Raw genomic sequence first — 144,179 nt, 5'->3', positions numbered from 1 at the left:
TTTAGATTCCTTATATAACTGGAGTCACGTAGTCTTTGTCCTTCTGCAACTGGCTTATTTCACTTAGCATCATGCGCTCTGGGCTCATACATGTTGCACGTGGCAGGCTTTCCTTCTTTTTGAAGACTAAATAATATTCCATTCTATGTATATACATATTTTCTTCATCCATTCATCTGTTGATGGATATTTAGGTTGTTTCCATATCTTGGCTATCGTGAATAATGCTGCAGTAAACACGGAGATGCAGATATCGCGTTGAGATCCCGATTTCAATTTGAGGATGTGGAGAGATTGGAACCCTTGCACACTTTTAGTGGGAATGTTAAGTAGTGCAGCTGCTATGGAAAACAGTATTGCGGTTCCTCAAAAAATTAAAAATAGGAGTACCATATGCTCCAGCAATCGCACTTCTGGGTATATATGCAAGGGAATTATTTTTGTATGGCACTTGCTAAGACCATATCAAAATATCATATAATTACTATTATAGAATAAGATTTCAGTTTTCTCTAACACTTTATCTGGTCAAAATATTCATATAACTTGGCCAACAATAGGCATGGACGAGAATGAAGGTACTATTTCCGTTGTGTGCAATATCAACCCGCAGTTGCTGATGCTATTATTAAGTTTCAGTAATCGTTTAGGTCATCAATCTCTCCAAGCACCTTTCAGAGTGCTTGATGACGTGCAAACACCAAGCTGTGCTACATTAAAAAATGATGAATCTCTGTCCAGGTAAAGCTCTGCCCTTTGGCTATCATAATGTATCACCATTTTGTTTACAAATGGGTATTCACTGTGCTAAATGGCAACAGGGTACAGGGAATTTTTATAAATAGGTGGAATGTTGGTGCTAGCTTATGTCAGAACTTACGTGGTTGAAAGTGCAATTGGAAATCTAGGGAAAATAATCAGTTCCCTGTGAAATAAATGACTTTGTTAAATTAAAATCATGGTGCTCAGTTATTTAAGTGTCTAAAGATGATTTATTTAAAGTATCATGCTCTTCATAGGGTAACTCAATTTTGACTTTAAATTTTCAGTCTTAAAAAATAAAGTCTATGTTTCCTACCTAAACATAACTTTACATCATCAGACATAATTCTGGTAATTCATAAATTTCAGAGGAATCTCTAATCTTTGCTGTTAGATTCATTCAGCCATTAGTCACATTACGGCCATGTTATTTAGTTTTGGACAAGAAGCTTTTATTTTTGACAGGAAATTTATTTCCTGAGCACACAATGGAAATGATTGTCTTTAACTCCTCTTTGGCTGATTGATTTGTAAGGCAGCTGCGTTCACTCCCATGCAAACTTCCTTATTAATCAAAGGTGGCATTTTACAGACACACAGGAGGAAAGTTGTGCAGTGCTTGCTGTAACTTTTTATTTTATTTTACTATATTTTATTTTATTTTTTTGACCTATGTGTTTTGTCCTGTATCTGTGTTTACTATGATAATTATGTTACTTTTGGCTCTATTATCATTCTTTATTCAATGTACATGGTAAAACCTCCATTTTCAACAGCAAATTTTTTTAAGCATACAGAAAAGTATGGAAACACTACAATCATCACACCAAGAGAACAACACGAAGCTTTATCAAATCTTTAACAATTTGATACATTCAGATTTTTTAAAGAAATGAAAGATCACAGAAAGAATTGCAGTACTTGGCTACCTTTCCCAGACTGTCTCTCTGCCTTCCATTCATATCTTGTTCACTAGAATGTTTGTCAGTTTCGTGTATGCATTTATACTGTTACTGCACAAGGATCTATCCATCCACGCTATGTCATGTTTTGTATATTTTCAGTCTTTATACAAATAGCCTGAGACTGTGAATATCATCATTTTAACTTGCCATTAGTTTTCAGTATTCTGAGTTTTCACCGTGTTAATACATATACATCCCTGAATGATTCATTTTTAGGTACTGTACATTCTGCTCTTGATGGAGTGCATCACAATTTATTCAATGAGCAGTTAGGCCTGTGCCCTATCTTTCACTGTTATAAACATGCGTGTCACACCATATGTCTGCTTGCCACACATGCTAGGATTTCTCTAGAAGAGTACCTACTTAAATGACCCAATGTGTGTATCTACAACTTTACCAGGATGGTGCCGTATTGCCCTCCAGGGAATGTGTATACACTTTACACTTTTGGCAGTGTATAAAAGTTCCCTATTTTTTCACAACCTTACCAATGGTTAATATCATCAAGCACTTTCAATGTTGTCAATCTGATGGATATGAAATAATATTTTGCTGTTTTTTTTTATTTCCCTACTTAGAAATGAGCTTGAGTATATTTCCATACATTTATTGGACATTGGCTTGTCATTGGATTAACTATTCATATTTTTTCTCACTTTTTTGGTTGTTGGCCTATTTTCTTATTAACTAGTAAGAGCTCTTTGTATGTTTTTATACCTAATTCTTAGTCAATTACATGAATTGCAAATAGCCTCTCCCAGTTGGCATCTGATCTTTTCACTTGTTTATGGTTTCTAGTTGAAGAGTTAAAAATTTAATGTATTCAAATTGATGAACTTTCTCTTTTATGTTTTGAGCTTTTGAATTATGTTTAAGAAGCCTTTCTCTACCTTGTAGATATAAAGATATCTACTATGTTTTCTTTCAAAAATTTTACAGAGGAGTAGATCTTTCATTCACTTAGAATGGATTGTAAAGTATATCTCTTATTTTATTTTTATTATGTATAATAAAATCTGTTCTCACTGTAACATTTATTGAAAAACAAACTTTTCATTTATTTCTAATGCCCTTTCTGTCATGTATCAATTTTCTAAATATTCACGGGTCTGTTTTTGTCCTCTGAATTCTATTGCATATGTCTAATTTATACCTTTATACCAAGGCTTGTCATTTGTTAGGACAAGACCCACTGAGCCATGCAAACTCATGTGGCACCGTTGTTCAAATTAGAAAATCACTCCTCTTCCTCAAGATGTCCTTGGAGACCCCTTGGAGAACCCGTATTTTTTTTTAACTTATTTTTCTCTCATTGTTCTCCTATGTGAATTTGGGATAAGATTGTCAAGTTCTATAAAAAACCCCACTGGAATTTTGCTTGGAATTGAGTTGAAATTAATAATTCATTTGGAGAGAATTATATTTTTATAATATCATGGCTTTTCAACCATGAGCATGATTTATTTCCATTTATGCAAGTCCTTATTAATATTATTCAACATGTTATCATAATTTATGTTAGATTTATTCCTAGTTATTAGAGTTGCATGGAGATTTTGTTTGGCTTTGATACTTGGCCAAAACCAGCTATTTAGTGGAACTTCAACCTTGGTTCTTAATAGACTAAACAGCTGCAAGCCAACTTCAATATAATTTCTGGCATCCCTGAACTTGAGTATGATCAATAATTCTGTGATCTCAAAGGTTTCTTTCATATTTAAATATGGTTACAACATCAGTAATACAAATAAAACATGTTATTTGGATTTTCTGTGAGTATCTGAATATTCATTTACAAATATATATAAATAATCTAGACGGTACTCAGAAAGAAAATTCTCCTTATGTTGTTTTCGTGACGAAAATCTATTTTGAAACAAAAGTGTCTATTTATTATTGCAAAAGCACAATGCTGTAGTAACTAATAATGACTATAAATATTAATACCATGAAGAAAACTACTATAAACTATAAACTTTCAAATGGTTAAATATGTAGGACAATAAATTTGAGGATTAAGTTAGACTTTGAGAATGAAATTAGCATATTAACAAAGAGTATGTCAGCTACTTAAGATGGAATATTCAATACTTTTTGAACCAACAAATGTTTACACAATTTAAGCAATACAAGGCAGAATGTTGGAGATTACATAATAAATCTAATCTTTGTGCAATTGTTCAGTGTACAGTACTCAAAAATTTAAATGAAGGAAACTAAGAACTCTAATTTTTAGCTATTTAACTAACTTTAAGGCATTTTTCTCCTTAAGAAACTATAATTGAAAACGAATGCCCATTTAATGGTGCAGCTGTTCTGTGTAGTGGCTGCACAACAACTCAACAGCTGAAATTATGGAGAAATAATATTTCCTGCATTATGAAATTTTAAAAATGATTTTGAGAACAAGCCTTTAACCATTTTCAAGGTTCCTTGGAGAAGTGGTATATTCCAGGGCTGAAGTAGGGAAAATAAGAGATGAGCCTGGAGCATTGATGTCAAAAAGTAAGGAAGTTCTCAAAAAGCAATGGGGCAGATTGCAAGGGCAAAGGAGCCAACTTGAGGAGGTCCTGATGCCCAAAGGTGCAGCGACTGCAGGAACAAAATAAATAATGAACCTATAGAATTTTTAACCTATAGAATTAAAAAATCTATGAGTCCATACTAATATGAACAAATAAGTAAATAGGTGGGAAGAAAGAATGGCCCTCTTACAGAAAAATTCCAATGAATAAATATATGAGAGAGGGAAACAGTGGATTGCCGTTAAAACACCATGGGAATCATTATTTCACGCAAGAGTTGCCAGTGCATGCTCAAATTCCTAGGCAAAAATTAGAAGAGAAACAGGATATTTGCCTGGTCTCAAGAAGTCTCCCTTAAGATATTTGATTAAAAGGGGGAAAATTATAACTTGAGAGTAAAAAATTATGGCAGACACCAGCTTAAGCAAGTGACATGTCCAATAATAAGACATATGGGCATTATGTGCTCCCTGACAAGATGTACTGAAAAGCACACAGCATAATTGTGGTATTCTTGCCCCAAATGCATAAGCTCTATCTGATCATGAGAAAACATCAGACAAATCCAAATTGAGAGACACAGAATAACTGACCCGTAGTCTCCAAAAGTGTGATGCTGGTGAAAGACAAGGAAAGACTGAGAAACTGTCACAGATTGGAGAGGACCAAATAAAGTCTTTAATTGTGTTGTACTAATGCTAATTTCTTAGTTTAATAATTACATTTATGTAAGATGTTAACATAAAAGCAAGTCAGAGGGGGGTGCATGAAACTGTGTTATTTGTGCTATTTCTGCAATATTTCTGAAAGTTTAAAATTATTTGAAGATAAAAATTTAACCGAAATGTACATATTTTACATTGTTTGTATGCAGGATTTCTATATACGTACTAGAACAAACATGTACTTTTGAACATTAAATCTTTGATTATTTGGTTTAATCGGTTTCTGTTATAGTTGTATTAAAATTCCCCACTATGACTGTGGAATTATTAGTTTCTGCTAATAATTCTTTCTGGTTTTGCTTTATGTATTTTGAAGCTGTGTGGTTAGGTGCATACAAGCTCATAGTTTTTCTATTTCATGGAGATTCTGTGTTCCTTTTATCCCTATTAATGCCTTTTGCCTTTAATATTATTTCATCTAATTTAAATATTACTAGAAATATCTTTAATTATTATTAGCACAGTATACTTTTCCAATTCTTTTAATTTCTTCCTTTCTGTATGTTTTTTGTTTTATATATATTTCTAGCAAGAAGTTTATAGATGGATTAGATAGTAGTCACAATTTTTATCTTTTCATATAAAAGTTTAATCTGTTAATATTTATTATAATTACTGATATATCATAGCTATAAAAATATTTTATTTTGTGCTTTTGTCTTGGGCAGTGTTCCAAAATATACATTCTCCCTTTCTTCTGAATGAACAGACCTCTTAGCTGGGCACATGGCTGACGGCAATAAATATTACATGTTCCAGCCACCCTGGAGTTAAGTGTGAGTATGTAACTACATTTTGGCCAATGGGATATAAAGCATACAGCCTTCCAGAGTCTTTTTTAGGAGACAATGGAAGATGTTCTTGCTTTCTTCTTCTTCTTCTTCTTCTTCTTCTTCTTTTTTTTGGTTCTTTCCAGCATTATTGTGCCTGGTATATGGATGCTTCCTTAGACCATGTGGACCAAGACCACATCCCAGGGATGGCTGAATGGTGACTTGAATAGTCTTTCAGGACAGCATTGAACTGTGTGACCATAGCAGCTCTGGACTTCTTATCTCTGGACATTTATGTGATTAATGAGAGCAAAAATAAACATCTTCCATATTTAAATCTATATCTGTGTGTGTGTGTCTGTGTGTGTGTGTGTTTCTCATAGCTGAATCCAATCTTAAGAAATCTATCCTTTCCGCCGTAATTTTTCTCCTTCTGTGACTTCTTTGGGGTTGATAATTTTCTACACTCCCTTCTTTTTCTCTGCATGCATGGAGAAGAATATAGATCTTATTTTTGTCAGCAAACATACCTAATTATATAGTTTAAAATAAAGTCTAAAGTTATTTCTACCTTCTCTTAAGCAAGACACAGACCATATTATAGTCAAATAGACATTGGATTTCCCTGTTTCCATTTGGTTATTATTATCTAGATGCATTGCTGACCAGTAGAAATTTCTGTTATGATAGAAATGTCTGAACTGTCCAGTGGGGTAGTCACATATGGCTGCTGAGCACCTGAAATGTGTTTAGTGTGACTGAGGAAATGAATTTTTAATTTAAATTAATTTAAAATTATGTTTTAAGAGCTACATTTGACTAGTAGCTAAAATATCAGACTATGCAGGTAGTGTTTTAGTTATCGTTTTATCTCCATCATTTAAACAAAAGATGAGTCAGGACATACCTAAGCTGTACTCTCTGCCTGGGAGTCCTGTCTCTCTTCTGCTATGACAATCCTATACATTTCCAGGTCTACCTTAAATCCCATTATCATTCAGTACTTACCCTCCTTTCCTCGCAGAGTCACAAAATATTCTATCTCAAATCATCTAATCTAAGCCCTTTATTTGACAGAAGGGGAAAAATAGACTAAGTGAGTTAAATCAGGATTATTAAATTTAATTAGTTTTATGTGACATTTCATACTCTGTCCTGGCTTTTGAAAAGTTAATTTCAACATTCTTGTATACTATGACTACACTAAATATTGCCCATAATAACTATATATTGATTTAGGATTAGAAATATTCTTTTTTGTATTGAGAAATTTTTATGGTATGTTATTCTATAAATCTGATAAGAAGTGCTTAATGGTACCATATATTAATGGTGGTAGTATTTTAATCCTCATTTGAAAATATCCAAATAGTAAAGTAAATAGACATCATTCTCAACATAAGTTTAAAGTGATCATATAAATACAAGGTGCTAGTAGCTATTACATACCTGCATTCCTATTTTCATTTGATATGATAATCTGTCATAAAATATTGTAATGTCCAATTTAAGTGAAAAAACAGGCAAAATAATACCAACTTTAAAGACTTAGTTTATATTATTTATTACTAGTCCCACTAAAAAAATTAATAATATGACAGACTCTATGGAGTCTAAAAACATTAAGATGACTGAAAAATTAGCATTTTTTGGTGTTAGAGTGTATAAAGGTTTATGTCTAAGCATCCTGATATGCTGACAAAGAAACATTTTTTAGGCAAGGAAAAGTGCTGCATGGTGATTTTTACATTTAAAAATAAAGGGAGTAAGAAGTAAAACCTTAAAAAATTTAAATCTCATTAGACTAGAATAGAAATTTAGACCTCAAAGAGACCTTAGAAATAATCAACTCCAATCCCTTCACTTGTAATGACATGGAATGTTAAGGAAGTTAACTAACTTCTCTTAGAAAACACAGCACATTAATCAGAACCAGAGCTACAAGTGAGGTCTGCAGTTCCCTGTCAGGTATGCTTTCCACTAAACCAGGCTGTGTCTTTAGACATCATGTTTGTTGAGAATGTATTTTAAAGACTATGAGTTGATACTTTTACTACAAGATTCATTCTACAGGAAAGTTCATGTATCTTTGGCTTAACTTGTAGGATAGAATGGAGTGTATGGCATTTCTACATCATTATTCCTATGGGCTAAATGAACTCTTTGCTGTCACTTATCAAACATGAAAGGAAGAAGTATCATCATGAACTAAATACCTTGTCCTCAACATTTCCCCACTTTCTACTTTAACGATAATAATCATTATTATGACCGATTATGACTGTCGTCATCAAGTGATGTAGAATTTTTCTTCGTGAGAGGGCTTATTCACTTAATGAGATTTTATTAAGCATCTATTTACTATTAAACAGAAACTGTGCTAGGCACTGGAGTGTCCAGTGAAATAAAATGAAGACCTATGACCTTCATGCAGGATACATCCTGTAGTAAAAGCGATCCTTACATATTCTTTATGTTTGCAGCAAATATAATGTCTAGAAACACAGAGTAATCAAGAGAATCGATAGAGTTAAAAGACATAAAGATCTTAAGTAAAGTAGAACAGGAAAGTTCCACTTTTCTGGTTGGGCAAATTGATTGGTTGGGCAAATAAAATTTATTGATAACCTTCGTGATTTGAAGGATGAGGTGAAACGATGGAATAACTTCTGAGGAAATTACAGTGCCAGCTGAGAATTGAGTGCTCAGCTGAGAATCAGCTGAGAATCGAAACTGAAGCTAGAAGGCAGTTGATGGTTTGCAAGAATAAAGTGGCCCAGGGACTGAAAGTCTCACTGTAGGTGAATAACAGCCGAAGCAACAGTTAGAAAGTGAGTGCTCTGGAAATATGACTGGGTCAGAGGGAAGGAGCCATTTTGTAGTTTAGATTGTCCAGGGATGATAAGATGTATTAGTGAGTGTTCTCCAGAGAATAATAGGATATAGATCTGTATGTACCTGATTGATAGATAGATAAGAAGAGAGCAGACACTATGGACTGAATTGTGTCCCTTCCCCAAATTTATATGTTGAAGCCCTAACCTCCAATGTTATGATATTTAGAGATGGGGCTTTTGGGAGGTGATTAAATTTAAATGAGGTCATGAGGGTAGGGCCCTCATGATGGGATTAGTGCCCTTATTAGAAGCAACTCCAGAGAGCTTGCTCTCTTCCTCTCCATTATGGGAGGACACAGCAAGCAGGCACCATCTGCAAGCCAGGAAGAGAGTCTTCACCAGGAACCAAACCCTGCTAGGACCTGGATCTTGGACTTCCAGCCTCCAGAACTGTGAGAAATAAATTTCTGTTGTTTAAGCCACAGCCTCTGGTGTTGTGTTATGGTTGCCTGAGTAGACAGAGAGAGGGAGTTGAGAGCGTGTGTGTGTGTGTGTGTGTGTGTGTGTGTGTGTGCGTGTGTGTGTGTGTGTGTGTGTATGTGTGTATGGGTGTGGGGGTGTGTGGAAGGAATTGGCTCATGCAACTGTAAGTCTTGCAAGTGTGAACTATGTAGTTCAGGACAGTGGGCTGGACACTAGGGTGAAAGTTGGTGTCGTAGTGTTGAGTTTGAATTTCACAGGGCAGGAAGGCAGGCCAGAAGCACAAGCAGGATTGGATGCTGTGGTCTTGAAGTGGGACTGGGGTGGGTTGTAGAAGTGGAAACAAAACATCTGCCTTTGCAGTTGACAGCGAGCACATGGAGAGCTACCTATTGGGTAATTCACCCACAGAAGTCACCCACTTGGTGGTGACATTAGGCACATGATGTAACTAATGTACCTTTCTTATTCTTAGAACACATTCAGAATCTTTTTGCATTCTATCTCTTCAATGGTCCAAAATGCAACATGAAGACTGCACAGCTGGTGATACTTCCAATGTGTCTTCAGCTTAGTAACTTGGCTATATTTTTTTCATTTGCAATTATGATTTTAATATTTTCATACATCTTTTCCACTGTGGCCTAACAGTAGATTATTTTCTACAAAATACATGTACTATTGCGACTACTGTCATTTCAAATTTACTGAGTGGTTAGGAAATATCATGTTATTACATGTAATCAGCCTCATGTTCCAATGATCAACTTCTGATTTTAAAGAGAATTTGGCTTTAGTATCTGTGCTATAAAAACTAAAAGGCAAAAGCAATGCACAGACGGCTATGTAGACGGAGCCCCTGCTTCGTATTTGCAAATCCATGGATACAACATGTGCATTTTTTTGCAGCTTGAACATAATTAAGCTGGGTGGAAGCCATTCATTTGTACTATAGTAATACTGTTCTACATTTAAATACAGAAAGACTCTTGGCTCTGATTCCAGGTTGACAATAGCTTTACTTGTGAAAAATATAATAGTTAATCCAAGAGAATTAAGTGTGTGAATCTTATCGATAATAAAAATATAAAGTTAAATTCTTTTCAGAGCAATTGAAGGAATGCAGTATTACTATTAAGATGCTGACTCTTTTCTATTGTATATAAGTTTTAATAAAAATATAGTGATCCAAGCATACCTTCTCATCAGCTCTATACTTGAAACAATCCAGTTAACCTTCATGCAGCAGGGACATTTTTACTTTACATATTATCTTATAAATACTGGTTTAAAGTTCATGAAACCAGAGGATTTTCTAAAACATGCCTACTGGATATTACACCATAGATTCACATTTCAGCTCAAAGAAAAAAGATAAAAACGTCTCATATGTTTTGTGAAAATCCCATTCTGGAAAGAAAAAAAAAAAATTCAAAGATTGGTTGATTGTAAATCGATTTTATGGGGTATAAGGAATTCCTTACCATCACAACTCTTCACCCTCAGCCTATTTAACCTCCACCTTCTGGGGCTCAAATGACTGAAGTGAAAGAAATGAAGATACAGGTCCAACAACAGAAGCTCATTTTGAATATTTCAAAGTTATCTCCTTATTACCGTAGCTCTGTGGATGACCTTAGGTATGTTGCTTGCACCTATACAGGGCATGTTAAAGAAATTACATTCCTCTCCTCCTTGATACACTTTTATAGTGCTATTAATGAATTAGCCTTCTGGTACTTTAAATGTATTTTAAAAGTTTTACGTGCTGTGTTTATTGCAAATCTTCTGGTATACTGGAAAAGTGTATGCCAGTATCGTTATAATCTTCCTTTGAAATTCTCTCATATCCATCAAGTAAATGACTAAATTAGCAGATAAATACATTACATACGTTGTTACTGCCTCTGTGCTCAAGTCACCAGAGGCAAATGGTCATGAATGACTAATTCGTGCCCTGGGGCTTCTTATCACCCCATGACGGATAATGTGAGTCTCTAAATTCAAATTAATCTCAACTGCTTTCTGATAGCATATTTTCCTTTTATATTTATGAAATATATTTGTGATAGATAAACAAATGTAGATTAGGAGGATGTATGACAAGATACCAGAAACCTGGCTTCATTTTTTTTTTTTTCACGTACGACTTAGCATTTTGGAAGTGTTTGCCTCCTTTACCTCTGTGTCCCTTGTCAACATTTGGAGACAGCCAGTGTGCACTGTCATTTCTTTTACTTAATAAGTGTACTTGTGAGTATTTCAACATTTTCTCATCAAGCAAGTGTAAATGTTAAGAGCAACCCTGCCGCTTCAAACCACAGCTGAGTGGCTATGAGCTGCAGGATTTATCTGGATGAAAATATGAAAGAGTGTGTAAATGTTGTTGATATTTCCTTGAATGTTTTCCTTGAGAAAACACTGGAAGTTACAAGTTCTAATGTTTGATTTGCTTATGTTTCCAAGTTTTTCGTCCAGCAATAGTTATCACATTTATTTGCTCTTCACTTTTACATGTCCTTCTTTATTAACAGAAAGTGCCAACATAAATTAATTTCTAATTTCATACTATTAAGATGAGAGTTCTTTAAAATGTTTTGTAATATTTGCTCAAATTATAAATATATTGAGATCTACTAATTGACTCTGAATTGATCAAATCAATTCCTGTCTTCTACTATAGATCATGACATGATAGTGATTATCCTTCATTTCTTTTTCATTGTGTTCTTGTTTTTGTGCATACGGTCATCAAAGATCGTTTATTGCACGGGAGTGGAAATGCTGATCAATCTCATTTAACGGTAACATTGCAAGAAGAGCTATCCAATGAGGTCACTTTGAAAGGGAGCCGTGGTTGAGTCTGGGTCATGAGTGAGGACATTGCAGAGTTCTAAAATATTGCCAGGGGTAACACTGTAAAGTGGTTCTTAACAAAACCATTCAGTACAGCTGGACAGGCATTCATTCAAATTAGTTCATATATCAATCAGAACTATTAAAATTATAAGTGACAAAATTGAACTCAAACCTGCTTAATCAAAAATGGAAAAGGAATGTTTCACGTGCCTAGAAAGGCCAGCAGTAGAGAGGCGTCCAGCGTGACTGGATGCAGATCAGGTGAGGTCAGCAAACTATTCCATTCCCATTTCTAGGCCCTGCTTTGTCTGTGCTGGCTTCCTTCTCAGGCTCTGCATCAGGGTCTCTGGGAGCACCCAGCTCCCATCACTCTTACTGGTAGCAATTGCTTTCAAAAATAGCACATTTCTCTCTCCAAAGTCCCATTAAAAAATCCTTAGCTTGACTGTCATTGGCCTGAGTTGGGTAATAAACTCATTCCTGAATTAATCTCTGGGGATGGGGGCTGTGATAAATTTAAACTTGGTCACATGCTCTTGTCTGGTTCCAGGGGCTGGATAAGCCTTACCTAAACCATGTGCACTGAGTATGGATGGAAGGGGGTGAGGTGCAAGGTCTAAATTATACCCAATATAATGTGCTGCCTTGACGTCTGAAGCCAGGTGGGCCTTGAATAGCTGGACCACAAGGTCCCGTCCACATTCTGCTCTGCAGAGAAGGTCACCTAGCCAAACAACCCTCCTCTCAAGAGGACCAGGTACAGTTCCTGCTTAGCCCTGAGTCATGGATTTCAGTTCCCTACCAGCCTGTGGAATTATTCAAACAAGCTAATCACATCCTTCTGTGGGAGTGAGGGGCACTCCGCTCTCCTGACACTACAACGCCCGCCTTGCATAGTCCCTGGTTGTTCACTCTGTTCCCAGGTGCAGCCTCCACGTGGTCCTGTGTGGCCTGCAGTGTCCTCCTCACGCTGGCTGTGTGTATACGTGACTAAGAAACTGTTGTCGACCTCCTCTGACCAGTGTCCGGTGTCCTGTGTTTGGCCATCCCCATAAGGGAATCCTCCCTCACCAATGTGAATAAGAGGCGATTAAAACATGAAGATTCCTCTAAAAATCAGGGGTTACTCGCACATAAGGATGAATGAATGCTGAGGGTAGGTTCACAAGTCACTAAAGTTAATTTTAGTTTTGATCCACAAGTCAACGCATGTTCCCTGCACCTAGAACTCCTGGTAGGAAGAGAGAATAAAACTAACAGATCTTCCCAGAGAACTTGAGAATGACACCATTTGAATTTAGAACCCCTTACCTGAAGCAGGTCAGGATTATAGAGTGAAGAGAACCGGGACTGATTTTCTTAGCTGATGAAGCACTGCATGTTATTATCTCTTCTAGTTTTTGGAAATTCACTGCACAAATTAACACTTTAAGGCTCCAATAAGTCCTGTAGTAAAAACATCTAATCAATATTTTATATCAAGAATTTCTCAGACATATTTGACACGATATATTTTCATATCATCTATTAATACTTAATGAAAATATTTAATAAGATATAACACTGTTAGGGAATGCTGATATATTCTTCATCTCTGGAATGTTATATTTTTAAATAATTTGTTTAGAATACCATGGGAATATCTTAAATCTTACTAACCCTACTGAATATAGTCATTACAAATGAATATTGTGAGAATTATTTATGTGGTCCTATCCTTAAGAGATCCATGTTAGAAGGACGATTAGACTTAGATACTCAACTATTAGACTTAGATATTCAACTATTTAAGTTGAATTTCAGTTCTTTCATTCATTTCTCTAGATTAAATCCTTTACAGGCTGTTTCTCCCTTAATTTAATTTCGGAATATAAATCCAATTGTTATAAAACCAAAAAAACTATCAAGATAGTTATCTCTCTTTTTATCATAAACCCATGGGGGGAAAATAAGATTAACCTTAGACTTTCTGACCTAAAATACCAACATATTTTAAAAGACTAATATTTCAAATACTAATTTCTTTTTTGAGAAAACTATGAAAAAACCCACTTCCAATATTTGTCTTCTGTGGCCTTCACCACACTCATGAAAGAGCATATTAAAAATAACATGTGATGCAAGTTATGATAAATGGTTCAAACAAATTTTCTGCACACTTCTTGTTGCACAACAAGGAATCAATTATGCCAATAAAAACAACAGTAACCCACAACCCATGATCAAGTGGTTGTGATTTTAAGTATATTTCATTTTTATTTGCACATCCAACTAACAACTATGTAAACAGTCTGAGTTTTATCTTTGTTATCTTTAATCTATACCATATAATTATGCAGAATTTGGGGTAATCTTTCTCTGGAAAAATGCGACTGGCTGTCAGGGAGGAAGACGGTTTTATTTCTTACAATAAAAGCAATCATGATAGTTTAGATATAACAGGGAAATACCTGTTAATAAGGTAATTATTGCTGTTTTTGAAACAGTGTTACCTTAAAATGAGTAAAGAAGGTAAAGAAATGTATTTTTAAGTCTTATAAAAGACATAATCAGAAAAATTTTGATGATTTAAAAATAAAATATCTTAGATGGAAAGGAGATTGACCATATTCATTAGCAAAGTATTCTGACATTGGGGGCAATATATGAGGATTTGGGGGATGTTTAATATAAAATATGAAAATATTCCAACTTGCTAAAATCTCACATGATTCTCCTAGGTCCAGAAAATTTAGTTTTGAAATTTCTATTACTAATTTTTTTGGGGGAAAACATGTTTAAATCCTCTCCAGTTCTACATTGACAATATAGACATGAGCAAGGTACAGTGACAAATAAAGTGGCATATGCAAAAATTCCCATGCTCTTCCCCCTGTTCTAGACAATGATTCTTTGGATTTATATACATGACACAAATCCTCTTGAAATATAAACAGATGACCAACTCTGTATCTATAACTTTGGACCATTGGGAAAAGTGTGTGTGTGTGTGTGTGTGTGTGCGTGTGTAAATTTAGTCCCCAGTCCTCTTGACAAGGGAAGCCTGAGAGTTAACGTACAGGTGGCTGTATTTCTCCTCGGCACCTGACACAGTTGTAAATGTGTGATGATTTGTGTATGTTCGTTATTGTCTGTCTCTCCCTCTAGACTCTTACTCAAAGGACAGGCAACAGTACTGCAGCACTGGCAAACACATTAGAGATACAAATCCATATCATAAACATGTAAAATACATATACCTTTTTATTGCTGCAGTAGCAAATTATCTAAAATTTACCTGTTAAAACAACACAGATTTATAGCTCTATAGGTCAGAAGTCTCACTGGGCTAGAATCGATGTGTTAGCCAGGCTGTGTTCTCTCTGGAGGCTCTCAGGGAGGACTTATTTCCTTGTCTTTTCAAGCTTATAGAGGCTCTTGCCTTCATTGGCTCCTGGCCCTTCCTCCATCTTCAAAGCCAGCTGTGTAGCATCTGCCCATCTCCCTCTGACTGACACTCTCGACTCCCTTACATAAGGATCCTTGTGATTCCACTGGGTCCACCCACGTAATCCAGGATAATCTCCTATCTCAAGATCCTTACCTTAACCACATCTGCAAAATCCCTTTTGCTATATAAAGTACCATATTCACTGGGGATTAGTATGTCAGCATCTTTGGAGGACCATTATTCTACCTGCCACAGGTAGAATATACACCTATACACCTACGTATATATCTAATGGATATAATTCTCAGCCTACAAATTTAGGATTAGAATAATTTTATGTATTCTTTACAATTCAGTTTAAATTATCTTTTGATCACTGATTTTATTAAGGTCTTAAACACAATTTCAGCTGGGACTGTGTCCATAAAATGTCAAGGTCTAGGGTGTAGGTATGTGAGGAGTGCCCAAGAGGGCCCTAGTTCTTCAGTCCATACAGGTTTGCCACTGAGATATCCTGCATTCCCATTAGAGACGATATATTACTTAGAAGCAAGAGTTTATATAGTTCCTATTTTCCATTTATTCATCCATCCATCCATTCAATAGTCATTGACTGCATATGTGTGTTGGTCCCTGTACCCTTGGAATATAAAACATGAATAAGGCATCTAACCCAATCTCAAAGAAACTATTGTCTAATAAGACGAAACCATAAATAAATCACTGTAATACATTCTAATAAGTGCAATGACGGAAATGTGCATGATGCTTTACGTGAGTACTGAGAACAAGAGATCTAATCTAGCTGGGAGTGGTGTAAACTTTGATTAGCAAAGACTCCTTGAGTTGCTGACAGTTGACACTTTACAATGAGAAAGAGTTAGCTAGGAATATACAGGAACTGCTAGAGCCAAACCTCAACATTCCTTGAGGACTAGAGATATATTTTCAATTCAACTCAACAAATACTTATCGAACTGTGATGCATGTTAAGGAGAAGTACGATGACCTAGGAGAACGTTTAGCACCGATACTTCCCCTTGTCGAGGGGATTAGGGAGATCCTCGCTGAGGAAGTTACAGACACTAAACACGTAATTACAAGTGTGATGAGTGCTATAGAGCAATGCTATGGTGATGCAGGGAAAAATAATTTAACCCAGTCAAGAGGGTCAGGGACTGCCGCACTAAGAAATCAATGTTTAAACTGAGACCTGAGCGATCAGTAGCATTTAACAAGGCAAGGAAGAAGAGCTGGGTGCTGGAAGAAGAGTTAGGAAGCTGTTACAGCATCCAGACAAGATCCTGACTTGGGCTGAATGGTGTCAGTGGTCAATTTATTCAAGAAATATTTAGGACACACAATATTTATTAAATTCCTCTTATGCTGAAGGCACTATGTTAAATGCTGGAGATAGTATAATGAATGGCACAATGCTAAATACTTTCAAACTGATTCACGTTTGAGACCTAGAGTAAGCAAGACACAAAGACATGGGCTAGATCACCAAAGTTTTAGTTTTCTACACCATGTGCCATTCTGGTGTCTCAAACAAGGGTACTTGGACACCGTGGCATTTGCATTTTGTTTGTCATCTAGTGCCTGTTTGGAAGATGAATTAGAGGGCGATAAGATTCTAGATGGGAATAGATGTAAAAGAGGCCACTGAAGTAGATCAGGTAAATGCTGGTGGGACCTGAACTAGTACTAGGAGATACAGAAAAGAAGAAACACACGTGAGAAACAGTTGAGAGGTGAAATTAGAATTGATGGTTGAATGAGGTAGAGAGAAAAAAAAGCAAGAGTCAAATATGAAACCCCAGTTTCTAATATCAAGGGCTGAGAATGATAAAGGTGAGTCTAGGGGCAAACAGAGTAAGCACCCCAGGACTACTCGTCAATGACCGACACATAATTACAGCCTGGATTATCCTGCCAACCTAAAGCCAAATACAATCCTGCTTTAATCTTCACCTGTTTTCCCACATGATGAACACAAGTTTTTTTATTTTTATTCAAACCACTGGTGATAATTGTTTCACTGTCAGTTTTTTTCTGATGCTTCAAATGATGGGGGCGGAGGGAATCCCGGAAAGACAATGTTTGGGGAGAAAATTTGTTATTAGTCGATGCATTTTTTTGTAGTCAATACACTTTCTCCCCTGAGTATAAAGTGTTCACTTCTCTGAGCATTGGAAGAACAGCTACTGAAGAGTTGTTTATTTTTATATGAATAGCTCTCAAACTGTTTACTGATATTGATCAAATTACAGTGAAAACCACACAAGCACTCTTCCCACAGTGCCATTATTCTCTCATGGTCACCACCCAAGCAAAACTATATTCTGGGTAAAAAGGAAGAAATACATGAAACATACCCTCTGGAGACCAACAACAAATAATCACAAAATAACTTCCAAATCCCAGACTCAGTGCCATATAATACAACTCACATCCTTTGGATTTCCAGCACTTTACTGGTTATTGTTGAATGTGTTTTGTCACACATCTTGTGACATATCAAACTCTGAGGTTGCAATTTTTGGCTTTATTTTATAAAAGAAGTGACTTTAATTTTGCAATAATATAATAAGTATTATTGGTATTGACATTGAGAAAGAACTGCAAATAGGAGTCTCAATAATGAAAAAGAAATACCCTTCATAGATGTGTGTTATGTTCTTGTTTCTCATGCCATTTCTTCTAAAAATCGTATTTTTGTTTGGCTATAGTTCACTCCTGTCACAACTTTTATAAAACTTGACTTTCTGTTCCTCCTACATACTGTGTTGGCTTCAATTTCATATTTGATTAACTTATAGATTAGTTATAATTTTTTAAAAAGAGAATTTAAGGCATATAAATGTGCATCATAAATGGCTAGGAGAGAATGATGAGCAAAACATTTTTTACACAGACTTTTTTTTTTAAATTTATTTTTTATACAGCAGGTTCTTATTAGTTACCTATTTTATACATATTAGTGTATATATGTCAATCCCAATCTCCCAGTTCATCCCACCCACCCCTCTGCTGCTTTCCCCCCTTGGTGTCCATACGTTTGTTCTCTACATCTGTGTCTCAACTTCTACCCTGCAAACCGGTTCATCTGTACCATTTTTCTAGGTTGCATGTATATGCGTTAATATACGATATTTGTTTTTCTCTTTCTGACTTACTTCACTCTGTATGACAGTCTCTAGATCCATCCACGTCTCTACAAATGACCCAATTTCATTCCTTTTTATGGCTGAGTAATATTCCATTGTATATATGTACCACATCTTCTTTATCCATTCGTCTGTCGATGGGCAATACAGACTTTTTTAAAGCGCAAAAAGAAGACAGTTTCAGCCTGCCAGCTTTGCCAGCCAAGTTAATCTCTCTTCCTGCCCTGTGGTCCCCACAGATTCATCACACTGGCCTCTGACTTTCGTTAAGCAGTAGCAGCTGAGCCCTATACAGCTCGGGCAAGTCTGAATGCAGCTGACTTGCTCTCTTTGACAAGGATTTAAAGGTGATATTTAAGAGATTATTATGCTCAACCGAAGCCATTTGTTCAAGTAAACTGCTGGGAATATCTTGTTTCTTTGGAGGTTTTCCAAAAATATCTAATTCTTCTTGACCAGGGGGATGTAAAGAAAAGAGAAAGTCTGGTTTATTATCTGGTAATGACTTAACAAAATCAGAGTCACGGCTTAGAGTCCCTCCCTTGCAGACACAGACTTTCAGGCCACCCCTCGTTGGAGTTTTAATAGGTAAGAAGAGACTCAGGTCCTCCCACTTGAACATTTTTGACAGCTTTAAAAAGTTAGGGGATTTGCAAAGTGCCCATTGTTTCAGGAGACAGTTTCCCTGCTGGGTTTTAGCATTTTCTTTGTAAGTAAAATGGTCCATTTTAACAGCTTGGATGTGAAAACTGGCACAGGTAGGTCCTGAAATACACAGCCGAGGTTCTTTAAGATCTACTGTGAGCAGGCAGTCTGTGAACTTCCTAACCTAAAGCTTCCTCTGATTCCTAGGTAATCAGTCCTGATTACTACTGTCTTACACAGTTAGGAAGGAGGGAGGGAGGGAAGGAAGGAAGGGAGGAAGGAAGGAAGGAAGGAAGGAAGGAAGGAAGGAAGGAGGCAAGGAAAGAAAAAAAGAAAGAAAGAAAGAAAGAAAGAAAGGAAAAGAAAGAAAGAAAGAAAGAAAGAAAGAAAGAAAGAAAGAAAGAGGGAGGGAGGGAGGGAAGGAAGGAAGGAAGGAAAGAAAGAAAAAGAAAGAAAGAAGGAAGGAAGGAAAGAAAGAAAGAGGGAGGGAGGGAAGGAAGGAAGGAAGGAAAGAAAGAAAGAAGGAAAGAAAGAAGGAAGGAAAGAAAGAAAGAAAGAAAGAAAGAAAGAAAGAAAGAAAGAAAGAAAGAGGGAGGGAGGGAAGGAAGGAAGGAAGGAAAGAAAGAAAGAAAGAAGGAAGGAAGGAAGGAAAGAAAGAAAGAGGGAGGGAAGGAAGGAAGGAAGGAAAGAAAGAAGGAAAGAAAGAAAGAAAGAAAGGGAGGGAGGGAAGGAAGGAAGGAAGGAAAGAAAGAAAGAAAGAAAGGGAGGGAGGGAAGGAAGGAAGGAAAGACAGAAAAAGAAAGAAAGAAGGAAGGAAGGAAAGAAAAGAAAGAAAGAAAGAAAGAAAGAAAAGAAAGAAAGAAAAAAGAAAGAAAGAAAGAAAGAAAAGAGAGAAAGAAAGAAAGAAAGAAAGAAAGAAAGGAAAGAAAGAAAGAAAGGAAAGAAAGAAAGAAAGGAAGGAAGGAAGGAAGAAAGAAAGAAAGAAGGAAGGAAGGAAGGAAGGAAGGAAAGAAAGAAAGAAAGAAAGAAAGAAAGAAAGAAAGAAAGAAAGGAAGGAAGAAAGATCTATCCACCGAATGGGCTACTCCCAGTGCAATGGCTGCTGACCCTGGCGCCGGGACTTACAGGTCTGACGTGGACCCCGTGGCAGGTGAGGCTGTGTGGCCCTGGAATGAATGTTCCTGCAGACAGGTGAGGAGCTGCCTTCTACTGAAGGCCTGGCTACGGGTTCTCAGCAGGGGAAGAAGAATGCCTCTTTCCTGGTGTTAATTTGCCTGTATTGTCTCTCCTTGCCAAAGAGACTGGGGTTCCCAGGATTCATTCTTATGTGATCTGAGTTTGCTCACGAGCACAACCACTTTCTGTGGTTCAAAACCGGCAGCTCAGAGGTCTGAGTGTGGGCCAGAGTCCATTGTGCCACTAACCCAGAGACAGCGTCTGTCACCACCTCATTCTAGGCTCAGGGCCATCACTCTCGCCCTGACTCTGATGTTCACAGGGCTTTTATCTTAGGAATCTGTTGCCCTTCACTGTCCTTCTTGCTTCTTTACCTCTAGGTGTTGGAGAGGGCCCTCTCCATCCATCCCAACTTACATGAAAACTGCCTTTGAGAAGACAGTTTCGATCTCTTCCAGAAGGTTTTGGGGTCCTATTCAAACCTATTCCTTCCTCAGTCACCTTCAAGCTTTCATTATCAATGCTCTCTTTGAAAGAATAAAGTTCTCTCTTATCAGCTATACTGCTACAACTTTGTAGGTACCAAGCTGTTGAAAAACCCTCTACCCAATCTGTATCTGTACCATACCTGTGTCCCTAATCTACCCCATCTCTATTTTTATTTCTCTTTCCATCTTTTGCTATCTCCATCCTTACCCCTTTCTCTTTATATCTCTCAAACTAACATATTCTTTACCTTTTCCCCTGCTTAGCTCTGCTAAATTTTACTAGCAATATTTCATCAATAGATGAATAAACTGGTGTGCTGGGACCTCAGTGGTGATTCTAGGGTTTGAACTCACATGGTAGCCAGAAAAGAAATCTGGAGAAGACATGAAGGCATCCTGAGGAAAGGTGTCAGGGCTTGATGAGCAGTGGTACGAACCACTGAGGAAAGACAGACATTCAACCTGACTCCATGCTGACCACCCGACTGATTTAAAGAGTGCCGCTGGGATCAATGCCACTAAGAGAGTTAAAAGACATGAGTTATTTTGCAGGGGAGGCACAGATTAAATCTGAGAGTACATTTAGGTATCTAAGTGGGAAAGGCCATCGCACTGATAGAATTTCCAGGACCAAAGATGACTACGGTGAACTTTGGCTGCCATCCTGGTACTACGTATATATGTCACTGTTCACAGATGGTAAAATCAGTCCTTCATTCTCACTCAAAAATGAAAGATTCACCATCGGTAAAAGTAAAGTTTTGCTCTCTTGCGAAATAGAAAATGCTAAAGGATATCAAGGAGGTTCTCGTATATTTACATGAAGAAACGCAGAGAGTGTTTACTGAGCCGTAGCGGGCTTCTGCTATTCTACCGTTCAGGAGACTGACTGTGAAAATTTTTCGGGGCCAAGGAAACCTCAGACACATGAATCAGGACTTGGACGCACCTCATCAGATTTGAAAATCTAAGCCTGTTGTAAAACATACTGGAAACGACATTTACCGAATAACTTCACAGCCCTGGCCCGAAGCCCTAACCCTGAAAAAAGAGGAAAAGCACAGCCTTTTGCAAAACAGGAGCCCAACACTCTCTGTGACAGCCTTCATCCTCCTTTCAATGCCTTTGCCTTTTATTCTGAGATCTATGTCCAGTCATACGATTGTGTTTTCATAGCCAGTTAGGATAAAGGATTGTAGAAAAATGGAAAGGGGTAGGGAGGAAGGACAAAGAGTCTTGTATGCGGCCTAGTTTGATGAAATGTCATGAGCCATTAAAAGGCGTAGCTAATAAATTACGCTTTGTGATTCAATTATAAATAAAATACTTCCTCCGCTTCTTTTTTCTTGTCTTATGACAAAGCTTAATCAATTATGTGTTTAACGCCCACAAAAGGGCCTTAGGAAAAGGTCTTTCTAAACATACAGAATGGTATAAAACTGGGCAGCTAGACACACACAAAGTGATCAATATCGCCTAGCACTTCCAATTTTCGGCTTAATATTCACACTTCTTTTTCTGTCAGCAATTCTTGATGTGGGTAAACTGATTAACACCACTCTCACGTTATCTGTAGAATTCTTTTTGAACCATTTCAGATAACAAAAAATGAAGCTGAGGTTCAAAACTTATAAAACATTGTAAGGGAATACAGTCCCATAAACCCTAAAATGTCCATGCCTGTTGTCTGTAAACATGAAATTTAAATTCACAATCATTTTTTTCAAAACTGAACTGTGCATTAGAGTCTATCTACTCACAAACGCTCATTTTACAGATAACACATCAGAGGCCAAAGGTGTTTAGTGATTCACCCACAGGCACTGATCTAATTGGTGTTGAATCAGAGATTCTGGAGTCACTGGGGTGGAGGTGGGCTTGGGGGTGTGATGGGAGTGGGGAGAGGGGATGGTCATCTTCACAAATGATCTAACAAAAGCTGAAGAAAGTAGACTGCAGTCAAAGTAACTCAGATTCTCAGTTCTTCAAATATCCTACTTTTTACAAAAGAAAATGAAACGATGATGTGTATAGTGTATTTCCATAGGCTCTAAAGTACTTTCTTATTTAAAAATCACTTTCAGTAAAATCACAAACTGAAGTAAACTTGCAACGTTTTTTTGAGGTTCACACAAGTTCATTATGTTGACCAGAAATCATGTGACGGTTATTTGAAGTTTTGGCAGAAACTGCTAGGAAAAAAGTCCCTCCACAGTCAGAAATGACCCTTTCACTCCCTCAATCAGAGATTTAAACAGTGGGAATATTGGGGAATTAACATTTGGCTTAGTACTCTTATGACTTCTCCAGGCTGGCTGTCACCACTGGGTACCATTTATCCTAGCCCTTTTAAGATTTTCTAGTTCCATGGGTCAGGAATGTTCAGATCACTTTTGGCTAAGTACCCATGTTAACGTCTTCCTTCCCCCTCATTTTATGGACTGGAAACCCCCTCTCACTTTTCATTTTATGAATATGAAACAAATGCCAAAAGTTTAGATTTAAAAAGTTATTATTCAACACTGTTATGGCACATTCAGCAAATCTTACCTATAAGAAAGCTAAAGTTGCTAAAGTAGTAGAACAAGATATAGTTATTTCACATTCAGCTTTGTTCTGTTTTTCTTCTATTTTTATACGTTGTGTTTCTGTAGTGATGAGAGCCAGGTATTTCTTTCCCCCAAATTCCTCATTAATGAATAATGAATAAGTGCATTGAAGCACAACCTAAGATGATAATTATAGGTCACATTTATAGAAACCTTCACATGCTAGTTCAGAAATTGCAGGGACTGGAAATTAGGGCTAACTGAGGTTTTTATACACATGAAACAAAGCTCCAAATAACACAGTTATGAAACACAAAACATGGTCTGCTGAACGACTGCTACCCTGCTTGTACTAATGTGGTTCAGTATGGCGCCCTCTAATACTGGATGGAGTTTATGCCTTCTTGAGAGGGCCCCATTGCTCAGACAGGTTGAGTTGCTGTCACTGCACACCTGTGACATCAGAGTCCTCTGACCAATTTAGCTGAGTGGGTTAACGTATGGTGACCATGAACTCAAGGTTGCAATCACTCCTGGCTTCTCAGAGAGAAAAACTACTCTGCAACCATTAACTGGAGGCCTTTCTCCACTCACAGATGCCTGCTGCCCTTCATTCCTAGCCGTAGAAAGTGATAAAAGGCAAACCTACCAATTCCGCTACAGAATAAACTTAAAGCTCAGAGATGAAAGGTATATCCCACAGCCTTGTGGTCAAGTGCACGGCTTGGAGCTTCATCACCCTGTTTTGAAATCACAGTTCAGGATTTAAAAAAAAAAAAAATCACAGCTCAGCCTCTTAGCTGTGTAACCTTGTGGAAGCGATTTGACTGTAGAGGTCAAATCGGATATTTAACTCACGAGGTTTCTGGGAGATTTAATGTGCCTGGCAAATAAGAGTCAATAAACATTAGTTATCTTTATTAATTATTTCATTTTTAGGTACACACGGCTGGTGTCATGTCTACTCTTCCAATAAAATGGTCAACATTTATTCTTCTGTTGAGATCATTCTAGAAGTACTTCAGCTGTTGACTCCCATGTACAGTCTGCATTATTCAGTGCATTGCTAAGTCACTTTTTGAAATGTTCTTCATTTATCTGTTCTTTGCACAGTATTTAGTAAAACTGATTTTCATCATGATAAATTTTCTTCATATAGATCGGCTGTAAGTGGTAAACAACCGATGCGCACCCTTAAACAAACTTTTAAACTTACAGAGAAATCGCATATTGTGCAGAGTTCTCACATCTTCCTCACCCACCTTCCCCTGATGCTTACAAATTAAATCAAGGGACATAAGTGGTGACATACTGTTTTCAACAAAAAGGAATACTTAATGATACAACCTTTTTAAAAAAAAAAATTATTCTAAAAATAATCAGTTACATTCTTATTGTGAAGTGTCATTTTTTTCTTTGAAAAGTTTAATTAAATGTGATTTTTTTTTTCAAAAGGCACTGCTTAGTATCTTACTACTGATAGTTACTATTACTGAAATTGTTTCAGGTTTGGAACATTACCTTTCTGTAAATATATGCTGGAAGAATGAATAATCCATTCATTAACTGGACCATTCATTCTTCTAGCATATAGTTATTGAATTCGTGACATCTGAAGAGCTTAAAGTAAGTTGCATGTTTTGCATTTACAGAAAGGTAATGTTCCAGTCTGTGTCGTGCAAAATAGTTTCGTGGTTCCTCTCCATATTATTACAAAGTTTTGTGATTAATTTATAGATTACAAAAAAAAACCCCACCTAACCACATGAATGACATCCTGAAAATTTCAGCTTTTAATTAGTTGATTGGAATTGCTTTTTTAAAAAATTGGGCCATGAATGCATTTTCCCTGTGGTACTTTTTCTGTATACTTACCCTGGAATCCTGTTAAAATTCCAGGTAAGGAAATCGACTCATTTGTGGTCACACTGATGTTTCTTCCCACTAAAATATTAGTCTACTAAATAGTCATTACCACTGAGATATATTTTTTCTGGTGTATTCTTTTTATAATCCCTCCCAAAATATTTCTTCATGCATTTCAAGATTAATATACATTACATGTTAGCCTGGACATTTTATAAACATTAACATTTTGATCCAATTTCCACCTTATAAAAAATGTTCTAAAATTTGCTTCTGTCACATTCCTGACACACTTTCTATATGCTTTCCACTGGTATTTGAAATGGATTTTAGTTTACTGCTGTACTGTATCTGTGAATCATTCCAGCTATTTTACTGTAGTGGAAAGAACACATTTCCCCAACTCTAACAATAAAATTATAAGATGGAGAGTGACCAATACAAAGATGAAAAATAGATTTCAACTCCGGTGCTGACTCTGATCAGATAGTGCCAGCCGGGATTTCTTTGCTAAAGACGGTTTGGAAGCCACATCCAGGGCTAGTGCAAGTCTGCTCCCCAGACATGGTGTCGTGTCATGGAGTTTAACTGGAAACGACTAGTCAATAATTAGTGTTTTATTAAATAACAGCAGTTAAATTCTACTAATTCCGAGGGAGGAGATTCGAAAGCTAAACAATTCATTTTCTTAGCGTATTGATGCAATTTGATCATAAAGCAAACCATGTGGCCACGGTCTGGTTGTAGTCTAGTTATTCTCATTTTACCGCTTGTATCAACAACGGAGTGACTCGCGCAGCATCTCCAGCTCCACTTATTTCTCGGGTACGTGTGAAAACAGTAGAGATAGTAACCATTGCTTGGGAGGAAGTTTGGGAACAGGGTAGTGAAATTACCATACAGCTGTGCAGCAACACAAAAGAACAAACCCTAATCCTTTGTTTTCTCATACGTTTTCTTTCTTGGTATATCTCAGAGGTGTTGTTCTAATGGGCTGGCTTCACAACTGACTTATGAGAAACGTGTCTGACAAACCTCTGATCCTTTTTATTATGCATTCAAAAGGTATTAATGGAACCCAGTCTATGTCAGCTACCATGTAACCCTAGGAGCCATAATGGGGAACAAAATCATTGTGACCTCATGGAGCTAACAGTCCAATGAAAGGAAAGACAAACAACCACTACAAAAACAGAAACAAAATAAACGTAAATTGTGATACATGTTATAAATATGACAGAGAAAGGCATAAAATCTCATATCTGTAATCAACATTTTAACACATATACTTGGGCCTTATATTTCATACACTCCATGAGTATATTACATGAGCTTCATCACACAGGTGACAGACATTTCTCAAAGATAAAGTTCTTAATGCTGTTCAATGCATTGAACCATTAGAGATTCTAGAACAGTGTTCTAGTGAATCTCTAACAAATATAGCCCGGATAAAGAAAAATAATTAATTTTGAAGTCATATTTATTATTGTATTGCAAGGTCTGTGTTATCACTGATTTTTATCTTTATCTAATTTACATGGATGGGACAGTTAATTCCAGAGGTATTACCTATTGTCAAGTTATGTTTTGTTTAATGACATAAGAGTGTGTAAATAATTTCAAATGCATATATAATGCATATAAAGTAACTGAAACATTGAGAAATAAAACCATAACAGCTAACATTACTCTTGGGGTAGAATCCATTGACACTAAGTTGTATCTTGATGATAGTTCTTTACCTCCTAGGAGAAATGGGGTATAATTAGTTTTCATTTGTTGATTTTCTTGAAATAAAGTAACTTATTCAAACTCAGTTCAGTTCTTTATCTGAAGCCAACCTCAGTGTCAATTAGCTATTGAGATTTTAGAAAAACTTGATTAGTTGTAGTCAATGAAGTTTCTCATTGATTCCATGTTTGATAGAAAGTTTATACCATATACCTTAGTTAAAATCAAGAATAAAAGAAATACTTATACTTTTGTATACAACGTGTCTCTCTTCCCCTTTTATTTATTTATCTTTTTGGTTTTTAGCTTTGATAGAATATGTCTGAAATGATGGAATAAACGAAGGTACTAAGTATGGTGGAAAATAAAGTTGTCTAACTTCAGAAGAATAGAGATTACTACAGACAATGCACTCATAACTGGGAAACATAAATTATACCTTCCCAACAGGCGCTTTAGATCAACAAACCATTTTAAAAGCTTTCAAAGCTTAAACTCTTTGGAAGTTTTTAAGATTCTGTGAATCTGAAAATGCATGTTTTACAATGACCTGAGAGCATTGGTGCAGATTTAGGAGAATGATTCTTAAAGATGGATGATGTCTTAAAATTTGTGACAATACTATACGAGCACATTCTCATACATTTTAAAAAGCACTGGTATAAAATATTGGGCTGTCTTGGTGAGCTGTTTTAAATAACAAAACACAACAGACAAGATAAGTCTTGGGCTGAATCTACGAGTTTTCTTGATTCTGAGATGGATACGAAACCACTAATTTCTCAGTAGCAATTTAGTCAAAAAATGAAGGGCTTGATATCTTTAACACAGACAAAAGAGAACCTATAAAAAATGTTTTTATATTATATTAGTATTCATCGTTGGACAGCTGAATGCATGAAATCTTATTTGGGGACCTGAGAATTCAGACTACCAGTTTGATTATTTTCACTCAGAGGTTGAATAAACTGAGATTTTTTTAATGTACCTCAAATTTCAAGACTCTTTAAACAGACACAGTCCAAGTACCATGTATTTTCGGTAAATCTGAACAAAAATCTTAGGGGGTCTTATTTCTTTATTTTGTTGCTGTTGATGCAATTCATTTTCCCCCAGCTTCATTGAGGAATTATTGACGTACAGCATTGTGTAAGTTTAAGGTGTAAAACAATGATCTGATATATGTATATGCTGCTAAATGATTATCACAATAAGGTTCATTAACATCCAACACCTAATATATTTACTTTTTTTTTGGTGCTGTGGTGAGAACTCTTAAGGTCTACTATCTTAGCAAATTTCAAATATACAATACTGCATTGGTAATTATAGTTGCCATGCTGTACATTACATCCCCAGAACTTATTCATCTTATAATGGAAAGTTTGTACCCTTTGATGACCTTCGACCTATTTCCTTCCACCCTATCTCCCACCCTTGGCAACCACCAACCTGTTCTCTGCTTCTATGAGTGCATTTTTCAAGATTCCACATATAAATGAGATCGCACGGTATTTATCTTTCTCTGTCTAACTTATTTCACTTAGCATAATACCCTCAAGGTCCATTCATGGCAATATTTCCTTCTTTTTTACATCTAAATAATATCTCATTGTACATATGACACATTTTCTTTATCTATTCATCTTCAATGATGACGGATCACTTAGGTTATTTCCCTGTCTTGGCTATTGTATATATTGCTATGAACATGAGGGTGGAGATATATCTTTGAGATAATGATATCATTTCCTTCAGATATATACCCAGAAGGGGGATTGTTGGATCCTACGGTAGTTCTATTTTTAACTTTTTGAGGAAACTCCATACCATTTTCCATAGTGCTTCTACTAGTTTACATTCCCACCAACAATGTACAAGAGTTCACTTTTCTCTACATCCTCATCAGTACTTATCCTTTGTCTTTTTGATCACAGCCATTCTGATGGGTGTGAGATGATATCTATTGTGATTTTGGTTTGCATTTCCCTGATGATTAGTGATGTTGAACACTTTTCATGTACCTGTTGGCCATTTGAATATCTTCTTTGGAAAAAAATGTCTATTCAGGTCCTTTGCCCATTTTTAAACTGGAGTATTTGCTTTTTTTGTTATTGAGTTGTGAGAGTTCCTTACATTTTTTTGAAGATTAACCCCTTACCAGATGTGTGGTTTACAAATATTTTCTCCCATTCTGTAGGTTGCCTTTTCATTTTGTTGATCTTTTGTCCTGCACTGCAGAAGCTTTTTAATTTGATGTAGTCTCATTTTTTTGTTTTTGCTTTTGTTGCTTGTACTTTTGGTGTCATATTCATGAAATCATGCCATGACCCATGTCAAAGGACGTTTTTTCCTGATTGAGGGATTTTAAAACATATTTCTAAGAGTGATTTGAGGCATTGGTACTATACATGGTATGAAACAGTCTCAAATTTTACAAACACTGTGATTGAGATTGATGGAAGCTACAAAACTCACTTTCCCTTTTGCTTAAAACCCATTGCCTAATAGTTTTTTTTGTTGTTGCTGTTGTTTTTTGTTTTTTTTGTTTTGTTTTTTTTGGCTGCATTGGGTCTTCGTTGCTGCACGCGGGCTTTCTCTAGTTGCAGCGAGCGGGGGCTGCTCTTCGTTGCGGTGCGTGGGCTTCTCATTGGGGTGACTTCTCTCATTGCAGAGCACGGGGTCTAGCCACGTGGGCTTCAGTAGTTGCAGCATGTGGGCTCAGTAGTTGTGGCTTGTGGGCTCTAGAGCGCAGGCTCAGTTGTTGTGGTGCACAGGCTTAGTTGCTCGGTGGCATGTGGGATCTTCCCGGACCAGGGATCGAAGCCGTGTCGCCTGCATTGGCAGGTGGATTCTTAACCACGGCGCCACCAGGGAAGTTCTGCCTAATAGTTTTGGTCCACAGCCCCAAGCTTGGCCCCTCATCTCCAGAGCTTCCTGATGCACAATTTCCATCGTAGTTGTCCACTCACTCTCAGGTGCGTTAGTTAGATTCTGTGCCCATACATTACATGTTTCCAGAACTGATAAAAGTTTAGCTAGGATATTTGCCTCAGATTATCTCCTTTATCCACTCATGTGAGTTGAAGTTCCTTTCTCTATTTGTGGCTCTTTGAAAACCTTCAGCTGAACTCTTTCTCCCCAAATTTCCCCTCAGATCATTCTTGCATTATAATCTCCTAAAGGAGTCCTCTCTAGTTCTAACCATGGACATTGAGACATGATTCTATAGTTTATCTCTGGCTCCCTACACCTTCAGATGGAATTCAAAGATTATCTCTCCAACCGATCTTCCCCCAATTTTAAAAAATTAACTTTTGATCTTGGAATATTCTGATACTTTTAACAATTTGGTAAATTTCCAACCCTTGGGTGATATGCAAATTATGAATTCTGAAACTTTTGATTGTCATTTTTTTTGACAGTTATATTGCCAGATATTTTTCTACACTAATTTGTATTCATCCCCATAGCAGAAAAGTTTAGAGAAAGACAAGGCTGAGCTAATAGCAATGTTGGGAAATGGGCAGTCTTTCCTCAAAGAGTCTTTCCCCAAAGTCTTTCCATTGGTGGGTTTCCCTTGTGGCACAGTGGTTAAGAATCCACCTGCCAATGCAGGGGACATGGGTTTGAGCCCTGGTCCGGGAAGATACCACACGCCGCGGAGCAACTAAGCCCGTGTGCAACAACTACTGAGCCTGTGCTCTCGAGCCCACGAGCCACAGCTACTGAGCCCACGTGCCACACTACTGGAGCCCGCGCACCTAGAGCCCGTGCTCTGCAACAGGAGAAGCCACTGCAGTGAGAAGTCCGCACACTGCAACGAAGAGTAGCCCCCGCTTGCCACAACTAGAGAAAGCCCACGCGCAGCAACGAAGACCCAAGGCAGCCAAAAATAAAATAAATAAAATAAAATAAAATAAATAAATTTATTTAAAAAAAAACCCCCAAAACCAAAGTCTTTCCATGGGTGGACATTTGGTGAATTCACCAAAATCCTTTCGTTGCGGCCCTTGGCCTATGAGTTGTTAGCACATTAGAATGAATCTAGCTTTCAAAAGCAGGTTCACATTAACCAAACTCCCGACACTGTCAGAAAACCAGGAGATCAACGTGTCAACGTGAGAAGCAGCACCGCGCTGGTGAATGGGAATCCTCGTGTCAGCACAGCTAGCTCAGTGTTTTTCAATTGACTGAAGCCAAATCATGATCAGAAGTTTGCTGGGCGAGAAGAGCAAGGAGAGGGAATCATACAGCCAAGTTTTTAATGGATGCAGCAGAGACTGCTCGACGATCCGCACGGAGATTCCTGCGTCCCATTGACTGTGATGCTTGTACCCGTCAGTGCTATGACAGAAGGATGAGAACTTATGGAAAGGCTGCTGGTTAGCTTACAGGGTCGTGGAAAGGATGGGGAGCCAGGATCCGAAGATGAGCAGGAATGAATAAGTCTGTGTCAAAGCCACGCTAGGGGACTCGGGGTGCAGCTCTATCCTGCCCGTGGCTGCAGCTGGCACCGGGCACTGGGGCCAGCCGTGTGCCTCCGACACTGAGGCCCCTGAAAACTCGACGAGCTCTCGCTGCTCTGTGCCCAGGACAGTGCCCCCACTGCTTCGGCTTCTCTGCTTCTTTACCTGTGCATTCCAGGCCTGGTGGGTGCCTCGGCTTAGCTGGGCCTCGCACCAAGACACATACTGTATGAACGCCCCAAGCACAGAAACAGAGTGGGGTATCGGGCAGCCAAAAAAAAGGAGTGGGGGGGTAAATATTCATCAGAACTCCTTACGGCCACAGTAGGTATCCTCTCCCCGCAGACAGCGGTGGGACAGGAACTGGTGTCCCAGTGGTACAGATGCAGGCTGGTGTCATGCAGGCCTGATACAGCGGTATCACTGTCATGCAGTGTCATGCAGGCCTGATACAGTGGTATCACTGTCACGCAGTGTCATGCAGGCCTGATACAGCGGTATCACTGTCACGCAGTGTCATGCAGGCCTGATACAGCGGTATCACTGTCACGCAGTGTCATGCAGGCCTGATACAGCGGTATCACTGTCACGCAGTGTCATGCAGGCCTGATACAGCGGTATCACTGTCACGCAGTGTCATGCAGGCCTGATACAGCGGTATCACTGTCACGCAGTGTCATGCAGGCCTGATACAGCGGTATCACTGTCACGCAGTGTCATGCAGGCCTGATACAGCGGTATCACTGTCACGCAGTGTCATGCAGGCCTGATACAGCGGTATCACTGTCACGCAGTGTCATGCAGGCCTGATACAGCGGTATCACTGTCACGCAGTGTCATGCAGGCCTGATACAGCGGTATCACTGTCACGCAGTGTCATGCAGGCCTGATACAGCGGTATCACTGTCACGCAGTGTCATGCAGGCCTGATACAGCGGTATCACTGTCACGCAGTGTCATGCAGGCCTGATACAGCGGTATCACTGTCACGCAGTGTCATGCAGGCCTGATACAGTGGTATCACTGTCACGCAGGCCTGGTATCAAGTAAGTTCCGAGTCTGCCCCTTTCTTACACTGTTGCAAAAAGAATGAAAAGTGCTTAGTACACTGCTTGGCGCACAGGAGGTGCTCATTAAGTAGAAGTCACTACTGTCATCTCCACTTCTGCCCAACCCTCACGCTAATTCACGTGTCCTCTCTGCATTGGGTTAGTCCTGGGGCCTGGCTGGTGACGGTGAGCAGTTCTACTGTCATCCTTTATGTGCTGGTTTCATAGTTTATTTGTCAAGGGCAGTGCAGTTTTCCTTATTTCCAAGTCCTAGAAAAAGCTTGACTTAGTGTCCACTGACAACATTTATAAGGGCTGTTATAGAAAGAATAAATAACATTACACATGAGAAAATGCCTCGCTTATTACACAGCACATATTAGGAGTTCAAAGGTATAAACTTTTACACCTTTTACTGGAATGTTCTTTTCAACTTTTGCATCCCCAAACAAAATTACAAATAAAATCAGTTAATAAAAATATTGACTGAGTTCTAATTTTGTTCAGTACCACAACTGCATTTCTTACCCTTTTATACGCAGTCGTGTATAATGATCTAGGCACTGCATTCTGCCTGGGGGCTGAGCAGTAACCCAGAGACACACCTTATTATCTTAGTGCAGGGTAAGTTTCAGTTTTAATGAGATTTAGCACACCATTTCCAATTTAGAACAAGAAGTCTATTTTCTCCCTCATTCTTGGAAGATACAAACATCTCTTTCCTAGCAGGAAAGGTGAAAAATGTCTCTGCAGTTTTCTTTTTGTAAAGCATATAATAGTTACTAAGCATCTATTCTGTGCTAAAGCCATTGTGGGGTTAGATTATCTAATTTGATTCTCAAAACAGCTCTGTGAGATCAGAGTTATTTATTGTTACCACTGTAAATTTTTTTAAAAAGTAGGTAAATTTATTTCACTTTAAACCTGGTTGAAGAGAAAGACGACTTTCCCAGGTCCTTGTGTTTTCTTTGACTAAATAAGACGGTTCACCTGTTTTCTTAAGAGTGGCACCAAAAACTCCAAGACTCACTAACAGAGTAACAAGAGAGCTGGTACCCCATCTGCATCAGAACTGAAGGAAGCCAGAGCCGCCCCTCCTCCCAGCGTAGTGCGTATGGGTGTTCACGCGGGCAGCACAGCACAGTGGTTGCGAACCCACAGCGAAGCCGAGCTGCCTGGGTTCAAATCTCAGTTCCACCACTGATTAGCTGTATGACCTTGGGAAAGCCACTTAACTTCTCCGTGCCTTAGTTTTCTCATCAGTAAAATTGGGGATAATAGTAATAACTACCTGAGAAAAAGTAAATGAGGTATTTCAATTTTGCTCATTTAACACAGGAGGAAACAGACTCTTAATTGGGGGGAAGTGGCAAAGGAAAACAATGTTTTCAAGTCAGAGCCCATATTTCATCTTTATGTTTCCTCAGCATCTTCCATGGTGTCATTAGCAGGTAGATGTCCAATAAATGCTTCTCAGATTAACAAATAAGTAAATCGCTATCTATAAATTTATTATGTTGGCCTTTTTTGCGGGGGGGGGGAGGAAGTCAGAAAACAGTGAAAGAGATAATATGAACAATATTCATTTAGAAGTCCCCAAGCTTTATAATAAAGAAGGCATTTAGACCTTTCTCTTAAATGGTTATAAGAGGGTTGAGGCAATACCTTTCTCTTTAAGGAGACAGAGACATATTAGCAACAATGTGGTATTTTAAAGGCAGACCTATGAGGGCTTAAATCATGGATCCACTACTTACTATACTTATGACGTTGGGAAAATAACTACTCAGCTTCGACATTATTACCTGTAAAATGGGGAAAGTAATATGGAAATATAAAATTAGACTATGTATGAAATCACCTGATATATGTACAGGCACACAGATGTGCATTCTCTTCCTGTTTTGGTAGAGGAGCTCTTCTAAAAGAAGAAGGTAGAAGTGGAATGAAATTTGTTGCATGACTTGCTGGGTCCACTCTTTTGAACAATCAGTAGAAGGATTGAAAGAATAGAAGAATAGAAAAAATAGAAGTTTAATCTTCCACTCCACTGTGGAGTCATATAATTTTTTTAAATTGAAGTATAGTTGCTCTATAATATTGTGTTAAGTTTCGGGTGTACAGCATAATGATTCAGTATTTTTGCACCTGAAATACGTGAGAGCATTGCCATTTATTGCTACCTTGAGTGTCTAGATATAAGTTGTTCTATTGCGACAAAGACAAGTGTGAGGCAACCCAAATTTGAAACAGACAGGGCAATCAAATACCAACCAGTCAGTAAGAAGTACTTTTTAGTAGAAGACAGAGAAAATGCTAATCTCAGAAACCTAGTAATGAGCTTTCACAGACTGGAGAAATAAGAAGTGTTGAATTAGCTAAACCTAAACAGGAAGAAGAAATATTAGGATCATTAACAAAAAAGATAATAAAGCAAACAGAAAAGTCAAAAGATTGGAGGCCAATAAATTTCTCTAGTAGCTGTATTGGTTTTTGTTTACTTTCTGTTTCTAATCAATATTGCAGAGAGCAACAGAGGTGCAAAATGTAACAAAAGGAAAAATAAAAATTAGGAACTTGAAAGTAACAGGAAGAGAGATGATTTATCATAAAATTTAGGGCTTTGGGGAAAGATCCCAGAGAAATTACAGTTTAAATTCTTGAAGGGAGAAAAGGAAAAAATGTTAGTGGAAAGTACTGAGCAGATTTGTGAGATCTGGAAAAATAATATTGAGTATAAAATTTCTGCAGACCCAGGGTATTTTTTCTCATCCAAGACACTTTACATAAGACATTATTTAAACTGCTACTACAAAAAACTATATACAAGAAAAAGAAGATTTAAGGTTTAAGCTTTCCTTGGCAGTAACCAGAGCTGAGTTTCAATTAGCATTCAAAACATTTATCTCAGGTTAAAGCATGAAATAAAAATAATTAATTGACATTATAAAAGTGCTATATAAAAAAGACATCAACTCCTAACCCCAGGAAATGAATCTCGGATTTTTCATGGACCAGAGTGTTAAATCTGTGAAATCCCCTGAAAACCGAAATAATCTAATTTATGTTATTAATCTTTACTCTCAGAAGAATGCAGTGTTTCTTAAGGACAGAAAAATTAAACTTGTACACACAATGGAGAGATGTGCGACTAAACTACCTTATTAAAACTAAGGCACAGAAACAGAATAAATAACTCCTTGGATTGATGGTACAGGCTCTAGTGCAGGTACAGTGACATCTGGCAAGATTTTTAATGCTGTGCATTTAAAATATTGTTTCCATTTATCCTCCATCCTTTACCCAAGGAAAATATTTCAAACAGAGAGAAGTTACCCGAATGATTATCTTCTCCTCTAAGCTGCTGAAAGTCTCCTTACCACTTTTAAAGGCCTAAGCAATAGAACAAATCCCTTAACTACTAATACATCTGGCTGTAAAATTTGCAGTGACCACCCATTTGTGCTTTTTTTTAATTATGAATTTTGATGAGTTAAATTGACAGCCATGTCTTGCCGTAAAGGTCTATTCTGACATACTTTCATGAAGCAAAGAATAAAGGAAATTTGGATGCAATCTTAACAAATTAAATCATTAAATTCTTGGAATCTGTAGCTCTGACATATCTAACAAGTATTTTTAAGTAAAAATGTATTCTTCTGGCAGTTTTTCCCAACTCTACACTTGTATAGTGAAAATAAGGAATTTAGATGGTAGATATTGTCAGACCTCAATATTAGGAGAAAAATAGACTATTAATGTTGTTATGCCTTAGTTTTAGGGCAAAATATTAAAAAGAATGTTAGGTAAAATTGAATGAGAAGATTAAAAACAACTTTGATCACCAAAAACCAGGCCAGCAATCTATGGGCCAATTCTCACCCACTGCGTGTTTTTGTAAATAGAGTTTTACTGGAACATAGCCATGTTCACTTGTTTACATATTGAAAATGACTGCTTTCATGCTACAGTGGCAGAGCTGAGTAACTTCAGCAAAGATTATATGGCTGGAAAACCTAAAATATTTACAATCTATAGCAAAAGTTCACCGACTCCTGATCTAAAAGATCATTGGAAACAAATTTTACAATAATTCTTAAGCCATGGAAATCTTACAACTCAAGATTAGGGCTGATCATATCCTTTTATTCAATGATTTATTATTCAATTTCTACGTTATATGGAAAACTATTTTTTTTCCTCCAAGAAAACTCTCTGATTGATTCAAAAGTTATAAATTTTGTGAAGAATTGGAGATGAGAAAAACCAAGCAGATTGTCTAAAGGCTCTTAATCTGATCAGCTTCAGAGAGTCCATAACCTATTCAAACATCATACAATGTTTTTCAGTTTGTACGTCTGAGCAAAATTCTTGTGTGAAGGTCCACAGTTTTCCAAGAATGTAGTGATAAAGGCTCAAATGATTTTCATTGCAGTTCATGACTCAAAATATTTAAGAATAACTGATTTAGACAAATCTGAATCTTTGAAGATATGGATTATGAGGCCAAGAAGCTTAAAGTACTTTTTTCCCCCAAAACTGTATAACTAGAATTAAAAGCTAGAATTTTTTGCTCCCAGTTAAGAGGTTTTTATTCATGCTGCTGCCAATTTTCCAAAACTAATATTATTGTGACAGAAAAATCAGAAAAGTTAAATTTTTCTGGAATTAAATATAGGAAGCAATTATACTTTGTATCCTCTTTTAAGATGGATGACTTTTACTTTCATGATTTTAAAGACGAAGATGGGGAGGTGAGATTGAGGTACTGGGCCTGGGTCTCTTCAGGTCCTGGTGGTTTATGTGGCATCAGTGCAACTGATGCAGTTTGCTGTGAAGGCAGTTGAGTTTACTGGTCTAAAGCCATTGCCAAATATAAAATTCAGAGATAGGAGAATCATTTGACCCCAATACTACAGCCTTCCTAATATTCCAAAGCTGGAGACATTATGGTTTGAACTTTGCTCGGTTTTCCCACTTTTACCGTATGCTAGCTCCTCTTGTGTTTTTGAGTGGGGAGAAGAAAAAGGGAAACAAGCAAACATCTCTTTACTTAACTCTCTGAAGTTGCGATTCTCTTATTGGTGGGCTGCACTGCTTTATAATCTTTGTATACGGACCTCCTGCTGGTGTTGTGTTCTTGAGAGGTCTGTGTGGCTCCTCTAGGTATTGGTGTTTGTTTGCATGTGAGATTTGCTCACCACTTCCACCTGTCCTGCTGGTGGCATTCACAAGCATCCTTCTACTGGGACTGCCTCTTTCCCTCCCACGCTGTGCCAGTCCTGGCAAAGCTGTCACTCCCAATGCGTCATCACGGCCAGCTCAGGTACTGCGCCGGTGCATTCATCTTCTGTATCCCTCAGCAACTGGGAACTCAAGGGGACTGTCTGGGCTTCCTCTGTCCTTGCTGGTCTTCTACCGAGCCACTTCTCTCCAGTTCTCCTTTCCTTTCTTCAAAGTTTATGGGTAGTTTAACATATTTTCTGACTAAGGAAATTCCAGCTAGGGAACAAAATTCCAGTTCTCTCTCCTTACAAGCAGGTTCTGTCTTTAAATATGCTTCTTCTGGAATCCCTATCTTTTCACCACCTTGGTGAGCAAAAGCTGATGACTGAAACACTGTACTCCTGGTAAAGGAACTACGTGCATTTGCTTAGGCATCACTTATATCTACTAGGGATATTCCTAGAATAGTATGGAGAGAGAGGTTTGGCCCCGGTAGAAGAGGCATTAGGGCAGTTTCTGACCCTTCTCCAGAAGTCCTGAAGAGAGATGGTTGGCTTCACCTGCTTAGACTTTCTTTAAAATGTGGAGTATTTAGTATATTTTGTCATCAGCTCTCAGTCTTTACTACAATAATGGAACATGCTTGTACACATAAATTCACAGTACGTGTGCTGCTATTTTGCCACGTCATTGTTGATGCACATAATAGTAGTTCCAATTTTCCTCTCTTGCAAACAATACTGCCATGAGCAACCAGATTCATACCTCTGTATGGACATTAATTAATTTTTTTCCTTGGGAAATACTGAGAGGGGAAATTGCTCAGCCATAGGATATGAAAATTTGAAATTTTCATATATAATTGACAAATTGTCCTCAAAAGTGACTGACTATTCTAATTTATTTCTCCAAGAAACATAAACATACGCTCAAATGCATTGTGAGTAGGAATGTGCAATCACAGCCACAATGAGACATTTCTCAATACTCATTATATTTACAAATGTGAACTTTCATACACTGCTGGTGGGAAAGAAAGGGAATAGGATTCAGGTGGTGTTCACATCTGTCATTTTTTCTCCAAATCTTCATAATGAAGAATTTCAAACTACTGATACTATTATAACAAACACTTGTATCCTCACAATTAATCCACACACATAAACACACACACATATACACACACGCATGTGCAAACAAACACAAATCTGAACCATTTGCAGACATCATGACTGTATTTCTAAACACATACCTCTTAGCATGCATTATTTTTCTGTCTATTAAGTGAGGATAACTATTTATTATATACTTTACTTGTGAAGAAAAAGCAAAATAATATATGTAAAACACCCAGCACAGTACCCAGATCATGATGAGTACCTGAGTATGCAAAAATGATATTCCCTAAACAGAAGTATGGAATGAGTATCGTGTGTGTGTGTATTCTTAAATGAGTATTTATATTTGTTTATACATTGTATAAATAAGCTTCCCTGACTACTGCTCTCTCCTTGAAGAAATAAAGTGAAGACTACAACATGCTAGATATCTCAGTGCAGATATCTAGATTAATGAATGATATTAACCTAATAGTGAGAACCTACCCTATCAGTGGAAGAGTGACTTTAGCTTACTTGGTCTTTACCCATATTTAATTTTTTAAAATTAAAACCCACATATGGGGTGCCGATTCATAAAAGAGAGACTAGAGAATTTTCAAATGTAAAAAGTTAAATCAATATCTTTTTACAAAAATTCAAAAAACTGCTAGTCCTCATTTTATTATTATTTTTTTACATTTAAATATTTTATTTCTTTGTTTCATCTGCTCATAGCATTACTATTTAAAGGTAAGAATGCTGTCCTGACTATTTTCAAACACTCTTCTTAATGAACACATTTTAGGAATTCTGAAGACAGAAAAAAAAAAAACCTTATATAGAGTAGGTGCTTGGTAAATATTAGTTAATTTCAGTTGACTGCAGGTATGAATTTTTAAAATGAATTAATGTTCTTTGTCAGGAAGATAAAGTCTGCATCCAACTCTTTCACAAGAAATGAACCTTTTATTGGCAATTATTATAATTTATAAATTTGAGTCTGTCAAAAACCTTCAAACAGGCTAACCTTCTGTTTCCACTACAAAAAATCTTTATTTTTTATGAAGTAGTGTACTTCTCATACATATAAAACACAAGGTGAACCCAGGTACCTTGTTTGAAACAGTCTGCAGGAACCATCTTTTCACATATGCATTGCTGCTAGAGATTGGAATATGCACAGTGTTGGTTACCTACAATAAAGTCTGATTAATTAACCTTTATTTTTTAAGTTCATATGTCATAGAATGCAAGTCAATCAGAAAATTACTTTCAGTAAAATTTCGCTACCAGATAACAAAATGAAGTCATTATGAATCTATATGATAGATACCAAATAACAGTTAAGAACCCAATTTTCTTTGCTGAGTTGGACTTAAATAAAATCTTCACTTAATCTTTGGAAGAATAGCTCTTTGTTATTAATTAAATCTAGGATTTTTGCTGTTGAAATCACCACAGTAGTTTAGTTTTGTTTTTGCAAGGCTATGAGAAATGTAATTGCTGCTTCAACACATATAGTACACTGCACATAAAAATGTATCTCATGCTTTGTGAACAGAAACAAAAATTCTCAAGCACTAACAATTATATCAGTGGGAGTTCTGCATTAAATTAAGCTTGGGGGAAGGAAGAAATGTGGGCTGTAAACAAGAAAAATATTTCTCTTAAGACACTTAAATGTTAACTAGGTGTATTAATCAAATTGTGATGTAATGCTCTACAGAGTCAGCTATAAAAAGTGTTTTCCATTACTTTTCTACCTTCATGTTAATTTTTTTGCTGTAAAAACTAACTGCCATATATAGCAAAAGAAAAGCACCTAACTTGATGTGTAATTTCCTTTTGAACCAAAGAACCTATAAAATTTCTGTGTAAGAGAAAATTAATTGCAACTTTACCTTTTATGGCAGAAAACCTTAGCACTTTGGATATCTGCCTGATTTTTTGAGGGCAAAAATTATTTCTCATTCTTTTTTTTTCCTTGGCAAATTTCTAGTGACAAATGCAGTTCCTGGAACATTCTTACAGCTCATCGTTTGTGGAAGGAAGGAAGGAAGGAAGGAAGGAAGGAAGGAAGGAAGGAAGGAAGGGAGGGAGGGAGGGAGGAAGGAAGGAACAAATTTATGTCAGACAATCTGACTCAATTAGGAAATTCTGGAAAGTTCTACATATATATGAGCAAGTGTCAAGGAAATGTACTTCGAAGTTCACTATATTTAAATATTAGGAAAAACTGGTTAATGTACCAGTCTGTACATTAATGTACAGACTGGTACATTAACCAGTTGTAAAAACTGGTTAATGCCCTTCTAAAAATTAATTTAACAAATGCATTTTAATCCATAGAAGTCATTTCTAGTTTTAATCTTGCACACGTTACAACATTTGTTAGGTTAAATTTCCTTATGTGAGTGACAATGGAATAAATAATCTCTAGATTTTAGCCTTGCTCAAATGTTTATTATTCTGTAGGAAAGGAGGCAGATAAGGGAATGCAGATTGCCTTCTCCATGTTTGATGGTTGCACAGAAAGGAGCCTCTGGGAACGTTTAGTAACAGATAACGTAACACCATGTGTCCTCCTGACTCCTGCCCAGCCTGTGACCATGGTAGCGACAGCAGGAATGATGGCAGTTGGGCCAGGGACAAACCTTTTAATTTACCACATACACAGAGGACCCTGCAGGGAAGCTCCTACCTATATAGCATTTAGAAACTTACACTGTTCCTTGGAATATTATTCAGCAATAAAAAAGAATGAAATAATGCCATTTGCAGCACCAGGGATGGACCTAGAGATTATCATACTAAGCGAAGTCAGAAAGAGAAAGACAAACACCATATGTTATCACTTACATGTGGAATCTACAATACAACACAAACGAACATATCTATGAAACAGAAACAGACTCCAGACATAGAGAGCAGACTTGTGGTTGCCAAGGGAGAGGGGGTTTGGAGGGATGGAGTGGGAACTTGGGATTAGCAGATGCAAACTAGTATCTATAGAATGGATAAACAACAAAGTCCTACTGTATAGCACAGGGAACTATATTCAATATCCTGTGATAAATAAGAATGGAAAAGAATATGAGAAAGAATATATATATATGTGTAAAAAAAAATGGAAACAGACAATAAAAAAATCACCAATGAGAAGCTTAAAAAAAAAAAAAAAGAAACTTGCATTGTTCTTTTTAAGAAGCCCTGTGTGAACAATAGTTGATTAGTCCAGTTTCTTTCCTTCAATGCAAGATAACGAGAGCTTTGGGGAATGGATTTCATTGCTGTGGCTCATGAAAATTAAAAACAAAAAACAAGTAATTCTGTATTTAATGGATCTAGTAGTTGGAGAAATTTAAAATACGTATATACATACTGGTCAATACTTTTTGGTCAGGAGGCATTTTGAGGTAGGAGAAAGTAAGGTTCAATTTTATAGCAGTGCAGGTTTAGTTTGCAATGTATATGAACTTAAATGATGACAAGAAAGCCAAAACAGTTCTGGATTTCATACAGACTTGGAGAATTAAAACTCACCTGAAGAAAAGATCATATAATTATCATAACTGATTTCAGAATGTAATGAAGAAGCAGAGTTTGAGTTTACAATTAAATTAGGCAGGAATTCAACAATATTCTTAAATAATTCTAAGGGGTATCTTGGTTATTTTGAAACATCTGATTAGTTAGTTTGCTGAAAGAGTTTGCCTTTTTTAAAAAACAATATGGTCTACAATCAAAGTAAATCCTCTTTTGGAAGAGGCAGATTTTCTAGTCAAATGGTTGCAGGGGGAAGAGTTCCGAGTTAAGTTCCTTGAAGGCGGGCAGATACGGCTGAACTTCCCATGTGCTCACTAATCAGCCCTGAGCTCAGAAATGCTCTTTACATTATTTTTGTATTGATTTGCTTAGGAATTTAGATATATAATCTGCAATAATTGTTGTTGATACAGAATAAAATGTCCTAAAACTTTTCAAGATGAAATTAATTCTTCTTTATATGAATCAGAATTCTGGGGTCTCAACTGGAATTTATCAGTGTTCAAGTATCTTTAAAAGATCCTTTTTGAAAAAATATTTTAAATTATTTTCAGATAGGCTGTGGCCATCCTCAGGTGGAAGTGAGATACCTCCCGGGACCAGTAATTTGTCAAGTGCCAAAACCTGTACAAAGGAATGGAATTCTCCTTTCCGACAGCCTGATATTTAAAGCATATGGGTCTCATGTCAGAACATTCAAATATACATTGAATATGATCCAGGACTTCCTGAAAGCCTATTTGAGATACATGATATTGGAAGGAAATTATCTAGGATCTCTCGACTGTCTGTTTCCCTAGATTTTCTAATCTTCATCATCAGAAAGCAATACACCTGAACATATTTTTCATGATCTCACAGATATGTATAAACTATCTTAAGTCAGCCACGTGCAAGAATTAGCTAAGGGTATTATAAAAATTTTGTTTTAGGGAAACTATTTACCTTCACAGAATTTCCCAAGTTCTCTATTTTACTTTTTACAGAACCAAGCAAAAGAGATAAAAGAGCTGTCCTTTTAAAATCATTCATACTATAATGAGTCAAGTCCAAGAAAAAGATCGGGTTGGGCAAGTGGGGATAAACTGTCAATCAAGGTCCTTTTTTTTTTCACTGTTGTGTTAGTTTCAGGTGTACAGCAAAGTGATTCAGTTATACCTATACATATATTCATTCTTTTTCAGATTCTTTTCCCATGTAGGTTATTACAGAATATTGAGTAGAGCTCCCTGAGCTATACAGTAGGTCCTTGTTGGTTATCTATTTTACATATAGTAGTGTGTGTATGTTAATCCCAAGCTCCTAATTTATCCCTCCTCCTCACATTTCCACTTTGGTAACCATAAGTTTGTTCTAGAAATCTGTGATATACCCTTCACTGACTGAATAAATAAATCCTTCTGCTGTGTCTGCTGGTGTCAGACTTGGTGCTAGGCTCTGGCGACACACTGGTGAACAAGACAGACGGCAGAGGCAAATGGCACAGGACTGCTGCCTGAGCCGAGGGTGGCCATTGATCAGACAAGGCCTGGGTCCCACAGGCTGGCCAGCGATACAGGACGTAGCCTAGAGTGAAATGCTCTGCTCATTGAAAGCAAAGGTAATTACCTTGTTAAACTGGGATTCCTAATCTGAAGTACATAAAACCTCAAAAGCTTTTCAGGTCACTGTTTTCTCAGTTCTTCCAAGGAAGGTATCAGTACATAGCTAGTACCATTTTAGACGCACAGGAGAGATGTTCAGCCATTGCAGACAGTGTAGGTCGTCGGGTATTTGGGCTTAATTTTCTCACGAAATCCCCATTGAGTAATTTGAATGAGAAAATCTGAAATTGTCCAAAAGGTAACTGGAATGTGAAAGTCAAAACACAAACTAAGACAGAAATAGCACTTACTATGTGTCAGGGACTGTTCTAAATGCAATGTGTGTATTAACTCATTTAATCCTATGAAGTGGCTTTATTATTGTCCCAGTTATTGATGGGGAAACTGAGGCGCAAGTGGTTAAGTTACTTGGTGGAAGTTAAGAAGCGGTGAAGCTGGGATTCACACCCAGGCAGTGTGGATTTGGAGCCTGAGGTGGGATCTGAGGAGCAGCTGAGACCTGTGAGAGCTGGCCTGGGTCTCCCTCACAGAGCTGGGAGAGGCAGTCTGCCATTGGCTTGAGTGGCCCTGAATGTGCTCCTTGGATGTGTAAGGAATGCAGGGTCCAGACTACCCCCTACCTGGGCCATCCCTAGGGCTGTCTTTGTAGTGAGCAACTGTGAGAGATGAGAGGCTGTCTCCCCCCAGACACAGAGTAGGCCTGTTGCTCTTACCCTAAGAGCAGTGAATTCCCCAGGCTCAGCGCTCCTGTCCTGCGTCACAGCTCACTGGGCGCGCAGGCTCTGTGATGAGGCCTTGCATCGTCCTTGTGGAATCACGAGAACCAACACACAGCAACATGAAGCTCTGGCTGACGCTTTTGCTGTGCGTAACAAAGGCTTTTGTCACTGACGCTGGCGTCTTGTACCTTCTGCTAGTGTCTGTGAAATAGTAATAGCCTAGCCTGCAAGTAGGGAAAGATCCCAGTTTCTGACCCACAGATAACAAGGGCTGCATCTCTGGGCTCTCCGTCCCCATTCAGCATCCATTAGCCCCAGGGGACATGGTCCTAGTTCTCAGGAATACTGACCAGAGACAGGCTGCAAAAGTACAGAGAGTAAGCAAGAAGGGAACAAAGACAAGTAAATAGTTTCTTAAAGTGGCTCTGTTGTTTGTAAACAAAAGGACAAAAAGAACACTGAAAGTGCGTGTTTCCTATTTTAGTTTTGGTGAAAGTCAGATTCATCTTGATAGTTTCCCTACTGCCTTCTAGTTTCTTCTTTTAAATATTTGTATTCCTTCTCTACACTTCACTTTTCACCAGAAAGGTTAAGATAATGTAAAATAAGCTTTCCTCTTGTTTTACAGGCTCATGCAGAAGCCTTGATAACCCAGAACAAAGCTACAGTTTCTAGATACATTTCTCCCTCTAATGTAGTTGATGTAGTACTGCCTCAGTAAGCCATCTAGGACGGGGCACGTATTAACATTTCACTAACCCCATCAGGCTTCAACTGCTAAGACATCTTCAACTTCTCTACAATATCACATGCACAAAGAGCACAAACGAGTTCAACTAAATTCAGAATTCTTTCACCAAATCCCTACTGTGTACAATGCATGAAGTACCTTCTTCTTCTTTTTGAGCCTTCCCTTGACTTTTTAAGTTAACTGGAAATGGTTTCAGCTGTTTTTGGACATTTCTCAAGCCACCAAGACTGGCAAATGTTACCAATGTCAACATTTTTTTCTTGTAATAATAATTCATAAACAGTTGAGAAAAGTTGATAAGCTTTCCAGGAAAAGGCACTTTGAGGCTGAAACCAAAAATGAAACTATACATTTTTTTGGTAAATTTTCGGTCAGTGAAATACTATTCAAGTTAAATTTGCCCACAGGCCACTATAATAGATACTTCTGTTAACACAAGTTGAGATTATACACGGGATAAAATCCTACTTTTAAAGGTCATTGTACCAATGTAGTGAAAGTGGACTTCTGTCATTCATATAATTGTTACTCATTACTGCCCTTTACATGGTGTCCTCTAAAATTACAAGTCCCACTCTGGAGACATAATCTCATAGAATCCTTTCCAGGTAAGCTTGGTCCCCCCTCCACTCCCCCCCAGTAATGCAGATGGGATATTTAAATCAAAGTGGCTTCACATAGAGTTGTTTCTCAATGAGTAATAGGTAATCACCAAGGTCAGGTGATTGATAGAACCTAAAATTTGATATTTAATACATGGTAAAACATTGTAATGTTTTTATGTTCATACATTTAAAACATGTTTGAAATTATATTCTAAATTCACAGATGTTCAATACTTGTTAAAACTTTGGTGAGATCAAAATAGTTTCAGAAGATTGCCTTTCCTTTCCTGTCAGTATTCAAATCTATCCTTAAGTTACAACATCACTGAAGGACAAAACACTCACTCTTTGTTTGCTAATTCATTCATTTATCTGTCCATCTATCCACTGAAATTCAAATTTTCATTGAGACAGAAATATGATTGGCACAGGGAAAATAGCCAAACAAGGAGCCCAGTCTTCTGAAGCTTACAGTGTAGAGACAGACAATAATCAAGCCATTACATGAATAATGTAGAGTTAAGAACAGAGATGACTGTCCTGGAGCAAACATGCCTGGTTCTCTGAAGACTCATCCAAGAAAAGGAGCATGACTTTAACGCAGGACTCAATTGAGATACAGGTTAGAGAGGCAGACAGGGCCAGAACACCTAGGACCTTCAATGTGACCATAAGGATTTTGATTTTTCTTTTCTAAAAGCAATGGAAAACCTTTTAAGGAATTTAAGCAACAAGACGACATCATTAGATTTTAGTTTTGAAAGATGGTTTTTTGCCTGAGGAATGGAGAAGAGATTGGAATGGGCCGAGGTGGGGAGAGACTAGTTCTTAGGCTTGTGAATGTGGTCCTCGTGGGGATAGTGTTAAGAAGCTCGTTTGCTACATTACACAGCACCTTGTCAATGAGGATGGAAAGAAAAACTGTCCCTCCTGACTCACTCAGTACTGGAAATAGCTGGGCCTAACCTGAGTTACTATTTGTTTTTATCTTATAAACACGTAATAGATATTTATCTTGTGAGTATTTACCTTATAAACTCTAAGGAGATATTTAGAAATAATGCAACTGATTACACTCTCATCTTCTCCTTGGCTTCCAGAAAAGCCAATGCCAAGTTTGTGGCTTTTAGAGCATTGGGCTCTAGGGTATTGCATTTTGTGCTTCCCTCAATCCTAGTTTTATCTTAATCCTTTAATTTATATTCCTTTGCTTTTTTTTTTTTTTGCTTAATTTTAATATTATTTTGTACCCTTGGAACAAAAAATCTTATAAATAATTAAGCAAAACCATGGATACTATTATATTAAAAGATATGTGTTGCTACCTTAGAAGAAATGTCTGAAAAACAGGAAAATGTATTGACAATATTTCTAGCATATATAAGGACAAGACCCCAAGGATGGAATGGAGTATGTGTGTGAAAACAACATTCCTGCGTGTACTGAATTGCCACTAGAAGAGAGCTAATCTCTCTCTACGTTGCTATGAACTGTATTTCTTCAAGATGTGTAAAACTGGCAGGACCCTAAATTCCAGATATCATTTGCTCTTGGCTTCAGTGCATACCCATGGTATCTGTTATTGTGCAATGTTCTTTGGAATTTATAGAAGAATTTGACTGCTTCTAGCTTGAGATACGAAAAAAAAAATCTTATCTAATTTAGCACAGTGATAATGCAGTGTTTTAATACATCCCAGCTTATGTGAGACATGATAATTTCTTAAATGGTACTGTCATGCCTTAGACATGGTGATTTCATAGCATGCAAAGTCAATAAGAAATAGATATTTAGAATCTGAAATGGAAACCTACAGTTTTGCTATTCTTTCTCAATAGGAAGATTTTTTATATTTATATCAATTTCTCACTAATGACTCTTTTAAGGCTTGAATATAGTAGTCATTCTTTTAGGTGACTCTTAGGATTAAAAGTAAGAAAGAAGCAAGGAGGACATTACCTATTCCTTTGGTGAGTCTTAAAACTCTAAAAGATAGTGATAAGACGACCAGTCTATGGGTTGTCAAGTTTAGGCAACAAAAAGCTACTCAACCCAGGAATGGATACAAGTGAAGGCTCATCAAAGGAACCATTTTCTGCTATAATCAGCAGTCTGTATCTTCCACTGCCTCTGGTTTAGATTGGCTTCATCTGGTCCACACCTCTCAATTCTCCCACAATAGTCCAGGAAGGATACTGAAAACTAGGGCAGATGGATTTGCTCTGCAATGATACTCTGATGGTTTCATTGTACAGACCTCTTCACAATACCGGTTTCCCAAACTGCATGTTCTTCTCAATCCATTTTTCCAAAATTGGCTTAAAGGTCACAACTTTTATCTGAACATTTCAGCATCACTTCTGCCTGTGGCTTTTCTGTTGTACGTGTACGTTTCATAGCTGTATACCTCCGCTGTGTTTCTGACGGGGTCACCTGCCAGGTTTGGATCTCTAGAATGCTTACTCCTGTCATATACCCAGGCTTGTCATATTGATAATTCATGTACATTGACATTTTGCTCTTGGTTTTGTTCTCTTAGGACTCAAGTCAGCTGCATTTCTTCCCAGGTTTTGCTGTAGGCCAAATTCTTGTTCCTCACCTGATCTCACCTGCTCTATCCAGGCCCAAGGAAGATCACAACTAACTGCCAAAATAAAGGAAAGAGAAGCAGATTGAGATTTTTCCCAAATGGGATCCTGGATATGAGAATTGAGGAAGAAGACTGACTCGACACATGCATTGGTCTAAAGACCAAAAGAGTTGATATTCAGCATTATGCACATTACATGTCATCTGACAGTTTTTTTGTGCACAAAATATCCATCCCGTTGTTCATTCTGTGCAAAATTGTGGGACTCAGGCATTCTTCCAGAGCCTTCTGGGACAATTTGAGACAAAATATAGGGTGATCATAAATTGAACCTAAATAAATTTGAACAACGGTCCTAATATTTTTCTATCACCTGATTCCTAAACGCAATGTCCCTGCAAAGGCACTTAGTGATTCACTGTATTATTATCTGTTTCTTATCCTAACATTTGCATCTACCTGTATCCATTCATTTGCTTATGATAGTAACCAGGAAGTCATATCTGTTTCTATATCTAATCCTTGACATTCTAATAAAAATATACTTTATATCCATCTCATTATTTCCTTTTCAACAGTCACCACCCAGGTCACATTTGTATATCACACTGTCATCTCTCACTGGTACTAATATCACTACATTCTGGCTGGCCTTCCTGATTCCACTTCTATTCTTTTCTAAGTCATTCTGGAACACACAACAGGCAGAATGATAGTGCAAATCACAAAGTCTCATTACATTGTTACCCTGTTTAATTCTCTTCAAAGTCTTCTCTTCCCATCTAGGATAAAATCAAAATTCTTTCACAGCCAACAAAGCTTGGCATGTCTGGTCCATAGTGACTTCATTAGCTACATCTATGCTGTTCTCCTTCTATAAATTATGTTCTAACAGCCCTGACCATCTTTCCATCTTTCTCAACTTTTGACCTTTGCACATATATTTCTTTCACATGTATTCTTTAACATCTCAATTGCTATTTAGCCTTTCATTTTCATCTGATACGTTACTTTTTTAATGAGGTTTCCTCTGAATCTCGGATTTAAGGTAGTTCTATTATCCTATTTTACGGTATATTGTAATTTTCCCTCACAGCGCTTTCCTCAGTTTCTATTTAGGCACTTGGTGTTTGTGCGGATATTTCTATAGTGACGGTTTTCTTCATAGGCTGTGAGCCCCACGAGAGTAGGGACCATGAATCTTTTGCTTCATATTGTATCCTAATGGCTAGTACAGACACTGGCAGATAGTAGGCATTTAATATACTTGTTGAATGAATGAATGGAAATTCCATATCTCACAGTTTATTAGTTCAGTTATTCAATAAGATATGTATCTTGTGTAAAGCACTGTCTTCAGCTCATTGGATACAAAAGAGACAAAGAGACAAAAAGAAACAAAAAACCCTGCTCTTGTGGAGCTTTCCTCCTAGTATAGGAAAACCAATAATAAACAACAAATATTATAAATTACATAGTGTTTTAGAGGGAGAAGTGTGGTAAAGAACAAAACTGGAGCAGGAAAACAAAATGAGGTGTGCCAGAGGAATGTGACTTGCCATTTTAATAAATGATCAGTTTAGGCCTTATTGAATAGGTTACATTTGGGGAGAGAATTGAAGCAAGTGAAGCAAGTGGTGTTAGCTATTTGGATATCTAGAGAAAGAATTTTCCTGCCAAAAGAAACAGCTAGAACAAGTCAGATAATGTAGGCTTTTTATGACCACTGTCATTACTTTGGTGTTTATAATGACTGAGCTGGGTGATCCATCAAATGGTTTCAGCACAAGAGTGACACACCTTACTTATGCCTTCCGTGGATCAAGGTGACTGCTCTGTGTAGAATGGATTGTAGCGAGCCATGGGTGGGAGCAGGGAGACCAGACAGAAGGCTTCTGAAGAATTCAGGCAAGAGAAGATGGTCACTTGAATCAGAATACAGCAGTGGAGGTGGGAAAAAACTGTTGGATTCTGGATGCATTTTGAAGTTAGAGCCAACAGGTTCTGCTGTTGCACTGGATGGGAGTCTGAAAGGAAGTAAGGAGTTAAAGATAACTCCAAGGATTTCGCCCTGCTTAACTGGAAGGATGGAGTTGCAATCAAGGCAGAGAGTGAAGAGGGCAGATGAATGTGCTTGGGTGGAGCTGGTGAGATCATGTTTATTTGGAGATGCCAGCAGAGAGGTTAAACGAGGGGCAGGACATACGATTGAGCAACGCTACATGAGAGAATGACGCATGTGGGAGGGGCCGACTTACAGATGATACTTAAAGGCAGGAGAACAGGTGATATCACCATGCAGTGGGTATAGACAGAGAAAAGGACCAAGGTCTGAGCCACTGGGCGCTTCAGTGTTAGGAGATCTGAAGGAAGAATTTTCTGCATAGCTACTGCTGGATCCAATATAGTAAATCTGTTTTAAAATTGGTGTTTTTTCACTTAAATATCAGCCAGAATTTTTCTGAAGGGGCAATGATTTTTCCGTGTAGAAATAATTTAAAAATCCTTAAAATCCTCCATACTATTTTTATAAACAAGTATTGTCTGGTAACAGAGGCCTGAAGTCTTTTGTTGAAACTCACTTAATGATACTTAAATTTATGGCATACAATATATGTTCTTCATGGAATATGATTTTATCCTTAAAAAGATTCTAGCATCATTTCCTCAGGGAGATAATTCATCAGATTAACTATGAATTATGAAGCCTTTTATTTAGAATACAGCAATGAAATTGGGAGAAGAAAAGTTTATATATATATATACATTTGTCTTCTGAATAGTAACAAGATATTAGACGTCAGATAAAAAACAGCAAAAAGATAAGGTTAAAATTAAACAAACATTAATTTTAGATTCAGGTTTGTTCCAAACAACTTTGAAGGTCAAACTTTGTTCTAGATCATTCACTGATCTGAAGGAATTTGAGGAAGTTGGGGTAGTTTCAGGGTTAACAAAGGAATTCAGGCCTTTGGGTTTAGTTCAGTTCATGACCCCATAAAGCCCCCAAAGAATACCTCTGACTCAATTGAGGCTGCCGTCCAAGTTCACTGTGGTTCAGATTGATGCCCCAAAACCAAGGGAGCATCTGTGGCATGGAAACCATTCAACAACATGCTTTCTCTTCTACTGTGGGCAACGTTCTGGGCTATTTGGTAAATCACTCCCTTTGAAACTCAACTCTGAGGGCTGTAATTTGTACAACACTTCTTTGTATTGTGTATGTCTCATCTGTTTGTGTCAGCTGAGACAGAGCGCAAATGTTTAACAAAGGATTCCAAACTCTTAGCAATACTTAAGCAATGCTAAAAGTATGTGGAATGTAATCTTAGTTACTCAACTGCACACTGTTATTTCTAAATATAAAATCCTTCTAAGATTTTTTTCTCGATGGTTCTATCCCTGTAATGAAGATCGTAGAGTCGTTTAGAGTCACACACGGCTGCAGTCAGGGTCTAGCACTGCAGCTTTGCTGGGTGTAATAACAGGCATGTTGTCTAGCAGTGTAAACTGTCCAGGTATTAGTTTCCTCACCTGCAAAGTGGGATTAATGGTAATACCCTCTGGGTTCATTTAAAAACATAAAATAAAACAATGCATTCAAGGGCTTAGCAGAATGCACCTAGGAAGTACTCAATAAATTGTAGGAGTTTTTCTTTGTTACTGCCAATCATTCTTTGTCCCCAGACCTTGTCTCCATTTAAAGCAATTTAATACTTTATCAGTCGTAAATTCAGAAATTTTTGTGCCTTCTATTTAACCTAAATCAACTTTATTGGAATATAATTTACATACAATAAAATGCATCTATTTTAAGTGTAAATTTTGACAGATTTATACACACCTTGGTAACCACTACAACAATTAAGACACAGGACATTTCCATGACTCCAATCACATTCCCTGAGGCTTTTCCAAATAATTTTCCCATTTCAGTACCACACAAAGGCAACCATTGCTGTTTTCTGTCACCATAGATAATATGTCTTTCTAGAGATTCACATAAATGGAATTCTACGGTATATACTCTCATGGAACTGGCTTTTTTTTCACTCAGCATATTTTTTATATTCATTTGTGTTTCTCTGGAGACCTCTGTCTAATAACGTTTTATTATTTTTAACCATTCTCATGTTTTTATTTTGTTATCACATTATGGTTTACTTTGCATTTCCCTAACAACTAAAGATGTTACACATCTTTGCATGTAACCGGTTACTGACCATTATATACCTATTTTTGGTATATGCATCTATAAAACTATTCATGAGATTTTTTTCCCCTATTGTTTATGTGTAAAACTTCTTTATTTGGTTTCATTCCTTTGTGAGATATATGTTTAGTAAACATTTTCTTCCTACATGTGGCAGGGACTTTCTTCATTTTGTCAATACCTTATTTGAGGAATAGAAAATTTTAATTTACCAAGTCCAATTTATCAATTTTTTCCTTTTATTTTGGACTTTTGGTGTCTCATCTAAGAAATAATAGATTGTGAAAATGTTCTCTATGTTTCGTTATACAAATTTTAGATTTTATGTTAATGTCTACGGTTAATTTCAAGGTAATTTTGTATAAAGTATGAGACAATAGTAGTTCATTTTATTTTCCCAAATGGTGACCTAGTTGTTCTAGCTCCATTTGTTGAAAAGTACTTCCTCTTGAAGTACCTTAGCATTTTTGCCAAAAATCAGTTTGCCATTTATGAGTGTCTCATCTGTTCCATTAATTTGTATTTCTATCCACACAAAAATATCATGTTGTCTATACTATGATAGCTTTACAATAAGTGCTAGTGTATCAGAATGCAATCGATTTTTGTACTAACCTTATATTCTACAAACTTGCTAAATTCAATTTTTCACGTCCTCGTAGCTTTTGGTAGACTTGCTGGGCTTTCTACATACAGGATTAATTTTAGTCTTGTCATTTTGTGCTTCCTGTATTTTGAAGCTCTGATATTGGAAGTATACGCATTTAGAACTGGGCCCTTTATCATTATAAAATGTCCTGACTTTTACTTTGTCTGATTTTAGTATAGCCATTCTTTCTTATGCTTAGATTTGTGTGGTATAGCTCTTTCACTGATTTTATTTTATTGTATCTGTATCTTATGAATGTGGATTCCCTGTAGACAGCATATAGCTGCATTTTGCTTCTTTAATATCTTTTTAAATTGGTGTATTTAGACACCAATAATTCCATTTAGGCAATAGAATTATATATATGATTGGACTTAGGCCTACCATGTTAAATGTTGTTTTATATTTAGTCCATTTTTTCTTTGTTCCTTTTTCTTCCTTCTAAACCTTCTTTTAGAATGATTGATTATTTTGTTTAGGATTCCATTTTATTTGTATTATTGGCTTAAGTATCTCTGTATTCTTTTAATGTGATGTCTCTAACAGCTCTGGTTCCAAGTTACCTTTGCAGTGGTATTTGTAGAGCCAACAGCCTTAGAGGACAGACAGTGTCTTCCTCTGAAGCCGGGAGCTGGTTTGCTTGCAAATTAGTAAGAGTAACGTCTCCCTCCAGTGCAAATATTGGGCTGGTTTGCTTGCATTCCATGAAAAAGGACTGTGGTTGCCTAATGTCACCTGTGATGGAAACCTACTGTATGCACAGCTTCCACCGAGATTTGCCTCCGTTTTGTCCCCATGGGATCTGGGGGGAAAGAGCAACTGATGCACATGTGAAACCCATGCTGCCTGCTGGGCCATTACTAAGAAAGTTCTTAGTCTTTTGAAAGTCCTTGTTAGTCCTGTAAGTGACAGCTAACAAGAGAAAAATCAGAAGACCTTATGAAAGTACTGGGACCCTACTTGAAGCTGGGACACCAAACTGATTTTCTAGCTTTGTCTGCCAACTCTCAGCCTACAGAATGCAGACAGTTGGTTGGCTTCAACAATAGGAATTTTTTAGGTGAAGAGGAAGGAGACCTATTGTTATCTAAATATCATGGTGCGATCTCCATAGGATGTAAGACAAGAAGAGGTGAGCAGGGGGTAAGGAAGTCATATGGCAAGTGTTGGATGAAGAGAGTCTGGTTATCAGAAACATGGATGGGGGCTTCCCTGGTGGCGCAGTGGTTGAGAGTCTGCCTGCCAGTGCAGGGGACACGGGTTCGAGCCCTGGTCTGGGAGGATCCCACATGCCGCGGAGCAACTAGTCCCGTGAGCCACAACTACTGAGCCTGCGCGTCTGGAGCCTGTGCTCCGCAACAAGAGAGACCGCGACAGTGAGAGGCCCGCGCACCGCGATGAAGAGTGGCCCCCGCTTGCCGCAACTAGAGAAAGCCCTCGCACAGAAACGAAGACCCAACACAGCCATAAAGAAATAAATTAATTAATTTGAAAAACAAACAAACAAACAAACAAAACCTGGATGGCCAGCAGCAGACTGGCTGGAGAGGAAACCCGGTAGTAAGACTGGATGCACGCATTCACAGTAAGTACAGTCACGTGCCAGGGGAAATGGCTGCTATTATTGATGTTTCAGGAGAAAAAAGGAGGGAGAGCTTGACTGGAAGGGGAGGGACGGTCCTTCACTGTGGTTCTGGACTAGAGTAGGCCCAAAGCGGGGTTTGTGTGAGACGGAGGGGGCTCAAGTGAAGAGGGGATAGTTAATCTCCAGTAAATTCGTCGTGGCTGGGTGTGGTGACAGACGCAGAGGTTCCAGCTTGTTCCTGCTTTCTCCAGCCCACGTGCAGCTCTTCTTCCTGACTGCTGGCCACACTGAACACCACCAGCCCCAGGCCCACCTCCAGAAGCTCCGCAGCTGCCCCCGCAGGAGTAGTAGCAATGCAGAAGCACGGTCTCCACAGGCCCCCCTCCCAGCTGGCTGGTTGCCTCACTCCCGGTTTGGTGAGCGTGTGTTCTGACTTTTCAGAGTTCTGGCTGGTGACCATATACTTGATCTTACCACTCCCCTGCTGGTGCCTGCTTCCCCAGATTCTCCTGCAGTTGTGTGAGGTCTAATTTTTATACTTGATCCCTCCCCCGTATCTCCCAGAGGTTCTGCTTCAGCAACTGAACCCTGACTGATAGTTGCTTTTTAAAAGCCAACGTTTTATTTTTAAAAAGCTACATATTTAAACCAAAGTTATTTGTTTACTTCTTGGGGGAAATAACAGTTCTGTAAAAAAAGAGTAAACAGAGTTTGATATATTTGTCACGTGTAAGACATGTAGTTTACTTACTGTATTTTTGAACCAAAGTTTGGGTTTAATTGTTGAGAAAAGAGTCATTATCACGAGCATTCGTTTAAAAAAAGCGATGCTTACAAACCAACAAAATGCATTCTTTAAAATATATTTGTCATACGTGTGCATAAATGCGCTATGGAATGAAATGATACTATGTTTAAAATGAACACTTTTTTAAAGCAATGCAAACATTGTAGTTTATTGGATATGTGAAATTTGAGTACCTCAAGCAATATTCACTTAATATTGACCTTATCAAAATGGGGTACTACATAGATTTTTTTAAAAATCCCTTTTTCAGGGATTTTTCTGCGTCAAGTTGATGCTGTTTTGTTGATGTTGTTGTTAAACTTGGAAAATGGAGCATTTTATTCAAGCTTTCCTTTAAAATGTTTATTTTAAATCCTTGGAATCTAGACCAAGCATGCCACTTAGGATGAAAGTTAACAAAGGGCCTTCTAGACATGCTCAAAAACATGCATCCCATCATGTGTTTCTTGGCTTCATGACAGATTTCACTCAGTGTAGATCTGCTGGTTTATGAAAACTCTACCGCGTTAATGAAATGCAAGCATATCACAGAATGACAACCAGAGAAGGAACACAATCTATCATGAAAAACGTTTCGTTAAAATAATTAGTTTGCCTTTCACGCATATTAACCAACTCACCAACATCGTTTGAGGACCGTTGTCTCAAAGCAGCTTTTCTTATTTGCTTACTTACAGGCATTTCCTAAAACCTGGGACATCCTCAATGTACTGGGAATTTTTAAAACATCGTCCATGGATGGCACTTCTCACAGCCCAAAGGTGTGTGATTGTCACAGAAACCGTAAGCGGCTGGTTCTATGTACTGACAATGGAAGACGGAAGCTGCCCCCAGATATGGACCCAGAGAAACAGTCAGCTGAAGGCTGTGCTCCAGCGGGGTCATAATTTCAGGACACTGGTCCTTGATGTGCTGAGTATGCCTTCCAGAAAGCTAGGCTCCTATTTAAGAGGCTGACAGGGCAGTACTGGCAGAATACCAAGTTATAAACTGACTCTGAATGTGACTCTTATTTTTCTTCTCTCTCCCAGCGCTTTGTTAATTCCTAATTCAATGAACATTTAAGAAATATCTATACTGTTTCAGGTCTGGCCATTCAAAGATGCATAAGACATGGACTCTGCCCTCTAGGAACTCATGGTCTGAGGATACATGTTTAAATAGAAATATCCTACAGACAGGCATTTAAATAGAACACAAAAATAAAATACATTAAAAGCACTATTAAAATATGTACAGCTTAAAGGGTTACTAGAGAAGAAACAGCAATTTCCTCTTTCTGGAAGCCTGAAAAGCCTCAAATAAAAGGTAATACCTGATCTGTGTCTGCACGGTTTTATGTGTGTGGTGTGTTTGTGGGTGTGCATAGTGGTGAGGAGTTTGAGTGGGTGAAGGCGTTCTAGGCAGAGAAGTGGGCAGCCCACGAGATCTGGGGTGTTTTCATGACACAGAATTTTCACTCTTCATTCACAAAAAGGATACTTGAGGTGACTTTCACAGTACTTGTATAGGCAATATTTAATAAACAGCTATTGGGCTCCTAATATATGCTGGGCATTATTATGGACACTTGTGCATCTGTTCACATTAGTCAACAAAACAAAAATCCTTTTCCTCATGGAACTTAATTTCTAGCTGGAGAGATGCACAACAGCAATAAGCCCAACAAATAAGTCAACTGTATAGTATGTTGAAAGTGATAGGGGCTCTGGAGAACAGTGTAGTGGGTAGTTGGACAGTCAAGATAGGAGAGGATGGGAATATGGCAATTTTAAATTGGACAGTCAAGGTATGCTTCACGGATAAGATACAATTTGATCAAAGACCTGAAGGAAGTGAAGGCAGAGAAGGGACACAGTGAAGGCTGTAAGGAGGTGCAGAGGGCTAGAATCTTCCAGGCTGAGGGGGGAGAGAGCAGGTGTTGGGTGCAGAACAAGCCCTGGAGAGAACAGTATGACAGGGCAGAGGTAAGGAGAGAGGCTAGCCAGGAGGAAGATCACATAGAGTCCTGTCCAGCCCGACAGGCCAGTAGGAGGACTTCAGATTCTCATCTAAGTAAAGTTATCAGTGGCTGCTGGGTTTTTGAGCAAATAGTGACATTACAGACAGATTTGGAAAGGATAATTCCACTGCTGTGTTGTAAATAAACTGCAGAGAGGCAAAGTCAGAAGCAGGGAACTAAGGTCCTAGCAGTGAAGATGTTGAGAAGTGGTCAAATTCTGGATTTAATTTGAAGATAGACCTGGCATGAATTCCTGTTGGGTTGGATGGGGGTGTGAGAGAGAGAGGAATCCAGTATGACTCTAGGATTTCCAGCTTGAACAAATGAGACGGTGCAGTTGCTACCAACTGAGATGGGCAAGGCTGTGTTGGAGAATAGTTTGGAGGCTTATCAGGAGATTGGTTATGCACAGATTAGGCATAACACATCTATTGGTCATGCAAGTGAAAATGTCAACTAGATGGTAGATACATCACTGATGTTCAGGGGAGAAATCTGGGTTGGGGGCACACATTTGGAAGTCATCAGCATAGAGATGGCATTTAAAGCCATGGGACAGGTTGAGATTTCCAGGAGAGTGAGTGTAAATGAAGAAGAGCTCTGAGGCGTCCCAGCATCACACACACACACACACACACACACACACACACACACACACGTGCATATGTATATATGTTTACATCCTAAACACATATATCATGTATATATCATAAAATATATAGAGTCATACACAACAGAAATATGTGTACATATTTTATGATGACTATTTATGACTAAGGACAAATGGAGAGAAGTAGCATAATAAGATATTATGAAGAAGAAAACCTGTGCTTTGAAATGCACGCTCTGATACGCCATGTAGTTACCAAAGTTGGGCCATAAGGTGAGTTATGAAGGTCTGAACTTCCCAGGAACAAAACCAGGCTCGACTCCACATGGTTGGAGCACAAAGTGCGTCCGCGGGAGCGGCCACGCACCGGCCGAGGGCACGGCAGGCGAAAGATCATGAAGGACCGTGCATGCAGGGCTCGCGTAAAGCTGGCTCATGTCCTTTCTCCACGCTGGCTGTTTAGAGGCATCCTGTCTTCTGAATCGACTTGCAGTCTGCAGATGGCGCTGTGTCCATCTTTTACTAGTTACGTTTTCTATCGCCCTCTTGTGTGATAGATTTTTGCCCTTTAGATTCCAGAGACTTGAAGGACTTGAACGATGACATGAGCGAACTGGCTACCTCAAACTTTTGTTTATTTACTTATTTACTAGATTGTTTACTTATTTTTTATTTTCAAAATTATGGGGTGGCAGGGTGTAGCATTTTTAAAAATGGAAAGTATTGGAAGAAGAAACGTCAGCTAGAGGTCAGTTGTAAGGATGTAGCCTTGACCTAAGGCAGTGCGGTGGAAACGGGGGCCATAGCAGCCAGGCTTGAGAAGGATTTATCAATAAAAGGCAGCAAAGCCAAATTGGACATTCATTAGATGTGGGATGAGGCATCTAGATTTATGGCAATGTGGATGGTAGTGTTAGTATGAAGAATAGAAAATACGGTCAGAAGACGAGTTTGAGTGTAAAATTTGAGTTTTGCATATGTGAATTTGAGAGTCCTATCAGATAACCGTTCACTTGTACTTTCATTTTTGCACATTTAGTGAGAATTAAAGGGTTAGCAATAAATATTTGGGAATGATCAGAGTATGCACAGTGGTAATTAAAACTGGGGAATTCAGAAAATCCTTCTATGGCTACATTTTAAATATTCTACCAGATTAAATTTTCCTAAAGTACCATTTCGATCTGTCACTCCTCTCCTGATCCTGGGTGATACCCATGGCTAGGAAGGTAAACTTGCCTGCATGTACCATAAAAGTCTCTTATGATGTCATCAAACTCTGTCATTTCAGCTTTATCTCCCATTATATACCTCTCTTGGTCTGTTTTAGTGAAATTTGACTTTTGCAGAGTACCTGTGATTTTGTGCATATTGTTTGATTTGCTTAGAATTCTTTTGTCCCCTTCTCTATAAAATTACGTATTCCCTTCGCTTAAATTCATGCTGCCTTTGATAGTAACATGTTTTGTTGATTTATGTCAAACTGTAATCTGAGAATAATTCTAAAAGAGATCTGAAAAATATAATGAAAATCATTTAAATATAAAACAGATTATTTGCCTTTTCAAAGGAAGATTTTAAAACTTTCCTTAATAAAATATGGTCAAAGCACAAGTCCTGCTAGACTGTAGTATTGAGTCCACATTTTCATATAAATCTAACAAGTGGATTTTAGGCTTAATTAACTCTTCTATTTACAGCTGTCTTTTTTTTTTTTTTTTAACATCTTTATTGGAGTATAATTGCTTTACAATGGTGTGTTAGTTTCTGCTTTATAACAAAGTAAATCAGTTATACATATACATATGTTCCCATATCTCTTCCCTCTTGCATCTCCCTCCCTCCCACCCTCCCTATCCCACCCCTCTAGGTGGTCACAAAGCACTGAGCTGATCTCCCTGTGCTATGCGGTTGCTTCCCACTAGCTATCTATTTTACGTTTGGTAGTGTATATATGTCCATGCCACTCTCTCACTTCGTCCCAGCTTACCATTCCCCATCCCCGTATCCTCAAGTCCATTCTCTAGTAGGTCTGTGTCTTTATTCCTGTCTTGCCACTAGGTTCTTCAGGACCTTTTTTTTTTTTTTTTCCTTAGATTCCATATATATGTGTTAGCATACTGTATTTGCTTTTCTCTTTCTGACTTACTTCACTCTGTATGACAGTCTTCTAGGTCCACCCACCTCACTACAAATAACTCAATTTAGTTTCTTTTTATGGCTGAGTAATATTCCATTGTATATATGTGCCAGATCTTCTTTATCCATTCATCCGATGATGGACACTTAGGTTGCTTCCATGTCCTGGCTATTGTAAATAGAGCTGCAATGAACATTTTGGTACATGACTCTTTTTGAATGATGGTTTTTTCAGGGTATATGCCCAGTAGTGGGATTGCTGGGTTGTATGGTAGTTCTATTTTTAGTTTTTTAAGGAACGTCCATACTGTTCTCCATAGTGGCTGTATCAATTTACATTCCCACCAACAGTGCAAGAGGGTTCCCTTTTCTCCACACCCTCTCCAGCATATATTGTTTCTAGATTTTTTGATGATGGCCATTCTGACCAGTGTGAGATGATATCTCATTGTAGTTTTGATTTGCATTTCTCTAATGATTAATGATGTTGAGCATTCTTTCATGTGTTTGTTGGCAATCTGTATATCTTCTTTGGAGAAATGTCTATTTAGGTCTTCTGCCCTTTTTTGGATTGGGTTGTTTGTTTTTTTGTTATTGAGCTGCATGAGCTGCTTGTAAATATTGGAGATTAATCCTTTGACAGTTGCTTCATTTGCAAATGTTTTCTCCCATTCTAAGGGTTGTCTTTTGGTCTTGTTTATGGTTTCCTTTGCTGTGCAAAAGCTTTTAAGTTTCATTAGGTCCCATTTGTTTATTTTTGTTTTTATTTCCATTTCTCTAGGAGGTGGGTCAAAAAGGATCTTGCTGTGATTTATGTCATAGAGTGTTCTGCCTATGTTTTCCTCTAAGAGTTTGATAGTGTCTGGCCTTACATTTAGGTCCTTAATCCATTTACAGCTGTCCTTTATAAGACAGTGTCCCTTTATGCAGCAAACATCTGTCATGTGATTAGTAGGTCTGGGAAAATTTAAGTCATGCTTTATTAATTATGGCTTAGCGAGTACTAAGTAAAACTTAACCAAACAAAGGAAAGTCAATACATTTGATTCTGGGCAAGCTAGAAATAGTCATCTGTTTTCAATTAATTCATAATTTGATCATTCAAGCAAATTATGGAGGAAATGAGGCATTCCCTATATCAGACAGTAATAAAAAGACTGGTTGAGATACTTTCTTTCAGGAAATCCTATTAAATTGGAATCACAGTGTGTTAGATATAGAATCAACCTCAGTGACCATCTAAGGTAGCCTGTTGATTACTGATGGCTCAGCTACACCGCAGAGAGACTGACCGGCCTGAGCACAAGCCACTGTTGTATCTGCCGCCTAGGAAGAAGAAAGATTTCCAGTTCAACAGGTGGATAGTGATGAAAATGGAAGTTTTCTCTAATTTATTCTCGCTAATTCTAATTTTTTAAAATATCAAACTCCTCTGGATTCTATTAGGTGTTAATGGCATATAGATATTTATGAATGTAATGTGTACATATGAATATGTTCACAGTACGGACGTGAGAGGCTTAATAAAAGTTAATAAAATAATAAAAATTAACTGAAAATTAATAAAAGTAACCATGAAAATGCTGTATTTTTCATGTTAGTGAGATACAACACAGAATGATGAAACTGATTTTCAAACATATTCATTGGAATTTATATACTTTACTAACTGGCTTATAAACTATTTTTAAAATTAAATCTCTTTTATGTGCAGCTACATAGGGCCTGAAGTTCAGAACTGGGTGGGATTCTAAATTAAATATTGTTAAGTTAAAATACAATTCTTTAAGGATAGTTGTTAAGTTGTGTCATCTTTTTAAGCAAACTTTTATTACTGAAGTATAACTGCATAACATGCATGGATCTAAAATGAATTAAGTAAATGCCCTTGCATAACCATCACTCAGCACAACATACAGAAAGTTACCAGCACCACAGAAACTCTCCTCATGCCCCTTCTTATCATTTCCAACTCCCTCCCCAAAGTAATCACTATTCTGATGTCCATCAACCAAGAGTATTTTTCTAGGCTTGACACTTCAGTGGCTATCATAAATAAAGCTGCCATGAGTATATACACACGTCTTTTGGGTAGAGATAGTACTAAGAGCAAAATTGCTGCATCATAGTTTGGAGCTAGTAGAGAACCAAAATCACTTCCCAAGACATTTTATCAACTCAGACTCCCAGTAGCAATACACATGATTTTTAGTTGCTCCAAATCCTCACTCACACTTGTTATCACATGTATGTGTTTCACATTAGTGTTCCCAGGAGCACAGAGTGGTATTTTATGGTGGTTTTAATTTGCATTTCCTTGGTGATTAATGATCTAGAGCACATTGAGCCACTCGAGTATATTCCTTTGTGGAGAGCCGTTCATCATATCTTTTGTCCTTGTGTCTATTAGACAGTCTTTGGTAGATTTTCGTTGTATGTTCTGGATATGCATATGTATAAGTGTGTATATGCATACTATATATGTATAAAATATGTGTATCCCTTTATACCTTTCCACTCTCTTAATGGTGTCTTTTGGTGAGCCTAGAGGGTCATAATTTTAATAAAATCCAATAGGTCCCCTATATGGGAAAAGAATCTAAAAAAGAGTGGATATATGTATATGTATAACTGATTCACTTTGCTGTACAGCAGAAAATAGCACAACATTGTAAATCAACTATACTCCAATAAAAATTAATTTAAGGGACTTCCCTGGTGGTCCAGTGGTTAAGACTCTGCACTGCCAATGAGGGGGGCGCAGGTTTGATCCCTGGTCAGGGAACTGAGATCCCACATGCCATGCAGTGTGGCCAAAAAAACCAAGCCAAACCAAAACAGAACAAAAAATACAGCATCTCCCTTATTATTTTTTTAATTAATTTTTAAAAAGCCATTTTTAAATTTTATGGTTAGTAGTTTTTGTGTCCTATTTAAAAATCTTTCCAAGCCCCCTAAGTCATGAAGATGTTGTATATTTTCCTCTAAAACTTTGATGTTTTACCTCGCACATTTAAACTTAGAAATCACCTGGAGCTGGTTTTTTGGAGTATGATGCAAAATAGGGGTCAAGGTTACATTTTTTTTTCCTCCCATATGAATATCCAACTTATCTAGCACCATTTATTGAAAAAAAGTCTTCCCTGCAATTCCACCTGGATCATAAGTCAGGTGACCATATACGTGTGGAGGTGTTTCTGAACTTCCTCTTCTGTTCTGGGTGTGTATTTCACTTAAACCTTGTCCTAATCCCACATTGTATTCTTACTGTAGTTTTCTAAGTCTTGATATCAGGTAGGGAAATCTAACTTTGTTCATCTTCAAGAGTGACAGTCATTCTTGGCTCTTTGACTCCCCATATAAATTTTAAAATCAGTTTATCATAGAATACACATCAGGATTTTGATTGTAAATACATAAGCTCTAAGGAATATTAGAAGAGAACTGACATTTGAAATACTGAATCTTCTTAATCATCAAATTGATCTAGTCCTCCATTTATTTAGGTCTTTAAAATTTTCCCTCCGTAAGTTTTCTGTTAGAGGTCTTCCATATATTTTGTTAGATTGATTTTTATGTATTTGACTTTACTGATGTTACTGTTAATGGCATTATTTTATATATTTCACTTTTTATTATATGTTGTTAATAAACAGAAAGAATTGATTTTTATATGTACCTTGTAATAAGCAAACTTGCTAAACTTATTAATTCTGAAAGTTGATTTACAGATAAAGTCAATGATGGATTGAGAATAAATGTATGGAAGAAACAGCAGGAAAAATAAGCTAGAATGGCAATTTTAATATAAGATAAAATAGACCTCAAGATAAGATTAAAACCAGAGATGAAAAGAAACATTTCATAATCATAGATACACCTAATAACAGAATTTATTCTTGGTGCCAGAGAAATGGGAGCAAAGTTGAGAGAGAGGGAAAATGGAAAATCTACTCCACGTGTTTGCTTCTCCAAGCTTTGATTACTCTCCACAATCCACTCGTCTAATTTTCAGAGTGCTTAGGTGGTTGTTCTTTGAATTTTGTCTGCAGTTTTGCTTGTGTGTCACAGAAGGAATGGGCTATAGTGACCTGACACTTCAAGCCATAACCTGAAATTCCATATACAGAGTATTTTGAAATGGCCAATTGGATGTCATGGCTATTTTGGTGGTCACACCTATTTCATGGTCTTAAAAAAACATTAAATACTTGGCTTTATTACCAAGTCAATTAAAAATACCCCACCATCCTATTAATTAATTCCGCACTGTTTTTGAAACTAAACTCATCTTTCCCTTGATCTGAAATATCTTTGCATGGTGCCCTTTAAATAATTTTATTGTTATTCATTAATTTCTGATCTAAGAGTCATTCAGTTAGGTGAGGTATTTAGAGGAGACAGGTAGTATAGATTGTTCTTTAAATTGTTCACTGGCTATGTAAGTCTTGCTGAAATTCCTCTCTTAGATATAAAGAGAAAGAATGGTTCCTATGGACAGATTTAAGGACATTTCTCCTAGACATCCATTCAGTGATTCTGGGTATAAGGAATACGCGGTAAGCTAAGTGTCCAGAGTTTTCCTCCTGTATTAAACTCTGCCCTCGTGACTTGCATGGCTGGGGAGGGTTATGTTCTCAATCTGCACTTTGTGATCAGCATTTTCCTTTGCTCTTCCCCTCACTCTCACTCTCAGTTCTTTTGCTTCCTGGGATTAAGCAAGTACTCTGGCTGCCTCAAAAACAAGTGTGGACGTGATAAAAAATGTCTTTCTAGATTTCTGGAGGATATGGAAGGCAGAGAGTAGGTTGATGCTGCATAACAAGCTTTTAGTCAGACTTTTCAAATGAAAAGTAGGGTTTGTTTTTCTTTTCATGAGGAGTATGCATTTCAAGGAAAGAATACTAGATTTGTGGGAGGAGAAAATCTAGAGACGTTAATAATTGACAACTCAAAACCCAGAGGGAGATCTGTTTTCCTATTTGGCATAGAAATTGAAAAGCATAATAAAGAAGGGAATCACTGAAACCATATTTAACATGTCATATACTTTTAAAAAGTAGGGTTTTTTTTTCATATATTGTTGGTATTTTCTATAAACTTAATGATTAGTGGCAAACTAACCAGAATAATAAGATAGGTTTAAGAAATATTCTACAGCTCAAGCCAGTAATTTCTGCTGAAGATGAACTTTTTTTGGCTAAGATGTAACTTTACTTTTGCCATATTTTGAAAGAAAAGGAAAATCAACCTAGTGCAAAAAAAAAAATAAGGCAATTAACATTAGGACCTTCTTCTAAGGAAGATTAAGAAGCAAAGCTCCTGGGCTTCCCTGGTGGTGCAGTGGTTGAGAATCCGCCTGCCAATGCAGGGGACACGGGTTCGAGCCCTGGTCTGGGAGGATACCACATGCCGCGGAGCAACTAGGCCCATGAGCCACAACTACTGAGCCTGCGCGTCTGGAGCCTGTGCTCCGCAACAAGAGAGGCCGCGATAGTGAGAGGCCCGCGCACCGCGATGAAGAGTGGCCCCCGCTCGCCGCAACTAGAGAAAGCCCTCGGACAGAAACGAAGACCCAACACAGCCATAAATAAATAAATAAATAAATTAATTAATTAAAAAAAAAAAAAAAAAAAGAAGCAAAGCTCCAATCTTTTAAATTAATGGCAGTTACTTGAGATCAATGACCTAGGGTCTGTGGACAAGAGGTCATAGAAGCCACCTGGCGAGCAATAGGGCAAGAAAGCAGAGGCGATGCTAATGTGACTGCTGACGCCACTATAACTGGATATTAGCCAACCAGCTCGTCTTCCATTAAGCTCATTTATAACAGTGCAAGTCCAGAGTGGGCTGTTTATATTCACCAAAAAATTATTATGGAAATGATTAGGAAGTGTTTTCTCTATCTCCCATTATATGGAGGTACACATTTAGGGATTAGAATGACATTTACATTGGAAATTCAGAGAAGAAGGCTGTATAGATGTTAAGACAATAAAACAGTTTATCAGTAAACATGTTTCAGTTAGTAGTTTTTAACTCAGAAAAAAAAAAAAAAAGAATAGAAGCATAGCAGAAGAGCACGCAGAAGAGGAAATATATAATTCACTTCTTCACCTTTAACACAGGATCAAGTGATCCTGTAACCACAGCAGTGACACTTCCCAATCTCTATTCTTGCTAGAGCTAAGAAATTTAATTCCCTCCCTTCTAATCAAGGCCTGTTTCCTTCCTTGGCCTCTGGAAATGCTCCTGCTTTCACCATAGATCTTTTGAGGTCAATCAGCAGATTCACTACAAAATATTCACCATTAAATAATATTCTTTTGTTACATTTGCCCTTGCAAACAATGCTGTCAAGAGATACCAGCGATCATTTTTCCAAATTTTATCCAAATAAATTAGATTTTAGTAGTGATTTTTAAAAAATGAGTAGTGATTTTAAAAAGATTTATAAAAATCATCATCTAAGATTATTTTTAAAAAGCATTTACTAAGCATTCACTATTGGAGAGGCATGATGCTAAGTATTTTATATATATTTAGCGGCTCATGACTCTATTTCTACTAATTGTATGACTTTGGATAAGACTTTTCAAGCTCCATTTTCTCATAGATAAAATGAATATAACAAAAATATTGTCTACTTTATATATTTGTTGAAATGATTCATGAAGACAATGAATTTCATTTATTTGCCAAAGTGCCTAGGATAGATTATGTGCTCAATATTAGTTAATAATTGTTAAAATTATGTTCTAAAGTAAAAGTGATTCTTTAATTTTAGAATTAGTTTAAATATTAAAGATTTCCTTCTGGAATTTTTTATACACTCCATCCAGAAGTATATAAGAGTGTTTTTTTCTGCATAATATACTAGTACAGGGTATTAAAACTGAAAAAATAATTATTTGCTAACATCTAAACTAAGTTAGACTTTGAGAAAGAATTCTTCATAACAAAAAAGTTCTGTGTATCCAAATAGCAGAAATATTTGGAAATTATTAGAGTTCTCCAACTTCAGATTTCATAGACTCTGTGTTATATTAAGTATAGTTTTTGAGTCAATAGCATAGAGAAAAATGCAACTTTGACTTTATTTGCTACTCGATTTGGAGGTGGTAATGATATATTAGCAACAAACATATATAAAAATAGGAGAAATCACAAAATATAATATTCCACATACTTTCACTTTAAAACTTTGTACTATAAGGTATTCCTATTATTTCTATCTTTTTACAACATAAACTGAAAGGAAAGTAGTATATATTTTATTGTAAGACATTAAGCTTCTGGTATTTTGCTATTTTGTTATTCTAGTATTTAAACAGTTTAGCCAACTGAATATTATTTCATTTTTGAGACCTATTACAACGCTTATTACAGTTAATCATTGTGACAGATGATGTTGAGCATCTTTCCATGTACTTATTTGATATTCAAATGTTATTTGTGAAGTATCTGTCAACCCATTTGACCATTTTTAAAAATTGGGTTGTTTTCTTACTACCGACTTTTGAAAGTTTTATTTGTATATTCTGGATGCAAATCTTCTGTTAGGTACATGATTTGCAATTATTTTCTCTCAGACTATAGCTTGTCTTTTCATTCTCTTAACAGTGTTTTTGATTTTGATGAAGCCCAGTTTAAAAATATTTTCTATATTCCTCCTGATTATCTATATTTCGTATCTATTACTGACTTCTATATGTCTATTTTTTATCCTACAACTTCACTGAATTTGTTGATTAGATTTAACAGGTTTTTTGGTAAAATCTTTAGGATTTTCTATATACAAGATCATATCATCTGCAAACAGAGACAGTTTAAATTCTTCCTTTCTGATTCAGATGCCTTTTATTTCTTTTTCTTGCCTGACTGCTCTGGCTAGAACCTCCAGGACTATGGAGTGGTAAGAGTGGGCACCCTTGTCTTATTCATGATCTTAGAGGAAAAGCTTTCAGCCTTTCACCATTGAGTATAATGTTAGCTGTGGGCTTATCATATATGGCCTTCATTACGTTGAAGTATATTCCTTCTATAACCATTTTGTTGAGGGTTTTTTAATCTTAAAAGGATGTTGTATTTTGTCAAAGCCTTTTATGCTTCTGTTGTGATGTTCATAACTATCTTTCATTTATTAATGGTGGTGTATTATATTTATTACTTGGAGTATATTGAACCATCCTTGCTTCCCAGGGATAAATCCTGCTTGACCATAGTGTATGTGCTGTTGAATTCTGTTTGCTAGTATTTTGCTGAGAATTTTTACATCTATATTCTTCAGGGATATTGGTCTGTAGTTTTCTTTTCTTGTGGTGTCCACATCTGGCTTTGGTATCAGGGTAATGTTGGCCTCATAATACGAGTTTGGGTGTGTATGCTACTTTTCAATTTTTTGGGAAGAGTTTGAGAAGGATTGGCATTCATTCTTCTTTAAATGTTTGGGTGAATGTACCAGTGAAACCATCTGGTCCTGGGTTCTCTTCTGTTGGAAGGTTTTGGATTAATGATGCAAACTCCTTACTCATTATTGGTCTATTCAGATTATTTATTTCTTAATGATTCAGTCTTGGCCACTTCTAGGTTATCCAAATGTTGGCATATAATTGTTTATATTAATCTGTTATGATTCTTTGTATATCTGTGGTAGCAACTGTAATGTCTCCTCTTTCATTTCTTATTTTATTTAAGAATCTTCTCTATTTTTTCTCAGTTGAGCTAAAGGTTTCTCTATCTTTTCACAAAAATAGCTCTTAGTTTTCTTAATCTTTTCTATTGTCTTTCTAGTCTATATTTTATTTATTTTTGCTCTGGTCTTTATTTCCTTCCTTCTGCCAATTTTCAGCTTAGTTTGTTCTTCTTTTTCTAGTTTCTTGAAGTGTAAAGTTGGGTTGTTTATTTGATATCTTTCTATTTCTTAATATATGCACTTAACTCTATGAACTTTCCTTTCAGAACTACTTTTGTAGCATCCCATCAGTTTTGATGTTCATTTTCATTTGTTTTGAAATATTCTTTTATTTCCTTTCTGATTTCTTCTTTGACTCATTGGTTATTCAGGAGTGTTGTTTAATTTCTACATATTTGTAGAATTTATAGCTTTCTTCTTTTTGTTGATTTCTAGCTTCATACCATTGTGATTTGAAAAGATAATTGGTATGATTTCAGTCTTCTTAAATTTTCTAAGACTTGTTTTGTGTCCTATCATATAGTCTATCCTGGAAAATGTTCCATGCTCATTTGAGAAAAATATATACTCTTCTGCTGTTGGATGAACGTTTTATAAATGTCTGTTAGGTCAATTTGGTTTAATGTATGGTCTGAGTTTAATGTTTCCTTGTTGATTTTCTATCTGGATGTTCTATCCATGGAGGTCCTCTATTACCTTTGCATTGTCATTAATCCCTTCAGATTTGTTAGTATTTGCTTAATATACTTAAGTGCTACAATATTGGGTGAATATGTATTTATGAACATTGTATATTCTTGATTAATTGACCCTTTATTGTTATATATAGAGCATTTTGTCTCATTACAATTTTCAACTCAAAGATTTTTTGTTTGATATAGGTATAGCTAACTCTGATTTCCTTTGGTTTTCATTTGCATGAAATACCTTTTGCCACACCTTTACTTTGAGCCTATGTGTATCCTTAAAGCTGAAGTGAGCCTCTTATAGGCAGCATATAGTTGGGTCTTGGCTTTTTGGGTTTTTCTTTTTTTTGGTTTTGTTTTGTTGTTTTTTGTTTTTACATCCATCCAGCTACTCTGTCTTTTGATTGGAGAATTCAATTTATTTCCATTTAGAGTAATTATTGAGATGTAAGACTTACTAATGCCATATTATTGTTTCCTGGACGTTTTGGGGTTCTCTTGTTCTTTTCCTACTCTCTTGCTGCCTTCCTTTTTGAATTGATGGGTTTTTTTAATAGTGGTATGCTTTGACTCCCTTTTCTATTTTATGTTGTGTTTTCCTGTGGCTCATTAAGTTTCCTTAAAACAGATCTTTTGAATTCTTATCTGGTAAATCACAGATCATCATATGTTTGGGTTTGGTTACTGGAAGATTATTGTGATCCTTTGTGGTGTCATGTTATCTTGATTATTCACGTTCTTTAAACTTTTGTGTTGCTGTCTTTGTATTTGAAGTAGCAAACAACCCTTCCAGTTTTTACTAACAACTTCAATGCATCTAAACGCACAATTTTTGCTCCAGTCTGGAACTCGTTCTTTGGAAACCTGGACTCCCACAAAGGCTCTCTCCTCTGTGGGTAATTGTCTGATTCAGTGTTCTCCATGGGACACTGCAGAGTCCAAAGCCAGGGAAGAGTGTAGACTTGCCACATAAGCAACCAGCCTCTCATTTTTTTCAAAATCATGTCTACACTCTTCTGTTTAGTGCCATTCCACTGTTGTTCCACTTTTGTGATGACTCCATTTTTCTCTCCCTATGTTTTCAGTGACCTTGCCTCTAGTGAGTACCTTGCTCCTCTCATTGTTTCTGCTTAATTTCATGATACATGGATATGCATAGTGTTTGCTATGGATTCTACAATCTCAAGGCACCTTCTTATGGCCTCCACTGTCTGGGTCCTTTGACTTGGCTCTGGTCACAACTACAGACTCATTCTTTGATACATTCAGTACAATTCTCTAGCCTGCTCTTATTCTGCAGCTATTAAACCCCAGTCATCTGCTTTGAAATGTTATACACACAGTTTTTCATGAAGAAATATTTGTTTTTCAGGAATACCTTTAGTTACATGGGAGAATACAATTTTGAAGTCTCTAATTTCATACCTGAATTTGTCCAGTGGCATAAAATGGTTTTACTGAGGAAACAAAAATCCCTGCTTTAACATATATCCACTGAGAAACTACTATATGCCAGTATGTAAAATACCAAGACACAAGGAAGAAGAAAATGTGAATTTACAGTTGGTGAGACAAGTCAGAAATGTAAGTAATTATAAAACAGTAACCTAAATGCTAAAATCAATGTACAAACTAACTTCTCAGGGAGTACAAAAGAAGGAGTGATTATGTGTAAAGAGGGAGAAAGAATAATTACAAGTGGCAGTATTTGAGTTTCTGACAGTGAATAGAAGGGAAGAGGTACACTAGAGGCAGCGGTAGCGTCTGTTCCTGTAGATTTAGAGATATTCACTCTTGTTATTGCTTTTGCTGGTATAAATCATTGCTTCTTTAGGGAACCAATTATCCTTTCACATGATATAAAAATTGTCATGAGGACATATAATATAGGAAAACAACAGAGAAATTTCATAACCTTGTATGCCACTATTTAAAATATTCATCCTTATTTTTCTGAAGAGGCTATAATTATTTTAGGTGACAAAAATATACAGTGTCTCCAGATGGAGGTGTCAGTTAAGAATATCATTTTAACGTCCTCATAAGCAGCTGGTAATTTAAGCTGCTTGACCATTTTCTAGTTTTACACTAGCAAATATGAAGGAAATAATTTTATTTCACAGATGGTTTTATTCGAGGATATGTGAATTTATGACTTTTTAGAGGAAGATTCATATGTTTAAAACTCTTCTGAAGTTCCCAATGAGCCAGATTTATTAATGTATTATTTTTGGAGTCTACTATTTTCAAAATTTCCCTTTATCGAATTGAAGACTTATTAGTCATTTGTCTTGCTAAAACTTACTGTAAATGAAAAAATAATTATCGAGGGCTTCTTTATGTAGTGGATTTATATAATGACTAGAATCTTAAATTCTAGAGGTTGAGCTTAGGCAAGCAATTCATAAAAATCAAATCTGATTCAAGAGGAAATTTTCCAAAAAACATAGAGCCTTTTAAAAGCAGTCCCATGATGGTACAATGAACATGTTTGCAATTGCCCTACTAGCTTCCTGTCTCATCCCTTTCAGAGGTAAGTTTTTCAAACAATCCAGCTGTTCTCTGTACTATCACAAAAATGTTGGCTGAGTTCTAAAGATGAGAGGAGGCCTATTAGAAACATTTATTGAAGCCTTCACCAGATGTGATCTTGCATTGCAAGAAAAAGCATTTTTTATGTCTTCTGGGTTCTCAGACCTACATCTGGATTCTGCATGTTTAACTATGCTAGAATGTTAGTCTCTGAAAGAAAAAAATTTCCTATTTAACACGGTGCGAATATTCCTGTATCACTGAAAGTAACATTAACTACTATACTACTTGAACTGCAAATTCTCAGTAATTTGAAATAAGAGATGTATGTATACTTCATGTTGATGTAACATCCAAATGGGTATTCACAGTGGCAGGTGCCTCTCTCCAAGCAGTGATTCTATGGCCCAGGCTTCCTTCAGCTTGTAGCACCACACTGTTGAGCAGGTGGCTTCCTGGTTTACCATGCTTATCTGCGTCAAGCCCCTGAAGAAGAAAGGGCATAGAAATCACAAGGGTGGAGCTTTTAAAGAGCTAGTTCTGGAAGCAGTGCACATCGGTTTCTCCCACATTCTACCGGCTGGGGCTCAGTAACACGGTCACCGTAACAAGCTAGTTCTTAGAAAAAAAGAGCAAATGGATTTCATAAGCAGTTTGCGAGTATCCTCCACAGTTTCCTTCTACGATCTTTCCTGTGCCAGGGGTCTTTTTAATCTAAAATGATTTGGAAAACCTCTATGTTCCCATGTACTTATTTAGGTGGTCCTCTAAAGTGTTTTTTTTTTCTAATGTTCTTTAGGACTTCTCTGGTGGTGCAGTGGTTAAGAATCTGCCTGCCAATGCAGGGGACACAGGTTCGAGCCCCCTGGTCCAGAAAGATCCCAAATGCCGTGAAGCAACTAAGCCTGTGCGCCACAACTACTGAGCCTGCGCTCTAGAGCCCGTGAGCCACAACTACTGAGTCCACGTGCCACAACTACTGAAGCCCGCGTGCCTAGAACCCATGCTCCGCAACAACAGAAGCCACCACAATAAGAAGCCCGTGCACCGTAAGGAAGAGTAACCCCTGCTCACTGCAACTAGAGAAAGCCTGCGCAGCAACGAAGACCCAACGCAGCCAAAATAAATAAATAAATAAATTTATAAAAATAAATAAATTAAATATTCTTTAGTTTTATTCAAAATAATGAATTGTAACAACTTGAATTTCAGAGGATTTGTTTCCTATTGAGAGTGATTCCCCTTGGTAAACCCTACCAATATATTGAGTAAGATTCAGGATGAGCGAGACATTCACGCATCCATTCACTCATTCATTGATTCAGCAAACCTTTACGGTGCTTATTCTGCACCAAGAATTTCTGGAAAATTGAGATATATTAGTGCATAAAAGAGATAAAGACACCTTTCACATGGAGTTTACACTCGGAGGAGATGAAAAACAGGTGAAAAAGATGAAAAACAGCTCTAACGAATGAGATGATTATAAGGAATATAAGTAAATGACGAGTGAAATGGAAAAAGGAAAAAAAGAAAGGTCAGAGAGAATGAAGAATGTGGTGTTGTGAGAAGGATGGCTGCACTGTTAAATAGGGCGACAGACACATTTTATTGAGTCTGTGACATTTTAACAGGTACTTAAAAGAGATGCTTCCTGGGGAAGAGAGTTCCAAGCAGAGAGAGGAGGCTATGCAAAGACCCTAAGGTGTGATCTTGTCTGGCATGTTGGAGGAACATCCAGAGGGGCAGTGTGGCTGGAGTGAGGAAAACGGAGATGGTAAGAGAAGAGGTCAGAGGGTCAACAGGGCAGAGCCCAAAACACACACATTTTGAAAGAGGCTGAGAAATGCAAAAGCAAATTGATTTTAAAACTGTGTCTTTCATACTAGTTGAAAAAAACCTTATGTACTACAGGGATAATTTGAATGAAATGAGTAATATTTTGTAACTATATCATCTACGTGTTCAGGATGTGCTGCAAGTAACCAACATTTTAGTGCATATTTCAAAGAGAAGTGAACTTGAGATTTGGTCACATAACAATATATAGAGAAAAACTATTCATTTGGTGGGTATGAGTGGTGTAAAGGTCAGGGAAATTATATTGGCTCTTCAATTATCTGTGTTTCTTTTCTTCGTTAATCAGGTAACTGGGTACTTGGCAATTTGTATGTAGAAACAAGATTCCTACTCATCTTCGTAACTTTGCACATAGCAAACTATTTATGTGAATTTAAACTTCTAGTTAATATCGTGCTGTTTAGATTCCAATCTTTTATTTTCTTTTGATTGGGGAGTTTGTAATAGGAAGAATTGATGTGTTTTTATGCCCTAAAACACCATTTTAAAAAACATATTTTGTAGATAATTTTTCTGTGTTGAATTCACCCCTCTTTTTTTGACAGAGGTATATCCATTTTCATAGTGATGATTAACCAAATAAATTTCCATGAGGTATTGTGCCCCAATCTGTCTTCATTTGTTTTTATTAAGATGGTGTTTGGTTTCCCATTCCTCTGCATTTTTCCTTCATGACTGTATTTATTTTCATAATTCAGTTACTCTATTCTCATTGTTGAAAGATTTGTACTATTCAGGTGAGATATATTTTCAAGGTTTGGTTTTTTTTTTCTTGAATGTAATAATATTTTAGATTAGTCAAGTTACCTCCAATTACCTCCAAATCATCTTTAATATTTAGGGGCAAAGAGACTTCCAAAGCAATCCTAGAGACAATATATCATTCCAAAACTGTAAAATTAATCCCATTTATCTTTACTGATAAAACAGTTGTGGAAAAAACTGAAAAGGAGAGAAGAGTGTTTTGGCATGACTGCATTAGAACTTCCCTATTGTTACTAAAGTTGTAGACAATGAAGAGTGATGTATGGATTCCCGTTCAGTGCACCTGGGATCATCCCCCCAAAAGTAACATTTTCAGTGGACTTCTGACAATTAAAAAATGATGCCATATGAGAAAGGATAGGGGCTTTAGAGCTTTAATTTTTAAAGAAGTTGATCTTTTCTTTAGTAAGGAGTTAAATGTGAACTAATTGTGGAGTTGGTTTTCTTGAAGTAAGATTTTGACATGTTAGAATGATAACTAATAATTTATCTTATTTTCTTCCCTTGACCATTAGCTTGACTCTGTCTTAGATGCTGGCATGCATCTCAGTGTACCTCTCAAATAAAGTAAATTTTTGATTAACATAATTATTCTGATAACACTTGTGCTTTGTATTTCCTCAGTGTTAATGAACTTATTTTCTCTATAGGCCACACTTGCATTAATTTGTCTATATGTGTAGGTATACATATATATGTGTGTGTGCATACACTATTGATTAATTTATGGGTATATAGAGTATATATATATATATATATATATAAAATTTAATGTTAAAAATTTTTTATGCTCTTCGAATTTATTTAAATATACAGTTCTTTTTAAATAATTTTATTAAGGCAATACTGAAAAGGAGCTAGTGGCTTAGTAATGTTATAAAAATTCGTCCCAGAAGCTGTTCTATAGTAACTGAAACTCTGGAAAAATACATGTTCTATGCTGGAAGATAGAAATAAGCAGAATGTTCATCTCCTAAAAACAAAAGTTAGAAAAAAATCCCACCTTATTGCAGACATGAGTGAAGCAGCAAAAAGAAAGATAAATTGTATTGAGAAGCAGTTTGGGGAGAAATAGGATCACTGTGAAAGATACCAAAGCGTGTAGAAGAAATCAATAACGGACAAAAAGTGGGCACTTATGAGTTCTTACTCTGAGATAAAGCTTAACAAGAAGTTGCCCTAGTGAGCCCTCTTTTTGAATTCTTTTAACAATATTAGATTTTTATTTTGAAATAATTATGAATTCATAGAAAGCTGCAAGGATAGTGCAGAGAGGGCATGTTTTCTCCTGATGGGTACATTTTGTGTACCTACAGTGCAATATGACAGCCAGGAGATTGATATCGGTCCAATGTGTGCATACAGTTCTATGCCATATGTAGATTTGTGTGACCACCACCTCAATAAAGACACACAAATGTTGCAAGGCCAAGGTCTCCCTGGTGCAACCTCTTCATAGGAACACAACACTTAGCCCCTTCCCTCCTCCCACCACCGCTCCTGACCTCTGGCAACTACTAACTTATTTCTCCGTATCTATTATTTTTTCATTCTGAGAATGTTATGTAAGTAGAATAACACAGTATATGATCTTCTGAGATTGGCTTTCTTTCCCCACTCAGCATAATGCCTTTGAGATCTACATAAGTTGTTGCAGATACCAATATCTCATTCTTTTTTCCTGCTAAGAGGCATTCCATGCTATGGATGTGCCTCAGTGTGTGTAATATTCATCTATCGTATGCTATTTTTGTTGATTCTGGTTTGGGCTATTACAGATAAAGCTGTTTTTATGTGGACATAATTTTCATTTCTCTAGAATACATGCCCAGGAGTGTGACTGCTGCATAATTTGCTCTGCATGTTTAGTGTTTTAAGAAACTACCAATTTATTTCCCAGAGTGGCTGTACCAGTTTGAGTGAAGTATGGAAATCTTACCTCCCTTTACGTCCTTTGTCTTTTCCCCATTTATCATATAAACATCTTATATATTTCCTACATGTTATTGAGAACCACATCAGACATTGTTATAGTTTTTGTTTCAACCATCAAACGTTAAAAACTCAAGAGGAAAAGGAAAGTCTATTGTGTTTACTCATGTTTTTACTCTTTCTATTGTCCTTTTAAAATTCCAGATGTCCCAAGATTTCTTCCCTTATCATTTACTTTCTGTTTTTAAGAAATTCTTTAGCCATTCTTTTAGGGTTGGTCCTGCTGGTAACAAATTCTGTTAGTTTTCCTCCCTGTGCGAATGTCTCGGGTTCCCCTTCACTCTTGAAGGATATTTTTGCTGCATACAGAATTCTGGGTTGACGGTTCTTTTCTTTTAGCACTTAAAAAATGGTGTGCCACTTCCTTCTTGCCTCCGTGGTTAGATGGAGGAAATCTATCTGATGACAAATTGCTATCATTCTAACTGCTTTTATCCTTTGCATAAGGTTTTCTTTTGGGGAGAGGCAGGAACAAGAAGTTATTCCAGAAGAAAAGTAAGGGCAAGTGAATTGGAAGAAGAGTGAAGAAGAGTGGGGAAGAGTGAAGTGGCGAAGGAGGGAAAGCCAATTCCAGGATTCATTTTGAGTGGGTAAATGGAATTCAGTCTTGTGTTTCTGAGGAGCTTTGTAGAATGCACTTTAGAATTATCAACTTGAAATATGAAAGGTGGATTATTTATCCACTGACTTCTGTCTCCCATTGGTCAAGGTTGCTTCCTCAGTTCCTAACTTGCTCGTACTTCCATAACTGTACATGCATGAGTGCCAACATGGTCCATGTCCCAGAGCAAAGAGCAGCAGGTCCCAATGGGACCAAAGTAAAGTGATAGACTCTATTTCTGCAGTAATGATTGGAGTGAAGTATAGACTTAGAAGTGTGTGGTTGGACACAAGATATCTCAGCCTAGACCGTCTGTTCTCATAAGGAAAGCTATGGCTACCAATTCCTCTATGAGAACTTGGCCCCTGGGAAGTTTTCCAAGGATTGTAATCCCATGGTAATTATTCCTTAGACATCAGACATTATTGCTTCCCTGTCCTTTCAAGGAGGTTATTCCTTCTGATCATGACCTTCAAGAGGGCAACTGAGGTCAAGCACCCTTGGATCCTGTCACCCCTCCTCTTTCTCTCTCTGAAGATGCATTCTCTTTCTGGGTCAGCCCTCTTCCACATTCTTCACAAAGCAAAGAGCTCATCTCACTCATTTCTTGGACCGTTTCAGCTTCCTTCTTGCATGGATTCTTTTTGGTGGAAGACTGGAAAATCACTTTTTTATTCCTCCAAGTTTTGTATAGCAGTGAGACCAAATTCCAAATCAATAACAATACTTTTGAAAGATTTCTTAGCATTAATTTGTTCCAATGGGATATTGAGTTTTAATAAATTTTCAACTGTGTGGAGATAATACCTCCCTTTCAAAAATTGGCATTCATGCTGTAGCAGTTACCGTTGTGACTGATTACTCATTTAGCAAGGATTTGGTCCTACCACATCAAGCAGGGTCCAGATAAATCTACTGGCAAGTGACTATTCTCTTGAGGCCATTTTCAGGTTTGGAAAATTGGTCAAAATTTATAATAGATGAAATTATGAGACCATAGCTAGGGTGAACATGGAATGTGTTACTTTTAAGGTAACATAAAAATGTCACTATGACTGAATTCATTTGTCAGCCAGAAATACTTTTTATCTTTTCATGGATTTGTTTAGCAAAGAGAACATCACCCAATTCTCCTTTCATTATCTTTAGGGTCAGGGATTTTCCCGGTTTACGGTGCTCTCAGTGTAATAATTAATAGTACTTCCTTTCACACTTAAAAAAAATGTCCTGATTAAAACAATAAATTATATGGTCACCCAAATCATCATCCTTAATTGTCGAGTCCAAAGCCTCCTACTGGAATTTTAAGGTGTGTGTATGTGTGTGTTTGTTGTGAAAAGTCCGTGTTTTTCATAAAACAATGTTTGAATATAATGTCTTTGAGAATTTTTCTGAGTTCCACTGGAGCTATGTTCCTTTACTTGCCAGGATTTTTCTGGCTTCCTAAAAGTTTTTTTATCAAACCAGGAGTCCAGATGGTCAGTTCTTTGTTTGCTCAGTGACAGGGGAGTCAAAACTTGTTTCTGTTATGACCACAGTCTGTTGAAACTTAACTAGGATAGGAAGCTTACCCAAAAGATTGCATGAACAAAATGCTACAGGTTCTTAAACTCTCCAAAGATTACAGATGAACTAGGCGAGAATGCTGTTCCATTTAAATTTAATTTCTATGATATCACTGTTCTACTCATGTGTAGGTCAGACTTGGTAATATGGTGAGAAAACTTAAAAAGAAATGATCACTCTCAGCCTACTCCAAAATATTTATCTCAAAGATAAAAATATGATGATTTGTATCTAAATAAGAAAGTGGGCTCCTTGTTTAGAGGTATAATTAGAATTTTCTTTAGATATTAATCAAAGTTTACTACCTAAGTATTTTTTCATAACATAAAGTTTATCTATATCATCTAGAAATTGGTAAACAGGAAATTGGTAGATGCGATCAGATGGGGTTTGGAGTAGAAAGAAATGGAGTAAAGTAATTAGCACTGAAATTTCTTAAACACATTATTTCCTTTTAATTTTGAAGGTAATCAATAAAAATTCCCAACGGCTTTATGAATCCAAGAAATATTTACACTGAAATTCTGAAGGAAGGTAAGACGAAGACATTTTTTGTTCCTATGCTTAAAAGCTTTGTCTTTTAGGCAGGATTTAACTGTAAAGGGAAATTCGGGATTTTATTTGAAATGTGTGCATTTTTCACAAATACAAAACTATCTCAGAGAGTGACCCAAGTCCAAGCTAGTTTAACCTTAGTTTTCTTGATGTGGAAAATACATTTGAGTTGATCACTATACTTTAGTTGAAGCTCTGTATTGAAAGAAAGTGTATTATTTTAATTAATTGTGACACAGCAGCAAGCTGGGGTTTCTAATAGTTATAAAATGTTTAGAAGTACCTATTCATCTTCCAGGATTAAATCTACGGAACTGTCATACAGGGGAATCTTCTAACAAATTCTTTCTCCCTGAAGTACAGATTTCTTTTTTGGACTTGTCTGATTTGAGAACATAAGTTATGTTGGATACCATGGATTTTAACTCATGGATGTGTTAGAGAGGGCATTTTCATGATGAAAGAAAACAACATTTTTACCGTCTAACTCTCCTCAACTACTCTGGGGACTTTGAGAGCTGTCAATATGGAAGAAATTCTAACATTCAGTTTCTGGAGCAATGATTATATTTTGGGCCATCATTTCCACAGAGTATGGCTGGAAAGAGTATATATGCTTTGGAGAGATCGCCATGGGGGCAGAGTATATGGGGTGAGAAGGAGAAGGGGGACGTCTAGCCTCTGGTGCTCTCAATACCCTACTTCATGTGCTGTCCTGCTTGCTGGGTATCACTTCACTTCAGACTGACCTGTCAGGCATCGTAACTTCTCTTGCCACTCCACTGACCACAGAAGTTCACTGCCATTATCTAGAGGCTGCACTGTGCCAATCTTTATATAGTGCAAGGTAAAATTGGAGAATTGGTGGGTCTGCAGGGATGGAGAATGACTTTTTCCTCCTTGTCTATGACACAAGTCAGTATTATTTGTATCCCTTGATTTTAAAAGTTTAGAAAAATTACTCTCAATTTTTAAATGAGCCTCTCTCTCTCCCTTCCTGATACATATTTGCATCCAGAGGGCTAGTTTTCCAGCTGGTTTACATAGCTACAGTTGTAGCCATGACACAGACTACTGCCCTCCATATATTTACTTTGTTCCTAAGTTAAACTCATAAAGCCTCATTCCTTCTTTAGGATGATGATAATAACTAATTATGTATGAAGAAATCTTGAGTAATTTTATGTTAATTAACTCATTTTATGATAATTAACTCATTTTACTGTCACAATCAGTTAGGTAAGAGCTGATATTATTCTGCTTTTATAGGTGAGGAAATTGAGATCAAAGAGATTAAGTACAAGATCACACAGCTGGTAAGGGACAGAGCCAGGATGCAACCTCAAAGAACCACCAAACTCTGCTTTGAATAGACTTCAGGCTACACACATATCATATAAACACATAGGATAACTTTTAATCTCCTTGATCCCAAGGTAGGATTTTAAGCTATGCACCTAAAGCAATTAGAGAAAGAGGAACAAAAAAACCCCGAAGTTAACAGAAGGAGAGAAATCATAAAGATCAGATCAGAAATAAATGAAAAAGAAATGAAGGAAACAATAGCAAAGATCAATAAAACTAAAAGCTGGTTCTTCAAGAAGATAAACAAAATTGATAAACCATCAGCCAGACTCATCAAGAAAAAAAGGGAGAAGACTCAAATCAATAGAATTAGAAATGAAAAGGGAGAAGTAACAACTGACACTGCAGAAATACAAAGGATCATGAGAGATTACTACAAGCAACTCTATGCCAATAAAATGGACAACCTGGAAGAAATGGACAAATTCTTAGAAAAGCACAACCTTCCAGGACTGAACCAGGAAGAAATAGAAAATATAAACAGACCACTCACAAGCACTGAAATTGACACTGTGATTAAAAATCTCCCAACAAACAAAAGCCCAGGACCAAATGGCTTCACAAGCAAATTCTATCAAACATTTAGAGTAGAGCTAACGCCTATCCTTCTCAAACTCTTCCAAAATATAGCAGAGGGAGGAACACTCCCAAACTCATTCTACGAGGCCACCATCACCCTGATACCAAAACCAGACAAAGATGTCACAAGGAAAGAAAACTACAGGTCAATATCACTGATGAACATAGATGCAAAAATCCTCAACAAAATACTAGCAAACAGAATCCAATAGCACATTAAAAGGATCATACACCATGATCAAGTGGGGTTTATCCCAAGAATGTAAGGATTCTTCAATATAGGCAAATCAATCAATGTGATACACCATATTAACAAATTGAAGGAGAAAAACCATATGATCATCTCAATAGACGCAGAAAAAGCTTTTGACAAACTTCAACAACCATTTATGATAAAAACCCTCCAGAAAGTAGGCATAGAGGGAACTTACCTCAACATAATAAAGGCCATATATGACAAACCAACAGCCAACATTGTTGTCATTGGTGAAAAACTGAAACCATTTCCTCTAATATCAGGAACAAGACAAGGTTGTCCACTCTCACCTATTATTCAACATCGTTTTGGAAGTTTTAGACACAGCAATCAGAGAAGAAAAAGAAATAAAAGGAATCCAAATTGGAAAAGAAGAAGTAAAGCTGTCAGTGTTTGCAGATGACATGATACTATACATAGAGAATCCTAAAGATGCTACCAGAAAACTACTAGAGCTAATCAATGAATTTGGTAAAGTAGCAGGATAGAAAATTAATGCACAGAAATCTCTTGCATTCTTATAAACTAATGATGAAAAACCTGAAAGAGAAATTAAGGAAACACTCCCATTTACCATTGCAACAGAAGAATAAAATACCTAGGAATAAACCTACCTAAGGAGACAAAAGATCTGTATGCAGAAAAGTATAAGACACTGATGAAGGAAATTAAAGATGATACAAATAGATGGAGAGATACACCATGTTCTTGGACTGGAAGAATCAACATTGTGAAAATGACTATATTACCCAAAGCAATCTACAGATTCAATGCAATCCCTATCAAACTACCAATGGCATTTCTCACAGAACTAGAACAAAAAGTTTCACAATTTGTATGGAAACACAAAAGACCCCGAATAGCCAAAGCAATCTTGAGAAAGAAAAATGGAGCTGGAGGAATCAGGCTCCTGGCCTTCAGACTATACTACAAAGCTACAGTAATCAAGACAGTATGGTACTGGCACAAAAACAGAAATATAGATCAATGGAACAGGATAGAAAGCCCAGAGATAAACCCACGCACATATGGTCACCTTATTTTTGATAAAGGAGGCAAGAATATACAAAGGAGAAAAGGGAGCCTCTTCAGTTAGTGGTGCTGGGAACACTGGACAGATACGGGTAAAAGAATGAAATTAGAACACTCCCTAACACCATACACAAAAATAAACTCAAAATGGATTTAAGACCTAAATGTAAGGCCAGACACCATGAAACTCTTAGAGGAAAACATAGGCAGAACACTCTATGACATAAATCACAGCAAGATCCTTTTCGACCCACCTCCTAGAGAAATGGAAATAAAAAGAAAAATAAACAAATGGGATCTAATGAAACTTAAAAGCTTTTGCACAGCAAAGGAAACCATAAACAAGATGAAAAGACAACCCTCAGAATGGGAGAAAATATTTGCAAATGAAGCAACTGACAAAGGATTAATCTCCAAAATATACAAGCAGCTCATGCAGCTCAATATCAAAAAACAAACAATGCAATCCAAAAATGGGCAGAAGACCTAAAGAGACATTTCTTCGAAGAAGATATACAGATTGCCAACAAACACATGAAAGGATGCTCAACATCACTAATCAGTAGAGAAATGGAAATCAAAACTACAATGAGGTATCACCTCACACCAGTCAGAATGGCCATCATCAAAAAATCTACAAACAATAAATGCTGGAGAGGGTGTGGAGGAAAGGAAACCCTCTTGCACTGTTGGTGGGAATGTAAATTGATACAGCCACTATGGAGAACAGTATGGACGTTCCTTAAAAAACTAAAAATACAACTACCATACGACCCAGCAATCCCACTACTGGGCATCTACCCTGAGAAAACCATCATTCAAAAAGAGTCACATATCACAATGTGCATTGCAGCTCTATTTACAACAGCCAGGACATGGAAGCAACCTAATTGTCCATCGACAGATGAATGGATAAAGATGTGGCACATATATACAATGGAATATTACTCAGCCATAAAAAGAAACGAAATTGAGTTATTTGTAGTGAGGTGGATGGACCTAGAGTCTGTCATACAGAGTGAAGTAAGTCAGAAAGAGAAAAACAAATACCGTAGGCTAACACATATATATGGAATCTAAAAAAAATGGTTCTGAAGAACCTAGGGACAGGACAGGAATAAAGCACAGACATAGAGAATGGACTTGAGGACACGGGGAGGGGGAAGGGTAAGCTGGGATGAAGTGAGAGAGTGGCATGGTCATATATACACTACCAAATGTAAAATAGATAGCAAGTGGGAAGCAGCCGCATGGCACAGGGAGATCAGCTTGGTGCTTTGTGTCCATGTAGAGGGGTGGGATAAGGAGGGTGTGAGGGAGACAGAAGAGGTAGGAGATATGGGGATATATGTGTATGTGCAGCTGATTCACTTTGTTATAAAGCAGAAACTAACACACCATTGTAAAGCAATTATACTCCAATAAAGACGTTAAAAAATTTTTAAAAATTAAAAAATAAAAATGTAAGCTGTGGATCAGGTAGTATCTCAGGCGTTTTATCTCCTTGCTAGGAATATCCACGTTTTCATCATAACTTTTTTTTTAAACATAACTGACATCACATATTTTGGCAATATTAAAAATAAATGTTTTATGCAATCACAAAATAATTACTCTTTTTTTTTGCAACTTGAACTGTGTCTGAGTCTGACATCTACAGTGCAATTAATTATCTGTACTCAAAATGTTTGCTCAGATTTGTTGATGCATTAAAATATTTTAAATACAAGCAGTTACAAGGTAAAGAATTTTATATAATTATTTAAAAATTCCAAGAATGAGTTTATGTGGTCATTTAATGCTCACACACTTTCTAAGACATCTGATTCCCTGCTCCATGAAAGAAGGATGTCTCCTTTCACACCACCATCATTTCCCTTCCCCTTCCTGCAGATATATTTGACAGTTATTCTTTGTACTTTATCATATAATTTAAAAAATATATTTAAACCTCTAAATTTTATTCCATTGATTTAAGTCATGTCTCCCTATTTCTCCATTCTAGCCATACCCTTCTAATCTTCCCTCTTCTTCCAAAAATACCTCCTAGATTCTGTCAGTTATTTCTTTATTTTTACATTACCATCTTGGTAGTATTGTTTGTAGCTATACTTTCTTCATGCTTTATCTACAGATGGATTTTAAAAGTGGAAAACCAATAAAATAGCATCGCAACGGCTGTGGCTTGGTCAATGTTGCTCTCTTTAGAGCTAAGGAATGGCCAGGATTACATTTTCTTCATTTTGAGTCCGACATCACCACTGCTGGGTTGCCTCAAAGAATCTGTTCCTAGATCAAGGTCAAAATAATTATCTTTTCTTACATTCCTTCAGTTATTATTGAAATTATGACAGGTGTTAATTAGCTTTATGTTTGTACTGTGACCTCCTTGTATGGTTTTTGATTTTTCTGTTCCTTCTAATTGTGCGCCGCTGGAGAAGCCGGGCATTCACACTCACTGGCCTCCATAGCTCTAAGCTACGGGGGAAGGAGTGACGCTGCAAAGTTCCTCTATGAGGGATTTGACTTCGGTATGGGAGCCTGGCTGGAGCTAGGCATTTTGTAGGACAGTTATTTTACAGATGGACCGTGTCAGTTATGTGCTTATCTCTGGGGACACCAGGAAGTACAGCATTGACTCTTGGCCAGATAAGGTAGTAGGCTAATTAATGATTTACGACATGCGGTTCAAAGTTTGGAACTCCCTGGTGAGACACAGGCTGGTTTTTTTTATTAATGGCTTATATCTGGCATAACCGGTTTGGCTAGGTGACTACAAGGGAATGGAGGATCCTGCTGAAAATTCTAGGAACCAAGTTTGCACAAACCTCAGAGGCTCAGTCCAGAGACAAAGCAAGCCCTGTGTGAATAAGATGAACCCGAAGTAGCTACGCTTGGAAGTCTCTTGGGCCCTGATGCTTCCTTACATCCTCTTATTCCTTCTGTACTGTACCCTTTGCCTTTATTAAAAGCTTTAAATGAATGTGCTCTGTGGAATCGTGTGAGTCCTTTTACTTATCTGACCCTGTTGTAACTGTTGCAGCATTTAAACCTTCTCTGAATCTTCTCTATTCCTATGATTTAATCTTGAGCTCAGTGCTCCACTCTGTCTGCTCTCCTTTTGCAGGACATAGGCTTCCTTAAAATCTGGCAAGGCAGCCCTTTGACTTTCAGATTTTGTCCTTAATTGGTTATTAATCATCCTGGGTTTGTGATTATCTCCCTTCACTGGATTAACGGCACTCCATCACAGCCGCGCGATTCAATAATCTATTCTCTCCTACTTCTCAAGTGCAGAAATATTGCCCTGGCTGATGTACTCCATCCCACCATTATTCCATCCCGGTTCACTAATGATAAATGTGTTAACAACTGCGTCATTACAGTAGTCATGGGCTATCTGTTCTCCATCCACCACTGGTAATGGAGTCCTTAATGCCAGATTTCTGGTGATTGATTCATATCCAAAATCTCATTCTAGAATCTGTTTCCTTGTGAGAAACACAGCCATGAGCCAATCAGCAGCAGATATTTGTGGCAGCTTGAGGATGAGGGCATTGGCTCTGCAAAAGGAAATGTGGGAACTCCCACAGCATCTCTACATTTGCTCTTTTTTTCTTAGCTATTTGTACAGGGTTTTTTTTTTTTTTTTTTTTTTTGCCACACTGCACGGCTTGTGGGATCTTAGTTCCCTGACCAGGGATCAAACCCATGCCCCCTGCAATGGAAAGATGAAGTCCTAACCACTGGACCACCAGGGAAGTCCCCCCTATTTGTACATTTTTAATAGTCAACTTAATATGTTTTCAGGAGGGAGGTAAGGCAAATGTATGTGTTGATTCTATTATCTAGAAGTGGAAGCAGTTATTTTTTATTTTAATTTAATAGTGATTTGTTAAGCCAAACCATTAACCTATATTCTAATTAATTTCTCAATTTATCCATGGAAAGGAATTTTTCAGACAAAGTAGGCAAAACTACAATCTAATCAACCGTTCTCACATTCATCCAAATGGAAATCAATATTACTACTCAGGATCTGAAAACACAAATTGCTAAATAAATAATTCAATATACTTCCTCAAGAATATGAAATTATTCTATCTAGTGTAAATGAATTCAAATAAGACTTAAATCCTTCGTGAGGTCAGAATTATTTTTCCTTTGTGAAGCAAGTAGAAAATCCTTATATTATTAATTTTTAACTAACTACCCTCTTTATTGAAGAAGCTGGAGAAGTGGGTCAACTACTAAATGATGTGTATGATTAGGAAGCTCTATAAAATCAGTCTTTCTGGGCTCCGAGACAGTTGAGTTGTAAACAACATCTGGTCGACCTTAGTGGGGAGCTTACACGATGCCACCTTTAGGTGGCAGGGTGGTCCTATTTGGGACTGATGGGCATTACAATGTGGAACCTGTTCCCAAAATTACAAATGACATGGTGATGCCCTGTGACCCAGCAATTACAACTCAATGACTGTACTCTCTGGGAATAATTAGAAATGCATGCAAAAATGTGTGATTCATGATCACAGAGAGAACACTGAAGATCAACAAAATGCCAGTGGATTAGATAAATAAGTTACATTTCATAATTATGACAGAATAATGTTCAGGTATTAAATACGTTGTAGAAGAGAAAATGTTTAACCTATGACTAATTAATAGAAACTAGCTCTGAAAATACTTATTCACACACACATGCCTTTGAAATATTTTCTTTGAAAGCCCATATTTAGTCTTTTTTAAAAAATTTATTTATTTTATTTATTTTTACTTTTTGGCTGCGTTGGGTCTTTGTTGCTGCGCGTGGGCTTTCTCTAGTTGCGGGGAGAGGGGGCTACTCTTTGTTGCGGTGCGCAGGCTTCTCATTGCGGTGGCTTCTCTTGTTGCAGAGCACGTGCTCTAGGCATGCAGGCTTCAGTAGTTGTGGTTCGTGGGCTCAGTAGTTGTGGCTCGTGGGTTCAGTAGTTGTGGCTCGCGGGCTCTAGAGCGCAGGCTCAGTAGTTGTGGCGCATGGGCTTAGTTGCTCCACAGCATGTGGGATCTACCCAGACCAGGGCTCGAACCTGTGTCCCCTGCATTGGCAGGCGGATTCTTAACCACTGCGCCACCAGGGAAACCCCCCATATTTAGTCTTAACATTCAATTTTCAGTTTTCTTAACTTTCCTTACCAGCATCTCATGATAAATTTGTTACTGTTGCCATCACCCCCTTTGCCATTTTGCTCAGCATTTACCAAAAATATTGTTTTTCCTTCTTCGATAATATTAGGAATAGTGCTGGTATACAAAAATGCCTGATAAAAGGCCCAGTTATTTGAAGTCATTGCTAAACAAATCCAGTCATGTTAATTCAGCTAATTTGAAACACGTGGAAATAAGCAGACTTTGCCAGTGGCAAGGAGCAGTGTGAAAAAGGAAATACATTTTGTTTTCAAGCTCCTCTGAGTATTCTACAGGCCATGCAAAGTGAAGAAAACAATGAAAATCCACACTTAGAGAAATTCATCTGAACCCTTTCAAAGTTTTATTCCTTCCAAAGCCAAGCAACGGCTAGGCTTCACCTATCTTCCAAATGAGTAACTGTTGTAGAGAAGCATTCTACTTCTTCTTAAATGGAAAATAATGGGAATTTCTTACTTTTAGTAAAATGACTTAGAGTTAGTGTTAGCATTCTGAAGACATGTGTGAGACTAATTATCTTACCCTTATGTTTTACAAAATTATATATAAAACTGTATGTGATCTTATATTGTAATAGATAGTAATTCCTCATATTAGATCCTTCATATCTAACGAAGTCGGTAAAAAATGAGGTAGAAAAATTTGAGTGTCATGGTCCCTTCCAGCTCTTTCTCAGATTACAAAGACACATATTTTCTATTACTTCCATCTTTAGTTGAAACTTTGATTACAGCTAGAGAAAATTATGTCAGCATTTGTTTTGAGGTCACCTTATCCTAATTATTTTTCTGGATTCATGTGTAACACATGGATTCGTGGCTTATGTAAGGAAAATGGCAAGTGAGTCTTAGTGTTCTTTTCAATGACTAGGTTTATAATACTGTGTTCCACTGGTCATCAGCCAAATGCTGGAGGTTCCAGCAGTGTTAAATCAAAGTAGTTCCTCCCCTGGGTCTCTCCACTAAATAATTTTATATTCCAATTATACAAGACAGAAGTTTCTAGCTATTAAATTCTTTTCATCATGTAGGATATTTATAGTTCATCTTAAATATGTGCAGATTACATGGATTCTATTTTTAAAATTAAATCATCAGATGTAATACATATAAAACATTATCACTGTGTTGTTTATGAGACATAGGGCACAGTGCCCAGAGTGCCAATAAATATTCATTAAATTAATAAATGAAGGGAATAATATACTGAGAAGACAGTATTTTAAAAAGTGGTTTTCAGGAGTTATTAGCTATCTTTTATTTTCTGTAAGGATATAGGGGATTAATAAGCTTCTTCTTCTATGTGAGGGGGTGGATGTTAGCTTGATTGTAGAAGTTATTTCACGACGTACATGAACATCAAATCATGTTATACATCTTAAATATACAATTAAAAATAAACTGAGAAACAATAGACAATGATACTATTTGTGAATTAGTGAGTGAAAAATAGGGTATGTTTTCCCTGATGTTGTCAACAAAAAGGATACAGAGAATTTAAACTATGGTTTGAGACTGTTTGTAAATTAATAGCTGTTTTAAAATATAGAAAGTCGCCAGTGGTATTAAAACTTTATAACTATGTAGAGTCATGTACAAGAGTGGCAATGCAAAGGAAACAAAAACACTTTAAAAGGAAGAGCTCACTTTTAAGAATTTCTAAGATCATCATTATTAAATAGAGGTAACAATAGAAGAGTAATTGAAATAATAATACAAATTATTAATAAATAATGCCAACACTCTGTTGAGAAGCACAAATAAAGCCCCCTTTATAAACTACAGGTTTTCATTTAGTTTTATTAAATTAGCACAATAGATGACAAAAATACCTCTTTTTCAATTTAGTTATATTTTTACTCTAGCATTTGTTTAATTTGTTTTTATCTGTAAGATTTTAGGAAAATACCATTTTCAAATTTTGTGATTTACCATAGAAGATAGAAATCATTATCTCTTTCAAGTTCTAAGAAATTTATTCAAGTATTTAATCATGTATTCATTCATTTGGGCATATATTATTTACTATGTATATGTACCATGTTAGACGTTGGGCAAACAACTGTAAATAAGATACCTACAGACCCTGGTCTCAGAGAGCTGTCCGTTATGTAAGGAAGACAGGTATAATCAAAACAAGTAAATAAAATATGATAAATAAAATGTGATATTAGAGGAGTGCAGGCGTTACAGGAACCGATGGAGGGGGTCCTTATTTTAAGACATAAGGAAAACTCCCCTGTTTATGTGACAGATTGAGATTGGAGGGTGAGTAATCATTTGAAGAGGAAATGAAGAGAAAAGATAAATATTTCAGGTGGAGGTAGCTATTTGTTTTTATGTGCCAAACAAGCAAAATGTTTACCCAATTCACAAGGAATGCATACACCTAAAAGAAATGTGGTGAAAGGAGATGAGAAAAAGAGAAGCACAATCAAAGAATTTAAGTACGTTGGCTTTGGATATAGATTTCTGAATTAGAAGGGAAAGAGAGGCAGAAAAGGCCACCTCTTTTAACGTGGGGACAACGGGACGTGGGAATGGCAACCTCTGAGTGCACAGAATGGCTTCTTGGAGAGCAAGGTTGGAGGCAGAGAGACCACCTTAGAAGGCTGGGGCAGAAACTGAAGTGAGAAATAATGGATGGAAAGAATTTAACAAACTGAACAACTATTCGGATGTAGAAGTAACCAGACTTTGTCACTGATATGTAGGAATTAACAAGAGGAAGATACAAAGGATAAATGTTGAATCTTGTGTCTTGGGCAAATGAATCAATTGTGTTACCTTTATTGACATGAGTAACACTGTCAGTAAAATCACTTTGACAAAGGTATATTTATTTTATGATATGCTAAAAATATTTTTTAAAAATTGTTTGTGATCGTAAGGAAGGCAAGATGGTAAGCATAGAAAGTGATGTCAGTCCACTAACGTTAAAAAAAAAAGAAAGTTATGTCAGAGAAACCTCATTGTTTTTTAAGATAAGAAAAGTTTGGGTTTGTTTGGACATTGATGGGAAGATATCAGTAGAGTACAGAGAAGTTAATGAGAAGAAGTTAAGGAATACGACTCAACTCAGACCAGAGGTAAAAGGATTAGTTTCTTTCTCTTTTAACAGAAGCAAGAGATTTAGGAAGTTCCCTCCTGAGGTTTTTATTTTCTTTATGAATGGAAGCAAGATCATCTTATGAGGGCAAGATAGTAAGGAAGAAGGAAGAAACGAACATTTCAAGAGAGGAGAAATTGCAAAATATGCTAGTGGAGAACCAGAAATACATTGGTCTAGGGAAATATCATAAGACTGTAAGTCCATGTTGAGGTCCCAGTTGATCATGAAGACCATGAATATTATAGTGGTATCAATTTTTATTGTTTTATTGTGTGGTTTATTCTGGCAATGCTCAGAACCTGGGGACAGGAGTGGAATAGACAGTCAGATAAGCTCATTACAGGCTGGGGCTGTGCTGAGTGAATGAAACAAAAAGAGTTATCTCGAGGGCATTTAAACTATTAGTCAAAGGGAAATGAAGTTCTTGACTATTTCATTCCTATCTATATATAGAGAGCATACAATCAGGTATGGATAGATAGGGAGAAAGGAGTGGGTCAATGAACTGATGTCCTGAAATGCTTTAAGGAGTGAGTTCATTGAAAATGATAAAGCAAGTGGTGTTTAAGGATTGAAGTTAATGATCAGGTAATAGGAAATTTGGAATTTCATTACACAGGTGGTACATTTCTTAATGATAAGACATTCTGGGATGTATCCATGAGAGGAGTAGCTAGAATGGACTATATATACAATAACTGACAAGTCACAAAGAAACCAGGATGCTGGAGGAATTGTCTTCATACATCTTGACGTGGCACAGATTTATGGTGGAGCTGGGGTAGAGGGAGCTTCTGAACCAAGTGTGAGCATTTTCAGTACTGAGGGAGCAGGACCAGGAAGTGGATTAAGGACAGAGACAAACGGAATAGAAAGTGGAGCAGTCAGCAAGGAGAAACCGCAAAGAAAGAGCTGTTTTCATAACGAGTGGAGACCTGATCATCTAAAAGTAGCATGAAACACACAGATCCCATCTAACTTTTATTGGAGGAGAGGAGGACAGGGGTGGAGGGAAGGAAAGAACATCTTCCTCTGGATGGTGCAGCGGAAGGAATGATGCCTCAAGGAAACGTTATGTTTCAATTAAGGCCAAGAGGTGTTGGGAAAGTTTGCAGAAAAGGGGAGTTTCTTCATTACGAAGAGTCGTTAGAGATGGCAGAGTGAAAAGGAAAAGAGAAGTGAAAAGTCGGCACAGGAAAGAGTGCCGTATTTTCCCAGTGTTTTAAAGTTGGTTCTTACTTCATAATCTGAAGAGAGATCACTGGTTTCTAAATTTGCCAGATTAACTCAATCCAGAACTTCAGCTTTGAGAGGATCTGGCAAAATGAATGCCACTTTCTTTATAACCTCCCAAATATGGATTTACACACATTGTCAAATCAGCATCATGTGGGACAGTAGTAGGCACATTTGGAATTTTGTCTTTGAACTTGAAGTTCTGGGAGTTCTGCTCTGTCATCCCCACCCCCTGCACTCTCTAGTCTTGCTTCACGCTTTCACGGAACTGCTGCTAAAAAAAGATGTGTAAGAAAGATTTCAACGCCCGTCTCCTGTAAAGCGGTGTGAATGTCAGTCACTAGGTGAGTTCCCCATGGGTTATATCACTGTTTTAATTATTAAAATATTATATATTGATCTCTGTTAGAACTAGTTTCCTCTGTTATTCTCCTTTGCAAAAATGTATAATCAAGAACAAAGATTAGTATTAAAAATTAACTCTTTATATAGATATGCTCTGTACATTGATACACATTGTGTTGTTATATTTGACTTTATTCATTCCATCTTATTTATTTTCTATTTAATTTCCTTTTCCCTTTTCATCTTTTCCCCCAGATTTATGACTTTCTTTTAATTATCTAGGCATTTGAAAGTTCTACAGCATATTTCTATTCTTATGGTCACCATTATATTTTTACCAAGTATATTTAATCTATATTTTCTATCATTGTAGAGAATTATTAAAAATCTGTGACTTCCTCTCAAATAAAATGAGACCCTGTACAGTTTTGCTGCACTCGATCCATTTCCCCTCTACCCCTAGTGTTTGCTGACATCTTCTAGAATTTTAAATTCAAGATTCTTTTTATGATTTTTATTTTTTATATTATGTCACTTCTATTTTCTTAAAATTATGTTATTCTTTATAGATGCATTATTCCAGTTAGCTAAATTTAACTATTTTTTAAATTGTATCTCTCACCCAAAGTAAAATATAGATAATCCCTTGTATCTCAGAAGTTTTCTCAGTGCCTCTCCCTATTTGCATTTCTCTCCTGGCCACTAAACGTGTAATTACTATCCTAAATTCTGTGGTAATCATTCCACAGATTTTTCAAAATGCTTTAGTCAATGAACATATTTGTAAATGATATATTGCTTAGTTTTGCCTGCTTTTCAATATTATATAAACCAATTATCCTATAACTGTATATTCACAGGCAACTTGCTTCTTTCACTTAACATTGTATTTTTCAAATTCATCACTGTTGATGCATTTAGTTGTGGTTCTTTCACTTTCCCTGCTCTAGAGTATTCCACGGTATAAATATGCCACAGTGCACTTATCATTCTACTGCGGTGTCACTTCTGGTTTGGGGCAATTATGAGCGATTTTTCTGCGAACGTATTTGTACGTGTCTCCTGGTGTAACACGTTTATATTCAGAAGTGGAACTGCTTTGACGTCCAGTTTGCTCTTGTTCAACTTAAATAGGTAAATACTAAGTCATTTTAAAGTTCAGCTGTACCAATTTACATCCCCCTAGAAGTCACTGAACGTTTCTTCTGTTCCACATGATCTACAGAATTTTATATTTCACACTAATTTTTTTTCCCAAACTGATGGGCCTGAAAAGCTATCTTGTTGAAACTTGCATTTCCCTGACTCTTTATAAGGTTCCACATTTTTCAAATATTCTTCTATTGGGTTGTTTTTCTTATTTATTCATAGAGTTTTAAAATACATATATTAATCACATATATTTTTCAAATACGTTTGCATAATTCGTGTTTTATGTTTTTTGCTTTCTTTATGGTGTCATTTAATACACAGAAATTCTTAATGTTACTGTAGTCAAACTGAACAATTCTTTCTTTTATGGTTTGTACTTTTTATATCTTGTTTAAGAAATCATTCCCTCCTTACCTGTAAGATTACAAAGGAATTTTCTTCTAGAAAATGTTTTGCAGTTTTGCCTTTTACATTTAGGCCTTTAATCTACTTAAAGTTAAATTTCCCAGTTTAATTCATTTTTTCATGTTATCCAAATGCCCCAGGAGAATTTATTGTCCAGTGTCTACCATGTCTGCTCAGTAATAAATCAAATGCATGCATATCTGCATGAGGCTATTTCTCAGTTTTTCATCCTGTTTCATTAGTTTTTCTATCCCAGCAAAATGCCATACCATTTAGTGACTATAGATTCATAATAAACCTTTATATCCATTTGGACAAATGTCCTCATCTTAATATTTGTTTTTATTCATTTCTTTGATATTCTTGGATTCTTTTGTGATTTCATAAAAATTTAAGAATAAGCTTGTTAAGTATCCCAAGGAAAACTTTACTGAGATTTTGATTGGCTTACTTTGTATCAATAATTCAATTTGGGGAGAAATATTATCTTTATAATATATAGTCTTCCATCCAAAATGCGGTATTTTTTCCATTTATCTAGGACTTCTCCAATAAAGTTTTGTAATTATTTCCTTGATGGTTATACACGTATTTTATTTTTGATACTTTTGAAAACATCTGTTTGAAAATGTTCTTTAAAAAATTTTATGGTAATATCCAATTTTTAATGATATATTTGATTTATTATTCCATATTGATTTTATATCAGCATACTTGCCAAACTAAATATATACAATATATATTTTCTATATTTATCTATATGTTCTTATACATTTTGTATGAATATAATCATGTCATGAAGATGATGGAAGATGAAAATTTGCTTTCACATTATTTCTTTATATTGCTCTACTATAGGGGATAGATCCTAAAGTATAATGTTGAATAGAACTGGATTTAGGGGCCATCCTTGTCTTATTCCAGATCTTAAAGGAATAATTTCAATGTTTCACAATTAAATAAGGTGCCCACTATAGGGATTTTTGTAGATACTCTTTATTAGACTAAAAAGTTTTTTCTGTTGCTAGTTTTGAAACATTAAAAAAACATGATTGGATATTTGAATTTATCAAATTCTATTTCTGAATTTAATATGATAATAATATGTATGCTTTTAAAAAAATCTGTTAGTGTGACAAATTGCATGCATTTATTTTCTAAAGTTAAAAGAAAATTGCATTCCTGGGAGTTATTAGATTTATTTAATTAATATCTAGTTTAGGATGTTTGTTTCTATGTTCATGAGTGAGATGAGATCAACCTATAATTTTCCTTCTCCCTTTGTCCATGCGAAATTTTGTATCAAGGTTACACTTGCCTTACAAAGTGAGCTGGAGATTGTTCTCTTTTTTTGTGTTTTGGAATAGTTTATGATTCATCAGAATTATGTGTTCCTCGGTTGTTAGAATTTGCCAATCAAATTGCTGTGTCTGGTGAAAAGATGCTCAACGTTGCTAATCATCAGGGAAATGCACATCAAAATCACAATGACACACCACCTCACACCTGTCAGAATGGCCATCATCAAAAAGACCACAAATAACAAATGTTGATGTTGGTGGGAATATAAAGTGGTGCAGCCACTATGGAAAACACTATGGAGGTTCCTCAAAAGAACTAAAAATAGAACTACCTTATGATCTACAATTTCACTCCTGGGTATATATTCAAAGAAAATGAAAACATTAATTTGGAAAGACACATGCACCCCAACGTTCACAGCTGCACTTTTTACAACAGCCAAAATATGGAAGCAACCTAAGTGCCCATCAACAGATGAATGGATAAAGAGGATGTGATACATATACACAATGCAGCTACTGCTCAGCCATAAAAATGAATGAAATATTGCCATTTGCAGCAACATGGATGGACCTGGAGGGTATTATGCTTAGTGAGATGAGTCAGAGAAAGACAAATACTATATGATATCACTGACATGTGGAATCTAAAAAATGAAACGCATGAATACAACAAACCAGAAACAGGTTTACAGATATAGAGAAAAAGCTAGTGGTTACTAGTGGGGAGAGGGAAGGAGTAGGGACAAGGCAGGGGTAGGGGATTAAGAGGTACAACCTATTATGTATAAAATGAATAAGATACAGAGATATATTGTACAGCACAGGGAATATAGTCGATATTTTATAATAACTTTAAATGGAGTGTAATCTATAAAAATATTGAATCTCTATTTTGTACACCTGAAACTAATATAATATTGTGAGTCAGCTATACTTCAATAAAAAAAAAGTTGTCTGTGCCTGGAGTTTTCATTGTGTGAAGATTGTAAATTACTGTTTCAAATTCCTTGATAATGTAAAAATAGTTCTTCTTTTTAATATGTTATATAATTTAGGGAGTTTGTCCATTTAATTGAAATTTTCAATATTATTGGCCAAAAGCTATTTCATAATACCCTTTTATCATCTGTTTAATGTCTGTAGCACCAGTAGTTGTGTCCCCATTTCTTAATACTGTTTATTTGTGCCTTCTTTCATTTTTAAATTAATCAGTCAAGCCAGAGCTTTGTCAATTTAATTTTTCTTTTCAAAGAATCAACTTTTATCTTTGTATCATCCCTATTATATATTTATTTTCTATGCCACCAGTTTTTCCTCTTATCTTTATTATTTCCTTGCTTCTACTTCATTTGAGCTTGCTTTGCTTTGTTCTTATAATGTCTTTAGATGTTAATTGGCTCATTAACTTTCAGCCTTTCTTCTATTCCAATATAAACATTATGGAAATGAACTTTTTTAAGAAATTATTTTTTTATTCATAACTAAATAATCAAGCTAGAAAAAATTTTAATGATCAAAATGATTATAGAAACATACATTAAAATATTTTAAGGAGATTAGATAATGAATTTGCCTATGTGTCCTGCTTTATCTGCATTCCACAAGTTTTTATGTATTTCATCTTTGTTGCTCTTGAGTTACAGTTTCTAAATTCTTTTCATAATTTTTTTTCTTGATGCATAGTTTCTTTAGAAATAAACCTCTTAATTACCAAATATTTAGTGCTTTCCTAGTGATAATCTTTGGTATTGATTTCTACATTATTTGCATTGTGAGAAAGTATATTATATTAATTCTTCATAATTTTATGAGTCTTGTCTTATATTCCATTTGAAACATATCTAGGATGCCTTTATGTCTTATCACCTGGTCAACTTTTGTTAACATTCTACATGTGTTTTAAAAAAATGTATATATGTGAATTCTCCCATTGTTGGGTGCAGTAGCTATAAGTTTTATGGTTCCTTTATTTTTTTGATCTTCATTGTTTTCTTCTACCTCCATGCTGTTCTTTTTTTTAATTATTATGATTATTTTCCCCTGGAATGTACTAGATTGGCTATCTAGGATTGCCTAGATATTGCAGTAGTTTAACCCCCTCACACAAACTACTTCATACTCATTTGACAAGCCTGAGGCAGGTCAGTGGGAGAGGTTATCTCACTCTAGTCTCTCAGGGACGCAGACTGAGGGAGACAACATTTTGACTGAAGCTGAGACAGGAAGAGCAAACATGGTAAGGCAGGCACTACCTGGTAAGGCTTTTCTGCAGAAGCGTTTTGAGGTCTCTACTGTTCACATTTCATTGGTCAAAGCAAATCACCCAAACATGCTTTCTATAGAGGGGAAATGGCCATCCTGACATTTGCTTATAAGAAGAAGGGAATCAGGATACTAGTAAACCACAGTCATCCCTGCTAAACACCAAATGTTCTGTTCACTTTTCTTCTCACATGCAAATGACCTACCCTATCCTGAAGGAGACACAAAAACCCAGGCTGTGAGTCAAGTTCAAAGTCCTGGGGCTCTGGGTGATGCACTATGGCGTCTTCACCTCAGCTTCACACCCCTGGATGGGGCTTCTCTTGATCCATTGATACATGGGTTTAAAAGACAAATGATCTGTATCCCACTCATCCTTCATGGTACAGGGACCAAGACAGGATATAGAGTAACCAATTTGATTCAGAAAGGGAAAGAATGGGAGATTCACCACAGATTTAAAAAGTGGCTCTTAACCAGTCTGAAATCCCCAAGGAGAGACATTTTGAGAGTCCCCAGGCTGTGAGAAGTCCCTGATTCCTGGAAGTAGTGTCCTGGTCCATCTGTCCCCCAGGGTTCCTGATTCCAACTTCTGGGAAATTTTCTTTTCCATTATCTTCTTTTTCCTTCTTCTTTTATTTTCCTAATAAGCATTGGGGAATGAGCCCTCTTGAGATCAAGCAGTTGTATTTGCCTGTGTCCTGCTCAGAGATGGTTGGGATCCCAATGACAGCTCTAAGTCTTAAAAAGTAATAGTCTCTTTTGGTCCAGAATGGTGGTGGCTTTGACAATAAAATATTCTTAAAAACTTGATTGACTTCTTATGGTATTTGATTCTAGCCAGCTTCATGCTTCAAAAAGAATAATCAGTTATTTCCTGGATAAAGTTATTAGATTGACCACAGTTTTCTGTTCTCTCACTCCCATGTCCTCTTTTGCTCTGAGCCATCTCTTTCTCTCTATTCATTTGTGGTTTCTTTGCTTCAACTGGGTTTCAGTGAGACTCCACATGTGAATTATCTGTTCTGTGATCTGTTTTACCCTGTTGAGAATATTTGGTGGCTACCAAACCCTTAGAGGGACTTATACTCTGAACGCTGTAGAACAATTAACTCTAAGGCCTTATCCTTATCACTAAAGAAACAGAAGAAGAATAATTTAGAACGTAGCATAAAATAAAATAATGGTCTAGATGTTTTTCATTATCCAAGGTAGGCAAATCCAAAAGTTCAATAAAAAATTAACTGATCATCAAATGTTTAGCTACTTACTTATAATTTCCTTTCCAATAAAAATCTCATTTAAAAAGATATCCATCTTTTACTATTTTTTTTAAAAAATTGGAGTATTGAAAAACAATGTAGTTGTCAAAATTACAAAATTTTGAGGCACTTTTAATTTTTATGGAAGAAACGCTTATGAAATTAATTTGGTTCAAATTCACTTGAGATGACTTAGATATTTGTAATAATATGAAAAAATGTTTTATTTGCTGTGTACCATACTGAATGCTCTGTCACTCCCCTATTTATCATTGATATTTTGATTTACTTAATAGGGTTCCAAAGAACATCACCCTGTGCGAAGAAAAGCCAGATAACATTTCAAGGTTGTCCTCTTCTAGACGATACAAAATGAGAATGCACTTGATTTTACTCAGGCATTCCCAGTGTGGAATTAATTAGGAAACTGTCTGAATAACACTAGGATGAGGTTTTTCCTCTGCCCTTTAATGTCACGTTTTTATTTCTGGTTGTGTCTGGGCTATGGAAGTTGAAAAGAAATACGCTAACCAAAACGCATACAAATGATCACAAATGATAGGTTATTGTATGAGACTAAAACTCCTTTAAAAAAGTAGCTAGATTTTACACCTTCCTGCAGAATTTTTGTCTTCAGAAAACAAAAAAAAGACAAATAGTTATGAATATGAGGAGGAAATGTTTTTGCTTGGCTTGAGGAACTCCATGTAGGAAAGCTAGTTCCGTGCAGCTAGGAGTTTACTTCCTGATTCATCCCTGGGCTCACTGGCTGTGGTAATTACAGGTACATTTTCTGGGCTTAAAACTTCCAGAAATCTTCCACACTCTTGCTAAGAATTAGATTAGTACGCATAAGATGAGAGAGAGGTATGGCAGAAGGAAGCCTGACATAGCCAGACAGGTACTAGCCGCCTGCTTTAACTGTGGAAACAAGAACAACCAAACTAATTTCTAGGTTCAAATCTGCATCTCCTAAAATACCATACTAGCGACAGTAAATATAGACATTTAAAAAGAAAATAATATTTGTGTTATTAAACTGTTTATGGAATAATTTGGGCTTTGCCTTCTCATAAACATCAATTTCACATCTGGCTGGGGAAGCCTGAGTTCCAGCAAGAAAAATGTTCCTCTAATTTGGCAGAAGTTTCTTTAGAAGACTTAAGGAAGATGAGCACTAAATAAATATTTAGAAGCTGAGTTGAATTTGACCTTTTCATCATCTTGTTTCTGGTGATGTGCATGAAGAAAATGTTAGTGATCACTTATTTGTGGAGGAAGAGATTCTCCTTTCATTTACCTTAATGTCATAGAAACAGTTTAGTGGAATGTATAACAAATTCCAATCACAGCATCATAGCCCATCCTTTTTTCTCTCACTTAAATTTATTTTTAATCTTTTTTATAAAAGCAGAGATTGAGAAATATTAAAAAAAGCAAAGCAGGATATCAAATGAGATTTTTTCCCCTTATGTGTACATATGTGCATGTGTGTTTCTTCTGTTCCATGGCCCAGGATCCTTTCTCAGTTACATATTTCAAGTGATTTTGAAATTCACTAACAGAAACATTTGTACTAAATATAAAGGTGCTGACCTTCTATGAGATCACATCATTAGTCTCAAAGTATTTTTATTTCCTGGGATGACTTATGCTCTACATAGTCCAAACATCACGGATAAAAACTGTATTTATTTCAGTGACTAGCATGTATAATTATCCGATGTCTAAATAGAACCATACTTTTCCCAGCTGTATAGTATAATAATGGGCAACAGTCTACACACTAACAAGTGTTCTATTTTCCTAAAATTGAAAATGAAAAATTCAGTTGTTGGCAGTTCGACATTTACATTTCTTTGACATCTGTGCCTATTCTAAGTATTCACTCCTTGGTTGTATATTCCAGCAAAATCGATTTTTCTTTGCACTCCATAAGGAGTAGAGTCATTAATGTTGAATACTTTCCTGTAGTTTATTTTGAAGCAAAACAAGCTAATTAAATCTATTTCATTGACTTAAGGTTGATGGAAAGTGCTGGAAAAGGCCATAGCTGACCATGTTGATTTATTTTTAAACTCTAGCAAGTGGTTGCTTTGTGTTCCAAATAGATATCTGGGAGGAAAATGAACTCATTCCACTCATTTATAAAATTCTTGGGCTTGAGGTGAAACTATCTCAGACAAATTAATAGATCCCTTCATGGGTGTTGTTCTTTATTTCCCTAAAGAAAAACATTGAACATTCCAGAATTGTTAGAAATCTTAAAAATAACGCCAGTGAGTTCAAGGCTATTGGCTCATTCCCTCTACATGTTTGATTTTTTTTTTCTATTTCATGATCATGGACTATACCCCAGACCAACTAGCCATCTCAGAAGGGTGCCTATTGCTTCAAGTTTAACAACAATAACAGCAAGCACAACAGCTTAGACAGATAAGCATATGTTGATCATGGATGAGTTATATCACTTTTCTCAAGCCTTAAAGAGTGTCCATTATATTAAGAACTATGTGCTAGTGATGGGAGAAGGAAAAAAAAAGGATAAAGTCCCAGTCACTGATGGGCAAACTCACAGTTGATTTATTTGGTCTCATGGACCATAGTGCAAAGCCAGGCTTCACTGGGTACCAAGTAAGTGGTAAAGGAGGAACGGTCTCTTCAAGGATGATCTGCGTCAGTCATCCAGATGTCCAGATAGTGGGAACAGAACGGGAAGGGTTTTGGGAAGAAGAAATGAGCAATGAAGTGGGTGTCGGGGGAGGTGCAACGGGCAGGGTTGTGAAAGTGAGAAAGGAAATGATGCATTTCAGAAGATCCTGACCAGAGAGCTTGAAAGCGGCACCGAGGGCACGGAGGGAAGCTGTGCTTAGTAAGATCTGAGGAGCTCCACAAATTCCACGTGGTGGAAGGCCAAGAACATCATTTATGAAAATTGTCATTTTACTCTGACAGAGCTGAAGAGACATTGAAGACTTCTGAACAGGCAGTGTGATGCTTGGAACAGTATTTAGGAAAGGCAGAAGAGTCTGCAAGGTGGATTACATAGTGACTGCTCTCAGTGACATCAAAACACCTTCCTCTGGAACCAGAAGCCCTCCAACACTTTCCATTTCAACCGAAGTTAAGTCTGAACTCCTACAAGGCCTACAAAGCTGGTCCTCCCCTGTCTTCAACGTCATGTCTTGCTTTGCCCCCTTGTCAGCAGGCTCCAGCTCCACTGCCCTCTTTCCATCTCTAGACAAGCTCATTCTTCCCTCTCATCCTTTGTCCTTCTTTTCCCATGGCCAGGAAAGCCCTTCTCCATGTCTGTACTTGGCTAATCCTGTCCCCTACATTCAGTGTTCACCTCAACTCCAGCCCGGTTCAGAGACTTTTCATGACCTGATTATCAACTTTTGTTTGCCTCACCATCAGCCTCTCTGCACCCGCCCCGTGTGCACTTATGATGACCTAAGACTTTATATTTATTTACGTGTTTAATTTTAGTCCATCTCCTCTTGGTAGACTGGAAGCTCCATAAGAAATGGGGTTTGCCGTATGGACACCAAGGGGGGAAAGTGGGATGAACTGGGAGATTGGGATTGACATATACATGCTAATATGTATAAAATAGATACTAATAAGAACCTGCTATATAAAAAATTAAATTAAAAAGAAAAAAAAAGACAGATACTAATTAAGCCACAGGTTATCCTCTGAAATATATGCAAATAATTACATTTAGAGAAAATGGAAGTGAAGCCACTAATGCTCACACTGAAAGGAACTAAAGGGAATCCTGTTCTCTTTGGTCCTTAGGACTTCAGTTGAGAAGGCGGAACGCACATGAGGAAATAAAAGAGGACAAAAAAAAAAAAAAAAGAAAGAAATGGGGTTTGCATCTCTCTTTGTTCACTGCTTTATACTTGGCACCTAGGACAGTGTCTGGAACACATTCCATAGGTATTGGTTAAGTCAATGAATGAATTGGAATAGGGTGAGATTGTAATTCAAGGCAGAAAGGCCTGCAAGTTGTAGACAAAGCAGTACCTAAATATACAGCCTGAGTACTGGAGTTCCCACAGTCCACACTCTCAGTGCCCACAGGATGCTAATACACTACCTGATGATCCAGGTATCCATGACCCAGGTTCACAGGCCAACACTGATTTCCTAAAGTGGTTATAAACTTTGATTACCTTCTAATAAGACCCTGTTTTTATGTTTTTAATAGTAATGTTATTACACTGGGACTATTTCATGACACATTTTGCAAAGAATTTGAAATAGTACTTAGAGTTCTCCCAAGCCACCAGGATCCCCACATAAGATAAATCAGGAAACAAAATAAAACCAAAATAAACTTGATAATGCTGACTGAAATTATGTAAACTCAAACCCCACACACTCCCTCAAACTCTTCTTAATTTTAAGTACATTGGGCCATGAAGACCAATTAAAAATCAACTATGAACTAATGAAGGTTTAGCTTTTCAAAATTTTAATGGAATTATTCATTAACTTATTTTCAAATATTTGAAGTTAGATAGTAAACTGCCTTAACTAACATTCCCTGCTCTTTATAACCTGGGTGACTACATGTTTATAAAAACAAAGAATGCTGTTGAACATAATCAAGGAAGGTAAGTTTTGGAGAGAACCGTGTAAGATTTTAATAAGAAATCGGAGTACAATAAGATCACAGCTTCCGCTGCATTATGTGCTTGTGCAATGCTGACACATTTCAATATAGAGATACGTGTCTAATCTTCACTCTAGGCACCAATACAGCTCACTGAGCATCTTTCGTTGTGAGCAGATGAGACTCAGATCGCCAGCGATAACTGATTTTACCAAACTTTCCATGAAAGAATAGTACAATCTAGATGAGTGGTTTGCAAATTATACAATAAAATCCCTTAAAAACCCTCCAGGTGGTGTGGAAACTGATCCAAAATCTGAAGTAAGACAGTCTGACTGCTTGTGAGATTCCCTAGCAGCAGAGGAGGGAAAATAGGAGAGTTGTTTATTTTGAGTCACTACCTCTGGAAATTCACTGATCATAGCCTGTGGGGAGCTGAGTGAACACAGCATGCTGTTGCTGCCGCAAATGCCAACTCGAATAAGATGTGACACAGTTGGATCCCACCATCCTTTGGCTGTCAACCGCAGAAAGAAAGGCCACCCATACGTGCAAGCCAGGCAGAAAGGGAAGAAAAATCCCAGAAATTCTTACTAAAAAAAGCCCCATCCGATACTCCGGCTTTGTCCCTACATCTCACAATCCCTACCGAGAGTGTCCCGCTCAACCTGCAGTGTCTTTCTTGGCCTGTGGGACTAAAGGCAAGGATTGGGTGTCCAGAGTGCAGGGTCAAATGGCAGAGCTCTGGAGCAGTCGTTCTATGGAAATAGATGGGAGGGGCCGTGGGCAACAGTTTCAGTCTATGAAAAGCACTGATTTAATTCGCGTTAGTAATCTGTCATGTGCATAAGGTCAGAATTAGCATGCTACGGGGTAAAACTGGTACTCTCGGGCTTCCCTGGTGGCGCAGTGGTTGAGAATCTGCCTGCCAATGCAGGGGACACGGGTTCGAGTCCTGGTCTGGGAAGATCCCACGTGCCGCGGAGCGACTGGGCCCGTGAGCCACAACTACTGAGCCTGCGCGTCTGGAGCCTGTGCTCCGCAACAAGAGAGGCCGCGACAGTGAGAGGCCCGCGCACCGCGATGAAGAGTGGCCCCCGCTTGCCGCAGCTAGAGAAAGCCCTCGCACAGAAACGAAGACCCAACACAGCCAAAAATAAATAAATAAATTAATTAATTAAAAACAAAAACCAAAAAAACCTGGTACTCTCAGCCGAGGCCCTCCGGTGAGCGAAGAATGCTGGGTAACGATCACTGTACCGTCCTGTGAGCAGCTGCCGCAGATGACCCGTCGCCTTTGCTCTAATCCTGCAGAGGACGGCGTCAATCAGCACGTCCCATATGTGTTTCCTGGCACCCAGGGAAGTCAGGGAAGTCACCGGAGTGGAGAACCCAGAGGGGCTGGAGCTTCTGCCCTGCACTGGCTAGCTGGGTTTTATCTTGACCTCCTTTGACTGTCAGCTCTGGAGAGGAAAGGTCCAGGCCTCTCAGCAGTATATTTCAACTACTTGTTGTTAAATAATTTTGCAAAGGAGAAACTGATCTGCATAAAGCGGGGTAAATACCACCAAGCTTTCGACAATGTTTTCCCTTTTTTCCCCATTGGGGACACAATCTTCCTCATGATATTTCATCATTGCATTGACTGTCACTGAAGTGTCAGCACGTTTGTGGTGGTACATTTGCAATCAGAATACTAGGTGGCCAGAAATTTTTTTAAAAATTTGCAAGAGACCTAAAGTAGTTCTATACGGAGGGAGAGATTTCAAATAGGTCAAGGCAGTTCTGGGCATCCTTCAATACTCTGATGGCAAAACGTATATAATTCAGAATTTTATTTAAAAATATTTCATGCTTGACAGCATGTTGAATGTTCCAGTAAATCCAAAGAAGGATGGAAAGAAGAAAATATTAATATTATGTTATGCATAACATTTCCACTATGTATGATTAGTAACCCAATTTTGTAACCCAATTCCATATGTCCAAATAAGATACCAAAAATCTCAGGGTGTCACCAAATGCTTCACCAGCTTCTCAGTCCCACCCAAAACTGCTGCTCTGTGTCACGAAGTAGTAACTGCCTAGCAGATCATTAGCTCAATACCAGCTACACCAAGATTGGAAAATGTGGTGCAGAGAGAAAGGATATGCGCTCACAAAGCCGGAGAGAAACAGTTCTGCCAAATATATGCACAAATTTGTGCAGTGTGCACCCTGCACATGGGCCCCAGGCTGAACTGGAGAGAGACCACCAGAAAGTCTATCCCATTGCTTATCTCTGGATTCCCAACATGGATGCACAAAATTTGCTGTGGAAAAGGCTAGACGTGCCAAAGAGTTAATGCACCCTCTAAAAATGAACAAATACCCAAAATACCTTGCCCTCCAATTGAGACAACTCTTAAGTCACAGAACCTATAGTCTACTGGAAGACCACAGTGGACCCGCACTCCGGTTATGGTACCAACATAAGTCACCTTCCCTTCTTACTATCACAGCCGCACTCCCTTACTGATGCCTCCAAAAACTGGCTTCCAAATAAACTCCCTGCAATTGAATTTTTTTCTTTTTTAGCATCTTTATTGGAGTATAATTGCTTTACAATGGTGTGTTAGTTTCTGCTGTATAACAAAGTGAATCAGCTATACATATACATATATCCCCATATCCCCTCCCTCTTGCGTTTCCCTCCCACCCTCCCCATCCCACCCCTCTAGGTGGTCACAAAGCACCGAGCTGATCTCCCTGTGCTATGCGGCTGCTTCCCACTAGCTATCTATTTTCCATTTGGTAGTGTATATATGTCCATTGCCACTCTCTCACTTCATCCCAGCTTACACTTCCCCCTCTCTGTGTCCTCAAGTCCATTCTCTATGTCTGCGTCTTTATTCCTGTCCTGCCCCTAGGTTCTTCAGAACCAATTTTTTTTTTTTTTTAGATTCCATATATACATGTTAGCATACGGTAATTGCTTTTCTCTTTCTGACTTACTTCAGTCTGTATGACAGTCTTCTAGGTCCACCCACCTCACTACAAATAACTCAGTTTTGTTTCGTTTTATGGCTGAGTAATATTCCATTGTATATATGTGCCACATCTTCTTTATCCATTCATCTGTCGATGCACACTTAGGTTGCTTCCATGTCCTGGTTATTGTAAATAGAGCCCTGTAACTGAATTTTGTCTTTGGGTCTTCTGAGGGACACCAACCTAAGTTACTAAGTAGTGGTACTGGTTGTACATACATCACCATTCAATAGGATGATTCCTGACATTCACCAAAGCAAGTTTGTAGCTTATTTGCAATCCTTCTGGGAAGTAGAGGGATTTTATTATATCCTTTCTTATTGTCAAAAGGATCACGATTTTAATCATAAAATATTGTTTAGTAGATACTGCTAGTAGATACTGTCTGCAAAAATAATAAGTGAAATAAAATAATACCCTTTCCTGGTAAAAGTACATTTCCCATAGTAGCAAAGGTAATGGGTAAATGCTCCACAGAGGTAGTAGAATTTTGTTTAATTAGGTAGGTAATACATCTGGCCTATTTTAAAGGTCAGATGCCCCAGTAAAGACGTCCAAATGGCAGATGGATATGTAGTTTTAGAGCTCCAAAAGAAAAAAAAAATCTTTAAGAAATGTTTAAATATAGCTTTGAGTTTGCACTTGCAAAAGAAAAGCTATAAAACCTTTATATATATAAAACTCCTATATATATAAATCATAATTCCTTTATATAGTTTTAGTTGAGATTAATTTTGTAGTAGGAGAGTTGCGGATCTTTCAAAAATTACTAATTACCAAAGCAATTATAAAAATATTTTCCAATATGTTAAATAATTTCCAATTATCCTAAATTTCAAATAGGCATCTATTACATAGGAAAAAAAAACACTCTAAAAATAATCAATGCTTTTAAAAAGTGAAGGATATTTTTGTATTAAAAGAATCATGTCATCAAATTTAGCAGCCAGACAAACCTTTGGCAGGGTTGACCACAGAATGGCACTGTGGGGAAACTGAATTGACACCACAAATATGTTTGGGTATTGCTTTGTTCCAGTATTATGTAAATTCTGCAAATCTAAAACAGAAAGTTTATGTAAGAGACGCCAAGTCAATCTCTGTGTGTGCTTCATTCCTTGTTACTTAGGAAATGATGTGCTTTCTGCTTAATGATGCTGAAAATCACTCCAAAGACACAAAGCCAAATATGCAGGAGACCCATTGCCGGGTGTAATTTGCAAACCATCAGTTATTTCCGTCATACGGCATGAACTTTGTCTAAAGCGCTAGTAGCACGGAGTGTGACTTGTGGAGTAACTCTTAAAAATTTTAACACTAGACTCAGAGTGTAAGCAGCTTTTTAACAAACTCCAGTTGGTATGATTGGTGAAATAAGCACACTTAGATAGTAAGTGCCATAATAAGTCTTTGACATAGAGATAACGGAGTAATTTAGGCCAAGAAACAAGCCAGTGATATTTTCAATCTGTGTGCTGGAGACCTTTCAGCACAGTCTAAAACACGTTTTCCGTCTAAAACAGACTGGAAGAACTAATTGGCCACCAATAAGTACAGTAGTAAGTGATGGGTGTTCTTTCAAATTTAATATCCAGCCTTCATTTCATCAGTGTTAACATAATCTTTAAATTACATTTAGGAAAACCATTTTTAGCTTAGAGTAGCAAAGCTGATTTGACATTTCGGCCATCTTCATAATCAGTATGCACAAATACTAAGTCAGAAATCATTCAGATGACCATGCTGAAGATTTAGGTAGATTTTTTGAAGGAGTATTTTTTTCTTTTTCTCTCCAAAAAGGTGCAAAACTAAAAATTACCCAATATCCTTTTGGCAACCTAAGCAAGTTCCAATGGCTTAGCTCTCACTATATTGGTTTTTATTATAAAATTTATGCAAGTAAATTTATTGATTGTGCTTCAGACTGGCTTGGTAGCAGTGTATTTATTTTGCCATTAGCTGTCTATTAAGAAGACAGAAATAACTTTTTTTTTTTGCAAACCACAGAATATTAGGTTTAATCTATGTGATGTTTTCATTCCTACTATGAATACAGTAAATTTGACTACCTATTGTTATAAAGTCAATATATTTGTCATTGGGAGAATGAGAGAGAAAAGACTAGACATACACTAGGTGTGTTGAATTTTCAAAGTTTTGAAGTAAAGGACAAAATACTTCTGCAGAAAAATAGGAAATTGATCGAGAATATATGAGAAATTTTCGATCTTTCATGCTTAAGTCACTATTATAGTTACTATGTTACTCTATTTATACGTTTCTTGTTTCCATTATTCACATTTTGTATATTATGGCCTAAGTAATTTACATGTTTACTCACAGTTAGAATGTTGGAATAATCCCAAACTGTTTCCTGAGGGAAAGATTCACCTTGTCTGCAGGTACTCACTTTGACAAGTCTGTAGGGAATTAAAAAGTAATCTGGACTTCCCTGGTGGCACAGTGGTTAAGAATACGCCTGCCAATTCAGGAGACGCGAGTTTGAGCCCTGATCTGGGAAGATCCCACATGCCATGGAGCAACTAAGCCCATGCACCGCAACGAAGAGTAGCCCCCGCTCACAGCAGCTAGAGAAAGCCCGCGCGCAGCAACGAAGACCCGATGCAGCCAAAAATAAATAAATAAATAATTTTTTTAATGTAAAAAAAAAAAAAAGTAATCCGTTCAGATACAAGTCAATTTGTCTTCTTAATTTAAAAAAATGAACTCATGTCTTTTAAAATCTTACCACCCTTCAAGTTCAACATCAAGAACAATAAATCTGTCCTTAATTAAAACCATTAAAAAAAAACTGTATTGCAGGCACTTGCTAGAAAATATAACCTGAAATTTGCTGTTGCCCACATCTTTTTTTTTTTTCACATCTTTATGTTGCCTACATCTTAACAGAAGCTTGATAATACTGATGGAATATTGGTTGCAGGGTATGTAAAATATCTTACAGAGTATTTAAAAAATATTAAATTTTATCCTTGGATGAAAATGGTTCACCAGAGAAACAAGTAGACTGCTGCTTTGACTCAACTCATAATCATTTTTTGCTAGAGAATTTTACCTTTACATAATGCCATAAAAAACTACTGCATTTTATCATGCAGCTGTGTCTGAGGACATTGACCATTACATAACATAACTTTGGTGTTGTGAGGAGCCAGGGGAGAAATTTCTCTTAAGACACAGTATCACAAGAACCTATTTTCTTCTAAGGGGAAAAAGTCTTATGGAAAAGGGCTCAATCTTATGTATGACATTCTTATTCTTTTTTCGCATTACTGGGAAGCTTACGGCCAGATTTGAATCCTATCTTCACATATGTATAAATTAATTTTACCTCTTACATGATCAAATTTTCAAATTTTACTTGTAACATGATAACCTCTATTTGTTTTCCCTGACAGTATATATATTTTGTAAACCACTTCAAATTAGGCTTTTAATTTTTCTTATGGGTTATTGGGAACTCTTTAGGGGGTTAAGTATTGTATGTTCGTGGGTGATATGATCATGTTAGAATTTTAGAACAATTATGGTTGTGACAACCAGAGAAATAGGTTGGGGGCAAAAGTACTGGAGAAAAGAAGACTTAATAGAAAATAACAAAATCTAGTGAATTAGAAAAGGAATTCAGAGGGTAAGTGGTAGTAGACACAGAGAGGAGATGACAGAAGTTAGAAATGTTCATGAGACAGAAATCAAATGGTTTGGTTACCAGCTGGGTGTGTTTATTTGAGATAAACAAAATGAAGGGAGGCAACTCTAGGGTCTGCCTTGGAAAATCTAGTGGATGACAGATTAGGGACACAGAGGAGTAGATGTGGGACTTGGAGTTTGGGAGGCTCTGGAACACGCCAGTGAACATATTCATTGGGAAGCTGGATATGCAGAATGGGAATGGGGAGAGGCATCCTGGAGATACAGAGACACCATCGTGTGATTAAGAATCGAAGTCATGATATTGGATGAGGTTGTCCAGGGAGTACAAGTAGAATTAGAATTAGCGGTGGACCACGCTTTGGTAGAAATTGATATTTAAGGGACTGGCAGACAAAGCAAACTTCATAACGTAAATTAAAAAAAAAAAAAAAGACCAAAGAGGGAAAGTCTAGACAAAATCAAATTTCAAGAAGTAAAGGGTTTTACACTCTATGATATAAACCACAGCAAGATCCTTTTTGACCCACCTCCTAAAGAAATGGAAATAAAAACAAAAATAAACAAATGGGACCTAATGAAACTTAAAAGCTTTTGCACAGCAAAGGAAACCATAAACAAGACCAAAATACAACCCTCAGAATGGAAGAAAATATTTGCAAATGAAGCAACTGACAAAGGATTAATCTCCAAAATTTACAAGCAGCTCATGCAGCTCAATATCAAAAAAACAAACAACCCAATCCAAAAATGGGCGGAAGACCTAAATAGACATTTCTCTGAAGAAGATATACAGATTGCCAACAAACACATGAAGGATGCTCAACATCACGAATCATTAGAGAAATGCAAATGAAAACTACAATGAGGTTATCATCTCACACTAGTCAGAATGGCCATCATCCAAACATCTACAGACAATAAATACTGGAGAGGGTGTGGAGAAAAGGGAACCCTCTTGCACTGTTGGTGGGAATGTAAATTGATACAGCCACTATGGAGAGCAGTATGGAGGTTCCTTAAAAAACTAAAAATAGAACCACCATACGACCCAGCAATCCCACTACTGGGCATATACCCTGAGAAAACCATAATTCAAAAAGAGTCATGTGCCAAAATGTTCATTGCAGCTCTATTTCTAATAGCCAGGACATGGAAGCAACCTAAGTGTCCATCAACAGATGAATGGATAAAGAAGATGTGGAACGTATATACAATGGAATATTACTCAGCCATAAAAAGAAACGAAATTGAGTTATTTGTAGTGAGGTGGATGGACCTAGAGTCTGTCATACAGAGTGAAGAAGTCAGAAAGAGAAAAACAAATACCATATGCTAACACATACATATGGAATCTAAGGAAAAAAAAAAAAAAAGGTCATGAAGAACCTAGGGGCAAGACAGGAATAAAGATGCAGACCTACTAGAGAATGGACTTGAGGACACGGGGAGGGGGAAGGGTAAGCTGGGACGAAGTGAGAGAGTGGCGTGGACATATATACACTACCAAATGTAAAATAGATAGCTAGTGGGAAGCAGCCGCATAGCACAGGGAGATCAGGTCGGTGCTCTGTGACCGACCACCTAGGGGGGTGGGATAGGGAGGGTGGGAGGGAGGGAGACGCAAGAGGGAAGAGATATGGGAACATGTGTATGTGTGTAACTGATTCACTTTGTTATAAAGCGGAAACTAACACACCATTGTGGAGCAATTATACTCCAATAAAGATGTTAAAAAAAAAAAAAAAGAAGTAAAGTGTTTTAAAAAATGCCACCTAGTAGATAAAAGTTCAAGTAGGAGGGAAGATGAATGGGTTCTATTTGATGATGAGAAGATTGTGGGTGACCTGGACCATATGTCTCCATGGATTGGTGAGGAAAAAAGACGGATTACATGAGTGGGAAGACAAACTAGGTACTCAGTGCACTGATATTTACAGAAACACTCTAAGACAATCACAAAACCAGACTGAGATCAACATAAAAAAGAAAACTTCTGACCATTATAACATGAAAATCGATACAAAATCCCCCCAATAACATGTTGTTCAATCCATTTCAGAAATTAAGAAAAATACACTCTGACTTATTTAACACCCTTTAAAAGTATAATCTTAGGGTACCCATTACTCGAATACTACATATAGTGGGTCAAGGGAGAAAAATCAGAACCACTTTAATTAGTTTCAAGAAGACATCAGAAAATTTCACCATTTTTCTCTCATAAAAGTTCTGAGTAAATCTGAATGAACTTAGATTTGAAGGAAAGTTCCTTAAGACAAAAAGAATGATTCAATTCAAAAGCCCGATAATTCAATATCATATTTGATAGCAAACATAACCTTTCTGATTTTATAATATTAAATCATTGAAATAAAGTAATTCATATTAACAGAAAGACAGGTAAATATAGTTCCGCTTTCTGGAGACACAACTATTTTCTCAAATAAAGAAGGCTTAGTGTTTACTTTTCATGGAGGCTTCATTTGGTTGCCATCTGATCTTGGGGTAAATAGTTCTGTTCATGTTTTTCTGGCTAAATCTGAAAGACTTAATATCATAGTCTTCTATTATCATTCCAGTTTCATGATTCCTTTTCCCAAAGAACTTATTTTAATCATTTTAGATGTAAATATTACCTATCTTAGGGAAACTCATACTGTAATTTACTCTCACATTATTCAAAATTTTAGGGCCTCATTTTGCCATCTATTTTGTAATATCTTTTCATGCAAACAATATGTATGTGTATGTGTTGGTGAATGGGAGGGAGTACCATGTAATTTTAATTTCTGAAATAAAGTTGGCATATAAAACAACCCTTTCCAATATTCTGTTCATTTCCTTGGCTTTAACTATATAAGAAATTACCTAAAAGTACCTTTTCCTCTTTAGCTACTTGTAGTGCACTACAAATCTATGTAGAGATAATTTTTTTGAATTCTATTCCCGTTTCCTTATATAAAGTTTTTCCGACCTTCAGAAGTAAAGATGAGCACACAGTACATAGTAAATGACTTTATGAATTCAGGATTTTTTTTTACTAATTTTACTAATTAATATCTTACTAATTAAGGCCAATATATAATTTGTAGAACAGAAGATAGTATCAGCCTCAACCAAAAGATTGATAATGAATTTAGAGGTATAAAATGAATTTTTCATAAAAACTAGTGATTTCTGAGAGAACCTAATGAGGACACTTGGGAAACAGAATCTACAACCTTGAACAAAGAGTATATTATCATCTTATGTGTATGAAAATGTAAACATATAAGGATTGTTTCCTGGAGTTCATAAAGTGTGTCCAGAAGGACACTGGGAGAAACTCCAGGTCTTTGACTCCTACCCTAATAAATTATCTATCCACTAATGTCTATTTCTAATTTTTGCAACATTCTCTTTCCTATTATGGTCACTGTTGGGCCTTTCTTTCCTTCCTTCCTTCTTCCTTCCTTCCTTCCTTCATTCCTTCCTCTCTTTCTCTCTCTCATAGACAGAGAGATAGATAGATAGATAGATAGATAGATAGATAGATAGATAGATAGATAGATAAAGATATATACCCATACACACATATACACATATGACCCATGATCCTGGGAAACTTACACAAAAGAAGTCTTACTTATTAGAAAATGATGTTTCCAAAAAAAAAAAAAAAAGGAAAGAAAATGATGTTTCAACCTTTTTCTGATTTATAGGGCATGGAACAAATCAGGAAAGAGGTCATTTTCCTATCACATAAATATAATACTAGTGTCCCACACATTCTGAATACAGTTAGAATTAAAAGCAAGTTTGGCAGGCTTCCAAAGTTCAAGAATGTCATTTATTTGGTAACTTGCCATACACTTATTTCCCTACTCAATAAATAAAAATCTAAGATAAGGTCGTCATTTTAATGCATCAATGACAGCATAAAAATAGAGGTATCAAGAAAGAAATGTCTTCGTGGCATGATTTTAGGAGGTCTAAAAGGAAAGCTATTTTGAATCTGCTGGTCAAATGATTGTTTTCCTATGAATGAGAAAACTGATGCACAAATGAAATGCATGAACTAAAAGACTGATAGTTACTGAAATAGATACAAATGTGATTTTTCATGACTATTGATATATAGCTATACGATAATACATTTAGATTCCTTATAAATACTCTGTGAAATAATTCATTCACCTACTCTTTATCACAGTCGACAAGTAGAAAGCACCAGCCTCTGTTCAAGGAGAAATTCACATTCTAATTCCAGAACCAATTTATATTGTATGATGCATTGTTATTTATAATTAACAGGGCTTTTTTTGAATTTACTGTCAAAACATCCCCTCGGACACTTCAATTCTAAAAGTTCATGACAGAAGATTTCATCGTGTGTAGATAATGCTTCAGTTAGTACTGACAGTGTTTGCTCAGTGGAAATTAAGTGTTTGGCGAGATAGAGAACTGCTAGGTCCGTAAGGTGTAATTAGGCACCTCTGGAAATTTTTATACAAACAAAGTTTATAGGACATTAGAGGCAGCAGTGGTGTCTTCAGTAAATATTTAATATCTGGGCCCCTGAGATTAATCACACCATGAGCTCTACATGGTTGACTGACGTTGTTGACCCAGAGAATTCAGCCAAAATGGTTACTATTTACTGATATGGGTTCTGCTGCTCTAGTATTGACTGACCTCACATACAGCGTATTAGACTGCTCAATCCAGGTGTTAACGGTCCACGTGATGAAACAGGACTAATTCACCCTTGTCCTCCTTAAACGACATGCCAAACAAAATCGACATAATCCCGGATAAAGAAAAATCCAAATTTCTTTATTCAAAACATCCATTGTTGGTGCACGAATTCTTTAATTATTTTGGAAAATTTAGATCATTCACGTGCCTCTGTTTTCTACTTTTATTTAGCTATAGAGGTTAATCTGAATGAAAACTTAATATAAAGACATGTGAAATACTACATATCGTGTTAAAATACATACTTAGTATTTTAATACTACTTCTTTATTTTCATATGTCAGGATATATGATTATTATCCATGACTCAAAAATCAAAAGCGTACTGGCACATGTTATAAGAATAACTGTGATTGGTACACAATCCTCTGTAAAGTCTAAGGGATAGGTCATATTTAATCAAAATATTATATTGTTTGGGAAAGTATAGAGAATTTCAAACCAGTAAAAGAAACCAGATAATGTATTTACTGAAGATAGTGATTTGAATCATTCTTCATTTCCTTGCCAAAGGTTTGAAAATAATAGCAATGAATTCTGATTTTGTATTACTTTTCTTTCTCTCCTCTAGGAATTACTTTAAAAATAGTGATAGTAATAATCATATGATATATATTCATGATTCAAAGATTGAAAAATGCATTTCTGGATACTCTTGTATATTTACATTATTACTAGAATAAAGAGTACATTTCATTCTATTATATAGTACAAACTAACTCATAACTCTCAGGTTTTGTTTATTATGCTGAATTTTTAATGATGGTCTAAAGCTGTGTTTCCGCTCCAACTGGGCGAAGTTCCATGGGCATATTAACCTATTCATAAGTAACAGTATCCCTCTTACTTTATCTTAACTTATAGCTATAAAATCATGCTTTTTGCAGTCATTGCATCCATGCCCAAATATGTAAACGGGCCATAACTGAATTACCTACATAGAGCACATGTGACAAACTAGGCATCATTGACCCTTAAAAAGTAACAGGACCAATGACAGGGGTACAAGGAAGAGATGAGTACGGTGACAGGCTGCTAACTTCCTCTACATTAAAAAGTTTTGCTTTTACATCTTTATATTTTACACCTTTCTTTTACAGCTTCTTCAAGACCAAGATGCTGTGACACTATTAATGCTCTGAAAACCCGTTAAGAAGTCAGACTTTATACCTAGAAGCCAAACTTCTCAGTCTGTTGATCAAATACCAGTATGATTAGAATAGCAGAGATTTCTTATGCCTGAGTGCAGCTGAGTGACCAAACATAAATATTCACAATAATAAATGTGGTGGACTAAGCCTGGTCACCACTGTTTTCCATTTGGATTTTGTAACCAATCTGTTGGTTTCACACTGAAATAATGTGAACACTGGGAAAGCAGAGATTAATTTTCTGTTCTTAAGAGATACTATCTGGGTTGGTGGTCCAGAAGTATCATTCATGAATTAATTTTAGACGCTTTTTCTGTCAGTAGCAAAGGCGTTTAATATATACATTGGAATGGGTGACTATTTGCTTTATCTGTTGGGTGACTCGTGTAATGATAAACATGTGTGTTTGTTTTCTGTCTAGCAGCTGGGTGACTATTAGTATTACCCTCCTATCCTAGTAACTAAGAGCTACTTACTAGCTGGAGACATCTCTTTCAGAATTTAAACCCCCATTCAGCTTTAACCATCAGCTGGGCAAAAGCCAAATTTAACTCACGAAGAAGAAGATGTGAAACATAGTTTAGTCAAAAGCCCCTGACATTCCTCCTTTTGATTTGCTACCTGTGATACATGCCAGTACCCTTGGCCACTGACCACAATCACAGGTCCAGCCATCAGAATAAACAGGAACTTCAAAAGAAAAAAAAAAATCAATTCCATGTACAGAACCAGATGTTGGAGAGTCAGGACAAGGCAGTCACTAGTTCTGGTCCAAAAGGTTAGAAAGATCAGCATTTCCAGAATTTAAAGTGTAGACATTACAGCATTCATTACTGCTGTTTCCAAAAACTAAATACATAGGAGCTTATGTAGACAGCTGTGCATCAACTAATTTTTAAGAAATCTTTTAATGGAAGTATAACATACATACAGAAACATGCATGAATCACAACTCTATAGCAGGAAGAATTCTGGCAAAAATGCACCCATGTAATTAGCACTCAGGTCAAGTAACAAAACATTACCCTCACTTCAGAAACTGCCTGTGTGCCATTTCACTCACGCCAACCCCTTAAGGATAACCATATTCCTGATTTCTAAGACCATAGATTGGTTAGTCTTATACATGTATTATCTCCAATTTCAAGGGTATTCAGCGGGGAGTCCATTTTATTCAATGTTGATATGTGTTAACTAATTTAAGCTCAACTAGTGTGACTAGTGAAGGGATGGACAGATAGCCTAATGCTTCAGAAAACTGTGGAGTTTAACCAAAACATGATCCCATTAATGTATAATATATATTAAAAACACATTTTTAGGAACATAATTGGAAAAAAGAAAATCTGCCTATCTTCCTTTCAGACAATGCCCCAGATATTAGCACCATATGTATTGAACTGATTAAGAACTACTGCTATAGGACTTCCCTGGTGGTCCAGTGGTTAAGACTCTGTGCTGCTTCCACTGTAGGGGGCACGGGTTCAATCCCTGGTCAGGGAACTAAGATCCCACATGTGGCATGGTGTGGCCAAAAAAAAAAAGAACTAGGGCTATAAAGTCAGGCATGACCTCAACTATTGTTACCAACATGCTTTCATTTGATCTTAGAGATTTTGATGTTGATTTCTAACTTTGTGCTCATTTTTACAAAACAACAGAACACAAAATTTTCAGTTGGTTCACATTTTTTTATGTATGTGAAGGATTTTAATTTTTTATATTTTCCTTTATAATCCTTCACGCTATTTCATCACCTTTACAACCCTGACAATCCCGTAGTCTAATAATAGAAAGTGGTTTGTGTGTTATCAAACTAGACTTTGAGAGTTATACTGAATAATTCCTTACTTGTTCATTTTGGTCAAGCACAAAATCCAAATGTTCATAATTCAAACAAGAGCAGACTATGATTTTTGTTTTTATCAGTGATTCATTCATTCTTCCAGCAAACACTGAATGACCATTACTTAACACAAGGCTCTGGCCTAGACGGACTGATATGAACTAAGAAAATCGACATTCTGTCTTGGCTAGCCGAGACCTGGGCTGTTTTTATATAGGATACATAAAACCACTGCTTAGTGATTTAATGAGGCAGAGCCTAAATTACTGTCTAGATGTAAAGTCCTGCTTGCACAGCTGACCAGAAGGCCATTTGGAGGTCAATCTAGCTATTTTGGTTGTTATTAATGAACATCTTAGATACAATTCACTGCTTAGCCACTGCATGCTATGACAAAAACAGAATTTAAAATTCCCAAAGCTTGACTCAAAGTGGCGTATTAGTTTCTCAGGGAAATCCTTTAACTATTTCAAGTCAGTCTTGGGGCCCTGCTACCACTTATATCTTCTGTAATGTGTAATTTTCCATTCCCTTACTCCAAAATCCTTGAGACTAAAATAAAGCGTATTCTTAGAAAATTTACTTATATGAATCTTGAAGATAATATGTAGTGTGAACAATTTTACTAAAGGTTTCCTTACGTCAATAACAGCAAAAACAGAATATGATATCGGACCACTTCTTCAAACAAAAGCAAAAATAGTGTTCTTTTAGTTCGATAAATATATTTCAAAGACTTCTGTGTAATTTTAATCAGATAAATTATAACTAAAAGTGACATCTAGATACCCTCCATTCTTTAACAATATAAAGATAGAATTTTTTAAAACTGTCACATGTTAGCAGATAATTCAAGAGAGAATGGATAACATGATTGGAAATGATAAAGCAGAACTTAGGCTTAGGAGAATCAGCTAATTAGGTTGACTATATAAATTCTTAGGTTTTTTTCCCCAAAACTGATATTCTGTGTATCTGGTCATTCAAAGCACTACATATATATATATATATATATATATATATATATATATATATATATATATAATAAATTTATAATTTATATATAATTTATAGAAATTTATTTATAATGTATCCAATGTCAGTCAATCTTATGTAATAACCTACAAGCTGTTACTGTTAGTAGCGCTATCTATGAAGAGCAGCAGGTATTTGGGAAGGAATTTTTATTCTAAGTACTGTTTTATTCTAAGTACTGTTTTACATGGGTAATTTCTTACTAGAAAGTGCAAGATTGAACAATTGAAAGGATTTTGAGTGATAAAAATGCCAGTCATGGAACCTTTCGGAGTTTAGATACCTTTTCTCTTCCCTTTTTTATTGCAGTTTCTTGTTCTCTCTGTCCAGGTTGGCACAGAGAACTGGGTCTCCTCCTTGCTGTGAGGCACGCCGTCTGACTGTGGGGATCACCTCCTGTCTGGTATCATCTAGTAATGATGGCGGGATGTTTACCGTGGTTCCTCTTTCCTTTTAGAATATCTCTAACGGCTATACACATTCCCTTTTCATTAAAACCCTGAATTATACGTAAAAAGATTAATCTGTGATGGTAACCATGTACACATTTACAAGGCATTGAATAAATGGTTTAAGAGCAATTAGAGAGCTGAAAAGCAAGAATGATGGATAGAAATCCCTGTCAGATAATGCAAGCTGAGGCACTGGAAGCTGAAAAGACAATTATTTGTTGGCAACTATTCATCTACTGGATGATAACAGAATATGTAACTTTCTAAGTAGTTGAAGATCGCAGTGGGTAGGGGGGGAGAGAGTGGCTTGTGCCTGGAGTTTGGTAAGAGCAACATGTGAAAGGTAACAACCTCAATTTAATCTCTCTCTCTTTTTTTCACATCTTTATTGGAGTAGAATTGCTTTACAATGGTGTGTTCGTTTCTGCTGTATAACAAAGTGAATCAGCTATACGTATGCATATATCCCCATAGCCCCTCCCTCTCGCATCTCCCTCCCTCCCTCCCTATGCCTTTAGGGTGAAAACTGGAGAGATGCATGGACTCTCTGCAGGGGTGTGTTTTACTGACATTAGTGAGGAGGGCTGAATTTGCCCACAAAAAATTAACAGTGTTCATTAAAGAAAGGGCACAGGAGACAGCACTGAACATTCAGAAACAGGAAACAGGAAGAAGGAAGAAAGAGGCTCTGGAAGCAAGTCGGCTATTGACCGGCTATGTGGTGCTGGGTGACCTCAAGCCTGTTTGCCCGTCTGTAGAAGGAGGTGCTGGGTCTCTGTGCTCTGTAAGAACCTCCCACCTCTAATAGCGTATGGTTATGCAGCTCTAGGACACACATGGGAATCCTATTTAATGACTGGGGCTCATCCTGGGGTTGCTACCTCCCCCCATAGAAGGACAAATTCAAATATTTGTTGTCTGAGCTTCCTTGTCAATTCTGAACCTGTTTCCTGCATTTTAGTAACTACTCTCCCATTCTGGTACCACTGCTTTGTGTCTCCTGGGAAAATAATTCACACCGAAGAACTCTTGGATAAATGAGTCACTACCCTGGACACGTGCAGTGATGTTTCCAAAGGCGATCAGGTGGAAAGGCAGTACATAAGGCCAAGAAGTGAGAGGTCAGTGCCCGATATTCAGGCATCAGAGACAGACGGCAGGGAGACGCTTGTGAGAGGGAACCTCCCAGAAGGCCAGTCAACTACCATAAGTCCCTTTACCTCTGTTTTTTCTACTTTCCATCTCAGAGGCTGAATCATAGTGTCCTCCACTGGTTTAGCAGTGACCAATATTTACATAGTCATAATAAAGCAAACAGCAATTTATATATATAATACATACATATATATATATACATATATAATAGTGGGAGAATGGGGGAAAGCAAAGGGCTGTCAGAGAGTTGAAGCTTCATCTACTATATGAAAAAGTCAATAGGCAAAGTTTAAATTTGGTAAATATAAAATAGCAGCATTCGTGAATTAATTTAACAGAGATTTATCAAATACCAATCATGTATCCGGCACTATTCCAGGACTGGAGCTACAAGTGAATGACACAGACAAAAATTTCTGCCCTCATGAAGCATACACGTGGGTATAGGAAAGAGATTAATCAAAAAATAAAATAGGGCTTCCCTGGTGGCGCAGTGGTTGAGAATCTGCCTGCCAATGCAGGGGACACGGGTTCGAGCCCTGGTCTGGGAGGATCCCACATGCCACGGAGCAGCTGGGCCCGTGAGCCACAACTACTGAGCCTGCGCGTCTGGAGCCTGTGCTCCGCAACAAGAGAGGCCGCGATAGTGAGAGGCCCGCGCACCGCGATGAAGAGTGGCCCCCGCTCGCCGCAACTGGAGAAAGCCCTCGCACAGAAACGAAGACCCAACACAGCCAAAAATAAATAAATAAATAAATAAATAAATAAATAAATAAATAAATAAATAAATAAAAAGTTCAAATGTCATCTCCAAGAAGTTTAAAAAAAATAAATAAATAAAAAATAAAATAAAATAAAATAAAATAAAATATATGGGTGTGCTAAGTAGTGATAAACGCAGGAAATAAAGATAGGAAGCACTGTCTCAGTCAGTGCCAGTTGCAATTTTAGCTGTAAAAGGAATTCTTCACTGGGATAGTGAATTTGGGGTGAAGACCTTAAGGAGGTAAGGGAGCAAGTCTTGCGTATGGTACCAGGAAGAGCATTCCAGGCACAGCGAACTGTTAGTTCAGATGTTTTGAGGTGAGAGCATTCTGATTTGTTCAGGAAAGCAGTTGGCCTAGTATGTTTGATGAACACCATTGCCTGTTTGAGGAATAGCAAGGAAGGCTCTACACTGCAGAAGAATGAATAAAGGAGAGAGATACGTATTGAGGTCATGAAATTAAGGGACCTTGTGTGAATTACAAGTAATAAGGTAAATTCCAAAAGAAACCACACACACACAAATTCTTATGTAGCTATCAGGAAGTACTAGAACGTGTATGTGCAAAACTGATGTGGAATCAGGAACTTGAGAAAGAAGGGTCCCCGGGAGTATTTCACACTTTATTTATGATATAGAGTAACAGGAAAAGCATCTTATGCCAAGAAAGAGCTTGGGATATTAAAAAAACCCAAACATAATATTTATTTATTAATAAGAATAGGTATTGGGCTCAAAAACCTTGAAATAAATGTAGATTGAGGCCTAATTTGATGACTAACCAATGAAAGAAAAGCTAATACTTACAAATTGGAAAGCATAGTTTTTATGTGTAAATAAATACAGAATGACTTCAAGTTGACATTTGCAAATGAAATAAAAGCGTCTAACGTTCATCCATATTTGGTCCTCCTCTCCTTCATGATATATGGAATCATCACTTTTCTCAGCCATCTCTGTAGGTTGAGCAGTATCTCTTATTGGTTCTAAGTGATGCTTCATGGGCAGAAGTGAAATGTATTAGGTCCAGGCGGTAGTACTGAATTGCCTCCTATGTTATTACTCTTTAGTGAAATGTATTAGGTCCAGGCGGTAGTACTGAATTGCCTCCTATGTTATTACTCTTTAGTGAAATGTATTAGGTCCAGGCTGTAGTACTGAATTGCCTCCTATGTTATTACTCTTTAGTGAAATGTATTAGGTCCAGGCGGTAGTACTGAATTGCCTCCTATGTTATTACTCTTTCCCTGCCACCACAATCAGGGAAACACAAAAATTCGGAGCCTCCATCATCTTATGTTATTAAGTGTCCACGATAAATTGATTTCCTCTGGTGTCCTATGTTAGACACATATCCTGGGAAATAAAAGTAAACCTTTGGTATTTTAATCTACTAATGTTTGGGGGTTGCCTGTTAATGCGGCACACCCTGACCTGTTCTGACTGATCCAGTAAACTAAACTGTGTGGGGCTCTATTATTTCTAAATTGTCAGTGTAAGTACTTTTAGGAGAGAAAATATTCTTATCCTTTAGGAAATATTCTGCTGTAATTTTGATTGACTGACAGTAGGTAAATGTTACTATATACCTAAGTGCCTAATAGCAGAACCAAAACACAGACATTGACAAGTTACTACTATATCAGTAATTTAATGTTAAATATTCCCTTATTTACTATTGGTAATACTATATTATTACTTCCCTTTCTTCCTGCTGCTTAATAGCATTGGCATTTGTTAATAAATAATTAAAATGGACTCTTCAGATGAAACTGTCAAACACATAGTCACTGGTCTCTAGAGAATAGAATGTTAAGCATTATATCAGAAGTAACAATTATAAAATAAATGTGAAGAAATAAAAATGGAAGAAAGTAATGTAGATACCCCACATAAGTTATTTCTAAAGCTCATAAAAGAGAAAATCCTGCAGAATTCATCATTTCAAAGTTTATTGTATAAAGATTTTACTGAAGTTTTACTTTTAAGACAGTTGAATTTATTAATCTGTGTGCTTTTTAAAAGAAAGAAACGCAAAATACTATGCTAACTTGAGGACTACACATATTTCAAAGGTTTTGAATTTAAGCAAAAATGTTTATTGGAAAATAAATATTCCTTTTTATTTGGGTGGAAATGAGAAATAATTATCTGTAAAACCAACGAAGTCCAAGAAGATTGACACAGCCTGAAGCTTCCCCTATTTAATATTGTCTATATTTTAAGTCCTTGTTGATGGTTATTTTTCCAACAATCCATTAATATCCTAGAAAAGAATTTCAAATAGATTTTGTGATTTAGGCCTATGTTTCAAAAATGGACTATTTAATGGAGAAATGAAGTGTTTAAAGATTACTATGTGAACTATGTACTATTTGTCCTTCAGATTATTGAATGTTAAAAGTTTTCATTTAGAGGTAGACTCTGGTATTCACAAGAAGGCATTCTTTTTCTGTTTGAGTACTAGTTAAATTATATAACTTTATTCAAATGGAAAGATAAGCCAGACAACTCTGATGGATTTTTTTTTTTTTTTTTTGGCCACGCTGCGCCTTATGCTGGATCTTAGTCCCACGACTAGGGAAAGAACCTGTGCCCCATGCAGTGGAAGTGCGGAGTCTTAACAACTGGACCGCCAGGGATGTCCCTCTGATGGATTTTTATTCCTCCTCTTTTACATACCACAGAACTAACATTCATCCATGGGTGCATTCAATTATTCTTTCATTTATTCATTCAAAAAGTAAGAATTGACTACGTGCTACATGACAAATGATATACTAGGTACAAGTGATACAGAAATCCAAAATGCAGTTCTTGCCCTAAAGGAACTCACTATTTGGGGAGTTTAAATATCAAACAGCAAATACCCAGGTAGATGAGAACAGGGGCTCTGGAGTCATTTGGACATGACAGGGTTCCAATCCCTCTCTGATTTGTCAATTACTAGATATGTGTCTTTGGGGGAAAATTTCCTTATCAATGAAATGTGGATCACATTATAGTCTGTTGTTTGGATTAAATTAGATCATATATATGTACACACATATATATGTGTGTACATATATATGATCAATTAGATCATATATATATGATCACATAGATGTATGAATTATTACACACTTGAATTTGATATATGGTAGTTATTCTAGTGATTTGTTTTTAATAGTGAGAACTGCTACAAAGAAGGGTTGATGAGGGGCACTTTATTTAGCCTCAAGCTGTGGGAATGGGGTTGGCAAGGTGCATATAGATACCAACAGCTGGACCGAAGCTTGAAACACAAGGAGAATTGAGATAGCTAAGCTGTGGAGAGAAGTCAGAGGGTATGACATATGCAAAGGTACAGAAAAGGGAACCCAGGGAGGGTTTAAGGAGCTGTTGAGTGTTTAGTAAGAGGGTGTTCTTGGGAAATTAGTGGGAGATGAGGCTGGAGAAATGGAAAGGAATTCGTATTTCATTCTGAGTGATTTATAATTTATCCTGAAGATGGCAGCCATTCAATCAACAATAATAAAATAATCAGATGTGTAATCACTGCCTTATACTACTAGCAGAATCAAGCCCTCTTAGTGGTTCAGAGGTGTTGAAATGAATTAGAACACAACTTACACTTCAATATCACAGAGTGTATGCACACATACAAAGTCTTTATATAAGTAAGTGAGAAATTGAGAATACACTTCTCACTTTAGAAAATAGTAGGAGAGTTTATAATATAAGTAAAATCTATGGTATTTACTCAGCATGTATTTATTGAGGATTACTCTGTGACAGGTACTATGCTAGAGTCTTCAGTGAAGGACACAAAAGTCCATTTCCTTCTTTAAAGGAGATTACATTCTGAGTGGGTGAAATAGATAAAAGAGTAATAAGCGTTTCAAGTTATGTGTGCTCTCATAGAAGTTTATGAAAGGCATAAATAGCATGGAGACTAGAGTGACGAAAATCCCTTAGGCAAGACCAGTGTCAGGAAGACCAGCAAGGAGGCTACCGCAGCGGTTCAAATTCGATTATGATGGCTTGAACCACACAATTGCAGTGTTGACGTGGACAAGGTATATTCAGAGGTGGAGCTGATGACCCGCTGCATGTGAAAGCAGAAGAAGGACTCCAGGGTTAGCTGTAGGACCCTTGTGTGGGTAACTGGAAACCAGTATTCAAAAGCAAAAGAATGAAATATGTTAAACAGTTTAGATGTAGACGTCACTTGGGGTCATACCCACAACTGACCCATCCTTTTTTAACCATTCCATCTTATCCTAGCTAGGCTTTTCCCTGGAAATCCGTTGTTATGTGTGGGCTCAAGACCACACTTCCTACAATTGATGATAATATACTAGGTGATTCAAATCTTTGCCCCTTAACTTTTCTTCGTGGTCTATGAAATGTTCTTACTATGAGAGTCCATACTGTAAGTCAAACAAAATATCCGGTTTGTCTGTGAAAATGGTGTCACACACATGGGAACCTACTATAAAGAAATCCAAGTACTTCGGGAGTTGAAGCATAGAGTATGAGAGTCCTGGGAAGTTGTTCTCTCACAAATTCAGATGTGCCTTAAGCGGACCTTCTCCCCTGCAGGTTTCAATGGCACCATCTGCCATCAGAGTGACCTTCTTGCTGCTGAACCATCACTTTGGTGATTTCTTTTTTCATGCGGAAAGTTTATTCCACTCAAAGACAAAGGGGCAATGATATCTCTTCCCAACCGGGGGCGTATGAAAGCTCAGTGTGAACAGCTGTTGGAACAATTGTGGGTGAAAATCTTGCTCTATAGAAAACAACCTTGAGGAGCAGACATGGTCACACTGCTTTCAGGACTGATGCCCATCTGTTGGGCTGGCTGAGTGCCTGTTCACTGGTTGGTCAGGCTTTAGGACATATCATGTCTCCGCCAGCAAGTTCTGGTTCCTCTCCTGCCACACCACTGCCCCCTGGGTGTTGGATGTTCCTTTATCTCCGACAAGCCGTCCATGGTTTCATCAGATATAAACCCCTCTTCTCACCAGCTCATCAAAAAAAAAAAAGTCAAAATTTCCTGGAAGGTGTACATTGAAGGACAGAGTATATTGTCTGTTATTGGCTCGCATTTTTTCTGTTTATTCTCTTCCCTCCAAAGATGAGAGAAGGTCAGCACAGCATGCCATGACCACACGTATGAATCACTGCATGTTGATGCTCCTTTGGTTTTCATAAAGAATAGCTTCCTTATAGATTCCCCTTCTGCACACATACAAAAAAATCAAATAAAATACACTTTAGGAGTCTGAAAGCAATTTTTCTGATTTTAATTTTTTTTATTTTCTTACTATTTTTAAAATTTTCATTTCCTTGTTCCTTTATTTTTCTTCCTTCCTTTTCATCCTTTTTTTGACTTTCTGCTTTAATTTTCTCATAACATTAGGATTCCAGTTTACTTTTGCCCTGACCTTTTTTAGTTTCCCCTCAAGTCTTAAATCTCCCCAGTGTATTCCTCTAATTATTTCCTTCTTTCTTAACTCAGTTTTCCAGTTTGCCTGTCACTGATCCTGTGCATCTTCCAGAAGATTGAATTCTTCACATTCCTGGCCCTTTTGCAAGCTGTCTCATTTCAGTTGCCCACTTCCTTCTAATTCTGAGAGGAACTATGGGATAATGTCGCATACCTCTCCTCTTCTACTGTGCTGATTAGCTGCGTTCCATTTGACACTCAGACAGCAGAGAGACGAGGGCTCAAAGGGAATATAACTCTAAACAAGGAGATTTCTCTGCAGGACACAGAAACACACCAATGTCCTTTACGCAAACCTGTGTGGCTGAGGGGCTGGTCTAGGTAAGTCACTGTCACCTGGGGACTATGAAGAGTCACAGGCACCTCAGGCCAGAGATGCTCGTGTTTACGACATTTATAACACGCAAGATGAAATGTGACTCTAGGGTGAACGTATTCTCAACACTGCTCTTCTTCCCTTCTGTTTAGCTGTGCCTCTTTTTCTTCCAGCGCACAACCAGGATGGTAAAAGCAAGAGAAGGGGGAAAATTCTGGGGGGCGGTGAACGTAAAAATGGAACAAAATGTGTCACCTCCCTACTGTGTGCCAGCACCAGACACCTGACCACCCTGGCTTCATAGAAATCAATGAAGATTGGGTAATTGTACTTTATTGTTGTTTTTTAATCAAATAAATAGAAGCAAAGTATATATTGTATTCATTGTTTCAATAAATGTTTATTAAGTGGATCCACCTGTGACAGGTAATGTTCTAGCCACTGGGAAAGGCTGAACAAAATGTTAGTGTATATGTGTCAGAAAATGAAGCTAAAGTTATATCCCTGTTTAACCAACATATTAAGTTTAATAAATCCCTTAGTCACCAAATATTGAAAATGTTATTATATTTAGAAGTAATTAAGCCCTACTAAGAATAAAAATACTTAATCTGTAAAATCATTTTTAAAGTGAGATATAATCAACATATAACAACCGTGTGAGTTTAAAGTGTACGATATGTTGATTCAATATATTTACATATTGTAATATGATTATTGCCGTACCTTTTAGCTAACTCTCTATCACGTCACATAATTATCATTTCGTTTTTGCTGTGAAAACATTTAAGCCAGTCTCACAGCAGTTTTGAAGTTTATAATGTAGTATTGTTGACTGTAATCACTACTTTGTGCATTAGATCTCCACAACTTCTCCATCTTCCAACTGCGAGTTTATACCGTTTGACAACATCTCCCCAACTCCCCCATGCCCCAGCACCTGTTACCCACCGTTCTGCTCTCTGTTTCTACAAGTTGAGCGCTTTTAGATTCCACATGTAATATAATACAATCTTTGCCTTCGTCTGGCTTATCTCACTGAGCATAACGCCCTCATGTTCCATCCATGTTGTTGCAAATGGCAAGATTCCCTTCTGTCTGATGGCTAAGTAGTATTCCGTGTGTGTGCGTTTGATGGACGCTAAGTGTGTTTCCGTATCCTGGCTACAGTGAAAAATGCGGTGATAAACATGGGGATGCAGAAATCTCTCTGAGAGCCTGCTTTCACTTCCTTTGGATATATACCCAGAAATGGGATTGCTGGATCATATGGTAGCTGTATTAAAAATACTTAATATTCCTGAGGGCTAACTATTGGCGCTATGCTCAGAATAATACAATGAGGTAGGCTGCTATTTCAAATAACATTTTGAAGGAAACGAACTCAGGAATGTAAGTGCTTGCTCACAGCTAATAAGTGGAAGAGCCTGGCTTGAGAATGCTCTACTTCAGGATCGTGGGGGAAACCTGTATAAGTGTGTGTGTGCGCGCGCGTGTGTCTATATACATATAATAGGTATATATATACCCATATATATTTTTAAACCTAGCTTCAGTCACTCTTGGTACAGAAAAATCTTTGTGCAAATGGTGAATATTAAAGTTCAATTTATATCATTGTTATCATAATGTGGAATGTTCTGTTGATTACATGCTGCAAAACGTTGACTGCTTTAATACTTAACTTGGGAATTGCTGCAGAGATCTTTCTTGCCATTTCAAGTGCTCTTTCTGCAAAAACATGCTACATCACCTCTCCCAAAAGCATTCTATGTGTTGCAGCAAAGTCAGGAGCATTTTAAACATATTTTAGTGAGAAGAAGAATTTCTTTAAGAAGACCTGAACTGAGAGCTAGTTGAGACAGAAAACTGAACTCTATGGTAATTCTCATAAAATTGCATTAAGTGCTATATTCTGAGATATTCTACTTCTTTTTTCAGAATCTGCTGGTATAATTTCTTCTTCTCCATTCCCATTCACACTGCCCCATATATAGCAATGAACTAAGAGCTTCGTCTTGTTTAAAAACAATCACCACCATCTATTACCAAAGCAAAATCTGTTAAAACTTTCCAAGATTTCTACATTACCATAGGACTTAAGATATGTTAAACACTCAAATTTGATGTCATATATTAACATTTTGCCATTTGGCATTATTTGAGTTTATTTTATTGACAGTGAGCATACCAACTAGATCAAAGGAAAAAATTTAGATATCATCACTATTTTGGTCTATACTATACAAAATATTTTGTCCTTTGAGAAAACACTTAAAGGAGAGAGTTTTGCAGTATTAATTCTCTTCACAAGCATCATTTAGCCTATTTTGAATTTAATTTTAAATCAGTGCAGGTGATTTATATTTATTTTCATCAAATCCTGTTGTCCTGAATACTTGGAGTTATATTCTACTTATTTGGTCCTTATCATATATACTCAAATGCAAGTAAATAACATGAAGAGAGAATTGTGTGGAGAACAGTGGGTTATGTTTGGAGTCACAGAATATTCTGGCAGGACTATTGTGGAGGGTATAAGATACAGCATGGTGATCTACAAGACCCAATCTGCATATAACATTTCATTGATCCTTTGTTCATAACAAAGTCATGTAATTTTTACATCAACTCTTTTGCAGAACAAGGTAAAACACAAATATGTAGTTATTAAATTATGTCAATTTACATAAAAACCCAAACTTCCATATTTTTGAAGTTAGTGTCAAGCAGAGAACCCAGGTCTAAATATTTTTCCAGATTGAGAACAGTAAAACCTCATTGAAATGCATAGCATAACTCTCTTTATATAAATTGCACTCAGTTTAATACAAAACAACATCCTTCTGCCTCTATTATAAAGATCTTGAAAAAATATTACATATAATCAAACACATGGTACATAAATGTTCTTTAATATAATTATATGCATATATATGTGCAATATATGATAATATATATGCATATATGTGCAGTAGATGTGAACTTATGTTATTTTCATGTCTGTCTCCATGTTGCTGTAAATTTATTGGTCTTTAGTAAATTCTAAAAGTTACAGCTGTAAAAGCTATTTTCATAATATTTGTACCTGTTAAGTATGTAAAATTTAATATATGATCTCTGCAGAGATCTAATTATTTAAATTATATCACTGTAGTCTTCAAATAAAGTAAAACTTTCAAATAGTGCTTCTGAAATGCATGACCCCTATCCCTTCAAACTTAAAATAATTATACGGCATTTTCTGTGCATTTGGTAAGTTAGAGAAAGAAATTATTTGGTGTGCTTTAATATACACCATCCAAAATAAGGCTACCCTCATATTTTCAGGCTCAAAAATGTGGGACATTTTTGCTTGTAAAAGGAGCAAAACTAGTTTGAGAGAAAGGGTCACTTTGAGAATGCGAGGTCATTAAGAAGCCCATCATAAAAGGCTGAGTGATGGATTATACTGTGTTACGTAGGTGACAAGGGTGGAGGTTGACAGCATGAAGATGAGAAGAGGTAAGATCAAGGCAAGAGGTAACCTTGTTTATTTGGAACGTAAAACTGGAAGCTGTCTAAACAACTGATAGATAAATCAACATGAAGACGTTCTTCCCAAGAAAATAAAAGTTAGAACAAGGGGTTTTTATGAGAGGAAATGCCAACAGTCCTTCCAGATAATAAAACCTTCTGTTAAATTTCACTCCATTCAGTTTAGACTAATTACAGAATTTAAGGATGTGAGATGCTCTCATTCTGAATTTCTTCTGAAAACACAGACGTACGTGTTAAAAAATGAAAAAAAAACTATCAAAAAGCATTCTATCAGTGTTGAATACAGATTAAATAAGTCAGTCAGCAAAACAATTTTCATCTTTCTTGTATGTGTTTTTATATGGCTGAAGCTTGGTTTCTGAGAATGTATTATACACACACACTTACATCTAAGGTTTCTAGACAAAGCACATTCTTAAAAAAATTCATAAAATAACTATTTTCTAAAAGAAATAGGGAGACTCATGATATTCGGTGTTTAAAACCTTTTAAGTAAAAATCAACTCTACCTGTTGAGTTTTCTAGGTCTAAGAAACTCAAAGCAAAATGTTAACCTAAGAAGTATTCTTCCAATATATTCATGAGGGAGTAAAATATTGTATTTAATCTATACATAAGCTCACTAAATTACACAATTAGTTTGTAAAATGTATCAACACTTGTACTAATACTGTGGAGAATGCTTCACTCACTCACTTAAACCGTTTGTTTTAAATGTGTGTTAGTCTCAGAGAAGCTTTGGGGGTGGGTGCCCATGAAATTTTGACTGTATTTTCTCTATGAAAATGCAACTTGCATGGTATTAATGAATAGCTTGCGTATGCTTCTTAACAATCAGTATAAAAATGGTGTATTTTAGGTGCACAACATAATGATTCGACATTTGAATATATTGTGAAATGATCACCTAATTAAGTCTACCTAACATTCATCACCATACGTAGTTACAAGTTTAAAAAATCTTTAAGATCTACATCTTAGCAACTTTCAAACATACAATACACCTAAAACTAATGTAACGTTATATGTTAATTATATCAAAAATTTTTTTTAAATGGTGTATTTTTTCCTATGAGGTTTTATCTCAGGTCTTGTTTGTTTGTTTTATTTGTTATAAGCAGGAAAGATTGTTCGAGTTCAGTATTCCTTGGAAACCCGGATAACAGAAGCCAATTGCTCAAGAAACACTACTTTAAGACAAGCTTGGCCTGCTTTAGTAAAGAGCTGGTAGCTAGCTGGAAAGCAGTCTGTGAATGAGTCCAATTAAAGCACTCATGTCGTCCCTTCCCCAATGCTTCCATAGTTGAAGCAGCAGTGTGGCACCGAGGGGAATGTGTCAGCTTTGTATTTAGGAACTCCTGAGCTTAAAAGCAGGCAAATTAGTCTTTAGGAGCCTCAACATTTTCAACTGTTAAATGGGGATATGAATATCTTGTGTGTGGCTTGTTTTAAACGGATTAAATGAGATGAAGGATGCACAGCGCTTGGCACACCGGCTGTGCTTGGAAACTCATAGTGGACATCGTTACCTTTTTAACGTGGATCCTTCAAGATAAAGCAGAGGCTTGATTTTTCGTTGTATATCTCAGCCTGTCTTTGTAATCACGGAGGCTAAGCATCTTCATAAAATACCAACTATTCCCAGAATTTAAGTCATAAAATTTGGATTTTTTTCACGTAAGATTCCTTGATGTAGCCAAGCATGCAAGCGAAAAGTACTTCGATGGCTTTTTTTCCCATTTAATTCCTCACATGTAGAAATCAGACAGATTCACAACCGTACGTAGTATGTTAATGATCAGTTTCAAGATGCCCTAGGACCACAATAAATGACCTCTGATGTCCATACCATTTTGTGACTCATTGTTCATAACCAAAGGACTTCCCTGACATTTATCTACTCTGTTAAACCACCCATATCCATGCAAAAAGAAAAAAAAGGGGCATTAGCAGGTATATTTTAAACTAATCTGAACAAGGCCATTCAAACGTATGACCCAAAGCGTTATCGGAAGACTCAGTTATTCGATTATGGAGAAACCAGCCTACTATCGCACGTTAGTTAAGTGTAAAATATGAACTGTCTCTATATATCTGTATCCTGACACTGCGAGTGATATCAGATGAAGTATTATTTTTATATGCTTTAACAATGTAATATATTTAAGGGCGGCATAAATGTCTTCTGACTGCCTTTTATTCTGATAGGCACTGCCAGGTAATTGCATTCGGTGGTTTATGCACTATAACCACCTGACTCTTTAACCTTCCGCTCAGGTTGGCAGCGGAAGCATCCACAAGGAGAAAACGCACCAGGCTTGCGGGGAGGCTGGCGAGCGGGCAACCTCCATCACAGCCGCCGGTTAAAGAGAGGCGAAAGGCCACTGTGCCGGAGAGGAACTGGAAGGGCAGGGGACTGCGACCCCATCAGATAGGCTTTGAGTTCTTAAAGCTCTGTGATCCTTTGAATTCATTGTTAAAAGTACAAACAGCTCTGGGAGAGCTTACACCTTAATCCGTTAACAGAACACAACCGGAGTCGGCACCTGCACGCCAGGCTGATGGGAATGTGAACCGCCAGAGAGAGTGGGGCATTACTGGAGAAAAGGGAAAGTAAGACAAAATACTCCTACTTCACTTCTTCAGTTTGTTTCAGTTCAATTTTTCCCACCTCTACCCCTGTGAGACTATAGAGAAGGAGATAATTCTGTTTATGGATGATCCTTATATGGATTCTCCTTCCCTCAGAAACTTAAGTTGAATGAAAATAATGTCAACCTTGCGATATTATAAAAACTACAACTGATTTTAAATATATCTTGAATGTTGGAAAGTATTACGGAGTCATAACACATAGAGGTGTTTGTATATTAGCCAACCTAAGGTTGACTAGAATCATATCCTGCTAAAGTCCTTGGGATTAATGTTAACCATTTGAAAATAATAACATCTCTTACAGAAATGTCTTCAGAAAAGTGAGAAAAATTTTAAAGTAAAAACAGCGGACTACTTCTCCATCTGAAAATGGCAAGGAAAATCAAAGGCTAATGTCAGGGTGCAAAAGACAGGAATATTAATTAATGCCATAGAAGCATAAAACAAATGCCAGTTTAAAGGACAAAATATAGTGATGACAGGATCCTTCTGGCTCGTATGGGAAGGAAAGAAGTGATGCCTGGAAGAGATTGTCTGAGACTGTAGAGTGAAACTGAGGCTTTCAGAGGGCACATGCTTCCTCGACCTTGAATAAAGAAAAGGTTGCCATGACTATAAGCCTGTTTAAATGTAATTTATATAAATTCTGTATCTTCAATGATCATCATGGTCATAACAGAACTTCAAAATGGAAAATTGAGTTTACAGGTGCTTTGGCATGGTCCTTTATACTGACACCTTGAAAATGTGCCTTAAGTATGTCTCCAAGATGTGCAGGGAAAGGAGGAAGCTGGGGTAATGTGGATATGGCAATCTAGAACCTACTCCCAAGTCAGAAACCACTGAACTCTAGAGTCTACTAAAAACTAGGGACCTGTTAACAGTCATCTAGAGAACTTGTTAACAAGAAGAATTCTTATTTGACTAGTCTAATAAGGGATCAAGTAATCTCTTTATTTGAAAAGTTCCCCAGAAGGCTCTGATGTATAGAGAATTATTAACTGGTCTTTTCAGAAACGACTGGGCAGAGTCAGCTCTAGTTGCAGTTAGGTTCCTGCAGTTCTCTGGCTGGTTGTCCAGACTTACAACAGGTGACTCTGGTTGTCCCTTGTACCTGTGTAATGCAGAAGGGGCCGAAAAGCACAAATTTGAAGAACCCCCCCAAATTTGCCCCAGCACCCCATCTATTAAAAACAGCAGAAGACATCTCCCTGATCCAAAATCTTCCATTTCCTAGTCCTTGAAGAAGTAGGAAAATCAAGTCCATAGTTACTAGTTTTTTGTAATTTGTTCATGTATTGGAACAAATCCTCTGCTCCTACTTACGGTTGCATAAAATTCACTGGTTATGAAAAGAAAGAAAAGAGGAAAGGAACAGGTTTTCATTATCAGGAAAGGCGAGAAATGGGAAACAGTGAAGTCACTGGTCTGTAGAAATTCTGAAATCATGCTAAAGAAATGTCAGGAGGAGCCCTTATGTTGGGAGAGTGAAGCATGTTTTCATTGTTTAGACTGTAATTCTGGTTCCTAGAAGGGCCCTTCCTTCTACCTTTTCTCCATGGCTCTTGGCCATTCCTCTGATAGTTTATTCCTTTTCTATTACCCTCCTTGGACAATAAAACATCCTCATCTGGAAATGAGACCGGGATGCTATGTCCTCTTGGGTTGCTAAGCAGCTTTCTCAGCTGGCTCCCCAGCCGCCCAGAAAGTTAGGGACCAAGAGTCACTTTAATTCTCGTATGTATTTGTGTGTGTGTATGCCCACACACATGGGCAGTAAATCCTCTTAAAACCTTAATGGTTTTTCAAATGTTTGACCTAGCTAGTTACTTATGCCAATAGCCACGTTCAGAATTCTTTCTAGACACATTTCTTAGATTTACAATATTTCTTTACTTCCTGCCTTATGCTTTCTTTTTCTCAACTTAATTACAGGCCTTAGGCCAATCAGGCTGAGGTGGGCGATCCACACCTTTAATCTCTTTTCCCTTGAGCTAATTTATCCAACTGAAAGGATTTACTGTGTGCTACCTTAATGCATTCAAGGGGTTTTAATAATGGGAATAAACAGCTTTAGCCTTGATTTGATCTTCGCTTCAAGGCTAAATTTTAATTAGCCTTTGTTGCTCAAAGGAATTTTTTCCCACCCCTACAAGTCCCCGAATTTGTAGACTCTATTTTTGTTTTGTCACAGCCTTCCAGTGAGCTTTATTAATGGTCATGGGACTATTAAGAGTTATTTCAAAGAATACCCTGGATTCTAGATATAGAACTCCTTACCCAATTTGTGAAGCAGCAACCAACTTCCTTTTACTAATAGAAATCAAGTTCTGCCCATTTGTTCAGCAGTAAGAGGAGTTTTACATGGCTGGGAAGCAGTCTTAGCTTCTACATTAATGGAACTATGGCTTTATCCCTTGTGGAAGGGTTGTGAGCCCAAGGTTGTATGTAGGGGCAGGAAGCAAATATTTTGTAAATTCCTTTGCAGAATAATTTTGTACAGAATACACAACAGAGAAATCTTTAAAGGGGTCATGATGCCAGCAGAAGCTGTGCCGACAAGGAAAGCACATCTCTATCTGTGGTGTGCATCCGTTCCCGTGAGGACAAACTGCTGCACCTCACAGTGGAAAGGAACCAAACTAATCAACCTGCCACCAGATGGCTGGATAGTAGCTGACCTCTCCTGATCACTCCAAAATTGGTGCTCTGCTGGAGGCTCTATGTTGACATCTGCTGTTGGTAGGAAGGGCACTAAGTATCAGGTATTTACAGTGCAGTTGCTATATCTACATCAGTCATGAAAGAGGGGAGCCTATTTATAGCCTGCATTGAGCGTCACTGTTCTGCCTAGAGAGAGAGGTCACCTAATATCTAGAAAATGAGTCTCTCTTGGTCATCTGACCGTTGAGAGCATCCTCTGCAGTAGAGGCCTCTTGTGGGCATTCATATACCACACAGATATCTATACACTATGTGCCCATTCCAAGAGACACAATCCACAACACCCCTTCAAAAGATCACCTCGTCACCAACCTTTTATTCTTTTCAACTGGCCAAATCATTATCCAATGTTCATTATATGGTATAAATTCATACCTCAGATTATTTCTCTACAAAACAATGAGGACAACCAGATATATGCCCATAATTATTACTATTGGGAAAATTTCATTTCACAGCCATCTATCAAGAACACTTTTGAATGGCCTATAACACATTACATCCACTTCTACCCAACCACAACTTACCATGCAGATCAACAATGACAACAAAAAAACTATGCCTGAACTTTTTCCTCTTTGGATAACTAGTTACACTGGTCATGAGGAATTTCCCACTAAGTCACAGATGGGAGCTGAGGAAAAGACCACAAAGCAGCAAGAGTGGGTGTGGGGCACTTGTTCATGTAATTTTCTGGACCTGCTTAGGACTGTCTCATATAGAGCATTCCCATCAAGGAACGGAACACTGATGCTTGTGTTCAGCCTTATAATTTGCTGCATCGAATAATACCCAGTAATCAGCCTAGAAGGTTACTGCTTGAGCTAAATCACTGACAAAGAATCCAGCATGGTGGGCAGAAATCTACCAGGACTGCCATATTCATACACTACACGGACACCTATACGCTATGTGCTCATTCCAAGAAACACAACCCAACACCTCTTCAAAAGATCACCTTGTCACCAACCTTATTCTTTTCACAACCTTTCACCCACTTCTTAGAATCGAGCCAGTTCATGGGTCCAGAGCCCACTGATAAAGGGGATCTGGGGATAAACTGTCTCCTTTTGAGGAGGGATCCCACAACACACCTCAAATATATGCTCTAAGTTTTCTTCTACGCCTTCACTAAGGGGATAACAGACATTTACCAGAGTAACTGTGAACTAGGAAACAGTAAATACCCAGATATTCCAGGAGTTTCTCAACACTGGCTTTGAGTTTACATTAATCCCTGATGACTCGATGCATCACCAAGATCCATCGGTTGTAAGGATTGGGGTACAGACTGGTGACTTTGGAAGTCAGGGAGCAAGTGTAGTTTGGGGAAGAAGCCAACACACGGTGGGTTCTTTGAGCCCATGGAAACATCATACGGTGCTTTTCCAGTTTCTGAATGCAGAGTCAGAAGAGATATATTATACTTAGCACCTGGCAGAATTCCCATATTGTCTCCTTATCAGAAGAGGAAGGGTTGTCTTGAAGCAAGAAACAATGGAAGCTTTTATGACTCCAGGGCTGAAGGGAGAAGTGCAGGAATTATTTTCTCAGAGTCTTTAACAAAGACTGGAACCCCGCAGTAGGGGCCAGAGGTAGGCAGGGAACAAAGCACAGGGGGAGCAGCCATTCTCGCACTCCAGTCTCCTGCAGGGGTGCCTCCCACTGGGTGTGCCAACCGCAAGTAGCCGGTAGTGCAGCCTGGTTCACGCCACCCACAGGGCTTAGCCTCCCTGGGCACAGGAGAAAGTAAAGAGTGATAGAAAATGGAAGGGTTGCACTTCCCTGGCGGTGCAGTGTTAAGAATCCGCCTGCCAATGCAGGGGACATAGGTTTGAGCCCTGGTCCAGGAAGATCCCACATGTCGCGGAGCAACTAAGGCCGTGCACCACAACTACTGAGCCTGCGCTCTAGAGCCCGCGTGCCACAACTACTGAAGCCCGTGCACCTAGAGCCCGTGCTCAGCAACAAAGAGAAGCCACTGCAATGAGAAGCCCGCGCACCACAACGAAGAGTAGCCCCCGCTCGCCACAACTAGAGAAAGCCCGCAAGCAGCAACGAAGACCCAACACAGCCAAAAATAAATAAATAAATTAATTAATTAATTAATTATTTTTAAAAATGGAAGGGTTGAGCAAGAGAAAAAGAATAAGCAAAAGTTCCATAAGTATTTATCCCTGCCTTTGAAGAAAAAAGCTAGAATGGTATTTTCTGGAAGAGATGTTTCACTGGAGAAAGAAATCACACTAAATATACGCTGTTACTGTTGACAATTGATGTGGGATTTCCTGAGAGACAGAAAATGATTTATTTTTTAATGAACTTGACATTAATTAAATAGAAATAAATAAACCAAATTTGTATTATGTTAGAGATTACGTAGTTTGAGGTTAGAGTGTACAGAGGTATTCTTTGATCAAGCGTCAGTTGAGTAGAGGGCTTTGGTTTTGCTTTGTTTTGTTTTTGCTATTAGAAATTTATTGAATTGAAAGCTATGGTACAACTTATGTCAGACATATGTGTAGCAATCTTCTTTTTAAATAGATTTATCCATTCATCAGGCCTGTGTACAGTGTGTGAGTGCCTGTGGATGTTTGTGTGAGTTTTATTTAATCATTCCTAAGTGAGGCAACTATTTTATTCTGAATTTTACACTATGATTTGTAGACTAAATTTTTAGAAAATGCCCTCCATCTCTCCACCTCTCATTTTTCCTGCTGACTTGCACTGTGAAGGTTTTAAGGCATTTTTTATTTATTTTAGACAGCTTGTAGAATAGAAGCCTGCCCGCAATTCCATTTTGGCCCAAATTTTGATTTGAAAAATCTAGTGATACAGTGTAATTTTTTCTTGGATATAGTTTCTTTCTCTCCTTGGTTGGATTTAGTAACTTTGAAATTAAACTTTTGGTCTACTGTCTTATAAAACAAAATGTAATACCATAAGGAAAGATTCTGGGTTTTTTTCAAACAGAGGAACTATGTCTAGTTTATTCAATTTGCTTATTTTTCTTATAGCTGAATATCCCTTCTCTCTTAAAGCACTCCTTAATTTTCTGTTTCAGTTGTGTAACAAAAAGCTTGGGACAATAAAATCCTTAGAATAAAGCCACAGTTCTCTTTTATATTCACATCCCTTAACAGACTTTCTTACTTCAGTGTTCAGAGATATATAAGTTAAAAGGACTGGGGAATGTGATTTTTCAACACATAAAGTATAAGAACCAAATTGTTAATAAATACTTCTATATCTGTAAAACCACCTCAAAACTTTATTTTAGTATAAATCATATAGAGATAATCTTTACATTTTTGTGATTTACAAGGCAGGGGAAAGAGTCTCATGGTGATGCTTTGGTCAAATGTAACCTCTGGGATTCTATATCAAATTAAAAACAAATACGTTCCTAGCCAGGAAAACCCTTAAATTATGCTGTCATGGGAGCCCACATTCAAGATGTGTCTTGGGTGGAGACTGATTGGAATTAGAGCAGCAGTTATACTTTAGTCAAACTGTGGGCCCGGAGATACCCAAATGATAAACCTGACAATGTCTACAGAACATTCTGTAGAAGTTCAGCACTTTACTATGAAGAATAGAGAAAACATTCCAGAGTTTTCCCTCGAGATTGACCAAAGCTTCGTGGGGCAATGAGAGAACTCAGCACGCCTTTACTTCTTAGTTAAAAACATATGGGGTAAGAATTTGGAGAAAAGCTTCTGGTGACAGAGAATGTAGCAAAGTGAGAACTGGATCTGAAGTCAGAAGACCCAGCATAAGTGAGGTCCTGCCCTTACCAGCTGTTACTAAGTCTCCAAGGCTTGTTTTCCTAGGTGTGCCCTCTGGAAAAGAAGACCTGTCTGGCAGTTTGCTTATTTTTGGTTATGATAGAAAATAATGAGGTCTTTCAGAGATGCATTATAAACTAAATACTGTATACAACACATGCTGCATGTTTTTGCTCGTAAACTTCAAGAAGTAACAAAGGGTGGGATTTTCTGTGGGTAACGCTTAGCGTTTACATATGGAGAGACAGAGATTCAAGAGACTGACTCCACTGCTTGGGGTCACACAGGAGCAAAGGAAATTAAAAACTCAAGTTCCCGGGGAGATCAGCTTCCTATAAGACTAAGGGAGAGACAGAAAGAAATCATAAAGATCAGATCAGAAATAAATGAAAAAGAAATGAAGGAAACAATAGCAAAGATCAATAAAACTAAAAGCTGGTTCTTTGAGAAGATAAACAAAATTGATAAACCATTAGCCAGACTCATCAAGAAAAAAAGGGAGAACACTCAAATCAACAGAATTAGAAATGAAAAGGGAGAAGTCACAACTGACACTGCAGAAATACAAAGGATCATGAGAGATTACTACAAGCAACTCTATGCCAATAAAATGGACAACCTGGAAGAAATGGACAAATTCTTAGAAATGTACAACCTTCCGAGACTGAACCAGGAAGAAATAGAAAATATGAACAGACCAATCACAAGCACTGAAATTGAAACTGTGATTAAAAATCTTCCAACGAACAAAAGTCTACTTCACTAGTCCCAGATGGCTTCACAGGCGAATTCTATCAAACATTTAGAGAAGAGCTAACACCTCTCCTTCTCAAACTCTTCCAAAATATACCAGAGGGAGAAACACTCCAAAACTCATTCTACGAGGCCACCATCACCCTGATACCAAAACCAGACAAGGATGTCACAAAAAAAGAAAACTACAGGCCAATATCACTGATGAACATAGAGGCAAAAATCCTCAGCAAAATACTAGCAAACAGACTCCAACAGCACATTGAAAGGATCATACACCATGATCAAGTGGAGTTTATCCCAGGAATACAAGGATTCTTCAATATATGCAAATCAATCAATGTGATAAACCATATTAACAAATTAAAGGAGAAAAACCAAATGATCATCTCAAAAGATGCAGAGAAAGCTTTCGACAAAATTCAGCACCCATTTATGATAAAAACCCTCCAGAAAGTAGGCATAGAGGGAACTTACCTTAACATAATAAAGGCCATATATGACAAACCAACAGCCAACATCTCCTCAATGGTGAAAAACTGAAACCATTTCCACTAAGATCAGGAACAAGACAAGGTTGCCCACTCTCACCACTATTATTCAACATAGTTTTGGAAGTTTTAGCCACAGCAATCAGAGAAGAAAAAGAAATAAAAGGAATCCAATTCGGAAAAGAAGAAGTAAAGCTGTCACTGTTTGCAGATGATATGATACTATATATAGAGAATCCTAAAGATGCTACCAGAAAACTACTAGAGCTAATCAATAAATTGGGTAAAGTAGCAGGATACAAAATTAATGCACAGAAATCTCTTGCATTCCTATACACTAATGATGAAAAATCTGAAAGTGAAATTAAGAAAACACTCCCATTTACCACTGTAACAAAAAGAATAAAATATCTAGGAATAAACCTACCTAAGGAGACAAAAGACCTGTATGCAGAAAATTATGACACTGATGAAAGAAATTAAAGGTGATACAAATAGATGGAGAGATATACCACGTTCTTGGATTGGAAGAATCAACATTGTGAAAATGGCTATACTACCCAAAGCAATCTATAGATTCAATGTAATCACTATCATACTACCAATGGCATTTTTCACTGAACTAGAACAAAAAATTTCACAATTCGTATGGAAACACAAAAGACCCCGAATAGCCAAAGCAATCTTGAGAAAGAAAAACAGAGCTGGAGGAATCAGGCTCCCTGACTTCAGACTATACTACAAAGCTACAGTAATCAAGACAGTATGGTAGTGACAGAAAAACAGAAATACAGATCAATGGAACAGGACAGAAAGCCCAGAGATAAACCCATGCACATATGGTCACCTTATCTTTGATAAAGGAGGCAAGAATATACAGTGGAGAAAAGAGCCTCTTCAGTAAGTGGTGCTGGGAAAACTGGACAGCTACGGGTAAAAGAAAGAAATTAGAACACTCCCTAACACCATACACAAAAATAAACTCAAAATGGATTAAAGACCTAAATGTAAGGCCAGACACTATAAAACTCTTAGAGGAAAACATAGGCAGAACACTCTATGACATAAATCACAGCAAGATCCTTTTTGACCCACCTCCTAGAGAAGTGGAAATAAAAACAAAAATAAACAAATGGGACCTAATGAAACTTAAAAGCTTTTGCACAGCAAAGGAAACCATAAACAAGACCAAAAGACAACCCTCAGAATGGGAGAAAATATTTGCAAATGAAGCAACTGACAAAGGATTAATCTCCAAAATTTACAAGCAGCTCATGCAGCTCAATATCAAAAAAACAAACAACCCAATCCAAAAATGGGCAGAAGACCTAAATAGACACTTCTCCAAAGAAGATATTCAGATTGCCAACAAACACATGAAGAATGCTCAACATCATTAATCATTAGAGAAATGCAAATCAAAACTACAATGAGATATCATCTCACACCAGTCAGAATGGCCATCATCAAAAAATCTACAAACAATAAATGCTGGAGAGGGTGTGGAGAAAAGGGAACCCTCTTGCACTGTTGGTGGGAATGTAAATTGATACAGCCACTAGGGAGAACAGTATGGAGGTTCCTTAAAAAACTAAAAATAGAACTACCATATGACCCAGCAATCCCACTACTGGGCATGTACCCTGAGAAAACCATCATTCAAAAAGAGTCATGTACCAAAATGTTCATTGCAGCTCTATTCACAATAGCCACGACATGGAAGCAACCTAAGTGTCCATCAACAGATGAATGGATAAAGAAGATGTGGCACATATATACAATGGAATATTACTCAGCCATAAAAAGAAATGAATTTGAGTTATTTGTAGTGAGGTGGATGGATCTAGAGTCTGTCATACAGAATGAAGCAAGTCAGAAAGAGAAAAACAAATACTGTATGCTAACACATATATATGGAATCTTAAAAAAAAAAAATGCTCATGAAGAACCTAGGGGCAAGACGGGAATAAAGACACAGACCTACTAGAGAATGGACCTGAGGATATGGGGATGGGGAAGGGTAAGCTGGGACGAAGTGAGAGAGTGGCACGGACATACATACACTACCAAATGTAAAATAGATAGCTAGTGGGAAGCAACCGCATAGCACAGGGAGATCAGCTCGGTGCTCTGTGACCACCTAGAGGGGTGGGATAGGGAGGGTGGGAGGGAGATGCAAGAGGGAGAAGATATGGGGATATATGTATATGTTTAGCTGATTCACTTTGTTATAAAGCGGAAACTAACACCATTGTAAAGCAATTATACTCCAATAAAGATGTTTAAAAAAATAAATAAATAAAAAGAAAAAAAAAAAAAGACTTAGGGAGATCCGAGAGGAGTGTAGGTCAGCGTTTGTGAAAACGTGGTCTGCGGAAGAGCTGTCTCAGCAAGTGTGTATATTTTTAAAAAATGCAGATTCAGGGCTTCACCGCATACGGAGTGGGAGTCACTGGCAGTGACTGGTATTGTCCAAACCCCCTCGGAATCAGTGAAAACGGCTCGTTTCCAGAGGCCGCTAGAGAGGAGCCAGAACAGTGGCTC

The sequence above is a fragment of the Balaenoptera borealis genome, assembly GCF_965194805.1.
Source record: "Balaenoptera borealis genome assembly, chromosome: 21".
In the NCBI taxonomy this organism is placed as follows: Eukaryota; Metazoa; Chordata; class Mammalia; order Artiodactyla; family Balaenopteridae; genus Balaenoptera; species Balaenoptera borealis.
Note: the sequence above shows the minus strand (reverse complement) of the source record.